This window comes from Mustelus asterias, chromosome 1 (assembly GCF_964213995.1).
Source record: "Mustelus asterias chromosome 1, sMusAst1.hap1.1, whole genome shotgun sequence".
In the NCBI taxonomy this organism is placed as follows: domain Eukaryota; kingdom Metazoa; phylum Chordata; class Chondrichthyes; order Carcharhiniformes; family Triakidae; genus Mustelus; species Mustelus asterias.
The window spans coordinates 4163746-4296871 of record NC_135801.1 but is presented as its reverse complement, the minus strand read 5'-3'; the positions used below and the strand labels follow the sequence as shown (position 1 = coordinate 4296871).

General features: G+C 47.6%; 1 protein-coding gene across 2 annotated transcripts; it reads right to left on the bottom strand.

Moving 5' to 3' along the window:
• Positions 1-15313: 15313 nt before the first annotated feature.
• arhgef38 (Rho guanine nucleotide exchange factor (GEF) 38) lies at positions 15314-112833 on the bottom strand. 2 transcript variants are annotated; one of them, XR_013496644.1, is made up of 15 exons: positions 112603-112833; positions 77671-77858; positions 74104-74227; positions 72397-72544; positions 69493-69510; positions 68106-68305; positions 64906-65039; positions 63633-63737; positions 59858-59980; positions 54825-55163; positions 49272-49424; positions 34747-34945; positions 31949-32232; positions 16825-17618; positions 15314-15504 (listed from the first exon to the last, which is right to left on the bottom strand). XR_013496644.1 is itself a non-coding variant. In XM_078206746.1 (14 exons), exons 1-14 carry the CDS (start codon positions 112790-112792, stop codon positions 17433-17435), a joined length of 2391 nt encoding a protein of 796 aa, XP_078062872.1. In that variant the 5' UTR covers positions 112793-112833; the 3' UTR covers positions 15314-17432. The 2 variants fall into 2 exon arrangements, 1 of the variants encoding a protein (XP_078062872.1); XM_078206746.1 differs by having other exon boundaries at positions 15314-17618.
• Positions 112834-133126: the final 20293 nt, after the last annotated feature.

Below are 133126 nucleotides of genomic sequence, written 5' to 3'. Positions count from 1 at the left end.
TGACAAGACGTTGCGTGTCCACAGCGAATTCCTCCGTGTGTGAGAGAGGCTTCAGCACCGCCTCTTCCTCTGACAACCTCACTGAACCCAGTTACACACACATCCTCATTCCGCCTCTCTGCGGGACCAGTACACATCCTGCTAGTACACAAACCCCTCTCAGTCACAACCCTTACATTGCTGTGTACACATACCCCTCACAGTAACAACCCTTACACTGCTGTGTACACAAACCCCTCTCAGTAACAACCCTTACATTGCTGTGTACACAAACCCCACTCAGTAACAACCCTCACATTGCTGTGTACACATACCCCACTCTCAGTAACAACCCTTACATTGCTGTGTACACATACCCCCCTCTCAGTATCAACCCTTACACTGCTGTGTACACATACCCCACTCAGTAACAACCCTTACATTGCTGTGTACACGTACCCCCCTCTCAGTAACAACCCTTACATTGCTGTGTACACAAACCCCTCTCAGTAACAACCCTTACATTGCTGTGTACACAAACCCCTCTCAAACCCCTCTCAGTAACAACCTCCTTACATTGCTGTGTACACATACCCCACTCTCAGTAACAACCCTTACATTGCTGTGTACACATACCCCACTCTCAGTAACAACCCTTACACTGCTGTGTACACATACCCCACTCTCAGTAACAACCCTTACACTGCTGTGTACACATACCCCTCTCAGTAACAACTTCCTTACATTGCTGTGTACACATACTCCACTCAGTAACAACCTCCTTCTATTGCTGTGTACACATACCCCAATCTCAGTAACAGCCTCCTTACATTGTTGTGTACACATACCCCTCACAGTAACAACCATTACACTGCTGTGTACACATACCCCTCTCAGTAGCAACCTCCTTACATTGTTGTGTACACATACCCCACACTGCTGTGTACACATGCCCCACTCAGTAACAACTGTTACACTGCTGTGTACACATACCCCACTCTCAGTAACAGCACTTACACTGCTGTGTACACATACCCCACTCTCAGTAACAATCCTTACACTGCTGTGCACACATACCCCAATCAGTAGCAACCCTTACACTGCTGTGTACACATACCCCACTCAGTAACAACCCTTACACTGCTGTGTACACATACCCCACTCAGTAACAACCCTTACACTTCTGTGTACACATATCCCACTCAGTAACAACCCTTACACTGCTGTGTACACATACCCCACTCAGTAACAACCCTTACACTGCTGTGTACACAAACCCCTCTCAGTAACAACCCTTACATTGCTGTGTACACAAACCCCTCTCAGTAACAACTTCCTTACATTGCTGTGTACACATACCCCACTCAGTAACAACCCTTACATTGCTGTGTACACATACCCCACTCTCAGTAACAACCCTTACACTGCTGTGTACACATACCCCTCTCAGTAACAGCCTCCTTACAAGGAGAAGTGGCTAGATGGGTGGAGAACTGGCTTGGCCATAGGAGACAGAGGGTAGTGGTCGAAGGGTCTTTTTCCGGCTGGAGGTCTGTGACCAGTGGTGTTCCGCAGGGCTCTGTACTGGGACCTCTGCTATTTGTGATATATATAAATGATTTGGAAGAAGGTGTAACTGGTGTTATCAGCAAGTTTGCGGATGACACGAAGATGGCTGGAATTGCGGATAGCGAAGAGCATTGTCGGGCAATACAGCAGGATATAGATAGGCTGGAAAATTGGACGGAGAGGTGGCAGATGGAGTTTAATCCGGATAAATGCGAAGTGATGCATTTTGGAAGAAATAATGTAGGGAGGAGTTATACAATAAATGGCAGAGTCATCAGGAGTATAGAAACACAGAGGGACCTCGGTGTGCAAGTCCACAAATCCTTGAAGGTGGCAACACAGGTGGAGAAGGTGGTGAAGAAGGCATATGGTATGCTTGCCTTTATAGGACGGGGTATAGAGTATAAAAGCTGGAGTCTGATGATGCAGCTGTATAGAACGCTGGTTAGGCCACATTTGGAGTACTGTGTCCAGTTCTGGTCGCCGCACTACCAGAAGGACGTGGAGGCATTGGAGAGAGTGCAGAGAAGGTTTACCAGGATGTTGCCTGGTATGGAGGGTCTTAGCTATGAGGAGAGATTGGGTAGACTGGGGTTGTTCTCCTTGGAAAGACGGAGAATGAGGGGAGATCTAATAGAGGTATACAAGATTATGAAGGGTATAGATAGGGTGAACAGTGGGAAGCTTTTTCCCAGGTCGGAGGTGACGATCACAAGGGGTCACGGGCTCAAGCTGAGAGGGGCGAAGTATAACTCAGACATCAGAGGGACGTTTTTTATACAGAGGGTGGTGGGGGCCTGGAATGCGCTGCCAAGTAGGGTGGTGGAGGCAGGCACGCTGACATCGTTTAAGACTTACCTGGATAGTCACATGAGCAGCCTGGGAATGGAGGGATACAAACGATTGGTCTAGTTGGACCAAGGAGCGGCACAGGCTTGGAGGGCCGAAGGGCCTGTTTCCTGTGCTGTACTGTTCTTTGTTCTTTGTTGTGTACACATACCCCACTCTCAGTAACAACCCTTACACTGCTGTGTACACATACCCCTCTCAGTAACAACTTCCTTACATTGCTGTGTACACATACTCCACTCAGTAACAACCTCCTTCTATTGCTGTGTACACATACCCCAATCTCAGTAACAGCCTCCTTACATTGTTGTGTACACATACCCCTCACAGTAACAACCATTACACTGCTGTGTACACATACCCCTCTCAGTAGCAACCTCCTTACATTGTTGTGTACACATACCCCACACTGCTGTGTACACATACCCCACTCAGTAACAACTGCTACACTGCTGTGTACACATACCCCACTCTCAGTAACAGCACTTACACTGCTGTGTACACATACCCCGCTCTCAGTAACAATCCTTACACCGCTGTGCACACATACCCCACTCAGTAGCAACCCTTACACTGCTGTGCACACATTCAGAATGTGGGGTTGACTGGTATTAACTCCCCAGAGAAATAGTCATGCCAAAACCATTAGAAAGAAACACTGCACCCTCAGCTCCCACCAGCCTGACATTGCTATGAACACACACCCACACACATGCTCATAAACACAATCCTACTCTGTGTGAAATAACATTTCATAAATACATTTGGAAAATTTGAAATTGAGAGATGTAAGAAAATAGCACAGACTGTAAAAGGGAAAATCTTGCTTGATCGACCTCATTGGCTGGAATTCTCTGGCTGTTCACGCTCCCCGCCCCCCACCCCCTGTCCCCCACCCCCTGTCCCCCACCCCCTGTCCCCCACCCCCCGTCCCCCACCCCCTGTCCCCCACCCCCCGTCCCCCACCCCCCGTCCCCCACCCCCCGTCCCCCACCCCCCATCCCCCACCCCCCGTCCCCCACCCCCCATCCCCTGTCCCCCACCCCCCACGCCAGCAAGGATGGAGAATTTGGCGTTCAGCCAAATCTCCATCGCTGCAGCGGGACTGGAAAATCTCACCGATGTGAACAACTGGAAAATTCCCGCCACTGGCTTTTCTGACGAGGGAACAAGGAAAGTAGGCAATGGTAATGTAGTCGATTTAATTTATCTGGGTGCCCCCCCCCCCCCCCCCAATGAACGAGGTCAGAGAATGTGGACTCTGATGAAGGCTCATCCAGATTCGAAACGTTGGCTCTATTCTCTCCCCACAGATGCTGTCAGACCTGCTGAGGTTTTCCACCATTTTCTGTTTTTGTTTCAGATTCCAGCACCTTACTTTCCGAGCTCTCTGAAATCTCAGGACTTCATCCCACTTTCTACCTGAGTTGTTGGTACCAATGTGGATCACAGCATCTGACTCCCAGAGGGCGAATGCTCTGCAGCCGCCCAGCAACCTCCTTGATGCCAACGACACTACACAAGAACACAGCACAAGAAACAGAAGCAGGAGGTGGCCATTCAGCCCTTCAAGCCTGTCCCCCCATTCAATACGATCATGGCTGATCTATGCCGGCCTCAGCTCCTTCTCCGTGCCATTTCCCCATCACCCTATGTTCTTTGTTCTATCAAATATTTATCCAGCTCCACTTTAAATATTTCTAACGATCCAGCCTCCAGCACCCTTTGGGGCAGAGAATTCCAGAGATTCACCATCCTCTGCGAGAAGACATTTCTACACACCTCGGTTTTAAATGATTGGCCCTTTATCTTGTAGCGATGTCTCTTTGTTCAAGACTCTCCCTGTAGCGAAAACATCTCACCATCTACCCTGTCAAACCCCCTCAGGTTGTTTGAATAAGGTCACCTCTCAGTACCTCTATTTACACGATCTGAAATCCTACAGGGATGAGTCAGCACTGTGAGAGAATCTCGTTCAAACTAGCAATTAGCTACTTGAACTCTGACGAAGGGTCATCCAGACTTGAAACATTAGCCCTATTTTGTCCCCACAGATACTGTCAGACCTGCTGAGATTCTCCAACATTTGCTCTGTTTGTCGTAGCTGCTTGATTAACTAGCTGTAACTGGCTCTCCTATGGGGAGAAGTTTATCCCTGACTGAGACTGAAAGTAAGAAGTTTAACAACACCAGGTTAAAGTCCAACAGGTTTATTTGGTAGCAAAAGCCACACAAGCTTTCGAGGCTCTGAGCCCCTTCTTCAGGTGAGTGGGAATTCTGTTCACAAACAGAACTTATAAGACACAGACTCAATTTACATGAATAATGGTTGGAATGCGAATACTTACAACTAATCCAGTCTTTAAGAAACAAAACAATGGGAGTGGAGAGAGCATCAAGACAGGCTAAAAAGATGTGTATTGTCTCCAGACAAGACAGCCAGTCTTGAGACTGAAAGTAACATTGAGACTGAAAGTAACAGGTCCAGGCAGTGAGCGACTGATGGGGGGTTGTCTGACCCGACTGTCTGCCCCCTACCATGGCTGCATTCGCGGCCGGGTGTCCCTGGAGATTGAGCATGCGGTCTTGGAGGGCACTATCGATGCCTTTCCCGCCCACTGGGCACCGCAGGGGCTGGGGTGCATTATCACGCCCTCTAATCACATTTTGATTTGATGTTTTAAGTTTCCTTTCTACTTTGTCTTTTGTTTTGGGCGGTTCCCTTCTTTTTGGGGGCTTCCCCTTTTAATTAGGATGTGGAGATGCCGGCGTTGGACTGGGGTAAAACACAGTAAGAAGTTTAACAACACCAGGTTAAAGTCCAACAGGTCTATTTGGCAGCAAATGCCACTCGCTTTCGGAGCGCTGCCCCTTTGTCAGGTGGAGTGGGAGATGTGCTCACAAACAGGGCATACAGAGACACAAACTCAATTTGTGAGCATTTCTCCACTCAACCTGACGAAGGGGCAGCGCTCCGAAAGCTAGTGGCATTTGCTATCAAATAAACCTGTTGGACTTTAACCTGGTGTTGTTAAACTTCTTACCCTTTTAATTAGTCCATCAGTTAATTTGATTCAGTTTAATTGTTTTGTCAAAAAGACTAAGACTGTGAGTGAATTCATTTTTATAGCAAATTGTAGTTAAATTCTAAATGCAATCTAGACTAGATATTAGTAAGAGAGTAATCCTTAAAATTAACCTTTCAGCTAAGATCAAATATCAGTTTGACAGTTACATGGATAATATAGGTATAGAGGGATATGGGCCAAATGCAGGCAATTGGGACTAGCTTAGGGGTTTAAAATAAAGGGCGGCATGGACAAGTTGGGCCGAAGGGCCTGTTTCCATGCCGTAAACCTCTATGACTATCAGATTGAGCCCAAGATGGGGTGCAATGCCTTTTCTTGTCAGCTTGAATCTTTGTTTGCCTCTCTTGTGGGGCCATGAATTGGATTCAATTGGAATCAGTTTTTGGAGCAATGACGAGATGGAAACGGAAGCCTGGTCCATTCTGCACGTTGGCTTTGTAACTTTAAGAATAAAAACCTTTTAAACTTCCCTCCCTCGCTCCATTCCCAAGCTCACACTCTGTAACTAATCCTAAGACACTCTATAAATGCACTAAGGGAAGAGGTTAACCAGGGAAAGAGTAGGGGCCATTCGAGACCATGGGGTCTGTGTGTGAAGCCACAGGACTTTGAAAGGGTGCTAAGGGAATACTTCTTATTGGTCTTCACTCAGGAGAAGGAGGACGAAGGTACAGCTCTGTACAGCTCCAACATTACCTCCTGGCTCTTATACTCTATGCCATGACTGATAAAAGCAGTGGGAAAAGGGACTGTGAGGACCTTGAACAGTTTGACACAGGAAGTGAGAGGTATTGAAGGCTTTGACTGGGCTTATAAATGGACACATACCCAGGCCCAGATGAATTGCATCCCAGGTTTCTGTGGGAGGTGAGGCTGGAAATTGCAGGGGCACTGACACAAATTTTTAATTTTGCTCTGGCCATGGGGGAAGTGCCAGAGGACTGGAGGACAGCTAATGTGGTTCCACTTTTCAAGAGGGTTGGTAGAGATGAAATTACAGACTGGTGAGTCTCATGTCAGTGGTAGGGAAACTATTGGAGAAATTTCTGAAGTAGAGAATTAATCTCCACTTGGAAAGGCATGGGTTAATTAGGGATAATCAGTGTGGCTTCGTCAGAGGGAGGTCTTGCCTAACAAATTTGATTCAATTTTTCACTGTCTGTGCGGAGTCTGCACGTTCTCCCCGTGTCTGTGAGGCGCAGGAGGGCCGAAGGGCCTGTTCCTGTGCTGTTCTTTGTTCTTACATGTGACAAATTGTTAAAAGCAGCAGAAAATGTTAAGAAAGTGAGTAACCAAGCACGTAGCTAGGATCCTTGGCTTTATAAATGGAGGCACTGAGTACACAAGCATGGACAATGGTTCAGCATCGACTAGAGTATTGCATCAAAGAGTGGGCACTGCACTTAGGAAAGCTTTGAATTCTTTGGAGATGATGGAAGTAAGATTTACAAGAATGTTTTCCGGGGACAAGGGTTTGTCAGTTACATGGATGGATTGGCAAAGCCAGGTCTAATTTCCAATTCAGTCATGGAACTTCTCCATAACCGTACCACAATTCGGTGTCTTTTGTTATTGCAATGGAGAGGGATAGGGCCGGACGGCAGGGCAAGGCTTACAATTGGGGGAGAGGTAATTATGATGCGATTAGGCAAGAATTAGGGGGCATAAGATGGGAACAGAAACTGTCAGGGAAAGGCACTGATGAAAAGTGGAACTTTTTCAAGGAACAAATACTGGGTGTCCTTGATAGGTATGTCCCTGTCAGGCAGGGAGGAAATGGCCGAGTGAGGGAACCGTGGTTCACAAAAGAGGTGGAATGTCTTGTGAAAAGGAAGAGGGAAGCTTATGTAGGGATGAGGAAACAAGGTTCAGATGGCTCGATTGAGGGTTACAAGTTAGCAAGGAATGAGCTGAAAAAGGGGCTGAGGAGAACTAGGAGGGGACATGAGAAGTCCTTGGCGGGTCGGATCAAGGAAAACCCCAAGGCTTTTTACTCTTATGTGAGGAATAAAAGAATGACCAGGGTGAGGTTAGGGCCGGTCAAGGACAGTGGTGGGAACTTGTGTATGGAATCAGTAGAGATAGGCGAGGTGATGAATGAATACTTTTCTTCAGTGTTCACCAAGGAGAGGGGCCATGTTTTTCAGGAAGAGAAGGTGTTACAGGCTAATAGGCTGGAGGAAATAGATGTTCGGAGGGAGGATGTATTGGCAGTTTTGAATAAACTGAAGGTCGATAAGTCCCCTGGGCCTGATGAAATGTATCCTAGGATTCTTTGGGAGGCGAGGGATGAGATTGCAGAGCCTTTGGCTTTGATCTTTGGGTCCTCGCTGTCCACGGGGATGGTGCCAGAGGACTGGAGAGTGGCAAATGTTGTTCCTCTGTTTAAGAAAGGGAATAGAAATGACCCTGGTAATTATAGACCGGTTAGTCTGACTTCGGTGGTTGGTAAATTGATGGAAAAGGTCCTTAGGGATGGGATTTACGACCATTTAGAAAGATGCGGATTAATCCGGGATAGTCAGCACGGATTTGTGAAGGGCAAATCGTGCCTCACAAATTTGATAGAATTTTTTGAGGAGGTAACTAGGTGTGTTGATGAAGGTAGGGCGGTTGATGTCATATACATGGATTTTAGTAAGGCGTTTGATAAGGTCCCCCATGGTCGGCTTATGATGAAAGTAAGGAGGTGTGGGATAGAGGGAAAGTTGGCCGATTGGATAGGTAACTGGCTATCTGATCGAAGACAGAGGGTGGTGGTGGATGGAAAATTTTCGGACTGGAGGCAGGTTGCTAGCGGAGTGCCGCAGGGATCGGTGCTTGGTCCTCTGCTCTTTGTGATTTTTATTAATGACTTAGAGGAGGGGGCTGAAGGGTGGATCAGTAAATTTGCTGATGACACCAAGATTGGTGGAGTAGTGGATGAGGTGGAGGGGTGTTGTAGGCTGCAAAGAGACATAGATAGGATGCAAAGCTGGGCTGAAAAATGGCAAATGGAGTTTAACCCTGATAAATGTGAGGTGATTCATTTTGGTCGGACAAATTTAAATGTGGATTACAGGGTCAAAGGTAGGGTTCTGAAGACTGTGGAGGAACAGAGAGATCTTGGGGTCCATATCCACAGATCTCTAAAGGTTGCCACTCAAGTGGATAGAGCTGTGAAGAAGGCATATAGTGTGTTAGCTTTTATTAACAGGGGGTTGGAGTTTAAGAGCCGTGGGGTTATGCTGCAACTGTACAGGACCTTGGTGAGACCGCATTTGGAATATTGCGTGCAGTTCTGGTCACCTCACTATAAGAAGGATGTGGAAGCGCTGGAGAGAGTGCAGAGGAGATTTACCAGGATGCTGCCTGGTTTGGAGTGTCGGTCTTATGAGGAAAGGTTGAGGGAGCTGGGGCTGTTCTCTCTGGAGCGGAGGAGATTGAGGGGAGACTTAATAGAGGTTTATAAAATGATGAAGGGGATAGATCGAGTGAACGTTCAAAGACTATTTCCTCGGGTGGATGGAGCTATTACAAGGGGGCATAACTATAGGGTTCATGGTGGGAGATATAGGAAGGATATCAGAGGTAGGTTCTTCACGCAGAGAGTGGTTGGGGTGTGGAATGGACTGCCTGCAGTGATAGTGGAGTCAGACACTTTAGAAACATTTAAGCGGTTATTGGATAGGCACATGGAGCACACCAGGATGGTAGGGAGTGGGATAGCTTGATCTTGGTTTCAGATGAAGGTCGGCACAACATCGTGGGCCGAAGGGCCTGTTCTGTGCTTCTGTGCTGTACTGTTCTATGTTCTATGTTCTATGTACCCATTCAAATTCATTTCAGCAGAGGATCAGGAAGCAGAATCAGCAACAAGACTCCCCCCCCCCCCCCCCCCACAAGCCAGCTGAGACCCCAATGATACAAATTGCTGAAAATAGGGAAGCAGATTCATCAAGTGGACAACGCACTGGGTAACTTTCTGGAAGGAGAGAATTGAAAAGCAGGAAGCATTAAACTTGGGTCTGTGTGGAGTGTGCACTTTCTCCTCATGTCCGCGTGGGTTTCCTCCCACAGTCTGAAAGACGTGCTGGTTAGGGTTCATTGGCCATGCTAAATTCTCCCTCGGTGTACCCAAACAGGCGCCGGAGTGTGATGACTCGGGGATTTTCACAGTAACTTCATTACAGTGTTAATGTAAGCTTTCCTTGTGACTAATATATAAACTTTAACAATGGTTAGACCACATTCGGAGTACTGTGAACCGGATTTCACAAGGAATGTGGAGGCACTGGAGAAGGTGTTAATGCATTTGGGAGGATGGCAGGATAATTAGGTCTGGCAGAACTGAAGAGTTCTAATGAAGGTTCTATCCATCAGGAAAGTTTGGGCGGGTGGGAGCTCCTTTCTCTAAGAAAGAGAAGGTTGAGGGGGTGACCAGATAGACGTCATCAAAATGACGAAAGGATTTGATCAGGTAGATGTAGAGATGCTATTTTCCCTTGTAAAGGAGTCTAAAACCAGGGGCCATCTTAGCAGAGCAGTCACTGATAAATACAGCAGGGAATTCAGGAGAAACCTCCTTACCCCAGAGAGAATATGGAATTTGCTACCTTAAGGATTGAATGATGGAGGTGAGTAGTAAGGATACTTTGAAGAGGAAGATAAGTACATGAGAGAGAAATAGCAGAATATACTGGCTGGTTAAGACAGAGAGAGGTGGTCGGAGGCTCGTGGAGGGAACGAAGGACAGCACAGGGCACTGAGCCAGGTAGTTTCTGTGGTGGAAGTTCTATGCCGATCTAGGCTACTGCTGTTGGGGTTGCCAGCTCAGCCCGTGAATCAATCCCCAGACCTTCCTCATAGAATCCCTACAGTGCAAAAGGAGGCCATTCAGCCCTTCGAGCCTGCACCAACAACAATCCCACCCAGGCCCTATCCCCGTAACCCCCATGTATTTACCCTGTTAATCCCCCTGACACTAAGGGACAATTTAGCACGGCCAATGCACCTAACCGGCACATCTTTGGAGTGTGGGAGGAAACCGGAGCACCCGGAGGAAACCCACGCAGATACGGGGAGAATGTGCAAACTCCACACAGATGGTGACCTAAAGTCAGCATTGAACCCGGGTCCATGGCGCTGAGGCAGCAATGCTGACTGGCGATTCTCAGACTCAAAGCCACAAACAGGCATAGATATTGCTTGCAAATAGGATCACTGTGTCACTCTTGGTACATAGATCATATAAACCCTACAGTGCAGAAGCAGGCCATTCAGTCCATCGGGTCTGCACTGACCACAATCCCACCCAGGCCCTATCCCCGTAACCCCATGTATTGACCCCACTAATCCCCCCCCCCCCCCCCCCCAACCTACACACCCCGGGACGCTGAGGGGCAACTTTAGCATGGCCAATCCACCGAACCCGCACATCTTTGGACGTACAAATGGTACAATTTTCTGGTTATTGTTTATCTCCAAGAAATCAGCCTGCAACTTGATTTTTTATTTTTTTAAAATGCGCGTGACAGTAGGTTCGAAAAACGCATGCAATACATTGTTTAAGCTGAAGTGACTCAGCAGTTTATGAATTTAAGGCAATCAAGTTGTTCAGTCAATTCTCTGTTGATAAACAATGAGCAGAGATAAAGGCAGCAGAATGATGGGGCAGTGTGTAAATTATCTTCATGGAGTTTGACCTATTGCGATTTCAAACACGTTAAAGAAAATTACTGACGGTGGATGATTTTGTTTTTACGCATCAACTTTCTGATGCTGTAAGCTCAGCAATGAGAACTCTTTTCCTGAAGTAATGTATCCTTTTTCTCACTGCTGTTTGCTCTTACATCCAGTTTTCTGTCGATGCGAAAATAAATTCTCCACCCAATGCAAGATACCGAAAAATAACCATTTTATAGTGCAATTAATTCAGAGAAGTTAGGAACACGGTTATGAATCAAACACCTCGTGCATCAATTTGTCCAATGAATCTTCAGTTAACCAGAGAAATACAGTCATTTTCCACATGGGAAAAGCAACAAATGTGCCAATGTTTAAAATGCTAAACACATGAAATTTCCACAAGAAAAACAGCAAACGGATTGAAATTGTGCATACAACTTCTACACATTAACCCAGCAGTCATCCCAATATTTCCTGTACCTTATCAGCAAAAGATTCTGGGGAATTCTGGAGATTGTCGATCCAGGTCCAATAACGGGGTGAATCTTTTGGCGGGGCTGGAGTGTGTTTGAGGAGTAGATTGTTGGTTTGATAATGTAGATCAGGATTGTCCACACAGGAGGAATGTTTGCACTGCACTGCCTGTACTGCTGGAGTGTGGGGAATCATTCTGTGACCATTGGGACTGTGAAGGGGAACTGTTTGACCAAGCCCTACAGATCCATCAAAGGATGGAAAAACGATCGTTAGTTGTGACGGATCTTCAAACACCTCCTGCTCAAGCACAGGCGGAACAAGGCTCCAACCCATTCCCATCGCAAAGCCTCTGTATGAAGGAATTACATCAAACCGGTGAAAGGGCGGCTTAAAGAATATCAAAATGTGTTATGCTGCTGCTTACAGCAAGTCTCTCAGACACTCACTCATACCTTCGCACACACACACACAGACGCACACCGATATACAGACACACACCGACATACAGACACGCACACACACACACTGACATACAGACACACACACACACCAACATACAGACACACACACACTCACAAACCGACATACAGACACACGCTCACGGACACACACACACACACTCACACACCGACATACAGACACACACACATTCAATTACCAACATAGAATATAGATCAGTTGGAGACTTGGGCGAAGAGATGGCAGATGGAGTTTAATCTGAACAAATGTGAGGTAATGCATTTTGGAAGGTCTAATACAGATAGGAAATATACAGTAAATGGCAGAACCCTTAAGAGTATTGATAGGCAAAGAGATCTGGGTGTACAGGTACACAGGTCACTGAAAGTGGCAATGCAGGTGGAGAAGGTAGTCAAGAAGGCATACGGCATGCTTGCCTTCATCGGCCGGGGTATTGAGTTTAAAAACTGGCAAGTCATGTTGCAGCTTTATAGAACCTTAGTTAGGCCGCACTTGGAATATAGTGTTCAATTCTGTCCGCCACACTACCAGAAGGATGTGGAGGCTTTGGAGAGGATACCGAAAAGATTTACCAGGATGTTGCCTGGTATGGAGGGCATTAGCTATGAAGAGAGGTTGGAGAAACTTGGTTTGTTCTCACTGGAGCGACGGACATTGAGGGGCGACCTGATAGAAGTCTACAAGATTATGAGGGGCATGGACAGAATGGATAGTCAGAAGCTTTTTCCCAGGCTGGAAGAGTCAATTACTAGGGGGCACAGGTTTAAGGTGTGAGGGGCAAGGTTTAAAGGAGATGTACGAGGCAAGTTTTTTTACACAGAGAGTGGTGGGTGTCTGGAACTCGTTGCCGGGGGAGGTAGTGGAAGCGGATACGGTAGTGACTTCTAAGGGGTGTCTTGACAAATAGGATGGGAATAGAGGGATATGGTCCATGGAAGGGTAGGGGTTTTAGTTAAGTCGGGCAGCATGGTCGGTGCAGGCTTGGAAGGCTGAAGGGCCTGTTCCTGTGGTGTAATTTTCTTTGTTTTTTGACATATATACACACACACATTCTCACTCCAACATATGGACACACACACACTGACATACTGGGGCGGCACGGTGGCAAACACTGCTGCCTCACAGCACCAGGGACCTGGATTCGATTCCTGGTTTGGGTCACTGTCTGTGTGGAGTTTGCACATTCTCCTCATGTCTGCGTGGGTTTCCTCCGGGTGCTCCGGTTTCCTCCCACAGTCTGAACGACCTGCTGGTTAGGGTGCATTGACCCGAACAGGCGCCGTAGTGTGGCGACTAGGGGAATTTCACAGTAACTTCATTGCAGTGTTAATGTAAGCGTTACTTGTGACACTAATAAATAAAATAATAAAAATATACATACACACACACTCATACACTGACGTACAGACACTCATACACACTCACTCACTGTCACACACACACTCACTGTCACACACACACACACACACACACACACACACTCTGTCACACACACACACACACTGACACACACACACATAAGAACATAAGAACATAAGAAATAGGAGCAGGAGTAGGCCATCTAGCCCCTCGAGCCTGCCCCGCCATTCAATAAGATCATGGCTGATCTGAAGTGGATCAGTTCCACTTACCCGCCTGATCCCTATAACCCCTAATTCCCTTACCGATCAGGAATCCATCTATCCGTGATTTAAACATATTCAACGAGGTAGCCTCCACCACTTCAATGGGCAGAGAATCCCACACACTGACACACACACACACTGACACACTCACTCACTGACACAGACACACACACTGACACACACACTCACTGACACACACACACTGACACACACACACACTGACACACACACACACTGACACACTCACTCACTGACACAGACACACACACTGACACACACACTCACTGACATGCACACACTCACTCACTGACACTCACACACACACACATTGATACACGCACCCACACAGAATGGCATATACACATGCACCCACTCATAGACACACACGTGCTCACACACACACACACGTGCTCACACACACCCGTGCTCACACACACACACCTCAGTTTCCTGGCTTGAAGCCACTTCAGCAATCTCACTCAGCACCCTCACACACGTCTGAACTTTCTGACCTTCACTGTTGATACCTGCAGGCTGTGCTGTAATCTGTTACATCACACTCTCAGTAAAAACCGGTTATGAGAAATGGTGTAAAATTTCAGTACAACATTTATCTAAAAAATAGGAACATTCCCGAAGGAAACTGAGGCCTGGCACTTTGGGATCTAGTTACCAGGCAACAACTACCTGGCAGTCTCACTCCTGTTTTAACGGCTAGTTCACTTAAATCTTCGGACAGAAGATATTGACCTGTTACCTAAACATCAAAATTGAAAAATTAGAAAAAGGCACAACAGCCCAGGCAGAATTTTCCCAAAGAATTTCAAAGTGTCGTAACAGTGAGAAACTGGGAATCCTCCGCGCCGGTGTTTTGGATGAGCTTGGCACTGCACCCTTCCAACTCTCTGTCAATTCTTCTAACAGCTGGGAGCTTTGCACCAGTATGGGGAGATTGGGAGGGGATGCGGGTGAAGGGGATGGGGGCGGGGGGGGGGGGGGGGGGGGGGCAGACCCTGAATCCACCGGTGAAACCAACCCCAGAGCGCTCAGGTGCCATTTCACAGGGCCCCATTCCACCTTGATTTGCCAGTTAACCTGGAGACCTCCTTCCTCTCCCCCAGACATCAAACCCACCCCCCCCCCCCGCTACCTCCACACCCCTCTCCCCCATCCAATGGACACTGCCAGGGTGCCAGGTGGGCACTGCCCAGCCATGCCCCGACCACCTGGGGGCTTCAATGGCCTCAGTTCCCCCTGGCATGGTTATGGCCTCCTCCTGCTCCTATCTTCTATGTTTCTTTTGGGGAGAAAGCAGGATTAGGCCATTGAGTTGGACGATCAGCCATGATCGTGATGAATGACGGAGCAGGCTTGAAGGGCCAAATGGCCTCCTCTTGCTCCTATCTCTATGTTTCTATGGTGCTTGGTCTCTGATACTGCAGAGCAGCAGTGATTCTTGCTGGTGCGATCTCTTGCCGGCGAGGCGGGATGCACCTGGGACAGAGGAAGCAGCCGTGTTGGACTCCCTAATGATTTGGAGATCCAGGCAATCTGATGGCAGTGTGCCGGTAAAATGGGGCCGGGCAGATGGCAATCTGATTTGCGGCGGGCGTGAATCGGAGTTTTGGCCTCTCACACTACCTTCCTGGCTCGCCACGCTGATCGGTGGGTGCAGTGAGCTGGTAAGATCGTGTCCCCTCCATGTCCGAATTCAGCATTTGGTTAAGACCATCAGATTTACAACTACCTGGAACTGATGGAATGAGGTCCTGGGTTAGTGACACATTACAATATTAAAATAAAATAATCAAACTAGATAAAAAACACAAGGCAATGTGGAAGATCAGCGCAATTCAACAGTGAAATGGAACCCAAGACAAAAGTCACGCAAAGTGAATTATTAACCTCCATGGAAGTGAGCCCATTGGCAAGAGTTTAGTGAGGAGTTCAGACCAACTAAACAGAATTAATCAGATGGCACTGAGCTACGAGACGGTCCCAGGAAGATTTTCTGCTCCGCATTAATTGTTTAACAACTTGGTGGCTTTCAAAGCCATGTCAGAAGTCACCAAGAGTCCTTTGGGACTGTAGAGGGGCTGATAGAACCGCAGAATCGTGACAGTGCAGAAGGAGGCCATTTGGCCCATCGAGTCTGCACCGACTCTCCGACAGAGCACCTCCATGCATAAATAAAAAGGTTAATTCATCTGTTAAAATAAGAGTGCAGGAATTTGGCACAGGTATGCTCAGGCAGAGTTTGTAGAATAACATAAATGTTCCCCACACATTCCAGCAACACGACTGGATAATCGGATAGCTCTTTCAAAGAGCTGGCACAGGCAAGACGGACCAAAGGGCCTCCTCATGAGCAGTATTATTTTACACTATTTTAATTCTATAAATGTTTGAGGAAAAGAAGAGTTGTTGATTAAAAATTCTACTTCATGTATAATGCTCAAATGAACGTGTGGGTAACACTTACATCAGTCGAGCAGAGGGAGGGATGCCACGTTAAGTCTGGCAAAGCATCAGTGACTGTAACTTCTAAACTAAGAACGGGTCTGACATGGAGAATTGGAGACAGAGTACAGCGTTCTCGATTTTCTGAGATTTGAAATTGACGCACGAGAGGGTGGGAGACACAGGAGCATAATGGAAATGTCACTGGACCAGAATCCAGAGGCCCAGGCTAATTCTCTGGGGACATAGGTTCAAATCCCAACAGAACCAGGGCAGCTGGTGGAATTTGAATACAGTTAATAAATCTGAAATCTTAAGTAGTCTCAGTAATGGTGACCATGACAACTATCGTCAACTGTTGTAAAAACCCATCTGGCTCACTGATGTCCTTTAGGGAAGGAAATCTGCCATCCTTACCTGGTCTGGCCTACACGTGACTCCATAGCCACAGGAATGTGGTTAACTTTTAACTGCCCTTCTGACTGAAATGACCGAGCGAGCCTAGCTCTGTTCCAGGGCAACTAGGGATGGGCAATAAATGCTGACCTTGCCAGTGATACCCACAAAGAATAAAAAATGTAGCATTTTATATTTTTAGGCCATAATGGCTTTAATTTAAAAGGTCTTACTCCACAGGAGTAACGTTTCATAGCAACATCTAGATTTTGGTCCAAAGAATAAGGATCTGATTTCCCATTGGTCGTGATACTGGACAAGTGAACTGTTGCAATAAAAAAACAGAAAATGCTAGAAAAACTCAGCAGGTCTGGCAGCATCTGTGGAGAGAGAAACAGAGTTAACGTCTTGAGTCTGTGTGATCCTTCTTCAGAACTGGAAGTGAATTGTTGCATTTCCTTTACTTTTGTTCATCTTCCTACACACGAACGCACAAAGGGACACTTGGCGACACAGTCCATACAAAGCTGCTGAGGGCTAACAGTTTCTTATCCTTCATTTAAGTTAAACTTCATTCCATTTCAAGTGATTTGATAATGTGTAAACACGGGTGTCCTGGGTCTGGTGGAACAGGTGATGCTGTTAAGACCGGAAGCTGGAGAATGGGGAATGAGACAGTCACAGTCGCTGGAGAAACTTTGGCCATGTCTTTTTGTTACCATTTTCACGTCTGGTAAAACACACTTGACTCCTTCACCATGATCGAGCAGACTAGGGGAGTGACCACAAGAACATGTCTTTCCACCCATAAGCACCTCGAGAGATCTTCACGTGTTGTGCATCATGCGTAGGACATTCTTCCCAGGTAGTTGGCAGGCACGTAACCCCTTTTCCCTTTGACTTCAGCCAACCACCAATCTGTGTTGCCACTCAAGTCACTGGGTTTCACTATCTTCACCCGCTCGTACTCCTGGAGACTGAGTTCATGTTTACTCCGCGCTTGGAAAGGATAAACGGCATAAAAGATCTGTGAAAGGTAAAACAGTAAGTTCCATTAAAAATATAAAAAGTTAAAAGTTAAAGTTTATTTATTAGTCACAAGTAAGGCTTACATTAACACTGCAATGAAGTTACTGTGAAATTCCCCTAGTTACCACACTACGGCGCCTGTTCGGATAAATGCGCCCTAACCAGCATGTCTTTCAGACTGTGGGAGGAAACTGGAGCACCCGGAGGAAAACCCACGCAGACTCGGGGAGAATGTGCAAACTCCACACAGACAAATATAACAAGGCACGTTGCTGGTGAAGGTCTGTTGTTTAATTTACTGCTTTGCTTGTACGCACAGGCCGGAACTTTCCGGCTGTTCACTCCGGCAGGTCCTCCTGAACCCGTTGATGATGCGCCCCTGTCGCGGGTTTCCCGGGATGTGAGGTGGAGCCAATGCAAAATCCCAATGACAGCGGCAAGAGCAGAAGATTCCATCCCCAGCCAATCACGCACTGCCTCTCGTGACTGAGAAACGCACTGTGGGGAGACCATAAGAAATAGGAACAGACCATTCGGCCCCTCGAGTCTGCTCCGCCATTCAATAGGATCATGGCTGATCCGACATTCCTCATGTCCACTTTCCTACTCTTGCCCCGTAACCCTTGATTCCCTTCCTGATCAAAAATCTATCTTCGCCTTAAATCTACACAAGGACTCTGTCTCCACAGCTCTCTGTGCCAAGGAGTTCCAAAGATTCACAACCCTCTGAGAGAAGAAATTCCTCCTCATCTCCGTCTTAAATTGTCGCCCCTTTATTCTGAGACTATGTCCTCTGGTCCTAGACTCTCCCATGAGGGGAAACATCCTCTCAGCATTTACCCTGTCAAGCCCCTTAAGAATCCTCTATCTTTCAATGAGATCACCTTCTAAATTCCAATGAGTAGAGTCCCAACCTGTTTAACTTTCCTCATTAGACAATCCCTCCATTCCGGGGATCATCCTAGTGAACCTTCTCTGAACTGCCTCCGATGAAAAATATCTTTCCTTCAACAAGGGGATCAAATCTGCTCACAGTGCTCCAGATGTGGTCTCACCTGTACCTTGTAGAGCTGCAGCGAGACATCCCGTCTCTTATACTCCAACCCCCCTGAAATAAGGGCCAACATTCGATGAGCCTTTCTGATGACCTGCTGCCCCTGCGTGCGAGCTTTCTGTGTTTCCTGCACAAGTCCCCACAAGTCCCTTTGTGTTGCAGTTCTCTGCAGTTTTTCTCCATTTGAATAATTTTGTTCTCCCTTCCAACATGAACAACTTCACACTTTCCCACATTATCCTCCATTTGCCAACTGTTTGCCCACTTAGCCAATCGATATCTCTTTGTAAACTGTTTATATCCCTTTCGCAACTTGCCTTTCCTATTATTGTGTCATCTACAAATTTGAGAGAAACTCACCCATTGAATTTCCCACACAGAAACAGGCCATTCAGCCCAATTGATCCATGCTGGTGTATATACTAACCTTGCCCTTCTCCCAGCCCATCACCATCTCCTTCTATTGCTCTATCCCTCATGTGTTCATTCAACTTCCCCTTAACTACATCGATACTGTTCACCTTGACCACTCCCTATGGGAGCGATTCCCACATTCTCCCACTATTGCGGATAGCGAAGAGCATTGTCGGGCAATACAGCAGGATATAGATAGGCTGGAAAATTGGGCGGAGAGGTGGCAGATGGAATTTAATCCGGATAAATGCGAAGTGATGCATTTTGGAAGAAATAATGTAGGGAGGAGTTATACAATAAATGGCAGAGTCATCAGGAGTATAGAAACACAGAGGTGTGCAAGTCCACAAATCCTTGAAGGTGGCAACACAGGTGGAGAAGGTGGTGAAGAAGGCATATGGTATGCTTGCCTTTATAGGACGGGGTATAGAGTATAAAAGCTGGAGTCTGATGATGCAGCTGTATAGAACGCTGGTTAGGCCACATTTGGAGTACTGCGTCCAGTTCTGGTCGCCGCACTACCAGAAGGACGTGGAGGCATTGGAGAGAGTGCAGAGAAGGTTTACCAGGATGTTGCCTGGTATGGAGGGTCTTAGCTATGAGGAGAGATTGGGTAGACTGGGGTTGTTCTCCTTGGAAAGACGGAGAATGAGGGGAGATCTAAAAGAGGTATACAAGATTATGAAGGGTATAGATAGGGTGAACAGTGGGAAGCTTTTTCCCAGGTCGGAGGTGACGATCACGAGGGGTCACGGGCTCAAGCTGAGAGGGGCGAAGTATAACTCAGACATCAGAGGGACGTTTTTTACACAGAGGGTGGTGGGGGCCTGGAATGCGCTGCCAAGTAGGGTGGTGGAGGCAGGCACGCTGACATCGTTTAAGATTTACCTGGATAGTCACATGAGCAGCCTGGGAATGGAGGGATACAAACGATTGGTCTAGTTGGACCAAGGAGCGGCACAGGCTTGGAGGGCCGAAGGGCCTGTTTCCTGTGCTGTACTGTTCTTTGTTCTTTGTTCTTTGTTCTCCCCACACCCTGTGGGAGCGAGTCCCACATTCTCCTCACTCCCTGTGGGAACGAGTCCCACATTCTCCCCACTCCCTTTGGGAGCGAGTCCCACATTCTCCCCACTCCCTGGGGGAACAAGTCCCACATTCTCCCCACTCCCTGGGGGAACGAGTCCCACATTCTCCCCACTTCCTGTGGGAGCGCGCCCCACATTCTCCCCACTCCCTGGGGGAACGAGTCCCACATTCTCCCCACTTCCTGTGGGAGCGCGCCCCACATTCTCCCCACTCTCTGGGGGAACGAGTCCCACATTCTCCCCACTCCCTGGGGGAACAAGTCCCACATTCTCCCCACTCCCTGGGGGAACGAGTCCCACATTCTCCCTACTTCCTGTGGGAGCGAGTCCCACATTCTCCCTACTTCCTGTGGGAGCGAGTCCCACATTCTCCCTACTTCCTGTGGGAGCGAGTCCCACATTCTCCCTACTTCCTGTGGGAGCGAGTCCCACATTCTCCCTACTTCCTGTGGGAGCGAGTCCCACATTCTCCCTACTTCCTGTGGGAGCGAGTCCCACATTCTCCCTGGGTAAATACATTTAATCTGTATTTGCTTTGGACTGACTTCATTCGTGACTATTTTGTAAGAATATCTTGCTAGTTTTAGACTGCCCCACAAGTGGAAACCTTTTGTCATTTCATGTACCGTCATAATTTTAAAGCCGTTACCAAGTTACTCCATCAGCAGTGCAAAGAGCCCTGCCTGGTTAATCTTTCCTGATTGTTAAAACCCCGAGATCCCAGAAGATAAAGATCAGTGTCTGAATCTTTACAACAACCAATTACTCCCTTCCTAATTGAGTTTGGATTAGCTTGAAATATTAAATTAAAATCATGTGACATTGCAACATTTATAGGTTTCCAGTAATAATCTAATTTGCTGTATTTTGATGTGGAGATGCCGGCGTTGGACTGGGATGGGCACAGTAAGAAGTCTCACAACACCAGGTTAAAGTCCAACAGGTTTATTTGGTAGCCCGAGCTTTCGGAGCACTGCGCCTTCATCAGGTGAGTGGGAGTTGGGTTCACAAACAGGGCATATACAGACACAGACACAATTACAAGATAATGGTTGGAATGTGAGTCTGAACAGGTAATCAAGTCTTTACAGGTGCAGACAATGCGAGTGGAGAGAGGGTTAAGCAAAGGTTAAAGAGATGTGTATTGTCTCCAGCCAGGACAGTTAGTGAGATTTTGCAAACCCAGGCAAATCGTGGGGGTTACAGATAGTGTGACATGAACCCAAGATCCCGGTTGAGGCCATCCTCATGTGTGCGGAACTTGACTATCAGTTTCTGCTCAGCAATTCTGCCGTGTGTCGTGTGTCGTGAAGGCCGCCTTGGAGAACGCTTACCCGAAGATCAGAGGCTGAATGCCCTTGACTACTGATGCGTTCCCCGACAGGAAGGGAACACTCCTGCCTGGTGATTGGCTTGAGACAATTCACACCTCTTTAACCTGTGAGCAGTGCTCCGAAAGCTCATGCTACCAAATAAACCTGCTGGACTTTAACCTGGTGTTGTGAGACTTCTTACTGTTGCTGTATTTTGTTAACTTTAAATAGAATCATTGCTGAAATAGTTCTGATAGGTTAAATAAGGAGAAATTGTTTCCAAACACAGAAGGCTGGGTAGCCGGAGAACACATAGCTAAAGTGGGGAGTTGAGACCATAAGATATAGGAGCAGAATTAGGCCACTCGGCCCATCGAGTCTGCTCTGTCATTCAATCATGGCTGATATTTTTCTCATCGCCATTTTCCTGCCTTTTCCCCATAACCCCTGATCCCCTTATTAATCAAGAACCTATCTATCTCTGTCTTAAAGACATTCAATGACCTGGCCTCCACAGCCTTCTGTGGCAAAGAGTTCCACAGATTCACCACTCTCTGGCTGAAGAAATTCCTCCTCATCTCTGTTTTAAAGGATCGTCCCTTTAGCCTGAGGTTGTGCCCTCTGGTTCTAGTTTTTCCTACTAGTGGAAACATCCTCTCCACGTTCACTCTGTCCAGGCCTCACAGTATCCTGTAAGTTTCAATAAGATCCCCCCTCATCCTTCTAAACTCCATCGAGTACAGACCCAGAGTCCTCAACCATTCCTCATATGACAAGCTCTTCATTCCAGGGATCATTCTTGTGAACCTCCTCTGGACCCTTTCCAAGGCCAGCACATCCTTCCTTAGATACGGGGCCCAAAGCTGCTCACAATACTCCAAATGGGGTCTGACCAGAGCCTTATACAGCCTCAGAAATACATCCCTGCTCTTGCATTCTAGATCTCTCGACATGAATGCTAACAATGCATTTGCCTTCATAATGTGAGTTAGACTGTGGAACGCAGAGAGTGGTGGAGGCAGATTTAATAGTGGTCCTGACTAAGTGCCTGCACTGGTGGGAAAACAAGAATGTTTCCCGTTGGCGCTGAGAGTGCCTGTCGAGTAGAATTCACCCACCTGAAAGATGAGCACCGCGCCAGCCAGTGTAACCGGGCGCCATTTCTAAAGAGTGGCTCAATCTCTGCGCTCAGGGACAGCAACCACCCCCCCCCCCCCCCCCCCCCGCCTCCCCCGAGCAGGGAGCACCACCAACCCCGCACCAAAGGCAGGCACCCTACCCCCAGCACCCACAAATAAAGGGTGACCGTTCCACCCACTCCCACACCACACAGCCATGAGGGTGTCCAGGCCTGACCCCCCCACCACCTCAGAACCTCCAGTCAGCCATTCTCCCCTCCCTCAGACTCCCCTGACTCAGCTCCCCTTTGGATCACATGCCTTGGCAGTAGTGGGGGGGGGGGGGTGGCGCCAGGGTGCTGAGTGGGGGATTGGGTCACCCTGATGCCTGCATGGGTGTGCGTGTGCGTGCGTGTGCATGTGTGTGCGCGCATGCATGTGCGTGCGTGTGTGTGCGTGTGCACGTGTGCATATGTGTGTGTGTGCGCGTGCCTGTGTGCACGTGTTGAGGGAGTGGGGAAGATGCCCTCTTTTCTAAGGAGTTGGGTGGTGCTCCCCTGACCGTTGGGGCCCAGCATGCCATGTCTCTGTTTGCGGGTAGCAGTGATAATGTCCGCCCGGTGCCACTGCCGCTGGCAGCCGGAGTGAATGGCGGGAGGCTGGGTGAATTTGCTATCAGACTCGCCAATGACATTCAAGTTAGTGGGGTTGCATTATAATCGGATCGCCTCCCGCTCTGGATGGGAACCTGAGCACGGCCGGCGGGACAGGCCGGGTGAATTCTGAGAGCCCTCAGAGTTTTGGCCGTGCCCCATTCACTGGGGCATCGGAATTCCACCGGGCATCTAAAGGGATTGGATAAATAGTGAACAGTTGGCAGTGCCATAGGGAGAGAGTGGGTCTAAATCGATGGCTTTAAAACACCTGGCACATGTATGATGGGCTGAATGGTCTCCTCCTGCGCTGTATCATTTCGATCATCTCAGATTCTAGGAGCAGGAGAAGACCTTCCAGCCCCTCGAGCCTGTTCTGCCATTTAATCAGATCATGGCTGATTCAGCTTAACTTTTTAAAAATTTATTTGTGGGACATGGGCGTCGCTGGCTGGGCCAGCATTTATTGCCCATCCCTAGTTACCCTTGAACTGTGTGGCTTGCTGGGCCATTTCAGAGGTAAGTTGAGAGTCAACCCCATTGCTGTGGCTCTGGAGTCACATGTCGGCCAGACCGGGTAAGGAAGGCAGATTTCCTTCCCTAAAGGACATTAGTGAACCAGATGGGTTTTTCCGACAATCAACAATGGTTTCATGGCCATCAGTAGATCCTTAATTCCAGCTATTTTTTTATTGAATTCAAATTCCATCATCTGCCGTGGCGGGATTCGAACCCGGGTCCCCAGAACATGAGCTGAGTTTCTGGATTAATAGTCTAGCGATAATACCACCAGGCCATCACCTCCCCATCTCCATCTATAAGCCTTGGTTGTGTCCCCATTAATTCTCACTAACAACAATCTATCAATCTCAGCTCCCCAGATTTCTGGCGGGGAAAATGTCAGATTTCCACACTCCCCTTGGTGTGAGGAAGTGCTTCTTGATGTCACAGCTGAGCGACCTGGCTCGAAGTTTAAGGTTCCTCCCCTTTGGTTTGAGCTTCCCCCATCAGAGGAAAGAGTTTCCCTCTATCCCACCCCAGCAAATCTTTTCACCAGCTTAAATGCTTTGATTAGAATATCTATCCATTAATCTCCTATTTCATTAGGAAACCACAGAGAACACTGGAACACTGAACATTCATAACTCGAGGCTCCATCAAAAACTGATGAATCATAATCAAATTTATGCTGAATCATTTAACGAGCTTCTCTGGAAAGATGAAGACAGTTTACTAACGCACATTAGCTGCTGTCGAAATCGTACACATGGGAATCTCACCCAGCCACGAATGTAGACGGGATCTTCGGGTGAGGTTCTCGACAACTGTATTTATTTGAAGGAGTCAATACGCAATTAAACCAAGTTCTGAGGAGTGATGGGAGAGGGAAGTGGGCTGGTCACAGTTAGGCAGACTCAGGAAGAGCCGATGTAAGAGTGAGCTGTAACAAGGAGTGAGAACTCACTCACAGAGCCGGATTTTCCCACCTCCACCCCAGTAGCCATCGTTGCGGACAGGACAGGAGAATTCAGAGAGCCGCTCTGATTTTTAGTGGCTCTTCAGATTTCCTTGTCCCACCTGTGACGATGCCATTGGCATCAGGGCTGGAAAACTGATGCGCGACAATCAAGCACGAGGTACAAGGCTTCAGCGATTGAAGGCTTTTATTGACAAACAATGGAACTATCTAACACGAGTACACCAATCCAGACTGGAGGGGTCCCGCCTGAGCAGAGGGTCTTATACCTCTCCCCAGGAGGCGGGGCCCGACCGGGATGTGCCATAACAACATTCACCACAGGTATATTAATCCCACAGTGGCAACACCCTAACCCAACAGTAACATTGGAATAACCCCACAGTGGTAACCAACGATGGTTCACCACATTCACCCCTCCTTTAAAAACAAAGGCCGGCGGGGTGCGAAAACAGGTCACATATATACAAAATTCACAAGTCCAGACGGTCTGGAGGACCGCACCGTCGCTGTGATCTCCTCAACACCGGTTGCGACACCGGAGCAGGTGCTTGCGGTGGCGTTCTCTCCAAAACAACGTCCGGCTGTCCCCTCGAGGACTCCCGGGCCGGTTGACCCTGGTGAGGCGATGGTGCAGGGGATCCTGGAACCTTCTGTGGTGGCGCCGATCTCCGAGTCTCAGGCAAGCTGTACATGGGAGTATAACTGTTATGCACTGGTCCCGGTGCTGACCGCGCCACGTCTGGGGAAGAAAGAAGTGAAAGGGGGTTCGTGACAGGGGGTATAGGAGCGACAGGAGTTGCTACGTCCCCTGCGGGCGCCAGGTCTCTAATGGAGACAGTGTCCTCTCGCCCGTCAGGATATGCCACATAGGCATACTGAGGGTTGGCGTGGAGGAGTTGGACCGGTTCGACCAAGGGGTCGGACTTGCGGGCCCTCACATGTCGCCGCAGAAGGACGGGTCCTGGGTACGTCAACCAGGCTGGTAAGGAGATCCCCGAGGACGACTTCCGAGGGAATGAGAACATCCTCTCGTGGGGAGTAGCATTGGTTGCCGTACACAGGAGGGAGCGAATGGAATGAAGCGCATTTGGAAGGACCTCCTGCCAACGGGAGACTGGAAGGCCCCTGGACTTCAGCGCCAATAGGACAGCCTTCCAGACTGTAGCATTCTCTCTCTCCACCTGTCCGTTGCCCCTAGGGTTGTAGCTCGTGGTTCTACTAGAGGCAATCCCGTATGAGAGCAGGAATTGCCTCAAGTCGTTACTCATGAACGACGAGCCCCTGTCGCTATGTATGTAGCAGGGGTACCCGAACAGGGTAAAAAGATCACTGAATGCCTTAATTACCGTGGCAGTCGTCGTGTCCGCACAGGGGACAACAAACGGGAACCGGGAGTATTCATCTATGATATTGAGAAAATAGACATTCCGGTCCGTTGAGGGAAGGGGGCCCTTAAAATCCACACTCAGCCTCTCGAAGGGGCGAGTGGCCTTGACCAATTGTGCCCGGTCCGGTCGATAAAAGTGCGGTTTGCATTCCGCGCAAATCCGACAGCTTCTCGTTACTGACCTGACATCCTCCACCGAGTAGGGCAGGTTGCGGGCTTTTATGAAGTGGTAGAGTCGAGTGACTCCAGGATGGCACAGGTCATTGTGGAGGGCCTTCAAGCGGTCCTCCTGCATGATAGCGCATGTTCCGCGCGAGAGGGCATCCGAGGGCTCATTGAGCTTCCCTGGACGATACATAATATCGTAATTATAGGTGGAGAGCTCAATTCTCCACCGCAAGATCTTATCATTCTTGATCTTGCCCCTCTGCGTATTACTGAACATAAACGCCACGGATCGTTGATCCGTGATCAGGGTGAACCGCCTCCCCGCCAGGTAATGGCGCCAGTGTCTGACGGCCTCCACAATGGCCTGAGCCTCCTTCTCCACCGCTGAATGCCGAATTTCGGGACCTTGAAGGGTGTGGGAAAAAAACGCGACGGGCCTGCCTGCCTGGTTTAGTGTGGCGGCCAGGGCGAAATCCGATGCATCACTTTCCACCTGAAAAGGGCTGGATTCATCCACCGCGTGCATCGTGGCTTTCGCAATGTCGCTTTTCAAAGCCTTGAAGGCCAATTGGGCCTCCGGCGTGAGTGGGACTTGATGAGCAGACGGGCTTTGTCCGCGTAGTTGGGGACCCACTGCGCATAATAAGAAAAGAAGCCGAGGCATCTCCTCAGTGCTTTTGTGCTAGCGGGCAAGGGAAGTTCAGTAAGGGGGCGCATACGGTCTGTATCAGGGCCGATGACCCCGTTTTCCACCACGTATCCAAGGATAGCTAACCTGCGCGTACAGAATACACACTTCTCCCTGTTATAGGTCAGATTCAGGCGAGATGCAGTGCGCAGAAAGTTTTGGAGATTCGTGTCATGGTCCTGCTGGTCATGGCCGCAGATGGTGACGTTATCCAGGTACGGGAAGGTAGCCCGCAACCCGTTCTGGTCCACCATTCGGTCCATAGCACGCTGGAAGACCGAGACCCCATTGGTGACACCAAATGGAACCCTAAGAAACTGGTATAGACGACCATCCGCCTCAAAAGCCGTGTATTGTCGGTCCTCTGGGCGGATGGGGAGTTGGTGGTAGGCAGACTTAAGGTCTATGGTGGAGAACACCCGGTACTGCGCAATCTGATTGACCATATCAGATATGCGCGGGAGAGGATACGCATCCAGCTGCGTATAACGGTTAATGGTCTGACTGTAGTCGATGACCATCCGGGGCTTGTTCCCGCTTTTAACCACCACGACCTGCGCTCTCCACGGACTAGCACTTGGCTGTATGATCCCTTCTTTGAGGAGCCGCTGAACCTCAGATCTGATAAAGATCCGGTCTTCAGCGCTGTAACGCCTACTTTTAGTAGCGATGGGCTTGCAGCCTGGTACCAGATTCTTAAATAAAGAAGGTGTGGTGATCTTCAGTGTGGAAAGATTGCATGCGGGGCGCTTTGGGCAATTTGGAGGCTGCGGCTGATCCCCTACTGCCAGTGAAGGGAGTGGCCCACCGTACTGTAGGATCACACTCTTCATGTGGACCATAAAGTTTAGTCCGAGGAGAATTGGCGCGCAAAGGTGCGGTAACACAAGGAGCCTGTATCGCTCGTAAATTGTGCCCTGCACCTCTAGGGTTACCATACAACGTCCTTGGATCGGTACAGACCGGGACCGTGATGCCATAGAAATTGTCTGTTTGGCAGGTAGAACCCGGAGTCCACACCTTTTCGCAGTGTCAGGGTGAATAAAACTCTCGGTGCTCCCACTGTCAAACAGACAATACACAGTACGACCATTTACCTTGATGTTCATCATCGAACTGTCAAGCCTGTGATGCTTTGTCTGGTCCAGAGAGATCGACGCCACCGTTGGCCCCCGGGCGTCACTGCATGCAGCCGAGGTTGATACTGAGGACCCCTGCTGGTCGCTCCTGGTCGTCGTCAACCATGATGGCCGCCCCCATGAATCGCACGTGGGTGAGGGCACCAAGCGTAGCGACTCCTGGTGGTCATCCTCCTCCTCCGCCAGCCACAATGGCGCCGTCCTGGATTCGCACGTGGTCGGGCCTCGCGGGTACTGCGACGTCGAAGGAGATTGTCTCCTCTCTGGAGCGTCACAGGCTGCACTGCCGTTCTTGGGCTTCGACCTGCAAACTTTAGCATAGTGCCCCTTTTTACCGCACTGACTGCAGATCGCCGTTTTTGCTGGACACTGTTGCCGTGGATGCTTGGCCCCGCCGCAAAAATAGCACCGCTGGCCGCCTGGAGCTGCCGCCGCCGTCGGGTCGATATGGGAGCGCGGGCCCGTGGGGCGAGGAGGGATTTGTGCTTGCTCCTGCCACGTTGTCTCCGCGTGGTCTTCGGGGTACAGAGCCAAGCTTTTCGACGCTGCCTCCAGCATCTCAGCCATCTCCATCGCTTGGGTCAGGTTGAGGTTCCCTTTCTCCAATAGCTTAAGCCGGATGTACGAGGACCCTAACCCTGCTACGAACGCATCTCGGGCGAGGTCGTACATATATTGCTCAGCCGACACATCTTTGCAGTCGCAGCCCCTGGCAAGCTGCAAGAGCTCATTGGCGTAATCCTCCATGGTTTCGCCCGACTGCCGACGTCATGTAGCGAGGAGGTAACGAGCATGAATCTCGTTGGGTGGTCTCGTGTATAGTTTCTTCAAGAGCTCGATGGCCCTCGGGTAAGTGGTGGCCGCACGAATCGCAAGATAGACCGTGTCGCTTACCCTCGCGTGGAGGACCTGGAGTTTGTCGTCGTCCGTAGTAACTGCTGCAGAGGCTGCCAGGTAGTCCTCGAAACACTTCAACCAGTGGTCGAAGGTGTTAGAGGCACCGACCGCACGTGGGTCCAGCGTCAGACGCTCTGGTTTCAGCATTTGCTCCATACTCTCTTTACTGTCGAGAGTTTTGTGTTTGTCAATAAAATTGATGCGCGACAATCAAGCACGAGGTACAAGGCTTCAGCGATTGAAGGCTTTTATTGACAAACAATGGAACTATCTAACACGAGTACACCATTCCAGACTGGAGGGGTCCCGCCTGAGCAGAGGGTCTTATACCTCTCCCAGGAGGCGGGACCCGACCGGGATGTGCCATAACAACATCCACCACAGGTATATTAATCCCACAGTGTAAACACCCGAACCCAACAACATTATAACAACCCCCACAGTGGCAACACCCTAACCCAACAGTAACATTGGAATAACCCACAGTGGTAACCAACGATGGTTCACCACAAAAACCTTGACCACGTAACTGTCCGCTGCACATCATTGCCATTATTATACACGACTTTCTTCATTTTTAACAGCAGTCCCTGGTTTCTGGTCATGTCTACTGCAGGGAAACTGATGCAGACTTTGGGCTGAGCTGCCAACATTCCCTGGATTTGCTGGGTGTCACCAGCAATTTCCCAGCCCGTGGGTTCCTGGGGCTTTTACTGAGGTCATGTTTGGATTTTAGTTTTAGTTTTCCTGGTGCGAAGGATATTTGTCTTGTGGGCAGTGATCCTAGAATCACAGAATCCCTACAGTGCAGAAGGAGGCCATTCGGCCCATCGAATCTGCACTGACAACAATCCCACCCAGGCCCTATCCCTGTAACCCCACGTATTTACCCCCGCTAATCCCTCTAATCTACTCATCCCAAGACTCTAAGGGGCAATTTATCACGGTCAATCCACCTAACCCGCACATCTCTGGAGTGTGGGAGGAAACCGGAGCACCCGGAGGAAACCCACGCAGACACGGGGAGAACGTGCAGACTCCACACAGACAGTGACCTGAGGCAGTGATGTGTTGCCCCTGTTTTAGGCACGAATCATTCTCTTCTTGAACATTTGTGGCCCATATTACGATCTCACATTTAGCTGTGACACCCGGATTTTGCCCGTCCCGGTTTTAAATTCTCAAAACAACACAGGCAAAGAATTCCTTTGAAACCCCCGGAAATTGCAACGGGCAACTTGCACAAACTTTCTGGCATCTCCTCCATCTGCTTAGCACCTAGACACTTGATTTCTCATCTTATCAAAACGACAGCGTTTCTCACAACATGATTCGATTTATTTATTATTGTCACATGTATTGGGATACAGTGAAAACATAGCACTCCCTCAGAATCTCACTGAATGGCTCAACTATATCTATGTCCTGTGGGCTCCTGAAGCATGACTCTGTGCTACCAGTAAATCAATATCTGCTCCAGCGATATTGGAAATGGGCACTGTCCACTGAATTTAATTCCGCACGGCGATTTGCGATCTTTGTGACCTCTCCGACGGGCAGGATGTTTTAGTTGGTGGGGGTTCCGTGCTCTGCAACCTGACGGGTCAGTGGGGAACGCATCATAGAATCCCTACAGTACGGAAGGAGGCCATTCAGCCCATTGAGTCTGTACCGACTGCAATTCCATCCAGTCCCTATTCCAATAACCCTCATTTGCCCTGTTAATCCACCTGACACTAGGGTCAATTTATCACGGCCAATTCACCTAATCTGCACATCCTTCGGACTGTGGGAGGAAACCGGAGCACCCAGAGGAAACCCGCGCAGACACGGGGAGAACGTGCAGACGTCACGCAGACGGTGACCCAAGGCTGGAATTGAACCCAGGTCCCTGGAGCTGTGAGGCAGCAGTGCTAACCACTGTGCCACCGTGCTGCCCGTGCATCCCCAAGTTGGGCAGTAATTGGTCTAGGATCAGACTTACAACCCCTGCCCCATCATCTCAGGAAGAAGTGCGGCTTTAGGGAGCTGCCAGCCAATCGGATTGGAGTCCCAGCAGCACCGGGTTTGATTAGTGGCCTCTGCTCAGAGGAGGGACCCGCCCCCACCTTTCCCAACACCACTTCACCCCGTAAAAGATGCTGGCTACCCAGCTGGCATGGGCCTCCTCCTGGCATGGGCCAATTAGCAGTGGGGGTGGGGTGAGGCCATTAATAGGTCACCAAAAGGCTTCAGTTGGTCCAAGGGTGAGGAGCGGCCCAAAGCTTCCACCGTCTCCTGTAAAATGGGGGCCCGGTTAAGGCGGCAGCTCAGCAATGCACAGGCCCCAGGCTGCAATTGTACAAACCATCACTCAAACCAGCCTCCCATCCATTAGCCCTGTCTACACTTCCCACTGCCTCGGGGAAAAGCAGCCAGCATAATTAAGGACCCCACGCACCCCGGACATTCTCTCTTCCACCTTCTTCTGACAGGAAAAAGTTACAAAAGTCTGAGGTCACGTACCAACCGACTCAAGAACAGCTTCTTCCCTGCTGCTGTCAGTCTTTTGAATGGAACTACCTCGCATTAAGTTGATCTTTCTCTACACCCTAGCTATGACTGTAACACTACATTCTGCACTCTCTCCTTTCCTTCTCTATGAACGGTATGCTTTGTCTGTATAGTGCGCAAGAAACAATACTTTTCACTGTATGTTAATACATGTGACAATAATAAATCAAATCAAATCAAACAAGACCCCGCTTTCAAACATCAGCACCCGATTGTAAAACATCACCCTGCGAGCCAGAAATCCACATGAAACCTTAGAAAATGTTTCAGGGAACAACGTTGACATCAAGTTTCAGTCTGTGGTCAGTAAGGGGTTGAAGGATGTGTAAGCCTATAGTTTGGACCGCCTCGCAGCTTTTAAACAGCTGACCCACTTTACCTGTTGCTCTCCCAGGTCACTGGAACTGTCATTGTTTCCGTTGACTGATGTTGTCTCCGGGGTACAAGGACTCGCTTCCTGAGAATCGTTTAGCGGGCTGTCACTGTCGCTGGTGTTAAAGCACAAACTCCTCGTGTGGCTGGTGTCTCCGCAGTGCGAAGGCACAAACAAACTAATGTCATCAAAATCTCCATCAGTCACCGACCCATCCGTGGACACTCCGTTCTGCCCGGTCGAGGGGTTGTATGGTTTCAGAAATGATGAATACACGTAACCTTGCGCCACTGCATGGAATCAAAAGCAGTCACAATTTGATATCACAACCCATTTCCCAAAACTTTTATCAGATCACATCGAACGGGATACATCCAGCAAAGCTCATAATTGATTCAAACCATATTGTTATTATCCATTATCTATCATACCATCATCATTTGGAGTCCTCGTGCATCAGTCGCTGGATGTAAGCGTGCGGGTACAGCAGGCAGTAAAGAAGGCAAATGGTATGTTGGCCTTCATAGCGAGAGGGTATGAGTATAGAGATTTGTTTTGCTGCAATTGTTGGTGAGGCCACACCTGGAGTATTGTGTGCAGTTTTGGTCTCCTTATCTGAGGAACAATGACCTTGCTGTAGAGGGAGTGCAGCGAAGGTTTACTAGGCTGATTGCTGGGATATGAGGAGAGACTAAGTTGGTTAGGGTTATATCCACTGGAGTTTAGAAGAGTGAGAGGGGATCTCATAGAAACTTACAAAATTCTAACAGGGTTAGACAGGGTAGATTCAGAAAGAATGTTCCCGATGGTGGGGGAGTCCAGAACTAGGGGTCACAGTTTGAGGATGAGGGGTAAACCTTTTAGAACTGAGGTGAGGAGAAATTTCTTCACCCAGAGGGTGGTGAATGTGTGGAATCCACTCCCACAGAAAGTAGCTGAGGCTAAAACATTACTGGAAGGAATTAGATATAGCTCTTGGGGGCTAAAGGGATCAAGGGATTTGGGGGGGAAGGGGGGATCAGATGTTGAATTTGATGATCAGCCATGATCAAGGTGAATGGCGGAGCAGGCTCGAAGGGCCGAATGGCCTCCTCCTGCTTCTAGTTTCTATGTTTCTATTTGTAATCTCAGTTACGGCTGTGGGGAGGGCGGATTTTCTCTGTTTCGATAGGAAAAGCCGGAGACAAGGCGAATGCAGATCTTGTTCCCAATTCACTGCCACTCGCTTTGGTAACTCCTGACTCTCCCTCCCAATGTCTGCGATTCCTTGTTGGAAGTCGCAGTGCCAGGTTTTTCCCCCCGTGTGTGAGCTATCTTGTGTGAGACGTTGCAGCTGTGAAATTGAGCCCAGTTTTTCCTATCTCACGTTAATGAGGAACCAGGAAATGAGTTAATTTAATCCAATCTCAGTAAATCTGATCAAACCAGCCAGAGAATCTGATCCAGTATTTCTGATAGCGCCGTATACACTCGCAGAATGATCCAAAGCAACATAGAATCATAGAAACCCTACAGTACAGAAAGAGGCCATTCGGCCCATCGAGTCTGCACCGACCACAATCCCACCTCGGCCCTATCCCCATATCCCTACATATTTACCCACTAATCCCTCTAACCTACACATCTCAGGACACTAAGGGGCAATTTTAGCATGGCCAATCAACCTAACCCGCACATCTTTGGACTGTGGGAGGAAACCGGAGCACCCGGAGGAAACCCACGCAGACACGAGGAGAATGTGCAAACTCCACACAGACAGTGACCCAAGCCGGGAATCGAACCCAGGTCCCTGGAGCTGTGAAGCAGCAGTGCTAACCACCGTGCCGCCAACATCTAGCCAATTAAATACTTTGGAAATGAGGTCAGGGCAAGGGCATTGAGCAGACAATGTTTGCGATGTTAGTTGAAGGTGAATAATTCCCTTGGATTGGCGCGGGGAGGAAGGGGGGGCGGGTAGTCACCAGGGGGACAGGGGGTGGGGGTAGTCCCCAGGGGGCAGGGGATAGTCCTCCGGGGGGGGTGTCCAGTGGGTAGGGGTAGTCCCGTGCTCTCTTTCGAAATATTGCCTTAGATTCTTTTACTTCCAACCAAGAGGACAGACAGGAGGCCGGAACTTTCCGGCAGTTCAAGCCGGTGGAATTTTCCAGTCCCACCTGCCGTGCACCCCCTCCCCCGCCCACCATGTGTTTCCCGGCACCGAGGGGTGCATTTTACAGGAAACCCTGTTGACGGGGCCGGAAGACCAGCCAATGGCCTCCATGAAAAAATGCGGTGCGTTGTGTGGAAAATCCCACCCAGAGGGTCGCAGTTTTTAAATGTCTTATCTGGAAAGCAGCAGCTCTGACAATGCAGCACTCCCTCAGCATGGCACCGGAACGGGGCTGAAAACCTTGATCTTCTGACTTGGAGGTGACAGAGCTGCATGCGGCGGAGCCGCGGCTGCTACCTGTCCAATATAGAACCCTCAGTTCACTCTTCCATTTCCATTCTTTCAAACCCCAGCACAATAACGCTTTGGTTTGAGGTTTGACTCAGTCAAGATCGATTTTCACCTCAGCATCACGGAATGTGTAACGCTCACTCCAACATATTCAACTTAAAATTACTCTTCAATAAAGGTCAAAATTTCCGATAGAACAATCCCAAAGGAATGGGCTTGTGGGGGGCGAGGGGGTGGGGGGGGTGGAGGGGGGTTTGTTTTGGCTCATCTAAATCTCTAATTCTAGGTGAGCAACAGACTAAATCAGCGAGAACATGGACAGAATTCAGCTCAGTCTGCGGTGATGGGCTCCGTGGACACTTACTTCCTGTGTTAACCAGCCACCGGTTCACACTCCCCAGAGGATCCTGCTTCTCCAGAACGGCCACAATTTCACCCTCGTGAAGAGATGCGTCTAAATCCTGGGCGGCGTTGAAGTTCCGCTTTGCTTGAAAGAGTTTGTCCGGGCTGTGTGTCGCCAGGAGCTTAGCCCTGTCGTCTCCAGTCTGATGGGGTACTTCAGGCTTGAGGGCAACAGAAACACAACAAGTACCAGTAAATACCCCACAACAAACTCACAGCATCCTTTCGATACACCTCCATGTATCAAAGACAACGACATCTTCATGTTGCATCTCTGACTGAATTTGTGTGGTTAGGCCACAACTGGCCACCACACTTCAGGAAGGATGTGAGGGATCGCGAGAGGGTGCAAAGGGAGATTTCCCAGAATGATTCCAAGGATGAGAGGATTTTAGTTACAAGGTTAGGTTGGAGAAGCGGAGATTGTTTTTCTTGGAGCGACTGAGGGGAGATTGGATAACGATGTACAAGATTATGACAGGCTTAAATAGGGGAGACAAAGGAAAGGCCTTGAAGGGGGTCCAAAGGAGTTTCACAAGAATGAAGTGTTTGTCATATGAGGAGTGGTTGAAGAGTCTGGGTTTACACTCGATGGAGTTTAGAAGGATGAGGGGGGATTTAAATGAAACTTATAGGATACTGCGAGGCCTGGATAGAGGGGACATGGAGAGGATGTTTCCTCTAGCGGGAGAGACTAGAACTCGAGGACACAACCTCAGAGTGAAGGGATGCTCCTCTAAAACAGAGATGAGGAAAAGTTTCTACAGCCAGAGGGCGGTGAGTCTGTGGAACTCATTGCCACAGAGTGGAGGCCAGGTCATTGAATGTCTTTAAGGCAGAGATAGATAGATTCTTGATCAATAAGGGGATCAAGGGTCACAGCGAGAAGGCAGGAGAATGGGGATGAGAATCATATCAACCATGATTGAATGACGGAGCAGACTCAATGGGCCGAGTGGCCTAATTCTGTTCCTATATCTTATGGTCTTTATGGAAATCTGTCCTTTTAGCTGATGGTAGATAGACCAGGAGACACAGAGTGACGGTTTTTGTTACTTAAGGAAAGCGGCTGGGTGAATTTGAGGGGTTTTACTTGATGGGCCAAATGGCCTCCCTCTGTGCAGTAATGACTTAATGGGGTGAATGTTAGTGTACTGCCCACCATGGGACTCGGAGCGGGCAAGGGGCGGATGATGGAAAGGTGTGTTGACATTGGGCGGGATTATCCAGTTTCGGGGTGAGTGCGCCCTATGACTCTACAAGTTAGTAGGCAGTGGTTTTAATAACAGGAAGTGGTGTAAATACCAGCTCATTCACGGACAATAAAAAATATTGTAAATTCCTACATTGAAAATTGAAGACTCAAGCCAGTTACATGACTAAAGAACAATGTAATTAATTTTGAATCAGTAAGGGAATCAGGGTTATAGGGATAAAGCGGGAAGTGGAGCTGAGGATTATCGTAATAGATCAATTATAATCTCATTGAATGGCGGAGCAGGCTCGATGGGCTGAATGGCCTACCTCTGCTCCCACATCTTTTGGTCTTAGTTGGAAACAGAAAGATTAAAACGATACTGGGATAAATGGCCATTTAATTGGTCCCCAGGCCAATGGTTTATGGAAATGAATGATCTAAACTGGTTTCAAAAAGCAATGTGGAAAAGAGATTCCGTTATGAATTTGCAGGAGAGTGACGGAACGAAGCTTCAAGCTCTATTACTCATTATCTGTTCACATTGTTCCTTTTTAAACAGAGAAAATCAAGTGAAGTACAAAGGCCCCCAGCACAGGGGGACATTGCGGAAACTGTAGAAAGCAGGAGAATGATGAGATAGAGAGTTGAATCGAGAGGTACTGGTTAATGAACTACCCCAATCAATCAACAAGTTGATGAAGTGGGTAGATGAGCATTGCAGAGCACAAAGTTCACGGATTTGATTCCCAGCCAAGGTGACAGTTTGTCTTCTTGGTTGTGAATGTAGCCCAGTCCATCGTGCAAACCAACCTCCCGTCCATTGACTCTGTCTACACTTCCCGCTGCCTCGGGAGAAGCAGCCAGCATAATCAAGGACCGCACGCATCCTGGACATTCTCTCTTCCACCTTCTTCCATCGGGAAAAAGGTACAAAAGTCTGAGGTCATGTACCAATCAACTCAAGAACAGTTTCTTCCCTGCTGCTGTCAGACTTTTGAATGGAAATATCTTATATTAAGCTGATCTTTCTCTGCACCCTAGCTGTGACTGTAACACTACATTCTGCACTCTCTCCTTTCCTTCTCTATGAACGGTATGCTTTGTCTGTATAGTGCGCAAGAAACAATACTTTTCACTGTATCCCAATACATGTGACAATAATAAATCAAATCCAATCACAGTCTCAGTGATAGAATTATATAGATTTACAACACAAGACTAGGCCATTCAGCCCAAATTGTGATGATGTTCCAAAAGAGCCATCTCCCATCTCACCCTGTAACCTTCCAATCTCACCCTATGGCAGTGGTGGGCAACCTGCGGTCTGGGGGTCACATGTGGCCCATCTGGGTTCCGAGTGCAACCCCATGAGACATTGTGTTGACTGTTGCCCACTCAGAGGGGTGCTGCCTTCCGCTGCTTTCCACCCACATCCTTCTTTTTCCCTACTGGTCTGACTGAAGTGATTCACATGTAAAGCAAGGGTGAGTGAAGTGAGGTGGGTGCTGATTGCTCACAACATTGACTGTGAGAGCCGTGCGCTCCCTCTGTGTCCAAAGTGTAAGTGTTTCTTGTGTTTTTACCATTTGAAGTTGATGACAGCTCTATTAATATATAAATGATGAAGCATTTTCTATAACTCGATATGGAATATTCGGCGTGTATTAAATGTATTTAATCTTATTCACAGGGTCATGGTCAGTGAACAAGCCCGATTTCAATCTTGTGGCCCACTGAGATGGAGGAGAGCCACTCACACGGCCCACTCACTAGCCCAGGTTGCCCATCACTGTAATGGCTGTAAATTGGGAGAGGGGAGTGTGCAGCGGGACCTGGGTGTCCTTGTGCACCAGTCACTGAAGGTAAGCATGCAGGTGCAGCAGGCAGTAAAGAAGGCAAATGGTATGTTGGCCTTCATTGCGAGAGGTTTTGAGTACAGGAGCAGGGATGTGTTGCTGCAATTATATAGGGCCTTGGTGAGGCCACACCGAGAATATTGTGTGCAGTTTTGGTCTCCTTTTCTGAGGAAGGATGTTCTTGCTCTCGAGGGAGTGCAGCGAAGGTTTACCAGGCTGATTCCAGGGATGGTGGGACTGATGTATGAGGAGAGATTGACGAGGTTAGGATTATTTCGCTGGAGTTCAGACGAATGAGGGGGGATCTCATAGCGACTTATAAAATTCTAACAGGACTAGACAGGGTAGATGCAGGGAGGATGTTCCCGATGGTGGGGGAGTCCAGAACCAGGGGTCACAGTCTGAGGATTCAGGGTAGACCATTTAGGACGGAGATGAGGAGACATTTCTTCACCCAGAGTGTGGTGAGCCTGTGGAATTCATTACCACAGGAAGTAGTTGATGCCAAAACATTGAATGTATTCAAGAGGCGGCTGGATATAGCACTTGGGGCGAATGGGATCAAAGGTTATGGGGAGAAAGCAGGATTAGGCTATTGAGTTGGCCTTTATCGCGAGGGGGATAGAATATAAAAGCAGGGAGGTCTTGCTGCAACTGTACAAGGCACTGGTGAGGCCGCAACTGGAGTACTGTGTGCAGTTTTGGTCCCCTTATTTGCGAAAGGATATATTGGCCTTGGAGGGAGTGCAGAGAAGGTTCACCAGGTTGATACCGGAGATGAGGGGTGTAGCTTATGAGGAGAGATTAAACAGATTGGGTCTGTACTCGTTGGAGTTTAGAAGGATGAGGGGTGATCTTATAGAGACATATAAGATAATGAAGGGGCTGGATAGGGTAGAGGTGGAGAGATTCTTTCCACTTAGAAGGGAAACCAGAACTAGAGGGCACAGCCTCAAAATAAGGGGGGGCCGGTTCAGAACAGAGTTGAGGGGGAACTTCTTCTCTCAGAGGGTAGTGAATCTCTGGAATTCTCTACCCATTGAAGTGGTGGAGGCTACCTCATTGAATATGTTTAAATCACGGGTAGATAGTTTTCTGATCGATAAGGGAATTAGGGGTTATGGGGAGCAGGCGGGTAAGTGGAACTGATACGCTTCAGATCAGCCATGATCTTGTTGAATGGCGGGGCAGGCTCGAAGGGCCAGATGGCCTACTCCTGCTCCTATTTCTTATGTTCTTATGATCAGCCATGATGGTGATGAATGGCGGAGCAGGATCGAAGGGCCAAATGGCCTCCTCCTGCTCCTATCTTCTACGTTTCTATGTTTAACTCTTCCCCATAACCTTTCAATCTTTTCTCCCTCTCGTTTATCTGGCTTTCCCTTTAAAGCAGCTACATTGTTCACCTCAGCCACTCCCTGGGGTTGCATACTCAATATAGAACATAGAACAGTACAGCACAGAACAGGCCCTTCGGCCCTCGATGTTGTGCCGAGCTTTGTCCGAAACCAAGATCAAGCTATCCCACTCCCTGTCATTCTGGTGTGCCCCATGTGCCTATCGAATAACCGCTTGAAAGTTCCTAAAGTGTCCGACTCCACTATCACAGCAGGCAGTCCATTCCACACCCCAACCACTCTCTGAGTAAAGCACCTACCTCGGACATCCCTCCTATATCTCCCACCATGAACCTTATAGTTATGCCCCCTAGTAACAGCTACATCCACCCGAGGAAATAGTCTCTGAATGTCCACTCTATCTATCCCCCTCATCATCTCACAACCTCTAATAAGTCGCTCCTCATCCTCCCCCGCTCCAAAGAGAAAAGCCCTACCTCCCTCAACCTCTCCTCATAAGACCTACCCTCCAAACCAGGCAGCATCCTGGTAAATCTCCTTTGCACTCTTTCCAATGCTTCCATGTCCTTTTCATAGTGAGGTGACCAGAACTGCACACAACACTCCAAATGTGGTCTCACCAAGGTCCTGTACAGTTGCAGCATAACCCCACGGCTCTTAAACTCAAACCCCCTGTTAATAAACGCTAACACACTATAGGCCTTCTTCACGGCTCTATCCACTTGAGTGGCAACCTTCAGAGATCTGTGGATATGAACCCAAGATCTCTCTGTTCTTCCACATTCCTCAGAACCCTGCCGTTGATCCTGTAATCTGCATTCAAATTTGTGAATATTTAACATTCCTTATGGCTCCTGACCAGAATCAACGGTGCTTCTGAGCTCTCTAACCGTGCAGCAGTCTGAGAATCCCGTCGGGGTGTACAAGTCGGTCCCATAGAGTTACAAACATGAGCAATTTAAACAAATCCCAGGACGGTTGCAGCATGTCGGAGGCTTTTTGGTCTGTCATGTCTGTGCTAGCTCCTTGAAGGGGCAATTCACCTCGTGCCAGTGCCCTGGCCTTTCCCCAGGGCCCTATCAGTCATAGAATCTCCGCAGTGCAGAAGGAGGCCATTCAGCCCATCAAACCTGCACCGACAGCAATCCCAACCAGGCCCCATCCCCAAATTGTTTACCCTGACAATCCCCCGACACTAAGGGGCAATTTAGCATGGCCAATCCACCCAACCCACACATCTTTGGAGTGTGGGAGGAAACCGGAGCACGCAGAGGAAACCCACGCAGACACGGGGAGAATGTGCAGATTCTACACAGTCACCCAACGCTGGGATTACACCTGGGTCTCTGGCGCTGTGAAGCAGCGGTGCCAACCACTGTGCCACCATGTCATCCAATAATGCGTTACAAAACAAAATTAAGAGGGCATCATGCCCAGGAGTCATCATAGAATCATAGAAACCCTACAGTGCAGAAGGAGGCCATTCGGCCCATCAAGTCTGCACCAACCACAATCCCACCCAGGCCCTACCCCCATATCCCTACATATTTACCCGCTAATCCCTCTAACCTATGCATCTCAGGACACTAAGGGGCAATTCTTTAGCATGGCCAATCGACCGAACTCGCACATCTTTGGACTGTGGGAGGAAACCGGAGCTCCCGGAGGAAACCCACGCAGACATGGGGAGAACGTGCAAACTCCACACAGACAGCGACCCAAGCCGGGAATCGAACCCAGGTCCCTGGAGCTGTGAAGCAGCAGCGCTAACCACTGTGCTACCGTGCCGTCCAATATATCAATACCTATTGAACTTCATTATCGTTTTAAAGATCTCTCTTATCGAGTCAGCCTTAGTATTCTTTTTCCTGCAGAGTACGAGTCTCTGGCTGTTCATTGCTACCTGAATGCTATAGCCTCTCGCAAACCTTCTGCAGCTCCAGTGCCGCTATAGCCTTTCTCTAGCACGGAGACCAGAGCTGTCTACGGTGCTCATTCTACACAAGCTTAACACAACCTCCAGCCCATCACAGGCTCTGATCTGTGGAGGAGACAGTCTGACAACAATACCAACTCCCCCGATCAGTGTCTAACTCCGGAGACAGGGGGTGCGGGGCTGCATGAGTGAGGCAAGTTCGAACCTGGCCTGTGACATTCCACATCATTGACCAATCAGCTAGCACTCGTTTCTGGAAATACTCGTTTGCACGAGTTAGATAAACACACTCCTAAAGACAGTCATAGAGGTTCACAGCATGGGAACAGGTCCTTCAGCCCAACTTGTCCATGCCGCCCAGTTTTTACCACTAAACTCGTCCCATCTGACTGGGGTGGGGTGAGGGGTGGGGGACGGGGGGGGGGAGGGGGGTGGGGGTGCAGTAAGTCTGTTTGAAACACGCCTCCAATGAGGTTATTGAAAAGGGCTGGTGTTTTAAAGTGAGTCTTTCACCCCTATCAAGAGAGACTAAATACTCTGGGTCTGTATTCCTTGGAGTTTAGAAGATTGAGGGGTGACCTTATTCAAACATATCAGATTAGGGTCATCTGGACTCGAAACGTCAGCTCTTTTCTCTCCTTACAGATGCTGCCAGACCCGCTGAGATTTTCCAGCGTTTTCTCTTTTGGTTTCAGATTCCAGCATCCGCAGTAATTTGCTTTTATGTCAAATTAGGTGTCTAGATCACCAATAACCTGTCCTTGTCCCCCCCGTGCCGACACTATAGTTAAGAAAGCCCCACCAACGCCTCTACTTTCTCAGAAGACTAAGGAAATTTGGCATGTCAGCTACAACTCTCACCAACTTTTACAGATGCACCATAGAAAGCATCCTTTCTGGTTGTATCACAGCTTGGTCTGGAGCTCCTGCTCTGCCCAAGACCGCAAGGAACTACAAAAGGTCGTGAATGTAGCCCAATGCATCACGCAAACCAGCCTCCCATCCATTGACTCTGTCTACACTTCCCGCTGCCTCGGCAAAGCAGCCAGCATAATTAAGGACCCCACGCACCCCGGACATTCTCTCTTCCACCTTCTTCCATCGGGACAAAGATACAAAAGTCTGAGGTCACGTACCAACCGACTCAAGAACAGCTTCATCCCTGCTGCTGTCAGACTTTTGAATGGACCTACCTCGCATTAAGTTGATCTTTCTCTACACCCTAGCTATGACTGTAACACTACATTCTGCACTCTGTCATTTCTTTCTCTATGAACGGCATGCTCTGTCTGTATAGCGCGCAAGAAACAATACTTTTCACTGTATGTTAATACATGTGACAATAATAAATCAAATCAAATCAGACCTTGAGGGGGTTTGACCATATCGATGGTGAGATGTTTTCACTGGTGGGAAAGTCTTGTTGTTACCAAATATACCTGTTGGACTTTAACCTGGTGTTGTTAAACTTCTTACTGGGAAAGTCTTGAACAAGGAGACATCGCTACAAGATAAAGGGCCAGTCATTTAAAACTGAGGTGCGTAGAAATGTCTTCTCGCAGAGGATGGTGAGTCTCTGGAATTCTCTGCCCCAAAGGGTGCTGGAGGTTGGATCATTGGAAGTATCTAAAGTGGAGCTGGATAAATATTTGATAGATTGAGGAATGGACGGGGAAATGGCACGGAGAAGGAGCTGAGGCCGGCATAGATCAGCCATGATCGTATTGAATGACAGGACAGGCTTGAAGGGCCGAATGGCCACCTCCTGCTTCTATTTCTTACGTTGTGTGTTTTAGGAGACTTCCCATCTGAGCTGAGAGATCCTCACTGTGAATGATTCCATTTAGTCATCAGACTTAGGGCTGACTGTGATGGGCAAGGACAGTGGAAGAAATGATGCTGCCCACAGTCAAATAGCTCATTCTAGGTTCGCCGGCCATGTGGGTACGACACCAGGGTCTTGGATGTACATTCTCGCAAGCAACACGGGAGGAGGAGGAGGAGAGAGGAGAAAATGTGCCGAATGAGAGAAGAAAAAGTAACAGCAACATGAGTACAAGTGAATTTGGGATTGAATTTGCTGAATATTGTAGCGGAATTCCATAATTCGAGGTCTTGTAAAAGAATTAATCAAAGTGGGACTCATAGAATCCCCACAGTGCAGAAGGAGGCCATTCAGCCCATCAAGTCTGTACTGAACACAATCCCACCCAGGCCTATTCCCACAACCCCCCACATTTACCCTGCTAATCCCCCGACACTAGGGTCAATTTAGCGTGGCCAATCAACCTAACCCACACATCTTTGGACAGTGGGAGGAAACCCACACAGACACGGGGAGAATGTGCAAACTCCACACAGACAGTGACCCAAGCTGAGAATCGAACCTGGGTCCCTGGTGCTATGAGGCAGCAGTGCTGACCACCGTGCCACCGTGCCGCTCTCAATGGGGTGACTCTTGATTTCAACTCAGTAAAGGGAATGAGGGGAGAACAAAGTTTATTTATTAGTCACAAGTAGGCTTACATTAACACTGCAATGAAGTTACTGTGAAATTCCCCTAGTCGCCACACTCCGGCGCCTGTTCGGGTCAATGCACCCTAACCAGCACGTCTTTCAGAATGTGGGAGGAAACCGGAACACCCGGAGGAAACCCACACAGACACGGGGAGAATGTGCAAACTCCGCACAGACAGTGACCCAAACTGGGAATTGAACCCGGGTCCCTGGCACTGTGAAGTAGCAGCGTTAACCACTGTGCTACCGTGCCGCTCCAGAGGTGTGCGGGGAGGGACAGAAAGAATGAGAAATAAAGAATGAGAAACACAGCATCAGTGATAAAATAAAAACAGACGGAAATAGGAGGAAGGAGAGAGAGGGAGAGAAGAAAAAGACTGAAAGTGAGTGAGAGGAAATGTGTGCCAGTGGATGGATGTTGGATCAGGCAGAGACAGACAGTTCTGGATCGATAATTATCTGTATTTCTTCATGTGGTGGAAGACACGCCCCAGAGATGGCAGATGTTTGTAATCTTGGGCAGAGCCTGCCATTAGAGCGGGAGTTACTGAGGGGTAAAAAAGCCAGCTAATTCCTTGAAGGCAGTTTTCTCAATGCAGACCAGGGGGGGTTGTGCTCGAGATCAGAGGAACTGGGATTTCAGTAATTACAGAAGGGAACAGAATGGAGCCACTCATTAGGGAAGAGGCAGCGATGCTGCCTGGACTTTCCAAACACTTGGAAAAGTGTAGGGTTAATATGACCAAGTTTAAAGTTTATTTATTAGTGTCACAAGTAGGTTTACATTAACACTGCACTGAAGTCACTGTGAAAGTCCCCTAGTCGCCACACTCCGGTGCCTGTTCGGGTACACTGAGGGAGAATTTAGCACGGCCAATGCACCCTAACCAGCACGTCTTATGGACTGTGGGAGGAAACCGGAGCACCCGGGGGAAACCCATGCAGACACGGGGAGAATGTGCAGATTCCACACAGACAGTGACCGAAGCCAGGAATCGAACCTGGGTCCTTGGCGCTGTGAGGCAGCAGTGCTAACCACTGCGCCACCGTGCCGCCCCATGATGATGTTTATAGATTGGGTTTCTGTCCTCACCTGGGAAGAAGCCTGGTCTTTGAGAGACATTGCTGGGACGGTAGCACCCTCCAGAGGGAAGCGTACTGCAGTGCAGCCGGACTTGAAGGAAAGTCTGGGGGTCTTGATAGGCATGATGTGGAGATGCCGGCGTTGGACTGGGGTAAACACAGTAAGAAGTTTAACAACACCAGGTTAAAGTCCAACAGGTTTATTTGGTAGCAAAAGCCACACAAGCTTTCGGAGCTCTTAGCCCCTTCCTCAGGTGAGTGGGAATTCTGTTCACAAACAGAGCTTATAAAGACACAGACTCAATTTACATGAATAATGGTTGGAATGCGAATACTTACAACTAATCAAGTCTTTAAGAAACAAAACAATGGGAGTGGAGAGAGCATCAAGACAGGCTAAAAAGATGTGTATTGTCTCCAGACAAGACAGTCAGTGAAACTCTGCAGGTCCACGCAACTGTGGGAGTTACAAATAGTGTGACATGAACCCAATATCCCGGTTGAGGCCATCCTCATGTGTGCGGAACTTGGCTATCAGTTTCTGCTCAGCGACTCTGCGCTGTCGTGTGTCGCGAAGGCCGCCTTGGAGAACGCTTACCCAAATATCAGAGGCCGAATGCCCGTGACCGCTGAAGTGCTCCCCAACAGGAAGAGAACAGTCTTGCCTGGTGATTGTCGAGCGGTGTTCAGCGGTCACGGGCATTCGGCCTCTGATATTCGGGTAAGCGTTCTCCAAGGCGGCCTTCGCGACACACGACAGCGCAGAGTCGCTGAGCAGAAACTGATAGCCAAGTTCCGCACACACGAGGATGGCCTCAACCGGGATATTGGGTTCATGTCACACTATTTGTAACTCCCACAGTTGCGTGGACCTGCAGAGTTTCACTGGCTGTCTTGTCTGGAGACAATACACATCTTTTTAGCCTGTCTTGATGCTCTCTCCACTCCCATTGTTTTGTTTCTTAAAGACTTGATTAGTTGTAAGTATTCGCATTCCAACCATTATTCATGTAAATTGAGTCTGTGTCTTTATAAGCTCTGTTTGTGAACAGAATTCCCACTCACCTGAGGAAGGGGCTAAGAGCTCCGAAAGCTTGTGTGGCTTTTGCTACCAAATAAACCTGTTGGACTTTAACCTGGTGTTGTTAAACTTCTTACGGTCTTGATAGGGTCAGAATGGCAGCCTCTGGTATGGGGGGTTGAGGGGCTAGGCTGTGGGCCGGAGAGGACTGGGAGGGGGGATACCTGGGAAGGACCTCCAATTGGCACAAGGGGGCCCCCAAAAGAGACAGCCCACTCCCTTGCCTGGTCATCAGTTTGCCTTGATTCACTGTATGGCTGGGAAACTTGATGATGTGGAGATGCCGGCGTTGGACTGGGGTAAATACAGTAAGAGTTTTAACAACACTTGGGGAAACTTGATGCCAGCATCCCCTAATCTGGATAAAATCCTGGTGACCGGGGGGAGGGGCGGGGGGGAAGTCCTTCATTGGCCATTAATTGGACACTTAAAGGTCTCAATTGATTCATTGATGAACGGGTAGCCTGTTGCCTCCCCGGTGACTGGCAGCATTGTAATGGCAGGGGGCAGAGTGGGTATAGCTGCTGGGAACGATGCTTCTGGGATGTTACCCCCCAATCTCCCACTCCTCTCGTCTCTCGTGGGAAATGGGAGAGTGATAGAGTTGGTGGAGAGGAGAGGGGTGGGTGTGGGGGGGGCGGGAGTTGGTTGCTGCTGAGGGGATGCAGTGGGTCCATAAAATTCCAGTCAGAAATAGAATCATAGAATCCCTGCAGACCTGAGGCCGGAATTGAACCTGGGTCCCTGGCGCTATGAGGCAGCAGTGCCAACCACTGTGCCACCGTACTGCCCAAAATACAAATTGTAAAATCTATATTTAGAACATGTTTTTGGGAAAAGGATTGATAAGGAATGGTCCATTAGCTGAGGTAATGGGGTTTACAGGAACATGAGGAGACCATTCAGCCCCTTTTGCCTTACAGTCCGATCATAGCTGGCCTGTATTTTCACTACATATACTGACTTGATTTCAAAACCCTTATTCGACAAAAATTTTTGTCAATCTCGGTTCTGAATTTTTTTGAATAACCTCAGCAGTTTTGACGGGAGACTGTTCCTGAATTTCCCAGGGGCACGTCTCCCAAACGAGCCCAGAAGCAAGAACCAGGTCAGAAAAAGAAAGTTGAAGTGAAACAGGAAGAGGAAAGGGTCACTGCCCTCGAGAAAGAGACAGCTCTGAATCAACCATTCAAAATGCTGACGTGTTGGTCACGTTACTCTTTTACTGCAACCTTTGTACTTTTCAGCTCAGTTAATTGAATAAATCCCATCAAACAAAGTGACTGGAGAGAGGAAGACATTAACAATAGCGTCCATTCCTGCAGCACATTTCATAGAATCCCTACAGTGCAGGAGGAGGCCATTCGGCCCATCGAGTCTGCACCGACCACAATCCCACCCAGCCCCTATCCCTGTAACCTCATGCATTTATCCTAGCGAGTCCCCCTGACACTAAGGGGCAATTTCACACGGCCAATCCACCCAACCCGCACATCTTTGGAGTGTGGGTGGAAACCGGAGCGCCCGGAGGAAACCCACGCAGACACGGGGAGAACGTGCAGACTCCGCACAGACAGTGACCCAAGCTGGGAATCGAACCTGGGTCCCTGGCGCTGTGAGGCAGCAGTGCTAACCCACTGTGCCACCGCGCCACCCTAACAATGTGAAATCTCCCAGAGTGCTTCACAAGAGTGTTATCAAATTACATTAGGAGATATTGGAACAGATGGTAGACAGCTTCGTCAAAGGGGAGGGGGGGTGGGTTTCAAGGAGCATGTTAAAGCGGAGAGAGATAGAGGTGGAGACGAGGGCAGCTTTAGTGTGAGTATTGTGTACAATGTCGCTACGCTACCAGAAGGATGTGGAGGCTTTGGAGAGGGTACAGAAGAGGTTCACCAGGATGTTGCCTGGTATGGAGGGCATTAGCTATGAGGAGAGGTTGGATAAACTCGGTTTGTTCTCACTGGAACGACGGAGGTTGAGGGGTGACCTGATAGAAGTCTACAAGATTATGAGTGGCATGGACAGAGCGGATAGTCAGATGCTCTTTCCTAGGGTAGAAAAGTCAAGTACTCGGGGACATAGGTTTAAGGTGCGTGGGGAAAAGTTTAGAGGAGATGTGCGAGGCAAGCTTTTTACACAGAGGGTAGTGAATGTCTGGAACGCACTGCCCGGGGAGGGGGTGGGAGCAGGTACGATAGCGGCATTTAAGGGGCAACTAGACGAATACATGAATAGGATGGGAATGGAAGGATACGGACTCTGTAAGTGCATACGGTTTTAGTTTAGGCAGGCATCATGATCGGTGCAGGCTTGAAGGACCATAGAACCATGGAAAATTACAGTTCAGAAACAGGCCTTTTGGCCCTTCTTGTCTGTGCCGAACCATTTTATGCCTAGTCCCACTGACCTGCACTTGGACCATATCCCTCCACACCCCTCTCATCCATGAACCCGTCCAAGTTTTTCTTAAATGTTAAAAGTGACCCCGCATTTACCACTTTATCCGGCAGCTCATTCCACACTCCCACCACTCTGCGTGAAGAAGCCCCCCCCCTAATATTCCCTTTAAATTTTTCTCCTTTCACCCTTAACCCATGCCCTCTGGTTTTTTTCTCCCCTAGCCTCAGTGGAAAAAGCCTGCTTGCATTCACTCTATCTATACCCATCAAAATCTTATACACCTCTATCAACTCTCCCCTCATTCTTCTACGCTCCAGGGAATAAAGTCCCAACCTATTCAATCTCTCTCTGTAACTCAGCTTCTCAAGAAGGTTAAGAGGTGACTTAATAGAGGCATACAAGATGATCAGAGGATTAGATAGGGTAGATAGTGAGAGCCTTTTTCCTCGGATGGTGATGGCTAACACGAGGGGACATAGCTTTAAACTGAGGGATGATAGATATAGGACAGATGTTAGAGGTAGGTTCTTTACTCCGAGAGTTGTAAGGGCGTGGAATGCCCTGCCTGCAGCAGTAGTGAACTCGTCAACATTAAGAGCATTCAAATGGTTATTGGATAAACATATGGATGATATTGGAATAGTGTAGATTAGAGGGGCTTTAGATTGGTTTCACTGGTCGGCGCATCATCGAGGACCAAAGGGCCTGTACTGCGATGTAGTGTTCTATGTTTTATGTTCTATGTCCCGGCGACATCCTTGTGAACAGGCCGAAGGGCCTGTTCCTGTGCTGTACTGTTCTTTGTTCTTTTTGTTCTTTAGGGAGAGGATTCCAGAGCGCGGGTCCCTGCAGGTAGCTGAGCTACCATTTCAGATCATCAATAGTGTGTTAGGTGCATTAACTGTTTCACCCGGACGATAATAAACATCATCTGTACGGAACCACCAAGAGTTGGAAGTAGCAGCTGGTACGAAGGGCATTCTAGGCTTTTCCTTGATATTTATAAAACTGCGGTTCTGCCACAGTTTTGGTGAAAAGGGACAAGGGTCACTCACCGTGGAGGCTGATGATCTTTTCCTTAAGCGTTCCTCTAAACTGGCCCTCCTTTCAAGCACTCTGTGAGATCCAAATTCTTTACCGAACGACAGGCTATGAATCTCTTCAATGGCTTGCTTTTGCCTGTCTCGAACACTGCCTGGAGGAGACACCTAAATGAGAAAACAAAACTGGGTATGAATCCTCAGCACCCATCAAATTGTGGGGAGACAGTGGTGTAGTGGCATTGTCACTGATTTGATTTATTATTGTCACATGTATTAACATACAGTGAAAAGTATTGTTTCTTGTGCGCTATACAGACAAAGCATACCGTTCATAGAGAAGGAAAGGAGAGAGTGCAGAATGTAGTGTTACAGTCATAGCTAGGATGTAGAGAAAGATCAACTTAACATAAGGTAGGTCCATTCAAAAGTCTGACAGCAGAAGGGAAGAAGCTGTTCTTGAGTCGGTTGGTACGTGACCTCAGACTTTTGCATCTTTATATCTAGGTTAATAATCCAGAAGCCCAGGCCTGGGGACAAGTGTTCGAATCCCAGCAAGGCAGCTGTGGAACTAAAGTTCAATTCAGAATCTGGAATTGAAAAGTTAATCTCAGTAATGGAGACCCTTTAACCATGGCTGTAAAAACCCACCTGCTGCCCTTACCTGTGACTCCAGACCCACACAGCGATGTGGTTGTCTCTTAACTGCCCTCTGAAATGGCAATGCTCACCACTTGGTTCAAGGACAATTAGGGATAAGCAACAAATTTAAAATAAAAGCTCACACAGCACCTAAGGAAGCTACTGGGTCCACCCTGGGCTATCCAATTAGTCCCACTCCTCCATAACCCTGTCATTCCTTTCCAAGAATTTATCCAATTCCCGTTTGAAAGTTCCAATCTTCCATCACCCTTTGGCAGTGCCTTGCAGATCACACCGGCTTTAAACAAAGCTTCTTCATTGTCTCTTTGTTCCCTTGTCAATTGTGATTAATTTTTCCCCTCAGAGTGAAAAAAATAGAAAGGCAAATGATCTCAATGGAAAGCCGATTCAGAATGTGTCTGGGCAGAGGGATCTGGGTGTCGTTGTTCATGAGTTGCAGGTACAGCGTGTAATGAAAAGGGTAAATGGGAATGTTGGCATTTATTGCAAAGGGACTGGAGTATAAAAATAGAGAAGTGTTGTTGCGATTGTAGAGGGTGTTGCTGAGCCCACACCTGGAGCATTGTGTCCAGTTTTGATCTCCCTATTTCATAGAAATTCATAGAAACCCTACAGTACAGAAAGAGGCCATTCGGCCCATCGAGTCTGCACCGACCACAATCCCACCCAGGCCCTATCCCTATATCCCTACATATTTTACTCACTAATCCCTCTACCCTACGCATCTCAGGACACTAAGGGGCAATTTTTTTTTAAGCATGGCCAATCAACCTAACCCACACATCTTTGGACTGTGGGAGGAAACCGGAGCACCCGGAGGAAACCCACGCAGACACGAAGAGATTTGAGGAAGGATGTGGTGGAATTGGAGGCAGTTCAGAGGAGCTTCACCAGGTTGATTCCGGGGATGAAAGGGTTGACCTATGAGGAGAGATTAAACAGTTTGGGTTTGTACTCGCTGGAGTTTAGAAAGATGAGAGGGGATATGAATGAGGGATATAAAATTTTAAAAGGGATTGATAGAGTAATTGTAGACCAAATGCTTCCTCTCATGGGGCAATCTCGAACAAGAGGTCACAGGTATGGGTGGCAGATTTAAAACTGAGATGAGAAGGAATCCCTTCTCGCAGAGGGTGGTGAATTTCTGGAACTCGCTGCCCCATCGGAGTCTGAATTGTTGAATGGTTTCAAGGAGATAGATATATTTCTAATTTTAAAAAACGGTTAACAAACGGGCTTCCTGTAATGCTTGCGATTTCATTCTTTATATTGTAACACACACGTTGCTGACAAACGGTTTATCAATTCATTTCATTCTTGGGGAACAAACGTGAAATGGAAATCCTGAACAATTGAATGCAGCAACGTCTAAGCAGAAGTCAAATGGCGATGAGGAGCTAAAGGTTCCACCTGTTTCTCTCAGTTCTTCCTCTACACCGGGGCATGTCCCAGGCAGCCGAACAGGAGGCGCCAAGAAGAGGAATTTTAGTTAGGCAGCGAGTGATCTGGAAGGCGCTGCCTGATAGGGCGGCGGAAGCAGATTCAAGAGGATCTTTCAGAAGAGAACTGGAAACAAACAAGTTTGCTGAAGACACCACCATAATGGGTCGGATCTCAAACAATGACGAGACACAGTACAGGAATGAGGTAGAGAATCTGATGAACTGGTGCAGCAACAATAATCTCTCCCTCAATGTCAACAAAACGAAGGAGATAGTCATTGACTTCAGGAAGCGTAGAGGAGAGCATGCCCCTGTCTACATCAACGGGGACGAAGTAGAAATGGTCGAGAGCTTTAAGTTTTTAGGTGTCCAGATCACCAACAACCTGTCCTGGTCCCCCCATGCTGACACTCTAGTTAAGAAAGCCTCTACTTTCTGAGAAGACTAAGGAAATTTGGCATGTCAGCTACGACACTCACCAACTTTTACAGATGCACCATAGAAAGCATTCTTTCTGGTTGTATCACAGCTTGGTATGGCTCCTGCTCTGCCCAAGACCACAAGGAATTACAAAAGATCGTGAATGTAGCCCAATCCATCACGCAAACCAGCCTCCCATCCATTGACACTGTCTACACTTCCCACTGCCTCGGCAAAGCAGCCAGCATAATTAAGGACACCACACTCCTCGGACATTCTCTCTTCCACCTTCTTCCGTCAGGAAAAAGATACAAAAGTCTAAGGATACGTACCAACCGACTCAAGAACAGCTTCTTGCCTGCTGCCATCAGATTTTTGAATGAATCACAGAATCATACAGTGCAGAAGAAGGCCATTCGGCCCATTGAGTCTGCACCGACCACATTCCCATCCAGGCCCTATCCCCATAATCCCATGCATTTACCCTAGCCGGTTCCCCCTGACACTAAGGGGGAATTTAGCACGGCCAATCCACCTAACCCACACATCTTTGGACTGTGGGAGGAACACCGGAGCACCCGGAGGAAATCCACACAGACACGGGGAGAACGTACAAACTCCACACAGACAGTGACCCGAGCCAGGAATCGAACCCAGGTCCCTGGTGTTGTAAGGCAGCAGTGCTAAACACTGTGCCATCCTACCTCGTATTAAGTTGATCTTTCTCTACACCCTAGCTATGACTGTAACACTACATTCTGCACTCTCCTTTGCTTCTCTATGAACGGTATGCTTTGTCTGTATAGCGCACAAGGAACAATACTTTTCACTATGTTAATACATGTGACAATAATAAATCGAATCAAATCAAAATGCTTTGTGTTTTGAGGAACAGAACAGGGACTAATTGGACAGTTTTCAAAGAGCAGGGACAGGTGTGATGGCCCGAATGGCCTCGCCGTGTGCTGAATGATTTTATGACTCTGACTGTGGAATGTAAAGAGGTGGAGATGCCGGCGTTGGACTGGGGTGAACTCAGTAAGAGTTTTAACAACATCAGGTTAAAGTCCAACAGGTTTATTTGGTAGCAAATACCATAAGCTTTCGGAGCGCTGCTCCTTCGTCAGATGGAGTGGAAATATTTCTACTCCATCTGACGAAGGAGCAGCGCTCCGAAAGCTTATGGTATTTGCTACCAAATAAACCTGTTGGACTTTAACCTGATGTTGTTAAAACTCTTACTGTGTGGAATGTAAAGGCAGGAACTGAGCTGATGAAAGAGTGCTCACACTGCCACCTAGTGAGTGGTAACGGAAGTGTTTCGCATCGACAGTAACACAGGGATGGAAGGTGTTAACAACTGCAAACACAAAGTGTTTGTATTGTCACAAATGATGACAATGCATATAGTTGATATAAATTTGATTATGTAGCTGCACTTAAATTATTTCTCTATTGAAGACTGCATTAACTTTTTCTTAGCACCATGTACAGCAGAAAGCTGTGGGATCTAAGATCAAAGATTTGTGTTCAAAAGTGTTCGCTAACATCATCTCTTGAATGGTCTGACTCTGATATCCTGTCCCCTCCTGCGAGAGAGACTCTGCTCACCTCACACCACAGGGTGGAATTTTCTATTCTATCCAATCCTTATCTTAAACAGTCAGTGAGATCATACATAAGACGTTGAGGCAGAAATAGGCCATTCAGCCCATCAAGTCTGCTGCACCATTCAGAGATCATGGCTGATCTGATCATCCTGAACTCCACTTTCCCGCCATATCCCCGTAATCCTCGATTCCCTTACTGAGTAAAAATCTGCCTGTCTCAGCCTTGAACATAATGACAAAACTGGCTTGGGCACAGAAAGCAGAGAGTAGCAGTGGAAGGGTACTGTTCTAATTGGAGGTCTGTGACAAGCGGTGTTCCACAAGGATCAGTGCAGGGGCCTCTGTAACGTATATAAATGATTTGGAGGAAAATGTAGGTGGTATGATGAGGAAATTTGCAGATGATACAATAATTGGGGGAGTAGCGGATAGTGAGGAGGGTTGTCAGAGGATACAGCAGGATGTAAATCAGCTGGAGACCTGGGCCAAAAGAAGGCAGATGGAATTTAATCTGGACAAAGTAAGGTGATGTGATTTGGAAGGTCTACTGCAGAAGGAAAGTATACAGTAAATGGTGGAGCCCTTAGAAATATTAGCATACAGAGGCGTGCAGATCCACAGTTCCCTGAAGGTGGCAACTCAGGTGGTCACGAAGGTGTATGGCATGCTGCCCTTCATCGATCAGGGTGTTGAGTATAGGAATTGGAAAATCATGTTGCAGCTGTATAAGACTTTGGTTAGGCCGCATTTGGAGTGTTGTGTACAATTCTGGTCGCCACTCTACCGGAAGGATGTTGATGCATTGGAAAGGGTGCAGAAGAGATCTACCAGGATGTTGCCTGGTTTGGAGGGTATGGACTATGAAGAAAGGTTGAACAAACTTGGATTGTTTTCCTTGGAGCGTCGGAGGATGAGGGGGGACCTGATAGAGGTTTACAAGATTATGACAGGCTTGGATAGAGTGGAGAGTCAGAGTCTTTTTCCCAGGGTCAAAAGGTCAATTACTCAGGGGGGCAAAGTTTAAAAGAGATCCAAGGGGCAAGTTTTCCACACGGAGGGTGGTGAATGCCTGGAATGCGCTGCTGGAGGAAGTGGTGGAAGCAGATTCTATAACAACGTTCAAGAGGCATCTGGATAGATACATGAATTGGCAGCGAATAGAGGGATATGGACCAGGTAGAGGCAAGAAAATATTATATTAGAGAGGCATCTGTGTGGGCACAGACTTGGTGGGCCGAAGGGCCTGTTCCTGTGCTGTACTGTTCTTTATTCTTTGTCTATCTTTCCTTAGATAAGATCATCTCTTAATCTTCAACATTTCAAAACTGATGCATTCTTTGATTTGCCATGCAATTTCAACAATACACTTTTAATAAAATAGTTTCAAGGTAGATTATTTGAACCAATCCTCCTCACCACAGGTGAAAACCCACCAGGATGTTCTTTACAGGTGGAGAGGCCTGGAGTGCTGAGGTCATGAGGTCCCTGAAGACAGCCATAAAGCAGCAGATGCAGTTAATTAGAATTGTCTTTGCCGCTTTGTTAAACGTCTGAAGCTCCTCCACCAGCTGGCCATTCAGCGCTTCGTAGTCTTTCTTTGCCTCGTTCAGTTCCTCCGCTGCCCTTTTGTCCCTCACGCTTTCCGACTGCTTGAGGCAGCTGACATAATCAAGCAACTTGTCGTAGCGTTTCTGTATGAGTTTCTGAGGAGCTGAAAAGAGGAGCTGCAATGTACCAAGTGGCACCACAGCCAGCCTTTCCAAATGGTCTTTCTGCAATGAAAACAGAAGGTGGGATAAGGTGTTAGCCTCAACATAGGTGCAAGCAGATGCTCTGCCCTACAATGGCTCCCAGTCTGGCAAGAGTCATTGAATTCCTACAGTGCACAAGGAGGCCATTCGGCCCATCAGATCTGCACTGACTCCCTGACAGAGAATCTTACCCAGGCCCACCTCTCTCAACCCATTCCCGTAATCCTGCCCATTTACCCTGCTAGCCCCCGTGACCTGCACATCTTTTGGACACTAAGGGGCAATTTAGTACGGCCAATCCACCTAACCTGGACATCGTGGACCTCACACTTTAATGTGCATCTTGTATTAAAAGTCTCCTTCTCCTGATCTCTGTGACCTCTTCCAGCCCCTACAACCCTCCCTATCTCTGTAACCTCCTCCAGCCCCAAAACACTCTCTGTGCTCTTCCAGTTCCTGCCTATTGCACGATCCGCGATTTCCATCGATCTATCACTAGCGTGGTGCCTTCAGCCGCCTGGGCCATAAACTCTGGAATTCTCTCCGTAAACCTCACCACTCTCAATCTTGCTCCTTCTTCAGAACACTTCTTAAAATCTAATTTTTTGACAAGTTTTTTCTCACTGTCTGATGATGTTCCTGTGCCACATTGTACTGTCTGAAAGACAGGGGGCGCAATTCTCCCCAAATAACTAAGTGTCCAACAGGCTGCAAAATGGGAGATTTTTCCTGCCCACTTTTTGGGCGTACTTAGTTTCATGAATCTCTGACACTCTGTCTATCGCAGAGTGCCTCAGAGAGGTTCATGACGGTAGTGAGGAGTGGGGTGGGGGGCTATTCCCGCCTGAGAGGCCGGCAGCACAGTGCTGAGCAGGCCACTCTGCATGTGCTAACCTGTCAGTGGGGAGATCGGCGCATGTCCATTGCACCACCGCCGCCCCCCACCCCCCGCCCCAAATGCCGGCCTCCTGATCGCTGGCCGCCTGACATCCCCATCCTGCCCCACCAAGATCACTGGCTTGAGAAAGTGGCAGTGAGCTGCCTTCTTGAATCGCTGCAATCCCTGCGGTGTAGGTACACCCACAGTGCTGTTAGGGAGGGAGCTCCAGGAATTCGACCGTGAAGGAACGGTGATATATTTCCAAGTCAGGATGGGGAGTGACTCAGAGGGGGTGTACAGGTGGTGAGTGACGCAGAGGGGGTGTACAGGTGGTGAGTGACGCAGAGGGGGTGTACAGGTGGTGAGTGACGCAGAGGGGGTGTACAGGTGGTGAGTGACGCAGAGGGGGTGTACAGGTGGTGAGTGACGCAGAGGGGGTGTACAGGTGGTGAGTGACTCAGAGGGGGTGTACAGGTGGCAGTGTTAATTGTGTTTTAATTAGATGCAGATGGTGGATATTAACTTGGGATTCACTTGAACTTCGATAAATAGGCACAAAAAACCCTCTGGTTGTTGGCTGAAGTTGTGTATTCCTGTATGTGTATAAGTTGTGTATTCCTGTATGCGTATAAGTTGTGTATGCCTGTATGTGTACCTCTGTCAATGAATATAGAAGTGCGTAAGGATTGGCTCCAGTTAAAATCCTTCACCAACTGGCTTTCTGAATAGAACAGTGGTGTTCCCAGGTATCTGCTGCCCTTGTCCTTCTAGGTACTACAGGTCGTGGGTTTGGGAGGTGCTGTTGCAGGAATCTTGGTGAATTGCTGCAGTGCATCTTGCAGATGGTACACACGGCTGGCACTGTGTGTCGATGTTAGAGGGAGTGTATGTTTGTGGATGGGGTGCCGATCAAAGGGGGTTGCTTTGTCCTGGATGGTATCGAGCTTCTTGAGTGTTGTTGGAGCTGCACCCATCCAGGCAAGTGGAGAGTATTCCATCACACTCCTGACTTTTTGTTCAGTTATGGGACATGGGCATCGCTGGCTGGGCCAGCATTTATTGCCCATCCCTAGTTGCCCTTGAGGGGCAGTCAACCACATTGCTGTGGCTCTGGAGTCACATGTAGGCCAGACCGGGTAAGGACGGCGGATTTCCTTCCCTAAAGGACATTAGTGAACCAGATGGGTTTTTCCGACAATCGACAATGATTTCAGGATCATCAGATTCTTAATTCCAGATATTTTTTATTGAATTCCAATTCCACCATCTGCCGTGGCGGGATTCGAACCCCGGTCCCCAAAACATTAGCTGAGTTTCTGGATTAATAGTCTATCGACAATGGTTTCCTGGTCATCAGTATATTCTTAGTTTAAGACATGTGCCTTGTAGATGATGGACAGGCTTTGGGGAGTCAGGGGGTGAGATATTCGCTGTAGGATTCCCAGCCTCTGACTTGCTTTTGTTGCCATGGTGTTGGAAGTATTTTAAAACTTCCACAAATCAGCAATCTCATCCACTCCCAGTCTTCTCTTTTGCAGCTTATGTAATAACTCCCCATGTTACAGCATGGTGGCACAGTGGTTAGCACTGCTGCCTCACAGCGCCAAGGACCCAGGTTTGATTCCCGGCTTGGGTCACTGTCTGTGCGGAGTTTGCACATTCTCCCCGTGTCCTCGTGGGTTTCCTCCGGGTGCTCCGGTTTCCTCCCACAGTCTGAAAGACGTGCTGGTTAGGTGGATTGGCCATGCTAAATTCTCCCTCAGTGTACCCCAACAGGCACCGGAGTGTGGCGACTGGGGGATTTTCACAGTGACTTCATTACAGTGTTAATGTAAACCTACTTGCGACACTAATTTAAAAAAATTTAAACAATTCATCCATCATTCAGAATTCCCTCTGATCATTTCCTTTTAACACCTGGAACAGAGGTTGGTTGAAGCCCTCCTGAAATTGGGGACTGTACTTTACATTAGGAGTCGAGAGTGCTTTGCTCGGGAAGGGGTGAGTAGAGGAAAAAGCAACATGAGAAGGCCATTCAGCCCCTTGAGCCTGCTCTGGCTTCAATGTGATCACGACAGACTGAGGGAGCGTAATAATCCGCAGTTGCTCTGTTCTGCATCTGATCTTGTTATTATTGACACTGAATTGATTGGGGATATTCTTCCACCTTCAACTGGTCACCTAGATAAACACAACCATTTATGGAAAATAGCAGACATTCTCCCAAAGAGGTTTGGTACAAAACGGCCCATAGACTGCTCAGAGAAACAGGCCACACTGGCATAGGTTCATAGAATCCATAGAATCTCTACAGTGCAGAAGGAGGCCATTCAGCCCATTGAGTCTGCACCGACCACAATCCCACCCAGGCCCTATCCCCATAACCCTGCATATTTACCCCGCTGATCCCCTGACACTAAGGGGCAATTTATCATGGCCAATCAACCTAATCTGCACATCTTTGGACTATGGGAGGAAACTGGAGCACCCAGAGGAAACCCACACAGACATGGGGAGAATGTGCAGACTCCACACAGACAATGACCCAAGCCGGGATCGAACCCAGGTCCCTGGCGCTGTGAGGCAGCAGTGCTAACCACTGTGCCACCGTGCCGCCCGTCGCAAGCCACCTTTGGGTTATTCCGTGTGGTTTTATCGCATGACCCCCTACCTCCAAACAAATTATGCACCCAAAGAGCTTTCTCTCTCACTGCGAATATTTTGATAACTTTTCAAAACAAACTGTTTCACATAGAAACATAGAAGATAGGAGCAGGAGGAGGCCATTCGGCCCTTCGAGCCTGCTCCCTCATTCATCACCATCATGGCTGATCGTCCAACTCAATAGCCTAATCCTGCTTTCTCCCCATAACCTTTGATCCCATTCACTCCGAGTGCGATATCCAGCCGCCTCTTGAATACATTCAATGTTTTGGCATCAACTACTTCCTGTGGTAATGAATTCCACAGGCTCACCACTCTTTGGGTGAAGAAATGTCTCCTCACCTCCGTCCTAAATGGTCTACCCCGAATCCTCAGACTGTGACCCCTGGTTATGGACTCCCCCCACCATCGGGAACATCCTCCCTGCATCTACCCTGTCTAGTCCTGTTAGAATTTTATAAGTCTCTATGAGATCCCCCCTCATTTGTCTGAACTCCAGTGAAAACAATCCTAACCTAGTCAATCTCTCCTCATACATCAGTCCCACCATCCCCCGGAATCAGCCTGGTAAACCTTCGCTGCACTCCCTCGAGAGCAAGAACATCCTTCCTCAGAAAAGGAGACCAAAACTGCACACAATACTCTGGGTGTGGCCTCACCAAGGCCCTGTATAATTGCAACAACACATCCCTGCTCCTGTACTCGAAACCTCTCGCAATGAAGGCCAACATACCATTTGCCTTCTTTACCGCCTGCTGTACCTGCATGCTTACCTTCAGTGACTGGTGCACAAGGACACCCAGGTCCCGCTGCACACTCCCCTCTCCCAATTTACAGCCATCAAGTGATGAAAAAGAAACACATTTTTTGTAAAGCCCCTTGGAATTGTGTCCCGGGTTTTGATCCCATAAGACCATAAGACATAGGAGCGGAAGTAAGGCCATTCGGCCCATCGGGTCCACTCCACCATTCAATCATGGTTGATTTCAACTCCATTTACCCGCTCTCTCCCCATAGCCCTTAATTCCTCGAGAAATCAAGAATTTATCAATTTCTGTCTTGAAGACGATAAGACCAGTGTTGTCAAGGAGATTAATTACTAGAGATCCCAGGGCAATACTGGAAGGGGTTGTCAATCCAAATGTGATGGGGCTTTATGTAGAATACTTACAAAACTTTCAAAGGAATTTTGGTAGTTTTTCAATTGCTGGAGGGAGTCAGCGTTGCTGTGGTCGCAATCTTGTAAAATCCTTTGAAGTCCGTGGACATTCTGAACAGCTAGTAACATACCTTCCTGAACAAGCAAACAATCGACGGTTAACAACGGCAAAACGATTTTCTAAAGGTTAATGGTGAAACGCTAGTTGGCTATGGGGAATCCAGGTCCGGAATTCTCTGACCATTCACGCCCCGCCGCTGTTGCCAGCGAGAATGGAGAACTTGGCGCTCAACCAAATCTCTGTTCATTGCAGCGGGACTGGAGAATCCCAGCCGGAGATCGGAGAATCGGATGTGTGGGATAGAGGGAAGTTTGGCCGATTGGATAGGTAACTGGCTATCTAACAGAAGACAGAGGGTGGTGGTGGATGGAAAATTTTCGGACTGGAAACCGGTTACCAGCGGAGTGCCACAGGGATCAGTGCTTGGTCCTCTGCTATTTGTAATTTTTATAAATGACTTGGAGGAGGGGGCTGAAGGGTGGATCAGTAAATTTGCTGATGACACCAAGATTGGTGGAGTAGTGGATGAGGTGGAGGGCTGTTGTAGGCTGCAAAGAGATATAGATAGGATGCAGAGCTGGGCTGAAAAATGGCAAATGGAGTTTAACCCTGACAAATGCGAGGTGATTCATTTTGGTAGGACAAATTTAAATGTGGATTACAGGGTCAAAGGTAGGGTTCTGAAGAATGTGGAGGAACAGAGAGATCTTGGGGTTCATATCCATAGATCTCTGAAGGTTGCCACTCAAGTGGATAGAGCCGTGAAGAAGGCCTATAGTGTGTTGCCGTTCATTAACAGGGGGTTGGAGTTTAAGAGCCGTGGGGTTATGCTGCAACTGTACAGGACCTTGGTGAGACCACACTTGGAATATTGTGTGCAGTTCTGGTCACCTCACTACAAGAAGGATGTGGAGACTCTGGGAAGAGTGCAAAGGAGATTTACCAGGATGCTGCCTGGTTTGGAGGGTAGGTCTTATGAGGAAAGGTTGAGGGAACTTGGGCTTTTCTCTTTGGAGCGGAGGAGGTTGAGAGGAGACTTGATAGAGGTTTATAAGATGATGAGGGGGATAGATAGAGTGAACGTTCAAAGACTATTTCCTCGGGTGAATGGAGCGGTAACTAGGGGGCATAACTATAGGGTTCATGGTAGGAGATATAGGAAGGATGTCCGAGGTAGGTTCTTTACTCAGAGAGTGGTTGGGGTGTGGAATGGACTGCCATGATAGTGGAGTCAGAAACTTTAGGAACATTTAAGAAGCTATTGGATAGGCACATGGAGTACTTCGGGATGATAGGGAGGAAATAGCTTGATCTGGGTTTCAGACAAAGCTCGGCACAACATCATGGGCCGAAGGGCCTGTTCCGTGCTGTACTGTTCTATGTTCTATGTAATCCGACACCACGTCCCTGTGATGCAAGACCCCAAATTCTGGAATTGCCTCCCTAAACCTCTCGACCACACTTCCCTTTTGCAAGATTCTTTCATAGAATCCCTACAGTGCAGAAGGAGGCCATTCGGCCCATCGAGCCTACACCAACAACAATCCCATCCAGGTCCTATCCCCGTAACCCCACATATTTACCCCCCTAATCCCCCTCACACTAAGGGACAATTTATCACGGCCAATCCCCCTAACCCGCACATCTTTTGAACTGTGGGAGGAAACCAGAGCACCCGGAGGAAACCCACGCAGACACGGGGAGAATGTGTAAACTCCACACAGACAGTCACCCGAGGCCAGAATTGAACGCGGGTCCCTGGCGCTGTGAGGCGGCAGTGCTAACTACTGTGCCACCGTGCCACCCATAAAGCATTTGGCCATTATTCCAATACCTCACATTGTGATTGATATTTGCCCGTGAAGCACCTGTGGATGATTGATTCTCTTAAGAATGCCATACAAGTGCAAGTTTCTCGTGCTTTTTTTCCCCCAGTCAATGCAATTTAAAGCATTGTATCTAATGCTTCTGGAGGTCATACTCAGAAAATAACTCAGAATCACGGTTCACCCAAATATATTGGCAAGAAAAACTGGTTCAGTACAATCGCAAATTTCTTTGGTCGGGTGTGGGGATTAGGGGGCAAAGCTGGCATTTCCTGTCCACCCCTAATTTTGATTCGATTTGATTTATTACTGCCACATATATTGGGATACAGTGAAAAGTATTGTTTCTTGTGCGCTATACAGACAAAGCATACCGTTCATAGAGAAGGAAAAGAGAGAATGCAGAATGTAGTGTTACAGTCACAGCTAGGGTGTAGAGAAAGATCAACTTAATGCGAGGTAGATCCATTCAAAAGTCTGACGGCAGCAGGGAAGAAGCTGTTCTTGAGTCGGTTGGTACGTGACCTCAGACTTTTGTATCTTTTTCCCAATGGAAGAAGGCGGAAGAGAGAATGTCCGGGGTGCGTGGGGTCCTTGATTATGCTGGCTGCTTTTCCCCGAGGCAGCGGGAAGTGTAGACAGTGTTAATGGATGGGAGGCTGGTTTGCGTGATGGACTGGGCTTCATTCACGACCTTTTGTAGTTTCTTGCAGTCTTGGTCAGAGCAGGAGCCATACCAAGCTGTGATACAACCAGAAAGAATGCTTTCTATGGTGCATCTGTAAATGTTGGTGGGAATTGTAGCGGACATGCCAAATTTCCTTAGTCTCCTGAGAAAGTGGAAGCGTTGGTGGGCTTTCTTAACTATAGCGTCTGCATGGGGGGACCAGGACTCAAGGAGCTGGTAGTGAGTCATCTTCTCAAACCTATGTCAGTATGACATAGGTATATCTACAGTGCTGTTAGGGAGGGAGTTCCGAGATTTGGACCCAGTGACAGTGAAGGAATGGCTGATATATTTCCAAGGCTCTTTAAATGAACCATAGTGATTGGCTCAAACATCTCAACAGCTTTTCTCTTGTTAGATTCTTGTTAGGCAAAGGGATCAAAGGACACCTGGTTGGTGGGAATGTGGAATTCGAAACACAAACATGTCAGCTGTGATCGCATTGAATGGCAGAGCAGGCCCGAGGGGCTGAATGGCCTCCTCCTGCTCCTATATATTCACACACCTGTGTACACTGATCAAAAAGTCACCCCGAGCATATTGAGACAAAGTTATCCTGAGATCCAATAACTGGGGCATTTTCTATAAAAGTTCACTGAGTGAAATGTATTCTTAATATTCCTGCAACTTACGCTTAGTAGAAACACTTACCAGTGTAAAGTTTAATAATTTTCTGGTCTTAATATATGTCTTCATAGAAAAACAGCTTGGATCTCTATAACTTGCATATTATCATAAATCCCAAAGGCACTGCTGCCTCACAGCGCCGGGGACCCGGGTTCGATTCCGGCCTTGGATGACTGTCTGTGTGGAGTTTGCATGTGTCTGCCTGGGTTTCCTCCGGGTGCTCCGGTTTCCTCCCACCATCTTAAAGATGCGCGGGTTAGGTTGATTGGCCATGCTAAATTGCCCCTTAGTGTCCCAATAAATAAACTTTAAGATGTGTAGGTTATGCTGATAGGCCATGCGCAATCGCTCCTTTGTGTCAGGGGGACCAACAGGGTAAATACGTGGGGTTGCGGGGATAGGGCCTGGGTGGGATTGTTGTCGGTGCAGGCTCGATGGGCTGAATGGCCTCCTTCTGCACTGTAGGGATTTTATGAAAAGTGGCAGCGATTCAGTCACCAAGTTGGGTGAAACATTATTAATTATCAACTCATCAATGGTGCTGACCTGAATGTTTTGAAGGTAATAGGAAGTATTCTTTGAACAAAGTCTCACAGCTTTGTCCAAGTTTCGAAATGTTTTCTCTTCTCTATCGAATGTCTCATCTTTGACCTGTCAATAAGCAAATACAATTTATGCAAATACACACACAAGACAGCACTTCAGAAATCGCAAATGGATAAGCCATTAACACCCTATCAGTCGCACACATTCATCCAACTCATTTGCAAGTCAATTGTCCAGCAGACAAGCGATCAGGCTGGGCGAGTGGTTTGTGTTATAAGGAGAGGCTGGATAGACTGGAATTCTTTTCCCTGGAGCGTAGGAGGCTGAGGGATGATCTTATAGAGGTCAATAAAATAATGAGGGACATAGATCAGCTAGATAGTCAATATCTTTTCCCAAAGGTAGGGGAGTCTAAAACTAGAGGGCGGAGGTTTAAGGTGAGAGGAGAGAGATACAAAAGGGTCCAGAGGGGCAATTTTTTCACACAGAGGGTGGTGAGTGTCTGGAACAAGCTGCCAGAGGTAGTAGTAGAAGCGGGTACAATTTTGTCTTTTAAAAAACATTGAGAAACATGGGTAAGATGGGTATAGAGGGATATGGGGCAAACATGGGCAATTGGGACGAGCTTTGTGGTTACAAAAAAAGGGCAGCATGGACAAGTTGGGCCGAAGGGCCTGTTTCCATGCTGTAAATCTCTCTGACTCTATGAGTGGCAGAGGCACCACTCCAGCAGTGTGGAAAAGTAAATAAGGCCAATCAATAACTGAGTTTGAATGCTGTATATGACTCTGCCAGGACATATCATAGAATCCCTACAGATGCAGAAGAAGACCATTCAGCCCATCAAGTTTGCACCGGCCACAATCCCACCCAGGCCCTATTCCCATAACCCCACATATTTACCCTGCTAATCCCCCTGACACAAAGGGTTAATTCAGCATGGCCAATCAACCTAACCTGCACATCTTTGGACTGTGGGAGGAAACCGGAGCACCTGGAGGAAACCCACGCAGACACGGGGAGAACGTGCAGACTCCATACAGTGACCCGAGGAGGGAATCGAACCCAGGTCCCTGGCGCTGTGAGGCAGCGATGCTAACCACTGCGCCACTGTGCCATCCCAAAAATACAACCAGATATATTATCATTATATCAGCATGGAGCTCTTGGGCTGAAGTTGGGGATATGACAGAATTGGAAATAAGCTTTATTGGTGAAGACGGCAGTAAGGGTGGTAACGCAGCTCAGGGTTGGTCAGTAACCTGGGAAATACCTGCCGCTCTCCTCCAGTCAGGATCTTCAGGTGGCTGGTGACTCGGTTGGACTTTTTCCTGATGGACCGAATGTTCACCTTGGACAGCTTGTCTCTTAGAGACTCGTCCTCATCACTCTTCTTGTATTTCATCACTGGGGAAGGAGTTACACGCGAAGCAAGTTAGTCCTGTTTATCGTAGGAAGTTTGAAACGCGTGTTTGTGTTTTGAAAGCTCACCTCCACTCAGGAGGTGTTTGAATCACTGAGATTCTGCTGCTTCGAATGAATTGGTCTGATTCACTCTTGGTCATTTGGTATAATTTCACGATCAGAGGAATTAAACTCACTGTACACAGCAGAGTCCAAGCCTTGTGTTGTACCACTCTGACTTGAGACATCATACACAAATAGAGACAGAGAGAACTGAGTTAGACCATAAGACCATAAGACATAGGAGCAGAATTAGGCCACTCGGCCCATCGAGTCTGCTCCGCCATTCAATCATGGCTGATATTTTCCTCATCCCCATTCTCCTGCCTTTTCCCCATAACCCCTGATCCCCTTATTAATCAAGAACCTATCTATCTCTGTCTTAAAGACACTCAATGACCTGGCCTCCACAGCCTTCTGTGTTAAAGAGTTCCACCACTCGCTGGCTGAAGAAATTTCTCCTCATCTCTGTTTTAAAGGATCGTCCCTTTAGCCTGAGGTTGTGCCCTCTGGTTCTAGTTTTTCCTACCAGTGGAAACATCCTCTCCACGTCCACTCTATCCTGGCCTCGCAGTATCCTGTAAGTTTCAATAAGATCCCCCCTCATCCTTCTAAACTCCAACGAGTACAGACCCAGAGTCCTCAGCCGTTCCTCATACGACAAGCTCCTCATTCCAGGGATCATTCTTGTGAACCTCCTCTGGACCCTTTCCAAGGTCAGCACATCCTTCCTTAGATACGGGGCCCAAAGCTGCTCCAAATACTCCAAATGGGGTCTGACCAGAGCCATATACAGCCTCAGAAATACATCCCTGCTCTTGTATTCTCGCCCTCTCCACATGAATGCTAACATTGCATTTGTCTTCCTAACTGCCGACTGAACCTGCACATTAACCTTCAGAGAATCTTGAACAAGGACTCCCAAGTCCCTTTGTGTTTCTGATTTCCTAAGCATTTTCCCATTTAGAAAATAGTCTGTGCCTCCATTCCCCCTTCCAAAGTTCATAACCTCACACTTTTCCACATTGTATTCCATCTGCCACTTCTTTGCCCACTCTCCTACATTCACACCGCCCAGGCTGAGAAAGCCACTGCCCAAAGGCCAGGATTGCCCCCCTCACTTCCACCCGCAGCCTTCCCCCGTCTCCAAGGTTACACCATTGTTGTCTTTCCTCCCCATCCCGTCCCTCCCTCCACCACACCCACCCTCCCCCATCCCCCAGGTTAAAAGCACTGCCCCTTCCTCTCAGGTTACACCACTGCGCTCGTTCCCCCCTCTCCCCCAATCCCACCCAGGTCATACCACTGCCCACTCCCCTGCTTTTATCATTGCCCCTCACCCCTCCAGGTTATATCACCCTTTGGGCTCTATCACTGCCCCACCCTCTTCCCCCAGGATACACCACGGCCCAACCCTCTTCCCCCAGGGTATACCACTGCCTGCCCCCTCCCTCCCCACCCCACCCCAGGGTCTCTCGCTGCTCCTACCCCAATGCCACTAATCTTTCCCCCTGGGTTATACCACTCTGAAGTTGCTTTCCATTGGCCAATCCAAATGATATTTCCTAGTGAAAGAGATAAATTCAAAACTCTACGGCCCAACTGTTTACATTTTTAGATAGGTTAACAAACCAAGTTTCCAAAGGAATTTTACGTTGCGATGAATTAATTTCAGAGATGCCTCTATCGAGTAAACTTGTAAACTGTACAGATTCCCAATCAGCTGTGGAGTGTGGAGATCTAGCAGGCCTGTGGGATCTTCCATTTGTGAAGACTGTGTGTGGTCATTGGTCTGGACAAGGGGGAGTGGACAATAGGAGGGCGAGAAAAGAAGACGAACACTGGGGATGGAAGGGGGGGGGGGGTGGATGGGGGTGGGGGGGGGGCAGTGGTGCATGGGTGTTAACCTTTCCCATGCACTGCTCAGCAGCAAATCCCACCTGCTACTGAAATGGGGGAGGTGATGGTCTCGTGGTATTATCGCTAGACTATTAATCCAGAAACTCAGCTAATGTTCTGGGGACCCGGGTTCGAATCCCGCCACGGCAGATGGTGGAATTTGAATTCAATAAAAACAATATCTGGAATTAAGAATCTACCGATGATCATGAAACCATTGTCGATTGTCGGAAAAACCCAACTAGTTCACTAATGTCCTTTAGGGAAGGAAATCAGCTGTCCTTACCCGGTCTGGCCTACTTGTGACTCCAGAGCCACAGCAATGTGGTTGACTCAGCTGCCCTCAAGGGCAACTAGGAATGGACAATAAATGCTGGCCTGCCAGCGACGCCCATGTCCCACAAATGAATATTTTAAAAATGGGCCGAGACTGTGCGAGAATGGGCCGAGAGTGTCCAAATCCACATTCCGCTCGCACTGACCCCGAGAGCAAACCGAAACACGATGGCACGGTTATGGATTTTGGAAGGGGCAACATAAATCTGCCTCCTCATTGGTCTGTTTGCTACTAATTGGATTGCACAAAATCTTTTCCAAATGGTTTTGAAAAGAGCCATCTGCTGTCAGATTGTAATTGCCCATCACTCTGGCTGGTTTCATAGAATCATAGAATCCCTACAGTGCAGAAGGAGGCCATCCAGCCCATCGAGTAGCCCAGACCACAATTCCACCCAGGTCCTATTCCCGTAACCCCACATATTTACCCTGCTAATTCCCCTGACACTAGGGTCAATTTAGCGTGGCCAATCAACCTAACCCGCACATCTTTGAACTGTGGAAGGAGACCGGAGCACCCGGAGGAAACCCACGCAGACACGGGGAGAATGTATGAACTCCACTCAGACAGTGACCCAAGGCTGGAATTGAACCCGGGTCCCTGGCGCTGTGAGGCAGCAATGCCAACCACTGTGCTACTGTTTTGATTGGGTGTCTTGCTTACCCTGGGGTTGGATGCGAATTCGAGGCAAATGTCACCCTCAAAACCCGTGATAAATAATTCCCTTTTACATTGAAGTATAAACAACATGTGTTCCTGAACAAACTCCTTACCCAGATCCTTCCGCCTTTTAAACTCGTTGATGTTCACGTTGATTTGTCGCACTGCTGTCAGAGCATCTTCCACTGGCCTGTGATCGGCGTGTAACTCTGGCGTGGATTTCAGCAGCTCACTCAGTAGCAGTGGGTATTTCATCACTCGTTGCACAGGCTTAATTAGCAGCGATCCCATGTCCAACAAGGTGGATTTCCCTCTGGAAACAGAGACACAGGCACACGCAAACACACACGCAAACACACACGCAAACACACACGCAAACACGCACACACATAGAAACTGTTATGTAGGATAGCATTCCATTTCTATTACAAACAACAATTATAATCCACATTTTACAGCCTTTTGAATACTCCAAGAGCAGAATTACATCATTCGCTCCTTCAGATGTTTTAAGATAATGAAATGAGGTGCATGGTGGCTCAGTGGTTAGCACTGCTGCTTCACAGCGCCAAGGACCCGGGTTCAATTCCAGCCTTGGGTCACTGTCTGCGTGGATTTGCACGTTCTCCCCGTATCTGTGTGGGTTTCCTCCAGGTGCTCCGGTTTCCTCCCTAACTCCAAAGACGTGTGGGTTAGGGGGGATAAGCTATGGTAAATGTGTGGCCTTACGGGGATAGGGCCTGGGTGGGATGCTCTGTCAGAGGGTTGGTGCAGATTCTATATTTACCCAGGTGGAGTGCATTTCCTTGTGGGACTAAAAATGACCAAACAGAAAAAACATGGGGAAGAATTAAAGGGACAGAACCCAGGAGAAGCAAAGGCCAAAACTCTACCACCTCACCTGCCTCAGAATCGGAGCAGGCGAGGTTCCCAGAACAGAAATCTCTGTTGGCCTCGGGCGGGATTTTACGATCTGGCACGAGTGAGGCCATAGAATCCCGTCCAAAGTTGTACAAATATCTGTTACAAAGTGGGCAACAAAATGTTTTTTCTTCGGAAAGGTAATGGGCAGAATCTTCCAACTGTTCACGCCAGTGGGATTTTCCAGTCCCGCTGCAGTGAAAGGAGATTTGGCTGAGTGCCAAATTCCCTGACCTCGCCTACAGCAGCGGCGAGGCGTCAATGGCCAGTAAGATCACGCCCCATATCTACAAATTTTAAATGAATGATTTGATAACATGCCTTATTTATCCTGTTGGGTCACCAGTAACTCTGGGATAAACATTTACTCAGATATTTCAAGATTATTTTCCTGAATTAATTGCCAGGTTGGCAGGTAATCAAACAATGACTGGATAGCCACAGAACAAATAGCAGTTATTCTCATGAAAGGTCCAATGTATAAATCTCAGTGTGCGTAAAGAGAGCGGGAGAGAGAGCAAGAGGACACAGGGAAGGTTCAGGCAGAAGTAATTTGGTTGGATAAAATTGTATACTCACTGCTCCTGGTATATTTTCCTAATTTTAAAAGAAATAGACCATAATTAAAATATGTTGAAACAATTTAAATCAAAACACAGTTAAAAAAAAATATAAGTTGAAGGCTGGTTGAACAAAACATATCTTGCTTAAAAATAGTCATGCTGTTGAAACTTTTCATCTTGCATCTATCAGGATTGATTCACAAGTCTATTAAATCTCAAAGGGAATAACATAAGTACATATGAAATAGGAGCAGGAGTAGGCCATCTAGCCCCTCGAGCCTGCCCCGCCATTCAATAAGATCATGGCTGATCTGACAGTGGTTTAGTTCCACTTACCCGCCCGCTCCCCATAACCCTTAATTCCCTTATTGATCAGAAATCTATCTACCTGTGTCTTAAAGAGCGGCATGGTAGCACAGTGGTTAGCACTGCTGCTTCACAGCTCCAGGGTCCCGGGTTCGATTCCTGGCTCGGGTCACTGTCTGTGTGGAGTTTGCACATTCTCCTCGTGTCTGCGTGGGTTTCCTCCGGGTGCTCCGGTTTCCTCCCACAGTCCAAAGATGTGCGGGTTAGGTTGATTGGCCAGGTTAAAAATTGCCCCTTCGAGTCCTGGGATGTGTCGGTTAGAGGGATTAGCGGGTAAAATATGTGGGGGTTGGGCCTGGGTGGGATTGGGGTCGGTGCAGACTTGATGGGCCGAATGGCCTTCTTCTGCACTGTAGGGTTTCTATGATTTCTATGATTAAACATATTTAACGAGGTAGCCTCCACTGCTTCAATGGGCAGAGAATTCCAGAGATTCACTACCCTCTGAGAGAAGAAGTTCCTCCTCAACTCTGTTCTAAACTGACTCCCCCTTATTTTGATGCTGTGTCCTCTAGTTCTTGTTTCCTTTCTAAGTGGAAAGAATCTCTCTGCCTCTATCCTGTCGAGCCCCTTCATTATCTTATATGTCTCTATAAGATCTCCCCTCAGCCTTCTAAACTCCAACGAGTACAGGCCCAATCTACTCAATCTCTCCTCATAAGCTGACCCCCTCATCTCCGGTATCAACCTGGTGAACCTTCTCTGTACTCCCTCCAAGGCCAATATATCCTTTCGCAAACAAGGGGACCAAAATTGCACACAGTACTCTAGTTGCGGCCTCACCAGTACCTTGTACAATTGCAGCAAAACCTCTGCTTTTATACTGCATCCCCTTCGCGATAAAGGCCAACATTCCATTTGCCTTCTTGATCACCTGCTGCACCTGCAAACTGAGTTTTTGTGATTCCTGCACAATTTATACTCCATAGCAAAATGGGTCTGATGAGTGAAAGATGAAAAGCTTTGATAGTATGTCTCTTTTTCAGCAAAAGTGCTATTAGTAAGCATCACCGTGGTAATTGTTCTTATGCTGGTGCTCTCCTCAAGGTGAGGCTGCTTTTTGAACTCACTGAGTACTTGTGCGTCAGAAAGAGCATTGGTGAGATGCAACAGAGGCCAAGTGATCATTCTATCTCATGCCCAACTGGATTTAGAGGCATTCTTGGAGGTTTAATCACATGTTTCTCAATCACATGGCCTGTGATGTTGTTTGAGGGATTAATATTGGCCAGGAGATGAGGGGGAAACGTGAGAGTGAAACAGTAGGTGTGGATTTTTTTGCCTCCACATTGAAAGGACAAGCAGGGTCTTGATTTATCGCTTCATTCAGAGACAGCGGGGGGAGTTTCCCATCCCAACCCCCCACGGGATTCGTAGCGGGCTGGGGGGAGGGGGGGGGGGGTCGACCATGCAAAGGTCCGTGACCTCGAGCAGGATATTCCGGTGTAGGGGCGACTGCATTCGGAGAATCCCACCCAGCATTCTATGCAGCATTCCCTCAGTGCTGACCCTCTGACAGTGCAACACTCCCTCAGTACCGACCCTCTGACAGTGCGGCACTCCCTCAGTACTGACCCTCTGACAGTGCGGCACTCCCTCAGTACTGACCCTCTGACAGTGCGGCACTCCCTCAGTACTGACCATCTGACAGTGCGGCACTCCCTCAGTACTGACCCTCTGACAGTGCGGCACTCCCTCAGTACTGACCCTCTGACAGTGCGGCATTCCCTCAGTACTGACCCTCTGACAGTGCGGCACTCCCTCAGTACTGACCCTCTGACAGTGCGGCACTCCCTCAGTACTGACCCTCTGACAGTGCGGCACTCCCTCAGTACTGACCCTCTGACAGTGCGGCACTCCCTCAGTACTGACTCTCTGACAGTGCAGCACTCCCTCAGCACTGACCCTCTGACAGTGCAGCACTCCCTCAGTACTGACCCTCTGACAGTGCAGCACTCCCTCAGTACTGACCCTCTGACAGTGCGGCACTCTCTCAGCACTGACCCTCTGACAGTGCAGCACTCCTTCAGTACTGACCCTCTGACAGTGCGGTACTCCCTCAGCACTGACCCTCTGACAGTGCGGTACTCCCTCAGCACTGACCCTCTGACAGTGCGGCACTCCCTCAGTACTGACGCTCTGACAGTGCGGCACTCCCTCAGTACTGACCCTCTGACAGTGCAGCACTCCCTCAGTACTGACCCTCTGACAGTGCAGCACTCCCTCAGTACTGACGCTCTGACAGTGCGGCACTCCCTCAGTACTGACCCTCTGACAGTGCAGCACTCCCTCAGTACTGACCCTCTGACAGTGCGGCACTCCCTCAGTACTGACCCTCTGACAGTGCGGCACTCCCTCAGTACTGACCCTCTGACAGCGCAGCACTCCCTCAGCGCTGACCCTCTGACAGTGCGGCACTCCCTCAGTACTGACCCTCTGACAGTGCGGCACTCCCTCAGTACTGCAGTGGGAGTGTCTGCATTGATTATGATTATGTGGTGAAGCCAAGTCAAGGTGCTACCCGCAGCTGACTCAGTAATCTCCAGTTACTTACTTCAGAACATCAACCTGGCTTCTTAAAAGTCTCTGAATTTCATCGTCTTTGTCGTATGTTTCGAGCAAGCTGCTGGCGTCGTCATGGTGATAACAATAAATTTTATAGACTTCTTCTAAAGGAGTTTTCAGCTGCAGAAATATTTCACCTGTTTTCAGAAGTGAAGGAAGTGTGAGTTTAATGGAAAAACTCCTGGAAATGGCCCAAAATTTTCATACTCAAACCTTGCTAAAAAATAAATTAACCCAACAAGAACACTGAACTGATCCCAGCCAAGGTCAGTGTGAATAACTGCAGCCTCACACACAATTTGTTCCGGCATTGGTGGCTGATCCTGGGCCCCAAGCTCTGGAATTTTCACCATAATCCTCACCACCATCTTTCTCTCTCCCCGTCTCTCTCTCGCTCTCCCCGTCTCCCCCCATCTCTCTCTCACTCTCCCCGTCTCCTCCCATCTCTCTCTCACTCTCCCCCCCCATCTCTTTCTCACTCTCCCCGATTTCCCCCATCTCTCTCTCTCACTCTCCCCGTCTCCCCCATCTCTCTCTCACTCTTCCCGTCTCCCCCCATCTCTCTCTCGCTCCTCCCGTCTCCCCCATCTCTCTCTCGCTCTCCCCGTCTCCCCCCATCTCTCTCTCACTCTCCCCGTCTCCCCCCATCTCTCTCTCTCTCTCTCCCCATCTCCCTCCATCTCTCTCTCACTCTCCCCATCTCCCCTTCATTAAAACCTATTGATGAAGCTTCTAAGTCACCCTTCCTCATAGTTCACATTGCTTGGTAATACATTTAGTCTGATTTTGTATCCTTGGGATGTTTGTCAACCAAATACATGAAGGAACACGTGTAGAAGGCTCTTAGAATCATAGAATCCTACAGGGCAAAAGGAGGCCATTCGGCCAATCAAGGCTGCACCGTCCACAATCCCACCCAGGCCCTATCCCCATAACCCCATGCATTTAACCTCTTATTGGCTCTTATCCACCATAGCGTGGATGAATTCCAGCATCACGACCAATAGAATATAGTTACGCTGACCTTGATACATTGGAAAATATATCAATCACTGAAAGTTTACGCGTAGGCAGCTTAAGCTGAACAAAAAACAAAAAGCTTCTTGTGTTTTAGAAATAGAATAAAGAATTAATAATGCATTTGTTCAAAACAGTGATAGGTCACAGTGGACAGTTTAACCATAGAATCCTACAGTGCAGAAGGAGGCCATTCAGCCCATCGGGTTTGTACTGACCACAATCCCACCCAGACCCTATTGCCCTAACCGCACCTATTTGCCTTGCAAATCCCCTTGACACTAAGGGACAATTTAGAACGGCCAATCCCCCTAACCCGCACATCTTTGGACTGTGGGAGGAAACCGGAGCACCTGGAGGAAACCCACGCAGACACGGGGAGAATGTGCAAACTCCACACAGACAGTGACCCAAGCTGGGAATTGAACCCGGGTCCCTGGCGCTGTGAGGCAGCAGTGCTAACCACTGTGCTGCCCTAAATATTTTATGAAATATTAAAGCCATAACGAGTGGACAGCAGAAATGTCGGAGATGGGAGCAGTAGCTTTCAGGAAAGATTTGAAATATTGAGAGGATCGCCACTGGCAGCAGGAATGACCTCCTCCAGCTCAGGAAAGCTCTGGTCCCTCCAGGGATGTTCAATTATTAAACAAATATATCTAGGTCACTGTGTACATACCAATCATTTGCATTTCTGGTTCCTCCTCAGTGATTGCGTACGCTAACATTGACAGGAGCTTTGCGGATATCTGATGGACCGAGTCAATGTTGCTGAACAACCTGTCCACATCGAGGCACTCCATCTGCAGATACAATCCCAGATCAACTTACATCAACAAACCACGGCAAACACAACACAACCTGGTCTTTGTCCAGCTGAAGATGAAGATCTAATTCTTCTCAGTGTCCAACAGGGTCCCATTTACGAAATCTATCCCTTTTGCTTTTCATAGAATCCGACAGTGCAGAAGGAGGCCATTCGGCCCATCGAGTCTACACCAACCATAATCCCACCCAGGCCCTATCCCCATAACCCCATGCATTTACCCTAGCCAGTCCCCCTGACACCAAGGGGCAATTTAGCATGGCCAATCCACCTAACCCGCACATCTTTTGGTTGCAACATACAATTTCTTTTGGGGAAATGATAATTACTTTCATCGTATTTTAGTTTTTTCTTTGTAGTCATCCACTGCAGCACGAACCAATGGCAAAGTATCTTCACATGTCTTTGAGCCCACAAATGTAGTCACAGCTCAAAAATAGGCCATTCAGCCCCACACAGACCTCCTCCCACCCTACTTCATCTCACCTCATTAGCATATCATTATATTAATTTTCTCCTCAAGTCTCCCCATAGGGAGCCGATGGCCTAGTGGTATTATCACTAGACTAATACTCCAGAAACTCAGCTAATGGTCTGGGGACCTGAGTTCGAATCCAGGTGGTGGAATTTGAATTCAATTAAAACAAAATTTGGAATTAAGAATCTACTGATGGCTATGAAACCATTGTTGATTATCAGAAACACCCATCTGGTTCACTAGTGTCCTTTAGGGAAGGAAATCTGCTGTCCTTATCTGGTCTGGCCTACATGTGACTTCAGAGCCACAGCAATGTGGTTGACTCTCAACTTCCCTCTGAAATGGCCAGCAAGCCGCTTAGTTGTATCAATTGTTCAAGAAGGCAGCTCACCACCTTCTCAAGGGCAACTAGGGATGGGCAATAAATGCTGGCCAGCCAGCGATGCCCATGTTCCACGAATGAATTTTTAAAAATTAGCTTCCTCTTAAATGCATCTGCACTAGTTGTCTCAACCACTCTCTGTGGGAGTGAGTTCCACATTCTCCCTATTCCTGTGGGAGTGAGTTTACATTCTTCCTACTCCCTGTGGGAGTGAGTCCCACATTCTCCCCACTCTCTGGGTAAAGAAGTTTCTCCTGAATTCTCGATTGGGTTTATTAGTGACTGTCTTAAATTTATGATCTCTGGTTCTGGCCTCCCCACAAGTTGAAACATCTCCATGTCTACCCTAACAAATTCCTTCACAATTTTAAAGATCTCGATCAGGTCACCCATCCCACCAACCTTCTCTTTTCTAGAGCAAAGAGCCCTGGCCTGTTTAACCTTTGCTGATAACTGGAACCGTTCAGTTCTGTAACATCCTCTTCAATCTTTACAAAAAAGTTATCCCTTAACCAATGTGCAGAATGGACAGAGCAAGCTCCTAATCTATCCCCTTGCTTGTTGCAAAAACCAATTCAAATTCACATTGAATCCAATCCCTGGTCCCACAAGAGAGACATACAAGATCCAGGGTGACAAGATAAGGCATATTACCCCATCTTGGGCTTGATTCTACACTTGACCTTAGCCCAAAGGCCTAGTTAAGTCTTTCTTACATCTTCTCATACCCCATTGAGCCAATGTCTCTTCAGTTCTGGAAAATACAGTCATTCTAAGAAACTGTCACCATTTTAGCCCATCTGACTGTATCAGAACTTTATTTCTAATCTGCCTGGTAACTCTGAGAACTGGATTTAATGTGAGTGTTAAATGAAGCTAACATACATACACCCTCGCACACATATACCCATGGACAGAGATGGAACAAACCTGATTTTCTTTTCTTTACTTGTACCTTCACAGTGTTTGTTTCCAATTGCTCTATTATTTAAATGTCTCCGACCCTCTACCCTATGACACACCTTCCTTTTAGTTTTTCACTCCTACCTCCCTGCCTCCGTAACTTCTTCCATTCTGATGAGAGATCATTGACCTGAATGGTTATCTCAGTTTCCCTCTGCACTGACCCGCTGTTTCAGATTTTCAGTATTTTGTGTGTGATTTACTTCTGCTGTCTTTTCAACAAACTCGCTCAGAAATGCACTGTTTTTTTTCATTCATTTGTGGGACACGGGCGTCGCTGGCTGGCCAGCATTTATTGCCCATCCCTAGTTGTCCTTGAGAAGGTGGTGGTGAGCTGCCTTCTTGAATCGTTGCAGTCCATGTTCTGTGGGTTGACCCACAATGCCGTTAGGGAGGGAGTTCCAGGATTCTGATCCAGTGACTGTGAAGGAACGGCGATATATTTCCAAGTCAGGATGGTGGGTGGCTTGGAGGGGAACTTGCGGGTGGTGGTGTTCCCATGTATCCGCTGCCCTTGCCCTTCTAGATGGAAGTGGTTATGGGTTTGGAAGGTGCTGTCTAAGTATCTTTGATGAGTTGTTGCAGTGCATCTTGTAGATGGTACACACTGCTGCTACTGAGCGTCGGTGGTGGAGGGAGTGGATATTTGTGGATGTGGTGCTAATCAAGCGGGGCTGCTTTGTCCTGAATGGTGTCCTTGAGTGTTGTTGGAGCTGCACCCATCCAGGCAATTGGGGAGTATTCCATCACACTCCTGACTTGTGCCTTGTAGATGGTTGGTAGGCTTTGGGGAGTCAGGAGGTGAGTTACTCACCGCAGTATTCCTAGCCTCTGACCTGTTCTTGTAGCCGCTGTGTTTATGTGGTGAGTCCAGTTGAGTTTCTGGTCAATGGTAACCCCCAGGATGTTGACAGTGGGGAATTCAGTGATGGTAACATGATTGAATGTCAAGGGACGGTGGTTAGAGTGTCTCTTATTGGTGATGGCCATTGCCTGGTATTTGTGTGGCACAAATGTTACTTGCCACTTATCAGCCCAAGCCTGGATAGTGTCCAGATCTTGTGACCCGCATTATACACCAAGCGAACATTAAATGAATGAAGGGGAAAGAGACGGAGAGATGGGCTAGGGGAAAAGAAGGAAAGAGGGAAGAGGGAGAGAAGGACAACTTAAAGCAGTAGCTTGGACATAGCCAATCACAACGATACGCGAGACTGGGTATATTCAAATCGATCTTATAGGGTGGAGGGAGGGAGGTCAGACACATGAACATTATTATCTCTGGTTTCAGCCATTTTGAAGAGTTTGGGGGAGGTAAGCAAGAGGCAGGGAGGTAACGGGCAAGGTTACAGAGTTGGAAACAGGCGATTTGAGTGATGGTGAAGATATGGATTATCGCAGAAGCAATAATCTCGCTTTTAGCGCAAACACAGCACTGAGCCCCCACAGAAAAAAATTGAAAAAAGCCAAACTTGTGGGATTAATTTTAACCCAATTGCCGAGAGAAATATCCGGGCATTAAAAAGTATGTCAACAAATATAAGATGAGAAATAAAACTTGTTTCCAAATGGTTCCGAGCGGTTTTGGGAATATTACCTTTCTCTCTCTCAGTGGTTGAACCACGTGCGTGATGCACAGATCGAGATCATTGAAGTGATCTCGTTCGGTCTCAACTAGTTCTTCAATGACCTTCAACCTCCTGCACATCATACGTTGCCTATGCTCCTTTGGGTCCAGTGTGGGGGTCACTGGTGCTTCAGGGATTGCGTGCGGGGCCATCTTAGCTGTGAAGGAAGGAAGAAGCATTAGAATCTGTGGATGGAGAATAATGAGGAGGTTAGTCAGAAATGGCAGCGACTTGAAGAAACTAAGGAACAGGAGGAGGCCATTCAGCCCTTCGAACCTTTACCAGGATTCAGTTAGATCATTGCTAATCTCTACTTCAATTCTACCTTGAATCCATAACCTTGCTTAACAAAAATTGATCAATTGTGAATATCGGTTTTGAAACTTCCAATCAATCCCTCGTAGAATCATAGAATCTTACAGAGCAGAAGGAGGTCATTTGGCCCATCAAGTCTGCACCAACCACAATCCCACCCAGGCCTTATCCCCATGGATTTACCCTGCAAGTCCCCTGACACTAAGGGGCAATTTAGCATGGCAAATCCACCTAACCGCACATCTTTGGACTGTGGGAGGAAACTGGAGCACCTGGAGGAAACCCATGCAGACACGGGGAGAACATGCAAACTCCACGCAGACACGTCTCAACCGCTTTTTGGGAACAGTTTTCCAGATTTCCACCACCCTTTCTTTGAAGAAGCATCCTTGAACAATAGTCCTGAAATGCCTTGCTGTAATGTGGAGGCTAAAGCTTCACAGAGGTAGAGGTTAACTATAACCCACAGTGGAAAACACTCCTTTCTCCCCCAGGATTTTTTTTTGCCAATTATCTTCAATCAGTGTTGCTTGGTTACCCACCCTCCTGCCAATGGAAAGTTACTCCTTATTTACCCCTTCAGAATTTTAAACTCCTCCATTAAATCTCCCCCTTCACCTTCCCTGCTCCAAGGAGAACAACAGCAGCTTCTCCAGTCTCCCCACTTTACTGAAGCCACTCACCCTCGATACCATTCCGGCAAATCTCACCAGCAAAGCCTTGACATCCTTCCTAAAATGTCAAGCCCAGAACGGGACACAATACCCCAGCTCGGGTCTGACTTAGAAAGGTTTGGCATAAACTTTATCCTGTAAAACAATCACTAAGAAATCCAATGAGGAATTCAAGGGGAATCCCTTGGGATGAACTTTTGTCCCCAAATTGGGTCGGCTGCACCTCCTGGTGCCCCCAACATTGCAAATGTAAAATAGGATCAGGCCATAAAGATGGCTTCATCACACCGGTCTCCGAAAGGGTGAGGGAGTAGGGGAAATTGGCAGCCCGCCATTTTGAAATGACTAATTATCAAGCTGTTGAGTTTGCTAAAGGCCCAACCAACCCACCGCAATGTTTCATTGCCCACTGAACTTTTTGGGCATTGAACGTAAAAAGCTTTGGGATGCTTTTACAGCAGCGATGCCGAGGGGGCATCAGGATGGAAGAAAAGTTGTGTGACCGGTGGGGTTGCCAGCTGTGAGTAAATGAATTCCTGGAGGAAAACTCCACTGAGAAACCAGAGTGGTGAAAATGTGCAACTATGAAATGATTGAGACAAATAGCATTGCCCCATTAAACAGTCATAGAATCCTTACAGTGCAGAAGGAGGCCATTCGGCTCATTGAGTCTGCACCGGCAACAATCCCACCCAGGCCCTACCCCCATAACCCCACATTTTTATCCAGCTAGTCCCTCTGACACCAAGGGGCAATTTAGCATTGTCAATGCACCTAACCCACGCGTCTTTGGAGTGTGGGAGGAAACCGGAGCACCCGGAGGAAACCCACGCAGACACAGGGAGAACGTGCAGACTCCACACAGACAGTGACCCAAGGGCAGAATTGAACCCGGGTCCCTGGCGCTGTGAGGCAGCAGTGCTCACCCACTGTGCCACCGTGCCGACAAGAATATGAGGGAGAAAGGAATAGAAGGATGGTGGCACAGTGGTTAGCACTGCTGCCTCACAGCGCCAGGAATCCGGGTTCAATTCCGGCCTTGGGTCACTGTTTGTGCGGAGTCTGCACATTCTCCCCGTGTCTGCATGGGTTTCCTCCGGGTGCTCCGGTTTCCTTCCACTGTCCAAAGATGTGCTGGTTAGGTGGATTGACCTTGCTAAATTGACCCTAGTGTCAGGGGATTAGCAGGGTAAATATGTGAGGTTACGGGGATAGGGCCTGGGTGGGATTGTTGTTGGTGCAGGCTTGATGGGCCGAATGGCCTCCTTCTGCACTGTGGGGATTCTATGATACGCTGACCGGGTGAGGTGAAGGAGGATGGAAGGTTGTTTGTGTAACAGATAAACAGCAGTGTGGGCCACGTATGCTGTAAATACTGTGTAATTCTATGCAAGAGTGAAAGGCTAGTTGAAAACCATTCATGTAGAGCGATTGGTGATTGGACTGGTCGGTAAGGCATCATTTAAGAGTGGGTTGGTGCTGAGATAGGAGACTTGAAATTTTCTAGATGAATGAACTAAAATCGAGTGAATGGCCATCCTCGTCTTTACTTACTGTGTTGTCCTGTGAATAAACCTCTCAATGAATAAAATGGAAAAACAAATATTTAATCAAGAAAATGTGTTTAGCCTTTGTGGAAAGTAAATCAACAACAAATGCAATTTGAGGGAGTTTGCTATCGCTGGAGATACAGTGACCAAACATCACTGAGATAGTCGGCACAAATTATCGGCTCCCTGTAACCATGGATCTTCACAGCAGTACCCTGAACTTTGAACTCTGTTGTTCCACAAATGATTGATGTGGCAAACTTGATATATTCTTAAAAGAAGAGGATGTTTGTGGTTGCAGATTGTGCATCGCTGGTCTGCTGGATTAGGGGGTGTTGAAACGGCCACAATTGGAGGTTGGACAAACTCGGTTTATTCTCACTGGAACGATGGAGGTTGAGGGGTTGACCTGATAAGAGGTCTACAAGATTATGAGTGGCATGGACAGAGTGGATAGTCAGATGCTTCTTTTCTAGGGTAGAAAAGTAAAGTATTAGGGGACATAGGTTTAAGGTGCGTGGGGAAAAGTTTAGAGGAGATTTGCGAGGCAAGTTTTTTTACACAGAGGGTGGTGAATGTCTGGAATGCGCTGCCCGGGGAGGGGGTGGGAGCAGGTACGATAGCGGCATTTAAGGGGCAACTAGACAAATACATGAATAGGATGGGAATGGAAGGATACGGACTCATTAAGTGCGTATGGTTTTAGTTTAGGCAGGCATCATAATCGGCACAGGCTTGGAGGGCCGAAGGGCCTGTTCCTGTGCTGTACTGTTCTTTGTTCTTTGATGTTCTCTGAGTGGCTTGAATCAATTGTCTTTGCCAGTTGGAGAGGATTTTTGTTGTATTTGCTGCACATATTTCTTTGTTCTCTCCAATCCATGGAGGTAAGCAGTAACGGGGATGGTGTACGAGAAGGCAAATTCTGTTTTTCTTGTCTAAAGTGGAGGATTCCATAGCATCTCACAGAAACAAGACCAAGTGCAAACGGTTCTTCTCCTGAGGCGCAACCCTGTCATCATTCTGTTCAGTATTTCGTGACTCTCTCTAACATTTATCAGGTCAAAGACCTTTCTTCTCAATGGAGCTATCTGGTATAATTCTAGTAAATCTTTTCGCAGGCTCTCCAGTACCAAGGGAGGCGATGGCCTAGTGGTATTATTGCTTGACTATTAATCCAGGAAACTCAGCCAATGTTCTGGTGGACCCAGGTTCAAATCCTGCTATGGCAGATGGTGGAATTTGAATTCCATTTTAAAAAATCTGGAATTAAGAATGATGACCATGAAACCATTGTTGATTGTCGGAAAAACCCATCTGGTTCACTAATCCCCTTTAGGGAAGGAAATCTGCCGTCCTTATCCAGTGTGGCCTGCATGTGATTCCAGCAATGTGGTTGACTCTCAACTGCACATTTTTGGGCTGTGGGAGGAAACTGGAGCACCCGGAGGAAACCCACGCAGACACGGGGAGAACGCGTAGACTCCACACAGACAGTGACCCAAGCCAGGAGTCACACCCGGGTCCCTGGCGCTGTGAGGCAGCAGTGCTAACTGCAGTGAGGCAGCGGTGCTAACCGCTGTGCCACCGTGCCGCCCAGATTCCAGCATCCACAGTAATTTGCCTTTTCTAAACGTCTACTCATTTTCCTGGTATTAACCAGATCCTCCAATCTGGCATACAAAGAACAAAGAACAGTACAGCACAGGAAACAGGCCCTTCGGCCCTCCAAGCCTGTGCCGCTCCTTGGTCCAACTAGACCAATCGTTTGTATCCCTCCATTCCCAGGCTGCTCATGTGACTATCCAGGTAAGTCTTAAAAAGAGGCATCCTCCGAAAATGTTGAAGTTGTATTTCTGATTTCCGAGCCCAAGCCATTTCTCTACATGCTGAGCTATAGTGGTCCCAATGCAAACTCCTGTGGAACACCAGTTCCCACCTTCTGTCAGGCTAACTATCCTTAAGCAGCTGGACTATAGTAAGCTTGCTATCCATTCTGCTACCTGTCTCTGACTGGAATAATGTGGAGATGCTGGTGTTGGACTGGGGTAAAAGTCCAAAGATGTGTGGGTTAGGTTGATTGGCCATGCTAAAATTGCCCTTAGTGTCCTGGTATGCGTAGGTTGGAGGGATTAGTGGGTAAATATGTAGGGATATGGGGGGTAGGGCCTGGGTGGGATTGTGGTCGGTGCAGGCTCGATGGGCCGAATGGCCTCTTTCTGTGCTGTAGGGTTTCTAAAGTTTCTAAGGGTAAACACAGTAAGAAGTCTAACAACACCAGGTTGAAGTCCAACAGGTTTATTTGGTAGCAAAAGCCACTAGCTTTCGGAGTGCTGCCCCTTCGTCAGGTAAGTGGCTGGAATAAACTGTGTGCAGGACCTACCTTCTATAGAACAGCAAACCGCGGGGAGAGAATGAAGTGTGGAACACCTCCCAGAGCTCGATTAACCACAGATGGAGTCTAGTTTATTATCCTGAGGCTTATGTTTACATCGTAACACCTTGGCGTGTTACGTCCTTGCAACACATTTCAGCTAATGTGTTCTCCTACATTTAACATTCTGTCAGCCACGTAATGGTGGAATTGTGCAACTGTTTGCAACAGCAAGGGTTGTATAAGTAAAATCTTATAAAAGGACGGTATTTGTTGTGATTTAAAAATGTTTGCGTATTGAGAGAAGAGAATGGAGTATTTTTCCACATTCAGTGTCGAGGTTAGACGTTGTGCTGTCAAACTCCCTCCAGACTCAAAACTCTCCCAACCCTCAGCTGCACAGCTCCCGGCTGATCACCTATTCTTAACTTTGGCCAGGTTGCCTAGTGATAGGTGATGAATCACCTCAAAAAAAAAAAATCACACCAGGGACTTTTACCCTGGAGAAAGAGCATGTTTCTCCTGCTCTGCGCCAACACAGAGCAGCAGGTTAAACTTCAAACTGTTCTAGATCCTTCTATCCTCCCAGTTAAAGAAGGTGAGACCCAGAGCTGGATTTATCCACGGGTCTTTACACAGAGTGTAGAAAATGTGGAAGCCCCAGGAAGCGGTTGAAGTGAATAGAATAGAATGGGAATCTATCTAAACACACAGAAACATAGAAGATAGGAGCAGGAGGCCATTCTGCCCTTCAAGCCTGCTCCACCATTCAGTATGATCATGGCCGATCACCCAACTCAATAGCCTAATCCCGCCTCTTCCCCTATATCCTTTGATCCCCTTCACCTCAAGTGTGACACCTAACTGCTTCTTGAAAACATTAATTGGCCTTAACTACTGTCTGTGGTAGTGAATTCCCCAGGCTGACCACTTTCTGGGTGAAGAAATTTCTCCTCATCTCTGTCCTAAACCATCGCCCCTGTATCCTCAGACTGTAACCCCTGGTTCCTGGTCCTCCTTCGCTGAATTCTAAACTGCTCCCAATTCTCAGCACTGCATTTTTCTTGGCCAATTTGTGTGCCTCTCCCTTGGATCCAACACGATCTCTAATTTCCCTTGGAAGCCATGGTTTGGCCACCTTTCCAGTTTAACATTTGCGCCGGACAGGAATAAACAACTGTTACAGTTCACCCCCATGTGCTCTTTGAATGCCTTTCCACCGTCATCCCTTTAAGTAACGTTTCCCTATCCGCCATTGCCAACTCGTGCCTCATACCATCATTGTTTCCTTTATTCAGATTCAGAATCCTGAATGAAGGTGAAAGGAATAGAAGGAAAAACTCTGAGTTCCAGTAGAATTGGAGGAGGCTCATGGGGACCAGTTCAGCAAAATGAGTTGTTTCTGTGATTTGATTTGATTTGATTTATTTATTTACTGCCTTGCATTAAGTTGATCTTTCTCTACACCCTAGCTATGACTGTAACGCTACATTTTGTACACTCTTGTTTCCTTCTCTATGAACGGTATGCTCTGTCTGTATAGCGCATTAGAAACAATACTTTTCACTGTATACTAATACATGTGACAATAATAAATCAAATCAGCAGGTATCGACAATCAAGTCTACATTATAATGCAGATGGACTTAAGGTCATCACTACCAAATAATTTGTTAGGTAGCAGTTTGTCAAATGATTAAAGGGGAAATATCTCATACTTTGAACAGGTAGACAGTACACCAGATACTCTGGACAAGTGAGCAAGTACACTCGGCGCATTCTGATACGCTCAGAAGTATTGGACATGGCATTATGAAGGAAGACCTCAGAACTACCACCTGACTTGAAATTGTGTTCCTTAAGGAGATTGGAGCTGTGAGCACAGTCAGGGTGTCTTCCTTGGGGACTCACAGTGATCATTCCGCCATCATTGAGAAAGCGGGTGTTGGACAAGTTACACAAGGGCCATTGTGGAATTGTATACATGAAGGATATAGCCAGGAGTTATTTCTGATGACCTGGATTGGGCACGGAAATTGAGGAGAAAGCTGGAATGCGTTCTTCATGTGGGAAAGTTAGAAACCTGCCACCCTTAGCACCACTGCACGCATGGGAATGGCCTGAAGAGGCTTGGAAACGAGCACACGTAGACTTTACAGGATCTTTTGAAGAACGTATGTTCTTCATAACTGTCGATGCTCAAAGTGGCAGAAATTGCTATAATTAATTCGATTTCATTGGAAAAGGCCATCGAGAGGCTAGGAGAAGTCCTTGAACAACTGGTAAGTGACAATGGACCTCAATTTGTCTCCCAAGAATTAAAAGCTTTTTGAAAGGGAATGGTATTTAAAATATTGGGCGGGACTCTACAGCCTTGCTCCGGTGAGACCAGAAATTCCCACCCATGGCCAATGGAGATTTCCGCTGTTGGACCCTCGCCCACGACGATTCCATAGCGGATGAGGTGGTAGAGTTCTGGCCATTAGAACTGCACCGCACCATCCTGCTATGAACAGACCAGCAGAACATTTTGTTCAAATATTGAAACACACATTGAGAGCCACCAGGGGACAAGGAGCTGATCAAACATCTTAACTAATTCCTACTAATATATAGGATTACCGCTCATTCTATGACCAAAACCTCTCCTGGTTTATACCAGTCCATCACACAACCCAGCCTCCCATTCATTGACTCTGTCTACACTTCCCACTGCCTCGGCAAAGCAGTCAACATAATCAAAGACCCCATGCACCCTAGACGTTCTCTCTTCCACCTTCTTCCATTGGGAAAAAGATACAAAAGTCTGAGGTCACGTACCAACCGACTCAAGAACAGCTTCTTCCCTGCTGCCATCAGACTTTTGAATGGACCTACCTCGTATTAAGTCTTTTTTGACGCCCAGCTATGACTGTAACACTACATTCTGCACTCTCTCCTTTCCTTCTTTATGAACGATATGCTTTGTCTGTATAGCGTGCAATAAACAATACTTTTCACTGTATACTAACACACATGGCACTAATTAATCAAATCAAATCAAATGTAATGAAGAAGAGACAAGTACGTTCGACATTTGACTTGTTGAAACCTCTGGAAACAAAAGAAATTATTCAACAACAAGGACAGATACAATGACGGGAAAGCAACACAAAACATCATGTATTCCACCAAGGACAAGGCATGTTGGCCAGGAATTATTCCACAGGAGAGGGACAAGTTCCTGCCATGACCCTCGTACAGACTGGACCAATCTCGTGTACCATTCAAACCCGACGTGATGTAATCTGGAGGAGGCTCGTGGAACAGCTGTCGGCGGAGAAAGATAAATCGGCCGGAAATGGAACGTGTGGAACATCCAGGTTCAGCTGTACAATGTCCTAACCTGAAGCTTCCTGAAACCCTGACACTGTTGAGGAAAGCAACACTTCACATGTAGACCATACACCAAGTCAACATCGACACCAGTCAAACCAATCACTGATGACGTTTGTGTAAAATCAAAAATGCCAACGGTTACAGCCAGTGCAAAGAAAATGCCAGAATTTCACCATCAACTGTTCTGAGAGCAATCACTTTCTTCCCGGCTGCCGTCAGACTTTTAAATGGACCTACCTCTTACTAAGTTGATCTTTCTCTACATCCGAGCTATGACTGTCCGACTTATTGCTTATTGTTCATGTTTTTTTGTTCATTTCTGGGACATGGGCGTCGCTGGCTGGGCCAGCATTTATTGCCCATCCCTAGTTGCCCTTGACAGGGCAGTTTGAGTCAACCACATTGTTGAGACTCTGGAGTCACATGTAGGCCAGACCAGGTAAGGACGGCAGATTTCTTTCCTTAAAGGACATCAGTGAACCAGATGGGTTTTTCCGACAATCGGCAATGGTTTCATGGTCATCAGTAGATTCCTCATTCCAGATTTTTTTTATTGAATTTAAATTCCACCATCTGCTGTGGCGGGATTCGAACCCGGGTCCCCAGAACATTAGCTGAGTTTCTAGATTAGTAGTCTAGCGATAATATCACTAGGTCATCGCCTCCCCTTAAACAATGTTACACTTGTTTGAATTTATTCAGTTTAAATGCAGAGGAAATGTTATGTGTTAATATAGTTTTGGTCCCCTTATTTGCGAAAGGATATATTGGCCTTGGAGGGAGTGCAGAGAAGGTTCACCAGGTTGATACTGGAGATGAGGGGTGTAGCTTATGAGGAGAGACTGAGCAGATTGGGTCTGTACTCGTTGGAGTTTAGAAGGATGAGGGGTGATCTTATAGAGACATATAAGATAATGAAGGGGCTGGATAGGGTAGAGGTGGAGAGATTCTTTCCACTTAGAAGGGAAACCAGAACTAGAGGGCACAGCCTCAAAATAAGGGGGGGCCGGTTCAGAACAGAGTTGAGGGGGAACTTCTTCTCTCAGAGGGTAGTGAATCTCTGGAATTCTCTGCCCATTGAAGTGGTGGAGGCTACCTCGTTGAATATGTTTAAATCACGGGTAGATAGTTTTCTGATTGATAAGGGAATTAGGGGTTATAGGGATCAGGCGGGTAAGTGGAACTGATTCGCTTCAGATCAGCCATGATCTTATTGAATGGTGGGGCAGGCTCGAAGGGCCGGATGGCCTACTCCTGCTCCTATTTCTTATGTTCTTATGTTCTTAATATTGATTCTTGGTGGCTGCACCAAGCACTGCGTATTAATATATTCATGAGTTCACGGGAAGCGAAGTCCACGTCACTAGCGCGGGAAACTGTCAGAGTGAAGAAGTCACCGTGGAGTGAACAGCCCCCTGTGAATAAAGCTCCGTTATTTTTAACTCTCCATGCTTCCTTTGACTTGATTTGATTCATTATTGTCACATGTATTAACATACAGTGAAAAGTATTGTTTCTTGCGCGCTATACAGACAAAGCATACCGTTCATAGAGAAGGAAAGGAGTGCAGGATGTAGTGTTACAGTCACAGCTAGACTGCAGAGAAAGATCAACTTAATGCAAGGTAGGTCCATTCAAAGGTCTGACAGCAGCAGGGAAGAAGCTGTTCTTGAGTCGGTTGGTACGTGACCTCAGACTTTTGTATCTTTTTCCCGAAGGAAGAAGGTGGAAGAGAGAATGTCCGGGGTGCGTGGGGTCCTTAATTATGCTGGCTGCTTTGCCGGGGCAGCGGGAAGTGTAGACAGAGTCAGTGGATGGGAGGCTGGTTTGCGTGATGGATTGGGCTACATTCACGGCCTTTTGTAGTTCCTTGCGGTCTTGAGCAGAGCAGGAGCCCCATACCAAGCTGTGATACATCCGGAAAGAATGCTTTCTATGGTGCATCTGTAAAAGTTGGTGAGAGTCGTAGCTGACATGCCAAATTTCCTTAGTCTTCTGAGAAAGTAGAGGCATTGGTGGGCCTTTTAAACTAAATGTTGGCGTGGGGGGGACCAGGACAGGTTGTTGGTGATCTGGACACCTAAAACCTGAAGCTCTCGACCCGTTCTACTTCGTCCCTGTTGATGTAGACAGGGGCATATAGTGTCAATCCTCCAATATACAACACTAGTGATGATGATTGAGGGATAAATATTGGCCTGGGCATCAGGGATACCTCCCCTGCCCTTCTTTAAAATAGTCCCCCTGGATTTTTGTTTTTACATCTAACCGAGCTGGCAAATGGAGCCTCAGTTTAATGTTTCATCCAAAAGGCAGCACTGTGGCAGTGCAGCACTCCTTCAGTACTGCACTCCTTCAGTACTGCACCGAGAGCGTCAGCCTTGATCTTTCTGCTCAAATCCTGCAGCGGGACTTTAACCCGATCATTGTAATTGAACTGAGCCACAGGTGACGGCTAATTCCCCACAAGGGGAAGCGTCCCCTCCAGATCCAAACCCGTGTTATAATCTCAAATGTTTCTGTCAGGTCGCCAAGCTCTTGGGGTGCAGAGGGTGTCGGAGTCGGAAGCTCAGGATTCAAGTCCCACTCCGGAGTTGTGCCATGGGAATCGACGTGTGGTGGGATGGAAAATTTGATGGACCAACAAAAGTTTGCTGTATAAGATGCTGGTGAGGCCACACCTGGAGTACTGTGTACAGTTTTGGTCTCCTTACTTGAGAAAGGATATACTGGCACTGGAGGGGGTGCAGAGGAGATTCACTAGGTTAATTCCAGAATTGAGAGAGTTGGCTTAAGAGGAGAGACTGAATAGACTGGGAATGTACTCATTAGAATTCAGAAGAATGAGGGAAGGTCTTATAGAAACATATAAGATTATGAAGGGAATAGATAAGATAGAAGCAGAGAGGTTGTTTCCACCGGCAGGTGAAACTAGAACTAGGGGACATAGCCTCAAAATAAGGAGGAGCAGATTTAGGACTGAGTTGAGGAGTAACTTCTTCACCCAAAGGGTTGTGAATCTGTGGAATTCCCTGCCCAGTGAAGCAGTTGAGGCTACCTCATTGAATGTTTTTAAGGCAAGGATAGATACATTTTTGAACAGTAAAGGAATTAAGGGTTATGGTGAGCGGGCGGGTAAGTGGAGCTGAGTCCACCAAAAGATCAGCCATGATCTTATTGAAAGGCGGAGCAGGCTCGAGGGGCCAGATGGCCTACCCCTGCTCCTAGTTTTTATATTCTAAAAGATCCGTTGACTTTAGGCAGGAATTTCCGGGTCTCACGGCAGACACGACCGGAAAGTCCCACCCCAGACCCTGATGGTCGAGGAAAGCGCATTCAAAACACAACTGTACAAATTGAGAATCAACCCTGCCAATCCTTCCAACTCGCACCAATGGCAGGCGGCAAGAGACATCCCTGCCCAGCCGTGTAATGGAAAGAAACTGTATTCTTTTTAATCAGTATTCATAGCTCCAGGTTACAGCACACATGTGAAACTGCACGTTGCCACAGTAACTGGGATTCCTGAGGGTGGGGCAGGGCGGGGGTATTCAGGCACTTGGATAGCTGCTGTGCCTCAGATTGGTGCATATGGGATTTGGGACCTCCCTCTTCACACCGCCCGCAGTGGACAGTGTGGGAGGGACCTGCCTTTGGGCAGAGAACAGAAGAAGAAGAATTATGTCACCATTAGCCTTCCCTTTTTGCAAAAGAAAAATGTTTCATTTGTTTCTGAAGTAGCTGTCAATGGGAACTCAAGTGAGAAAGCAGAGATAATTCACAGTAGCTTCATTGCAGTGTTAATGTCAGCCTTACTTGTGACTAATAAATAAACTTTAAAACAGCAGACAGTCTGGATTGGCAGCAATTAGAAACCATAGAATCCTACAGTGCAGGAGGAGACCATTCGGCCCATCGAGCCTGCACCGACCACAATCCCATCCAGGTCCTATCCCCGCTTAGTTACCCTGCTAATCAGTCTAACCTATCACATCCCGAGACATTAAGGGGTAATTTAGCATGTCCAATCAACCTAACCCCCACATCTTTGGAGTGCGGGACGAAACCGGAGCACCCGGAGGAAGCTCACGCAGACACGAGGAGAATGTGCAAACTCCACACAGACAGTGACCCAAGGCGGGAATCGAACCCAGGTCCCTGATGCTGTGAGGCAGCAGTGCTAACCACTGTGCCTTTCTCAACACTAACTTAGCCAACACGTTGGGTAGACATTAATGCCCTCCCACTGTGTCAGGTTTGGTGCTAGAGGGCATTAAGTGGGCAGGGACCCAGCGAGCTTCCTGCATCTACGCTGAACAAGTCGGGGCCAGGAAAATTCAGAGAGGAGGCTCCAAATGGGGGCTGCTTAGATGCTGAAAAATAATTCCATATTTCTGGGAAGGAGATGAGGCAGACAGGAGGCGGATTGGAGGAGAAACTCCTCTGGTTGGATTGTTGTAGTGGCTCTCCAACCTGCCCCCTACCCCCCCTCCCGCACACCCCATCTGTCCCCACACCCAACACCCCACCTGCCCCCTCTTCCACACCCCACCTGGCCCCTCCCCCAACACCCCACCTGGCCCCTCCCCCAACACCCCACCTGGCCCCTCCCCCAACACCCCACCTGGCCCCTCCCCCAACACCCCACCTGGCCCCTCCCCCAACACCCCACCTGGCCCCTCCCCCAACACCCCACCTGCCCCCTCCCCCACACCCTACCCGCCTCCTCCCCCCTTCCCACACACTGCACTCTAGATGGATGGAACCTCTGCCTTGTGGGCAGTTCCCTGCTTGCCCTGGGGGACACTTCCTGGGGAGTGCGTTGGCGAGCTGTTGCAACATGGTTCCCTGTTATTTCCTTGTGCCTCCAGTCTCCAGTAGAACCATCACAGGCCCTGGAACATTCTGCTCAAGGTGTCTCACCGATAAGGGAGATGAAAGTTTCGCTGTAAAATGACTCAATGAGTTGCTGCAATATTTCAACACCAGGTTCTGAAGACTGATCCAACCAGTTAAACGGACTGAGACAGCGAGACAGTATGCTATTGTCTTTATAGCAATGCTGTTCCAGTATTCATTCATTCACTTGCTTCCCCTCTTTCCTCACTGATGACGACTCAACCTAATGCCACAAATGAGACTTCCAAATGACAATGTGTTGTCACTGCCTAGCCTGGAACTTTATTTTTAAATTGCACCATTTTAAGACTAGGAAATAGAAAATACATCCAAACATTTGTCCCAAACATTCCAGTTAGATCTTGTCGTTTCATTTCAATTTTAAAAAATAATCAATCCTGGGATGTGGGTGTCGCTGGCGAGGCCAGCATTTATTGCCCATCCCTAATTGGCCCTTGGGAAGGTGGTGATGAGCTGCTTTCTTGAACTGCTGCAGTCCCTGTGGTGTAGGTACACCCAGTAAGAGTTTTAACAACACCAGGTTAAAGTCCAACAGGTTTATTTGGTAGCAAATGCCATTAGCTTTCGGAGTGCTGCTCCTTCGTCAGATGGAGTGGAAATCTGCTCTCAAACAGGGCACAGAGACACAAAATCAAGTTACAGAATACCGATTAGAATGCGAATCTCTACAACCAACCAGGTCTTAAAGATACAGGCAATGTGAGTGGAGGGAGCACGGGCATTCAGCCTCTGATCTTCGGGTAAGCGTTCTCCAAGGCGGCCTTCACGACTCACGACAGCGCAGAGTTGCTGAGCAGAAACTGATAGCCAAGTTCCGCACACATGAGGACGGCCTAAACCGGGATGTTGGCTTTATGTCGCACTATCAGTAACCCCCACAGCTTGCCTCCTGGACTTGCAGAATCTCACTGGCTGTCCTGTCTGGAGACAATACACATCTCTTTAACCTGTGCTTAATGCTCCCTCCACCCACAGTGTCTGTATCTTTAAGATACAGACAATGTGACCCGGCCTCCACAGAAGGCTGTGGAGGTCGGGTCATTGAATGTCTTTAAGACAGAGATAGATAGGTTCTTGATTAATAAGGGGATCAGGGGTTATGGGGAAAAGGCAGGAGAATGGGGATGATTCCTAATTCTGCTCCTATGTCTATGATCTCATTTTGACCCAGCGATAGTAAATGAAGATGATAAAAGGTGTGGGCTAGAATTCTCCAGCCATTCACGCTGGCCGGATTCTCCAGTCCTGCTGGCAGCGCACGGCCACCCGTGAGTTTCCTGCCAGCATGGGGGTGATGTCAATGGGAATTCCCACCGACAGCAGTGGGACCAGAGGATCCCATCACTAGCAAACACCACGCCACCTCCTGCTGGCGGGAAACACGTGGCTGGGAGGCCGGAGGATCACGGCCATAGTGTGGCACTTCAAACATTGTCGCTAAGTTGTCTAAAAATCTAACGATGAACTAATCTTCTCACACCGTCTCCCCTGAGCCTTTCTCCCCACTTACACGATGCGGCCTAATCATTCAGAGCAAGATCCCACTAACATCAGCAAAAGAAATTGACCAGTTATTCTTGGTGTTGCTTGTTATATTCCAGACAATCAACTGAAGGATCAAACCATAAAACCATAAGACATAGGAGCAGAATTAGGCCACTCGGCCCATCGAGTCTGCTCCGCCATTCAATCATAGCTGATATGTTTCTCATCCCCATTCTCCTGCCTTTTCCCCATAACCCCGATTCCCTTATTAATCAAGAACCTATCTATCTCTGTCTTAAAGACATTCAATGACCTGGCCTCCACAGCCTTCTGCGGCAAAGAGTTCCACAGATTCACCACTCTCTGGCTGAAGAAATTCCTCCTCATCTCAGTTTTAAAGGATCGTCCCTTTATCCTGAGGTTGTGCCCTCTGGTTCTAGTTTTTCCTACTAGTGGAAACATCCTCTCCACGTCCACTCTATCCAGGCCTCGCAGTATCCTGTAAGTTTCAATAAGATCCTCCCTCATTTACTGGAGGTGACCTTTACATAGTCCATAAGCATTTATTTGCAGTGATCTCACATTACAAACACGCGTCTCCTTAGCCAACAACCACAGTTTCAGTTTGTTCCTATAGAAAGCAGCAGATGTAAATCCCCAATTAATGCCCAGCGCCTAAACACAAACAAATGCTCAATTACTCAACAGCTAACACTATTGGTTGGGGAATATATGTTGGACATTTTCCCTGAAATAGCTGAACTGGATTTATTTTTGCATTCATTTAAACATCTGAAACCCAAGCACTCCTGACAGTGTGGGGCTCCCTCTGTACCGTAGTGTTAACCCAGATTGTGTGCTGAAGTTTGAGTCTCACGACCTACAGACTCAGAGGGAAGAGCGTGACCCACAACTGAAACAAGAATGAGTGACATGAGGAAAGAGATGAAGAAAGTGAGAGGTTTATCCCCATCAGTCTGAGCTGGAAGGAAATAACGGTCCCAAGGACGGACAGTGTGAAACTTTACTTTTTATTCGTTCATGGGATGTGGGCGTCGCTGGTGAGGTCAGCCCATCCCTAATTGGCCTTGAACTGAGTGGCTTGAGAGTCCATTTCTGAGTCAACCATATTGTTCTGGGTCTGCAGTCACATATAGGATGTTAGCGAACCAGACGGAACCAGATGGGTTTTTTACGACAATTGATTCACGGTCATCATTACACTTCTAATTCCATATAAATATTGAATTCAAATTTTACCATCTGCCATGGTGGGATTCAAACATAGAAACATAGAAAATAGGAGTCGTTGTTGGCCATTCGGCCCTTCGAGCCTGCTCCACCATTCATTATGATCATGGCTGACCATCCAACTCAATAGCCTAATCCTGCCTTCCTCCCATATCCTTAGATCCCTTTCACCTCAAGTGCTTATCTAACTGCTTCCTAATAACATTCAATGTTTTCTCTGGTAGCGAATTCCCTAGGTTGACCACTCTCTGGGTGAAGAAATTTCTCCTCATCTCTGTCCTAAATGGTCTACCCTGTATCCTCAGACCGTGACCTCTGGTTCTGGACACTCCCACCATCAGGAACATCCTTCTTAAGTAACTTGTCTGATCCTCTTAGAACTTTATAGGTTTCTAGCAGATTCCCCTCTCATTCTTCTGAACTCCAGTGAATACAATCCTAACCGACTCAATCTCTCCTCATAGCTGCATCCCCTGAGGGTTATCCTGAATTACTAGTCTAACGAGAATACCACTGCCTCCTCTAAGGCACTGCACTAACCGGATTTCTCCAAAGACTGAGATAGTCCTCCATTTTCAAGATTCTTTGGAAAGCATCACCCAGTGGGGAGCAAATTCTGTCCCTCAGTCAGGCTGACAAGTGCTCACATGAACTCTCTGTTCTTCAGAGGATAGCTGTCTTTTACCAATTCTCCTGGAATTTTACATAATAGCATTAGATCACAAGAAGCCAGAACTCGTAAACTCGTGTTTCCAAGACTGTCTTGTTCTCTGATTGGGGGAAGGTAGGGCATGGTTAACAAATACATGCAAATAATTTTCACACAAAATACTAGGCACATCCTGAACATGGACTGACTCACGCGGTATTCTTGGTAAACACAAGCACTCGGGAACAGTTGAAAGTGACAGAACATTCCAGAGCTAAGGGGTGATTCCAAGCTTCCAGACAGACCGCCATGTTTAAAATGTGAGTTGGTTGCAGACATTGCTACAAGGATCTCTGCCACACTCCCATCAAGCATTGCTCTGCACTGGCAGCCTCACAGCTCAGATTATAGTTTATTTTTGACTCGTTTTCCTTCCAGTGACGAAGTTGCAACAAGTTTTCCAGAAGTTTTTTTACGTCATCAGAGCTCTAACAATAAAGTAGAGAAAAATGAAGGACTGCAGGTGAGAAATGGAAGATACGACAGGTAAATTCATCCCATCAGAGCTTCACTTTGTTGGGTTTGACATCTCTTAACAGCTCATTATTTGACGGGCCCTTACTCCCTTAAGAGTATTGATAGGCAAAGGGATCTGGGTGTACAGGTACACAGGTCACTGGAAGTGGCAATGCAGGTGGAGAAGGTAGTCAAGAGGGCATACGGCATGCTTGCCTTCATTGACCAGGGCATTGAGTTTAAAAATTGGCAAGTTACGTTGCAGCTTTATGGAACCTTAGTTAGGCCGCACCTGGAATATCGTGTTCAATTCTGGTCGCCACACTACCAGAAGGATGTGGAGGCTCTGGAGAGGGTGCAGAAAAGATTTACCAGGATGTTGCCTGGTATGGAGGGCATTAGCTATGAGGAGAGATTGGAGAAACTTGGTTTGTTCTCACTGGAGCGACGGAGGTTGAGGGGCGACCTGATAGAAGTCTACAAGATTATGAGAGGCATGGACAGAGTGGATAGTCAGAAGCTTTTTCCCAGGCTGGAAGAGTCAATTACTCGGGGGCATAAGTTTAAGGTACGAGGGACAAGGTTTAAAGGAGATGTACGAGGCAAGTTTTTTTCACAGAGGGTGGTGGGGTGCCTGGAACTCGCTGCCGGGAGAGATAGTGGAAGCAGATACGATAGTGACTTTTAAGGGGCGTCTGGACAAATACATGAACAGGATGAGAATAGAGGGATGTGGTCCCTGGAAGGGTAGGGGGCTTTAGTTCAGTCGGGCAGCATGGTCGGTGCAGGCTTGGAGGGCCAAAGGGCCTGTTCCTGAGCTGTAATTTTCTTTGTCCTTTGGGTGTTAAGAAAGAAAAATGTGTACTTATATAGCACCTTAGAATCATAGAATTCCTACAATGCAGAAGGAGTGCATTTGGCCCATCGAGTCTGCACCAACTCTCCAACAGAGCATTTTACCCAGACCCTATCCCCTGTAACCCCATGTCTTTACACCACCAATTCCCCCTAAGCATCTTTGGACACTAAGGGTCAGTTTAGCATGGCCAATCCCCCAAATCTGCACATCTTTTGGACTGTGGGAGGAAACCGGAGCACCCGGAGGAAATCCACGCAGATACAGGGAGAACATGCAGACTCCGCACAGACAGTCACCCGAGGTTGGAATTGAACCTGGGTCCCTGGCGCTTTGAGGCAGCAGTGCCAGCCACTGTGCCGCCGTGAATTAAATCCCACTGGAGGACACTGCCTCATTATGAAGAACGCTTTGCAATAAAATGTTCTAAATTGTTACTGATGAAGCAGTCTGGAAAAGAGAATACTGCGATTTGTCATCATAGAAATCATAGAAACCCTACAGTACAGAAAGAGGCCATTCGGCCCATCGAGTCTGCACCGACCACAATCCCACCCAGGCCCTACTCCCATATCCCTACATATTTTACCCACTAATCCCTCTAACCTACACATCTCAGGACACTAAGGGGCAATTTTAGCATGGCGAATCAACCTAACCCGCACATCTTTGGACTGTGGGAGGAAACCAGAGCACCCGGAGGAAACCCACGCAGACACGGGGAGAATGTGCAAACTCCACACAGACAGTGACCCAAGCCAGGAATCGAACCCAGGTCCCTGGAGCTGTGAAGCAGCAGTGCTAACCACTGTGCTACCGTGCCACCCATTTACTTGACACTCGGCGCAGCATTGAGGGAGTGCCACACTGCTGGAGCTGCTGCTTTTCAACTGCGATGTTAAAACAAGGCCCAGTCTGTCCTCTCAGGATGATATTAAAGGTGTAGATTGTATAAATGTACGGTTGTTGCTCGCTCTCCAATAAGAGGTATATTTCCCAAATTTCATTTTGCCATTTTTAAAATTTGATTTATTATTGTCACATGTATTAGTATACAGTGAAGAGTATTGTTTCTTGCACGCTATACAGACAAAGCATACCGTTCATTGAGAAGGAAATGAGAGAGTGCAGAATGTAGTGTTACAGTCATAGCTAGGGTGTAGAGAAAGTTCAACTTAATGCAAGGTAGGTCCATTCAAAAGTCTGACAGCAGCAGGGAGGAAGCTGTTCTTGAGTCGGTTGGTACGTGACCTCAGACTTTTGTATCTTTTTCCCGACGGAAGAAGATGGAAGAGAGAATGTCCGGGGTGCATGGGGTCCTTAATTATGCTGACTGCTTTGCCGAGGCAGCGGGAAGTGTAGACAGAGTCAGTGGATGGGAGGCTGGTTTGTGTGATGGACTGGGCTACATTCACGACCTTTTGTAGTTCCTTGCGGTCTTGGGCAGAGCAGGAGCCATACCAAGCTGTGATACAACCAGAAAGAATGCTTTCTATGGTGCATCTGTAAAAGTTGGTGAGAGTTGTAGCTGACATGCCAAATTTCCTTAGTCTTCTGAAAAAGTAGAGGCATTGGTGGGAATTCTTAACTATAGTGTCAGCGTGGGGTTGGGGGATGGGGGGTGGGGGGGGGGGGGGGGGGTGAAACTAGGACAGGTTGTTGGTGATCTGGACACCTAAAAACTTCCCTGTTTTCTCCTTCGTAAATACTCATCCAATTGCCTTTTCAATGATCACAAAGACTCTTGCTTCATTAGCTTTTTGTCATATCCGTAATTTATGAACATATCCAGCCACAACCCCCATTTTAACTTGTGCTTTAAAACACTTGGATTATAGTCACATTCCAGTGCAATGTCTGATCAGAGGGAGAGCTGGATTTTGCAACATTGGAAAATGAAAGAAAATAAAGGAACCAGAGCTCACTGAAAATCGACAGGAGTTTATATCCCCCGCTATTGTTTCTAAGAACAAAAGCTTCAAGGAAGTAACTAACAGTTGATCTGGTTAGGTCAGTAGAGCAGGAAGTCACAGTGATGGGAAAGAGAGACATTGCAATTAGATTTGATAACCAACTTTGCATTCAGATAATTTTGTCAATGCCTCATGACATCCCAAAGCGTTTCACAAACAATTAAAGGCTTTTGCCAGTGGATTGAAATGTGTGCCATTGACAAGGAGCGCTGCAGCCAATCAGCAAAGACTTCTTCAACGCAGGTCCTGAGGTCAGTGCACCATCTCTGAGTGGATACCACTGTCACCATTGAGTCAGAGATTCTAGCCTCAAGCTCCACCTGATATCAGAGCTCAGAAATCTGGGTTGACACTTCAGTGCAGCGCTGACTGAGTGCTGCAATGTCAGAGGTGCTGTCTCCTGAATGAGATGTGATACTGAGACCCAGGGCTGGATTTAGGGCTCCCCTGCCTACAGTTGTGAAGGATGGGGACACTTTAATTCCAGTAGGTGGCTTGCCCACTGCCTACCTGCCCCCTAACCCCCCCGCTCCGGCCCTATTATAATCGTACCAGCGACGGAACTGGCATCAGGCAGTCCAGTGGGCCAACCGAGGCGATTGAGGCACCACCCCCCCCACTTTCAAGATATAAATCACCACCCCCCTCCCCCACCCCACTCACTCACTTCTACTATGGGCTCTCAGGCCTAGGCCCCCCCCCCCTCTCCCCCCCCACACCTCTTGCCAAACCCCCACTTTCACTGAGTATAGTAGTGGCAGATTGGCCACCGCTCTTGCTGGTCTTTGATTGGCCAGCAGCTCTCCAAGGTGGGACAGAACTCCCACCTCCAGCCTCTACAGCCGGGAGTTGTTCTCTTCATGGCTCCCCCCCTTCTCCCTACACTTTAGGAGTACAGGGGGGAGGGGAAAGAGGAGGAGGTGCAGGGACCTCACCCCAAATAATTCAGGCCCTATCCCACCTATTCTTTAAAGTGGACGTTAAATAATCCCATGGCACGTGAAGTTATCCCTGGCTTTGAGCCATTATTTCCACTCCATCTGACGAAGGGGCAGCGCTCCGAAAGCTTATGGTATTTGCTACCAAATAAACCTGTTGGACTTTAACCTGGTGTTGTGAGACTTCTTACTTTGAGCCAACAAGACAGAAACAAGTTATCTGGCCTCGATCATATTGCTGTTTGTGGGAGCTTGCTGTGTAGAAACTGGCTGCTCAGAAAGTAATTCATTGTCTGTGAAGCTCTTTGGGGATGTCCAGTAGTCATGGAAGGAAATAATTCAACACCAGTCCTTCCTGGACAATAGCAAGGGCAGCAAGCAAACAGGAACATCAGCAACTTCTCTTCCAAGGCACACACCATCCTGACTTAGAAATATATTGGTCATTCTTTCACTGTCACTGGGTCAATGGCACGGTGGCACAGTGGTTAGCACTGCTGCTTCACAGCGCCAGGGACCCGGGTTCAATTCCCAGCTTGGGTCACTGTCTGTGTGGAGTTTGCACATTCTCCCCGTGTCTGCGTGGGTTTCCTCCGGGTGCTCCAGTTTCCTCCCACAGTCTGAAAGATGTGCTGGTTAGGGTGCATTGACCCGAACAGGCGCCGAAGTGTGGCGACTAGGGGAATTTCACAGTAACTTCATTGCAGTGTTAACGTAAGCCTTATTTGTGACTAATAAATAAACTTTATGTAAAATCCTAGAACTCCCTCCCTAACAGCGCTGTGGGTGTACCCACACCACAGGGACTGCAGCGGTTCAAGAAGGCAGTTCACCATCACCTTCTCAAATGTTGGTCTAGCCAGTCTATCCCACAACGAAAAACTCACTGTTGTCTTTATACAGCAGTCAACGTGTGCACAGCAAGATCCCAAAACAGCACGGAGATAAAAGAAGCAGTGGACATTTTAGTTAAGGTGGCGGTTTTAGGGATAAGCTTTGGCTAATGGAACTCCTGTATTCTCCTTTAGGTGATGCCATGGCAGCTTTGACATTGTCCTAAGAGGGTTAACAGAACCTCAATTGTAATGGTTCCTTAGAAAGTTGACTCTCTTAGTCAGCCATGATAATGTGCACAAGTCGGCACAGTGGTTAGCGCCGCTGCCTCACAGCGCCAGGGACCCGGGTTCGATTCTCGGCTTGGGTCACTGTCTGGGAGGAGTTTACACATTCTCCCCGTGTCGACGTGGGTTTCCTCCGGGTGCTCCGGGTTCCTCCCACAGTCCGAAAGACGTGCTGGTTAGGGTGCATTGGCCGTGCTAAATTCTCCCTCAGTGTCCCCGAACATGCGCCGGAGTGTGACGACTAGGGGATTTTCACAGTAACTTCATTGTAGTGTTAATGTAAGCCTACTTGTGACACTAATAAAAAAATTAAAAATAAATAAGTCATTGGAGTGGGGGTTTAAACAACAATAACTCGCCTTTATATAACGTGTTGAACAAACTAAAACCTCCCAAGGTAAATCCCACTTATATCGACAGAGAAAGCTGGCTTTCAAACGGAGAGGGAGAGCATGCTCTGAGTCGATATAAACTGGTATTACCACTCCTGACTGCTACCCACTAATCCCTCGCTGATAATCAGCATGTGTAGACACTGAGCATAGAGAGGATTAGACTCAAAACTGTACTGTGACTTTCCAGGTGTACATCCATCATCGGCTCAATAACTGAGGGCAAGGGGGGCACTGGGTCAACACTCACACTCAGGAGTGACCAAAGCCTCTGGTTTCAGACAGGGTATTGTACAAGCAATGTAATAGCAAACACAATTTGGATCTACGTTTAGAATCTTCACTGTGCTCTACGGGCTGTTCCCAGGGGGACACACCAAGAGAAACATTAACTGGAGGATTGTCCACCCAGTAAAAGGCACTCTTTGGCTTGCCCGAAACTTGCTGGACTTCCAGTGCAAGGAGTTGTTCCCAGCCGAGTTTTGCAGACTGGCACATTCCAAAGTAAGAAGTTTAACAACACCAGGTTAAAGTCCAACAGGTTTATTTGGTAGCAAAAGCCACACAAGCTTTCGAAGCTCTAAGCCCCTTCTTCAGGTGAGTGGGAATTCTGTTCACTGTGTGGCTTTTGCTACCAAATAAACCTGTTGGACTTTAACCTGGTGTTGTTAAACTTCTTACTGTGTTTACCCCAGTCCAACGCCGGCATCTCCACAACATTCCAAAGGCCAGGACAATGTGCTGAGGGACGCACTGAACCTGGGGGCAGCTGTCACAGAGGCACCAGGGGGGACGATCGCTGTGTGAGACCTTGCAGTCACAGTGTACTGAGGGCAGTGGAATTGTACAGAACCCCCTCGGGCTGAATGACTCACATTGACTATACACAGTGAATGTTACATGTATCATATTGTATTGAGACACCTCAGAGTGCAACTTGATCTATGTAGAGAACTTAAATACCTCCACATCATTGGTAAGGACTATTTTGAAATGTCTAATGTATATTTGATTGTATTGAAGGCCCTCGGACTGAAACGTGATGTATTTAGGGAAACTGGAATATTATTGCACTGTGTGTGATCGCCACTTTGAAATGTTTCTAATGTTCTTTCAGATATTTTATAAATAAAGAATATTTTTGCAATATCTTCACCCAGGGTCATAATCTCAAGTCACTATCCGACATAAATATTAAAAACAGAAAATGCTGAAAAATCTCAGTATAGTTTATTCTCTTTATTCTATTAAATAGTGTCACAATCGGCTTACATTCTCCCATCCATTGACTCTGTCTACACTTTCCGCTGGCTCGGCAAAGCAGCCAGTATAATTAAGGACCCTACGCACCTCGGACATTCTCTCTTCCACCTTCTTCCTTCGGGAAAAAGGTACAAAAGTCTGAGGTCACGTATCAACTGACTCAAGAATAGCTTCTTCCCTGCTGCTGTCAGACTTTTGAATGGGCCCATCTCGCATTAAGTTGATCTTTCTCTACACCCTAGCTATGACTGTAACACTACATTCTGCACGCTCTCATTTCCTTCTCTATGAACGGTATGTTTTGTCTGTATAGCGCGCAAGAAACAATACTTTTCACTTATGTTAATACATGTGACAATAATAAATCAAATCAAATTAAAACATTCACACTGCAATGAAGCTACTGTGAAAATCCTCGAGTCTCCACACTCCGGTGCCTGTTCGGGTAACACTGAGGGAGAATTTAGCACGGCCAATGCACCTAACCAGCACTTCTTTCGGACTGTGGGAAGAAACTGGAGCACCCGGAGGAAACCCACACAGACACAGGGAGAACGTGCAGACTCCGCACAGACAGTGACCCAAACCGGGAATTGAACCTGGGTCCCTGGCGCTGTGAGGCAACAGAGCTAAGCATTGTGCCACCCAACATTCTGACTCCGGCTGGGTGAGATCCAGGTGGTTCCCCTGTCCCCAAAGCCCAGCGTCACCGTCCAGCTCCATCGGACTGAGAAAAGATGCATCCCGTTTTTACAGAACTGGCTGCTGGAAACCGGGAATGTTAACGGTCCCGCTGAAATTGATAGACCATGGAGAAGGCAATTGGATAGGGTTTGAGGGTGAGGGGAAATTGGAGGTTGCAAGGGTTGGAGGTTGGGCCAGAGGCCGGGAGGATTACAAGTCGGGGGGTCGGTGGGGGGGGACCAGAATCCCATGGGGTAGTCAGGGTGGGGGGGAATGTTGTGGGGGTTGATTTGTCGGGGGTGGGAAGGAGTCCTCGGGGGGGGTCAGGAGTGTGGGGTGAGTCCCAAGGGAAGGGGTCGATCTGTGTCTTTATTATAGTTACCCAGAAGTTGGAGGTTTTAATTCTGTTAATCTTTTCTGAGTGACTTTTGCTGTAACTCTGTCAGAACCATCTGAAATCTACAATTTGAATAGCATTTCCAGATGCTTCCTTGCGCAGGGCAATTGCCGAGAGGAAGTTTGAAATTCTGGGCAATTGCAGAGCAAACCCTGTCCCATGACGTTCCATGAAGGATTTCCCCACTTTCCCCTCTGCTCTTAGGGTGGCACGGTAGCACAGTGGTTAGCACTGCTGCTTCACAGCTCCAGGGTCCCGGGTTCGATTCCCGGCTCGGGGCACTGTCTGTGTGGAGTTTGCACATTCTCCTCGTGTCTGCGTGGGTTTCCTCCGGGTGCTCCGGTTTCCTCCCACAGTCCAAAGATGTGTGGGTTAGGTTGATTGGCCAGGTTAAAAATTGCCCCTTAGAGTCCTGAGATGCGTAGGTTCGAGGGATTAGTGGGTAAATATGTGGGGGTAGGGCCTGGGTGGGATTGTGGTCGGTGCAGACTCGATGGGCCGAATGGCCTCCTTCTGCACTGTAGGGTTTCTATGACTCTATACTCCCAAATCCAATGTTGGGAGCTCAGAAGTTACAGCCCAATCTGTCCTCATTCAGGCAAGTATGATTATAATTACATCTCTCATAACTGAGAGATTCAAATGAAATAATCTAGGATCATAATAAAAGTTTCTATTGATTCTGAGGCTTTGAACATTGCTAGAGGTAACAGCTATTAACCCAGAAGGCAGAATTGAGAAAAATGAGAGATGATCTAATTGATACATTTAAGATTCTTTGAGGACTTGGGGCAGTGGAGATGCTGAGAGGCTGTTTCCTCCTAACGGGAGTCTAAAACTAGGGGTCATAATCTCAGGATAAGTGTTTGCCCATTTGGGACTGAGATAAGGAGAAATCTCTTCACCCAGAGAGCTGTGAATCTCTGTGAGTTTATACAGGGCTGAGATTGATTTGGACTCTGGTGAATCAAGGGATGTGGGCATAGATTGGGGAAGTGGAATTGAACCATCATCCCATGAAATGGTAGCGAAGACTCGAGGGTCAACCTGGCTTGCTCCTTATTTGATTTGATTTATTATTGTCACATGTATTGAGATATAGTGAAAAGTATTGTTTCTTGCGCACTATACAGACAAAGCATACCATTCATAGAGAAGGAAACGAGAGTGCAGAATGTAGTGTTACAGTCATAGCTAGGGTGTAGAGACAGATCAACTTAATGTGAGGTAGGTCCGTTCAAAAGTCTGATGGCAGCAGGGAAGGAACTGTTCGTGAGTCGGTTGGTACATGACCTCAGGCTTTTGTATCTTTTTCCTGACAGAAGAAGGTGGAAGAGAGAATGTCCGGGGTGTGTGGGGGTCCTTGATTATGCTGGTTGCTTTGCCGAGGCAGCAGGAAGTGTAGACAGAGTCAATGGATGGGAGGCTGGTTTGTGTGATGGATTGGGCTACATCCAGGGCCTTTTGTAGTTCCTTGCGGTCGTGGGCAGAGCAGGAGCCCATACCAAGCTGTGATACAACCAGAAAGAATGCTTATGTTCTTAGGTTGTCATCCATTGTAAAACATGCCTGTATCAATGGTGCTCATGAGAGCTATTGGTCAGAGGCTGTCAGTTAGCTTGCATTTACTGTCTAATGCGCTACACCTCACCAATCCATCATGCTGAACATGAGTTAGTTAATACTTTTCCCTTGTGGTTAATAGACTGCTCTGCTCTCCAACAGATCGCTTTGAATGAGGAATGACTTTTATTGTTGCTAACAGGGGAAACATGATTGAAAATTCTGTCCAGCTCATTTTACTTGCAAAGGATCCAAATCTGTTAAATTGAGGATGTGTCACTGTCAGGGAACGCCCATCGAAAATAATCAGGAAAAAAAACCCTTCTGTCTGAACGTGCTCTTATTAACAGCAATTTAGTGACGGAATCATCCTTCACACTTTGTTTCCGGGTGGGAGAAGATGTGTTTCTGGAGTAGCGGGAATAACTCTCCTAAAGTTCAGCCTCTGGACTTCATTTTCAATTTAATTAACAATTACAAAGCTCGATGCCTTTATATTTAGTGCCTTCAATATAGTAAAATATCTTTATATACAATGACCTAACGTTATATAGTGCCTTATCCCAAGATGTTTCATGGGAAAATTCCCAGCAGAATTGGATACTAAGCTACATGAGGAATTATTAAGACAGGTGACCAAAGCTTGGCCAAAGAGGCACAGGATGTTATTCCCAGCAATGTGTTCATGACAAATTAAGGTCATGTTTATTGGAGGGTTGCAAGAGGGGGGTGGGGTGGGGTATATGGGGAGCCCTCTGGCAGGTCTTGGCCAGGTAACCAGCGATGGAGGAATCAGGGACAGGAAGAAAGTGCCGGCACCTTGTTGAATAAGGTTCTTTCCGGATGTATCACAGCTTGGTATGGCTCCTGCTCGCAAGAAACTACAAAGGGTCGTGAATGTAGCCCAGTCCATTACGCAAAACAGCCTCCCATCCATTGACTCTATCTACACTTCCCGCTGCCTCGGCAAAGCAGCCAGCATAATCAAGGACCCCACGCACCCCGGACATTCTCTCTTCCACCTTCTTCCGTCGGGAAAAAGATACAAAAATCTGAGGTCACATACCAACTGACCCAAGAACAGCTTCTTCCCTGCTGCTGTCAGACTTTTGAATGGTCCTACCTCATATGAAGTTGATCTTTCTCTACACCCTAGCTATAACTGTAACACCACATTCTGCACTCTCTTGTTTCCTTCTCTATGAACGGTATGCTTTGTCTGTATAGCGCGCAAGAAACAATACTTTTCACTGTATGGTAATACATGTGACAATAATAAATCAAATCAAAATCAAATAAAAAGGCTCCACAGTGAGAATGAATGAGTCCGTGGTGCGAACCATTCATCTCTTCCTTTGGGTTGGGTTATGAACAATGTGGTTGACACACAAACCACGCAGGGAATGAGCAACAAACTAGACATGAGTCATTGCAGCTCCAAGGAAACAGTTTGTTTGAGTTAAAAGCTATTTAGAGTTATAAAGTCAATAGGAGCTTTACAGCATCGAAAGGGGCCCTTCGGCCCATCATGCCTGCGTCAACCATCAGACACCTATCTATTCCAATTCCATTTTCCAGCACCGGGTCCGTATCTTTACATGCTCGGGTGTTTCGAGTGCTCATCTAAATGCTCCTTAAATGCGGGTTCCCACCTCTATCATCCTTTCAGGCAGTGGTTTCCAGATTCTCATCACCCTCTGGGTGAAAACGTTTTTCCCCAAATCTCCTCTAAATCTCCTACCCCGGCCTTAAACCTCCGCCCCCCTGGTTATTGACCCCTCTGCTAAGCTCTAAGATCTAGATAAACTACAGCTGATTGTTCAAACATTGAATATCTCGGACAGGAGTTGTCATCAAAGTTATCATCCTGCCCTGTCTGAACAAGTTGAATTGTAATTTCATCACTTGGAAATCTAGAGTTGGAAAATTTAATTGTGGATCTCCCCCAATTTTCTCACAAAAACCAAATAATCATGGACCTTGTCTTGACATTGACAGTCTGATTGGGGGCGGCACAGTGGTTAGCACTGCCGCCTCACAGCGCCAGGGATACGGGTTCGATTCCCGACTCGGGTCACTCTGTGTGGAATCTGCCCGTTCTTCCCGTGTCTGCGTGGGTTTCCTCTGGGTGCTCCGGTTTCCTCCCACAGCCCGAAAGACATGCTGGTTAGGTGCATTGAATAGAATAGAACAGAATCCCTACAGTGCAGAAGGAGGCCATTCGACCCATCGAGTCTGCACCAACCACAATCCCACCCAAGCCCTATTCCTGAAACTCCACATATTTACCCTGCTCATCCCCCTGACACTAGGCTCAATTTAGCATGGCCAATCAACCTAACCCGCACATCTTTGGACTGTGGGAGTAAACCAGAGCACCCAGAGGAAATCCACGCAGACACAGGGACAAATGGCAGTGATAAATTCTCCCTCAGTGTACCCGAACAGGCGCCGGAGTGTGACGACTGGGGGATTTTCACAGTAACTTCATTGCAGTGTTAATGTAAGCTTATTCGTGACACTAATAAATAAACTTTAACTTTAAAACTGATTCATTCTGAAGATCACCAAATGATTGGAACACACATATCAATGCAGGAAATGTCATGCCCTGTTTTGCTTACATATTCTACAGACCCTAGAATGAAGAGCTTGTCGTATGAGGAACGATTGAGGATTCTGGGTCTGTACTCGTTGGAGTTTAGAAGGATGAGGGAGGATCTTATTGAAACTTACAGGGTACTGCGAGGCCTGGATAGAGTGGACGTGGAGAGGATGTTTCCACTAGGAGGAAAAACTAGAACCAGAGGGCACAACCTCAGGCTAAAGGGATGATCCTTTGAAACAGAGATGAGGAGGAATTTCTTCAGCCAGAGAGTGGTGAATCTGTGGAACTCTTTAACACAGAAGGCTGTGGAGGCCAGGTCATTGAGTGTCTTTAAGACAGAGATAGATAGGTTCTTGATTAATAAGGGGATCAGGGGAAAGGCAGGAGAATGGGGATGAGAAAAATATCAGCCATGATTGAATGGCAGAGCAGACTCGATGGGCTGAGTGGCCTAATTCTGCTCCTATGTCTTATGGTCTTTGGACGCTCAATCCAAATAGGGGAGGTGACGGCCTAGTGGTATTATCGCTAGACTATTAATCCAGAACTCAGCTAATGTTCTGAGAATTTGGGTTCGAATCCCACCATGGCAGATGGTGGAATTTGAATTCAATAAAAAAATACTTGGAATTAAGAATCTACTGATGACCATGAAACTATTGTTTGAAAAACCCATCTGGTTCACTAATGTCCTTCAGGAAAGGAAATCTGCCGTCCTTACCTGGTCTGGCCTACATGTGGTGTTAGAGCCACAGCAATGCAGTTGACACTCTCTCAAGACCATCTCTGAGACGGCCTAGCAAACCATTCAGGGTGACTAGGGATGGGCAATAAATGCTGGCCAGCTAGCGACGCCCATGTCCTACCAATGGATAAAAAAAACCTGACACAAGCTCAGAATTCCAATAGCTATCAGACCCTGTCTGTCTAAAAGCTCTGTAACATCACCATGCCTCAGCTGTTCAGCTGCAGAAATCTTCATCTTGCCTATTTTACTGCTGTCCTGGTAGTCTCCCATAAACCTAAGCTAATCCAAAACTCTGCTACCTCGATCGCACTGTCCCATTCACCCCTCCCTCAGAGACATACATTGGTTCCCGGTCCAGTAACACCTCAATCTTAACATTTGCACCCTTATACTCAAACCCCTCCACAACCTTCCCTGTCCCTTTCTCTACAACATGTCAAAATCCATCTGATAATCACTCCTGTGAAGCCACCTTGGGATGTTTTACTATATTGGGGTGCTATATAAATGTAGATCACTGATATGATGAAGCCTAGTTTGCTTTATAGAATCACAGAATCACTACAGTGCAGAAGGAGGCCATTCAGCCCACCGAGTCTGCTCCGACCACAATTCCACCCAGGCCCTATTCCCGTAACCCCTCATATTTACCCTGTTAATCCCCCTGACACTAGGCTCAATTTAGCATGGCCAATCAACCTAACCCGCACATCTTTGGACTGTGGGAGGAAATCGGAGCACCCGGAGGAAACTCACGCAGACACGGGGAGAATGTGCAGACTCCGCACGGACAGTGTGGAGTTTGCACATTGTCTTTAGTTGGAACAAGTTTTGAAAAAATACCACCCCGTGTATTTAAATGGGGCTGATTCTGTGCTCTGAGCGAGGGATAGAGGGAGGAATGAATTTACACCCACCCAGTGTGGGACAGATGTTTCTAGAGAACAGCAACTGGGAAGGAGATTGTCCAAAAGGGTTGACCTTGACAAACAGACATTGGTATTACTTTGGTTAAATGGAGGATTGTTTATTATTTTATCTGATTTTTTTTAAACAGTTCCCTGTGATTCCAAATACAATTCATTTCATTCACATTATTTAAAATAAAATGTTAAGCTAATAGGTACCTAATTTTATAACTTTAGCCTGTATAAAAAAATAATGAATTGAAGCCAACATGATAACTGCGGGGAAATTCCATCCTGGAATATTCTGAATAATGCAAACACTTCATGATCATAAAATGTCTGCACTGCCTGTCAAACCATGAGTGCTGCTGCTTCCTCATCAGCTCTTTGAGCTTCGGAGAATGCAGCAACTCACCTGTTCACCAGGAACTGTTAACACATTACATCATGTCTCCAGCTATGCACCTGTTGGCTCAGGTAGATCACATTATGCTTATGATATGAGATATACCTGAGCCAAGTCAAGGCTCTGATTACACAATGATTCATCCAGGAATGAGGTCATGTTTAACCCTCGATTGTGCCAACAGGTAAGCCGGCTACAGTTGACGGAATCATAGCCTTGCGCACCTGTAGAAATCCAGCTCTCGCCCATCTCGAAAAGGAGGAATGACAGACACAGCAAACAATTAAAACTCCCTTCAAATGCTTCAGGTAGGTCGTCGCTGCACTGCTAATGGGCTGCATTAAACAGCTGACATTCAGTCAAGTGCATACACGAAGCTGAGAGAAATCAGAACCAGTTGTAGCAGACACCACAACCTGAATCATAAACCACTTTCCAAATGTCAATACCAAATAGATTTTAAGGAACAATTTGAGGTTTTTAAAACTAAAGCTAAAGATTAAAATTATGGTATTAAAGATCATTAATGCATGCAAGTACTGTCCTGCCTTTAAGACAACCCTGAACACTCTAGATAAGGTTTAATAACCCCATCAGTTACTGTAGATTCCACTGTTACTAAATCTTTTCAGTAATATAAACTCAAACTTCATATCTTTTAAAACAAAAAACTCGCATTTATATCATGCTTCATTATATCTGGAAAACATCACAACCAAAAGCATCAATTTTGAAACCCAAATCACCAAGACCATAAGACATAGGAGCAGAATTAGGCCACTCGGCCCATCGAGTCTGCTCCACCATTCAATCAGGTCTGATATTTTTCTCATCCCCATTTTCCTGCCTTTTCCCCATAACCCCTGATCTCCTTATTGATCAAGAACCTATCTATCTCTATCTTAAAGACACTCAATGACCCGGCCTCCACAGCCTTCTGCGGCAAAGAGTTCCACAGATTCATCACTCTCTAGCTGAAGAAATTCCTCCTCATCTCTGTTTTAAAGGATCGTCCCTTTAGCCTGAGGTTGTGCCCCCTGGTTCTAGTTTTTCCCACTAGTGGAAACATCCTCTCCACGTCCACTCTATCCAGGTCTCGCAGTATCCTGTAAGTTTCAATAAGATCCCCCCTCATCCTTCTAACACTCTAGAGTAATGCGCAGTCTCACATTTTTATATGGCAAGGAATATTAGTCGGCCAATTGGAAGAACGCCTGTTCTTCAGCAGTGCTGTGGGAGCCCTTATTTATCCTGTTTGAATAGACAATCAGAAGGTTCTCACTGTAACCGGGGACCAGCATGACAAATAACAAGCTGCACTTAACATAATCAAACATCTCAAGGTGCTCCACAGGAACATTACAAGCCACAAATATAGGCGAAGCGACTAAGGGTTTTAAAGACAAAAGACGGTTGTTGTTGATGGGAGATTTAGGGAGGGAATTCCAGAGTTTAGGGCCCTGGCAGCTGAGGGTGTGGCTGCTAATGATGCAGTGGTAGAAATCAGGGATGCCAGTATTGAAGCAGCACAGATATCATTGAATCATAGAATTCCTACAGTGCAGTATGAGGCCATTCGGCCCATCGAGTCTACACCGATCACAATCCCAGCCAGGCCCTATCCCCACAACCCCATGCATTTACCCCGACACTAAGGGGCAATTTAGCATGGCCAATCCACCTAACCCAAACATCTTTGGACTGTGGGAGGAAACCAGAGCACCCGGAGGAAACCCATGCAGACACGGGGAGAACGTGCAAACTCCACACAGACAGTGACCCAAGCCGGGAATTGAACCCGAGTCCCTGGCTCTGTGAGGCAGCAATGCTAGCTGCTGTGCTATCGTGCCGTCCCATCTCAGAGGGTTTTGGGTTGAGGAGGTTCTAGAGGTAGGGACATGCGAGGCCCAAGAACAATCTGTATACGAGGATTGGAGGTTTGAAATTGAGGTGTTAATGGACCAAGAGAAGACCCAGTGTAGGTCCATGTGCACAAGAGGTAAAGGGGGAGCAGGACTGGTGCAAGTTAGAATATTCCATAGCTTGAACATCACTGACAAGAGAGACATGCTGCTGAAGTTTTAAATCTTGCACTCATCAGGACAAATGCAAATTGCCAAATTTCAAACAATCACAATCAATACTGCAGAAGAAAAAGGTGCTGATTGGTTGACAAGTTGACTCTCACTGGCCAAGGCATTGCTATGGAGAAAGCCATGGGGAGCTATAGGCTCTCCAAGCTCCCAGGTAATTCAAAAACTTGATGAGACTTTGAACATATTCCTTTTGCTTGCAGAAAATGAGTTCCTGCCTATGAATGTGTGTCACTTCCAGCAAGTGTAAGTGAGCCAGACTATGAGTTTGATAGATTATTTTGTTAGTGTAGTTATTGGCACACTCAGCATTGTTCAACAAGTGCTGCCCAATCAGCGTTTTGCAAGTGTGGTTAGTCTGCAATCTGTCCAATGATATCAGCCTATTAATAACAAGCAAAGAAACATGCTGTTTGATTCAATGAGCCAATCACAGGTACGTATGCCTTGTGTATCTGACATCACACTGCCACTGAAACTCAAACGTGATGTTGCTCAGTGCTGCCTGGCCATATACTATCCTTCATCTCACCCAAAAGAGTTGGGTTTCAATATCTCCACCTTACCACAGAATCTCTACAATGCAGAAGGAGGCCATTCGGCCCATCAGATCTGCACCAACTCTCCAAAATAGCATCTTTACCCAGCCCACCAACCCCATCTGCTGTATATCGTGCAAGAAACAATACTTTTCACTGTATACTAATACATGTGACAATCATAAATCAAATCAAAAACCCCGTGCATTTACCATGGCTAATCCCCCTAATCTACATATCTTTGGACACTAGGAGGGATTTATCATGGCCAATCCACCTGACCATCTTTGGACTGTTGGAGGAAACGCACACAAACACGGGGAGACATGGGGTGGCACGGTGGCACAGTGGGGTGGCACGGTGGCACAGTGGGGCGGCACGGTGGCACAGTGGGGCGGCACGGTGGCACAGTGGTTAGCACTGCTGCCTCACAGTGCCAGGGACAGGGCAACGAGGGGATTTTCACAGTAACTTCACTGCAGTGTTAATGTAAGCCTACTTATGACAAGGATAAATAAAGTTGTAAACTTAAAACTTATGGAAGTCAGCTCCAAGATTTGACCCCTTCCTACACTCGATGTGGGTGTGGAAACTGTACTCATCCCAGATAATGCTGCAGTTCCTCACCGAGAACTTATTAAACTCACTGGAACTTTGTTACATCAACTTCAACAGATTGGAAGCTGGGGGAGTGGACTGCGGGCTCTGCCTAAGTGGCACAGTGGTTAGCGCTGCTGCCTCACAGCGCCAGGGACCCGGGTTCGATTCCCGGCTTGGGTCACTGTCTGTGTGGAGTTTGCACATTAATTTAAAGTTTATTTATTAGTGTCACAAGTAGGCTTACATTAGCACTGCAATGAAGTTACTGTGAAAATCCACACTCCGGCACCTGTTCGGGTACACTAAGGGAGAATTTAGCATGGACAATCCACCAAACCAATATGTCTTTCGGACTGTGGGAGGAAACCGGAGCACCCGGAGGAAACCCACGCAGACACGGGGAGAACGTGCAAACTCCACACAGACAGTGACCCAAGCCGGGAATTGAACCCGGGTCCCTGGCGCTGTGAGGCAGCAGCGCTAACCACTGTGCCACCGTGCCACCCTAACACATGACCTTGAAACACAGAGATGAAGAGAGACTGCAACTGAGCCACTGCAGGGAGGGAGGATTTAAAATGTGTTTGGTTGACTCTGTCCTGAATCTTCTTTCCTCTAGCCCCCTCCCCACCCCTCTATCCCCCTCTCCCTCCATCCTCCCTCCATCCCCCCAACCTCTATCCTCCCCTCTATCCCCCCTGACCTTTCAGCTTGTGGCTGTACTCTGTGCGGTCTGACTGGCTCCTCCGGAGGGTGCCTCCTTTCTCCTCCTCGGGGGCTTCATCGATGATGGTGTCGGTGCGGCGCCGCTCCAGGATGTAGAGCCTGGGTTTGAAGAAGCCCAGGTTCTTGCGCTTGGCAGTGGGAGCGCTGGGGGGCTCCTTGCTGCCCATGGCTGTGCCGCTGACTGAGTGGCTGGAGCTGGGGCTGGTTTACCTGCGGCAGCGCAGAGACTCCACCCACTGTGTGTGTAACCTGTGCCCAGCGCTGCTCCTTCCCTGCCTTTAACACCGGCACAGCCCGCTCGCTGCAAAGCTCACTGTGGAAATTAGCATCGCTCACATTGCATTTAAAGGGAATGTGTTCCTGGAAGCGGGCGCCCAATCCCAGAGGGAGTTTCAGAGGGTTGAAGAAAGAGAACTTGTTTCCAGCGCAGGATCAGACACAGACGCAGGGAATTAGAGGGAAAAATGTTTTTACTCAGTTGTTGTGATCACTGAAAGGACAGCGGAAACACTTTGTTACAGTGACAGAGGGAATTGGATAAATCCTGAGAAATGGGTGGCACAGTGGTTAGCACTGCTGCCTCACAGCGCCAGGGACCCGGGTTCAATTCCCGGCTTGGGTCACTGTCTGTGTGGAGTTTGCACGTTCTCCCCGTGTCTGCGTGGGTTTCCCTCCGGATGCTCCGGTTTCTTCCCACGGTCCGAAGGACGTGCTGGTTAGGGCGCATTGGCCGTGCTAAATTCTACCTCAGTGTTACCCGAACAGGCACCGGAGTGCAGCGACTAGTGGATTTTCACAGTAACTTCATTGCAGTGTTAATAAGCCTTACTTGTGACACGAATAAATAAACTTTAAACTTTCAGAAAGGGATGAAAGTGCAGGGCTATGGAAGCAGCAGGGCGGGTGGAACTAATTGGATAGCTCTTTCAAAGAGCTTGCACAGGCACGATGGGTCAAATGGCCTCTCTTGGAGCTGCATGACTTGATGGGCTTGATGGTGGTTGCTCCAAGACTCTGAACCTTGTGGTCAGGGTCAAATGTGGGAAACATCACCTGGTTGTAGATTTTCACAGATTGTTTCGGTTTGTTGATAGGATGTGGGCGTTGCTGGCTATACACACATTAATTGCCCTCCCTAATTGCCCTGGAGAAGGTGGAGGTGGACATTTAAACACTGAGGAATTGTTTTCAGAGCTCATTTTATATAACGTACGCCTCTCTATATAGTAACTTCCATCAGTTATTGCTCAAATATCGGTGAATGTTCTTGAATATTGGAGAAAAGAGAGAAAAAAATTCTGAAACCCATCACCTTGCACCCATTCAGTATACTTGCATCTGTTCTGATGGGTACAAGACAGAAAACTTTTGATTGCATGTCTCTTTATTTTATTCAGTTTTTTTCTTGTTTCAAAGGGTCATGCACGCACGTCTGCAAACAAAAGGTAAAAAGGAGCAATTTACTGACTTAACTCTCTCCTTTCCTTCTCTATGAACGGTATGCTTTGTCTATATACGATGACATGGTGACACAGTTGTTAGCACTGCTGCCTCAGAACGCCAGGAACCCAGGTTCGATTCCCGAATTGGGTCATTGTCTGTGTGGAATTTACACATTCTCCCCGTGTCTGCGTGGGTTCCCTCCAGGTGTTCCAGTTTCCTCCCACAGTCCAAAGATGTGCGGGTTAGGTTGATTGGCCATGCTAAATTGCCCCTTAGTGTCAGGGGAACTAGCTATGGTAAATGCATGGGATTATGGGGATAAGGCCTGGGTGGGGTTGTGTTCGGTGCAGACTCGATGTGCTGAATGGCCTCCTTCTGCACTGTAGGATCCTAGAAATCATAGAAACCCTACAGTGCAGAAGGAGGCCATTCGGCCCATCGAGTCTGCACCGACCACAATCCCACCCAGGCCCTACTCCCATATCCCTACATATTTACCCGCTAATCTCTCTAACCTACGCATCTCAGGACTCTAAGGGGCAATTTTAACATGGCCAATCAACCTAACCCGCACATCTTTGGACTGTGGGAGGAAACCGGAGCACCCGGAGGAAACCCACGCAGACACGAGGAGAATATGCAAACTCCACACAGACAGTGACCCAAGCCGGGAATCGAACCCAGGTCCCTGGAGCTGTGAAGCAGCAGTGCTAACCACTGTGCTACCGTGCCACCCCAATCCTATGATAGAGCGCAAGAAACAATACTTTTCACTGTATCCCAATACTTTACCAATACATTCCAAGATGGCACTGGAGTGAGGTGACTTCTTGCAAGCTGTGCCCAGCATACCTTCTAATTCTATCTTTTACTCTTGTTCTGTGCTTCTAAAACTTCATTCTAACTCTTTTAAACTCTCTAACAATACTTCTTCCCTGCTGCCATCAGACTTTTGAATGAACCTACCTTGCATTAAGTTGATCTTTCTCGAGACCCTAGCTATGACTGTAACACTACATTCTGCACTCTCTCCTTTCCTTCTCTATGAACGGTATGCTTTGTCTGTATGCGCAAGAAACAATGCTTTTCACTGTATACTAATACATGTGACAATAATAAATCGAATCAAATCAAAATCTCCCATTTAACAACAACAATTTATATTTATATTGTATCTTTAAAGTCATGAAATGTCCCAAGACACTTCACAGGAGTGTTAGAAAACAAAGTCTAATGTCGACCCGCGAAAGAGATATCAGGGCAGGTGACAAAAAGAAGTGTCTTAGAGGTGGAAATTGCCTCACAAATTTGGTTGAGTTTTTTGAGGAAGTGACAAAAATGATTGACGAGGAAAGGGCCGTGGATGTCGTCTACATGGATTTTAGTAAAGCATTTGACAAGGTCCCTCATGGCAGGCTGGTGCAAAAGGTTAAATCTCATGGGATCAAAGGTGAACTAGCTAGATGGGTACAGAACTGGCTTGGCCATAGAAGACAGAGGGTAGCAGTGGAGGGGTCTTTTTCTGATTGGAGGTCTGTGACTAGTGGTGTTCCACAGGGCTCTGAACTGGGACCTCTGCTGTTTGCGATATATATATAAATGATTTGGAAGAAGATGTAGCTGGTATGATTAGTAAGTTTGCGGACGACACAAAGATTGCTGGAGTTGCGGATAGTGATGAACATTGTCAGAGAATACAGCAGGATATAGATAGGCTGGATAATTGGGCGGAGAAATGGCAGATGGAATTTAATCCAGATAAATGCGAAGTGATGCATTTTGGTAGATCTAATGAAGGGGGAGATATACAATAAATGGCAGAACCATCAGGAGTATAGACAGACAGAGGGATCTGGGTGTGCAAGTACACAGATCCTTAAAGGTGGCAGCACAGGTGGAAAAGGTGGTGAAGAAGGCATATGGCATGCTTGCCTTTATTGGACGGGGCATAGAGTATAAAAGTTGGCATATGATGTTGCAGTTATATAGAATGTTGGTTAGGCCACATTTGGAAGCCTGCGTCCAGTTCTGGTCGCCACACTACCAGAAGCACGTGGAGGCTTTGGAGAGAGTACAGAGAAGGTTTACCAGGATGTTGCCTGGTATGGAGGGTATTAGCTATGAGGTGAGATTGAGTAAACTAGGGTTGTTCTCCCTGGAAAGACGGAGGTTGAGGGGCGACCTAATAGAAGTTTATAAAATTATGAAGGGCATAGATAGGGTGAACAGTGGGAAGCTTTTTCCCAGGTCAGAAATGACAAACACAAGGGGTCACAAGTTCAAGGTGAGGGGGGCAAGGTTCAATACGGATATGCGGGGGACGTATTTTACACAGAGGGTGGTGGGGGCCTGGAATGCACTGCCAAGCAAGGTGGTTGAGGCAGACACGCTAGGATCATTTAAGACTTATCTAGATAGCCACATGAACGGACTGGGAATAGAAGGATACAAACGGATGGTCTAGTTAGGAACACATGATCGGTGCAGGCTTGGAGGGCCGAAGGGCCTGTTCCTGTGCTGTATTGTTCTTTGTTTCTTTGTTCCTTTGGAAAGTGAGGTAGAGTCATAGAGGTTTGCAGCATGGAAACAGACCCTTTGGCCCAACTTGTCCATGTTGCCCCTTTTTTTAGGTAGAGAGGCAGAGAGGCATGCGGGGGGGGGGGGTAAATTCCCAGATAATCTAAGACACGGCCACTATTGGTGCAAGTATTAACACTGGGGGTGCTTAAGAGGGCAGAATTGGAGAATCACAGATATCTTGAAGGGTTGTGAGGCTGGAGAAGAAACGAGACCATTGAGGGATTTGAAAAGGAGATGAGAGTTTTAAAATGTTGCTCAGCCAGGACCTAGTGTAGGTCAACAAAGAGAGAAAGACAGAGTTGCTGCAGGCAAACACTGGGGCAGCTGAGTTCTGGGATGACCTCAAACGTACGGAGGATAGAATGTGGGAGAGTAGCCAGGAGTGTGCTGCATGAGCCTAGAGGCAATGAAGGCATAAATGAGGGTTTCAGTAGCAGTTGAACTGAGGCAGAGGTGGGGTTGGGGGGGGGGGGGGGGGGGAGGGGGTAGAGTGGGGTGCTGGTGACAATCAGAGGGTGCAAACCAGTTGATTTGATTTGATTTATTATTGTCACATGTATTAACATACAGTGAAAAGTATTGTTTCTTGCGCGCCATATAGACAAAGCATACCGTTCATCGAGAAGGAAATGAGAGAGTGCAGAATGTAGTGTTACAGTCATAGCTAGGGTGCAGAGAAAGATCAACGTAATGCAAGGTAGGTCCATTCAAAAGTCTGACAGCAGCAGGAAAGAAGCTGTTCTTGAGTCAGTTGGTACGTGACCTCAGACTTTTGTATCTTTTTCCCGATCGATAAAGGTGGAAGAGAGAATGTCCGGGGTGCGTGGGGTCCTTAATTATGCTGGCTGCTTTGCCGAGGCAGCGGGAAGTGTAGACAGAGTCAATGGATGGGAGGCTGGTTTGCATGATGGATTAGGCTACTAAATGATCTTAGTGATGGCAGGGTTATGTGTTCAGAAGCTCATCTTATGGTCATGTGAGGCAGCAATGTTGCCTCCTGCTGCCTGCACCCCAGACTCCAGAGTTCCCTCCCAAAACCTCTCAGCATCCTCCTTTAAGATGTCCCTTACAATCCACCTCATTGGTCAAGCTTCCAGTCACGCACCTAATATCTCCTCACGTGGCACAGTGTCAAATATTGTGTGATGATTGCTCCTGTGAAGCACTTTGGGATGTTTGACAGTGTTAACAGTGCTATATAAATACAAGATGTTGCCAACAGTGACATAAGTAACTAAAAACTTTTAAAAGTTTCTTTATTAGTGTCACAAGTAGGCTTACATTAACACTGCAGTGAAGTTACTGTGAAAGTCCCCTAGTTGCCACACTCTGGCGCCTGTTGGGGTACATTAAGGGAGAATTTAGCACGGGCAATGTCCCTAACCAGCACGTCTTTCAGATTGTGGGAGGAAACTGGAGGAGCCCCACGCAGACACGGGGAGAATGTGCAGACTCTACACAGACAGTGACCCAAGCCGGGAATCGAACCCGGATCCCTGGCGCTGTGAGGCAGCAGTGTTAATCACTGCCACTGTGCTACCCATACTACATAGAACATACTCCAAAGATGTGCGGGTTAAGTTGATTGGCCATCATAAATTGACCCTAGTTTCAGGGATTAGCAGGGTAAATATGTGGGGTTATGGGAATAGGGCCTGGGTGGGATTGTGGTCGGTGCAGACTCGATGGGCCGAAAGGCTTCCTTCTGCAGTGTAGGGATTCTATGATTCTATGAACTACATAGAACTAGTGCAAGATTTTGTTTAATTTGAACGTGATGTTCTATATCTGTTTATATTTGAAAAGTAGTTACGAACATGAAAGTCAACATCTGAACTCAAAGTGTTGAAGGAACGAACCTTCCACCCCTCCCCCCTCCCCCCTCCCCCCCTCCAGGCCCTCCTGCTGACAACACTTTTTCCCACATAGCAACTTTAAAAGTATTTACTAGGCTGTAAAGTGCTTGGTGGTATCACGGGGTGGTGAAAGGTGCCATAAAAATCCAAACTTTTATGACCATAAGGTCAAATCGATCATTAATTTTAGTTTCTTTCTATTCCAGTTTCTTTCTTCGCCTTAAAAAAGTGTTTAAATAATAAATGTTGATGATCTCAGCAAGGGAATGGCTGGGGGGAGTTAGCGAGATAATGGATTCAGTGTGAATGGTTAAACTAATCCTTGGAAATGAAGCATTGTTGGGGGTCAGTGAATGGATTTGTACATCATAGCTCTGCCTAAACCCGGCTCCACCAATCCCCCGAACTGCACCGATAATTCCCATTTGTTGGTTGAATCTGTGTGAATTGTATTGGGTTGGAGGTTTGACAAAGCAGACTTTAAGAGCTGCCTGAGCTCACTGTATAACACTCAAGCTGTGGGTTCATGTCTTTGGAGCACAATGCAATCCCAACATGCTGTGCTTGGTTGAAGTCATTAGGTTCCATTTTAGCTTCATTTGAAGCAATTTTTAAAAGCGGCATCTCGGCCTTTTGGCTAAGATGCAAATGCGATCAAGCCTTGGAGGAGGAGCTATTCCTACTCCAATCAGCTTGGATCATTTAGATCAAGCCCAGGACAGGAGGTGAGAGCCCTGTCTTGTCAGCTTGGATCGGGAATGTCTCACTCGATGAGACTCTAAATTGGACTTGATTGGATTGAATTGGATATATAAACAAAAAAAAAATTGATTTGATTCGATTTATTATTGTCACATGTATTAGTATACAGTGAAAAGTATTGTTTCTTCCGCACTATACAGAAAAAGCATACCGTTCATAGAGAAGGGGAGTTTGCACATTCTCCCCGTGTCTGCGTGGGTTTCCTCCACGTGCTCCGGTTTCCTCCCACAGTCCAAAGACATGTGGGTTAGGTTGATTGGCCATGGTAAATTGCCTTTAGTGTCAGGGGGACTAGCAGGGTAAATATGTGGGGCTATGGAGATAGGGGCTGAGTGGGATTGTGGTCGGTGCAGACTCGATGGGCCCTTCTGCACTGTAGGGATTCTATGAATCTTCTATGAAAAGAGAGGGTGCAGAATGTAGTGTTACAGTCATAGTTAGGGTGTAGAGAAAGATCAGCTTGATATATGGTAGGTCTATTCAAAAGTCTTATGGCAGCAGGGAAGAAGTTGTTTTTGAGTTGGTTGGTACGTGATCTCAGACTTTTGTACTTTTTTTCCCAGCGGAAGAAGGTGGAAGGGAGTATGTCCGGGATGTGTGGGCGTAATGTTTGTAGTAATGGTAGGTAATGGCCTAGTGGTATTATCGCTAGACTATTAATCCAGAAACCCAGCTAATGTTCTGGGGACCCGGGTTCAGATCTCACCACGGTAGATGGTGGAATTTGAATTCAATAAAAATACCTGGAATTAAGAATCTACTGATGACCCATTGTCGATTGTCGGAAAAACCAATCTGGGTCACTAATGTCCTTTAGGGAAGGAAATCTGCCACCCTTACCCGGTCTGGCCTACACGTGACTCCAGATCCACAGCAATGTGGTTGACTCTCAATTGCCCTCCAAGGGCAACTAGAGATGGGCAATAAATACTGGCCAGCCAGTGACGCCCATGTCCCACGAATGAGTAAAAAAAATTTCTGCTCTAACAAAGGGTCACCCCAGACTCGAAATAAACACAAAATACTGCAGAAGCTGGAATCTGAAACAAAAACAGAAAATGCTGGAAAATCTCAGTGGGTCTGACAGCGTCTGTGGAGGAGAATAGAGCCAAAATTTTGAATCGAGATGACCCTTCATCAGAGACTTGAAACATTGGCTTTTTCCTCTCTCCACAGATGCTGTCAGACCTGCTGAGATTTTCCAGCATTTTCTGTTTTTCTTTCAGATTCCAGCGTCCGCAGTATTTTGATTTGATTTGATTTGATTTATTATTGTCACATGTATTAACATACAGTGAAAAGTATTGTTTCTTGCGCACGACACAGACAAAACATACCATTCATAGTGAAGGAAACGAGAGAGTGCAGAATGTAGTGTTACTATCATAGCTAGGGTGTAAAGAAAGATCAACTTAATGCAAAGTAAGTCTATTCAAAAGTCTGACAGCAGCAGGGAAGAAGCTGTTCTTGAGTCGGTTGGTACGTGACCTCAGACTTTTGTATCTTTTTCCCGACGGAAGAAGGTGGAAGAGAGAATGTCCGAGGTATGTGGGGTCCTTAATTATACTGGCTGCTTTTCCTGAGGCAGTGGGAAGTGTAGACAGAGTCAATGGATGGGAGGCTGGTTTGCGTGATGGATTGGGCTACATTCACGACCTTTTGTAGTTTGCCTTTATCATAATTTTTGTAGTGTTGGGTGAAGACAAGAAAGAATATGAGATGGGAAATTAAAAGATCGCCACCTCTTTATCTAGAGTTACTTTTGTAAACTGATCTCCCCCATTACTGTCATTGTGAAAACGCAGCTTCTAAGTATCTAAATCTCAGTTAGATATGAAAGATCCCGTGACTATTTTGAAGAAAACTGGGGGAATTCTATCCAGTGTCTCAGCCAATATTTATCCCTCAGACAACCTTGCCAAAAACAATCTATCTGTAAATCTCACATTGCCGCTTGTTGGCGCTTGCTGTGTGCAAGTTGTCTACTACACATCCTCCAACAAACATTGACTACACTTCAAAATTGCTGCCTGGCTGTAAAACCATGGTGTTAAGATCCTGGCATGGATAGAGGATTGGCTGACTGGCAGAACGCAGAGAGTGGGGATAAAGGGGTCTTTCTCAGGATGGCCGCCGGTGACTAGTGGTGTGCCTCAGGGATCAGTGCTGGGACCATAACTTTTCACAATATACACTAACGATTTGGAAGAAGGAACTGAAGGCACTGTTGCTAAGTTTGCAGATGATACAAAGATATGTAGAGGGACAGGGAGTATTGAGGAAGCAGGGGGGCTGCAGAAGGACTTGGACAGGTTAGGAGAGTGGGCAAAGGAGTGGCAGATGGAATACAATATGGAAAAGTGTGAGCTTATGCACTTTGGAAGGAGGAATGGAAGCATAGACTATTTTCTAAATGAGAAAATGCTTAGGAAATCAGAAGCACGAAGGGACTTGGGAGTCATTGTTCAAGATTCTCTTAAGGTTAACGTGCAGGTTCAGTCGGCAGTTAGGAAGGCAAATGCAATGTTAGCATTCATGTCGAGAGGGCTAGAATACAAGAGCAGGGATGTACTTCTGAGGCTGCATAAGTCTCTGGTCAGACGCCATTTGGAGTATTGTGAGCAGTTTTGGGCCTCATATCTAAGGAAGGATGTGCTGGCCTTGGAAAGGGTCCAGAGGAGGTTTACAAGAATGATCCTTGGGATGAAGAGCTTGTTGTATGAGGAATGGTTGAGGACTCTGGGTCTGTACTCGTTGGAGTTTAGAAGGATGAGGGGGGAATCTTATTGAAACTTACAGGATACTGCGAGGCCTGGATAGAGTGGACATGGAGAGGATGTTTCCACTAGTAGGAAAAACTAGGACCAGAGGGCACAGCTTCAGGCTAAAAGGACAATCCTTTAAAACAGAGATGAGGAGGAATTTCTTCAGCCAGAGAGTGGTGAATCTATGGAACTCTTCGCCGCAGAAGGCTGTGGAGGCCAGGTCATTCAGTGTCTTTAAGACAGAGATAGATAGGTTCTTAATTAATAAGGGGATCAGGGGTTATGAGGAAAAGGCAGGAGAATGGGGATGAGAAAAATATCAGCCATGATTGAATGACGGAGCAGACTCGATGGGCCGAGTGGTCTAATTCTGCTCCTATGTCTTATGGTCTTATTAAACAGTTTGAAATGGCTTGAGGTCTATAAAACGCTGTATTTATTCTTTCCAAATCTTAAACCAATAAAACGCTAAGCACATCAGTAAGTTGAGCAGGAAGTAAATAAATGAGGACAAGGGTTAAACTTTATTGGCTGATTTTTTTCTCTGGGAATGTTTCAGCAGGAATTTCTGTTCTATTCCTTTCTGCATGGTGACATCCTGATTTATTTATCCTGCTGACATTGAGGGAGTGGGGGAGGAGGTGAGATTGAGTCACTGAAGAATATCGGAAGACGGGGTTGGGAGAATGGGCAGCCAATCCAGAAAGCAATCGGAACCTGCTGAGATCTCTGCTGTCCTCCAATTTTTGCACATCCCTTCTTCATCGTTGGTGAGCTTGCCTTGAGCTGCCTGGGCCCCAAGCCCTGGAATTCCCTCCCTAAAGCCTGAATGTTACCACCGTTCACACCGGCGGGATTTTCCCATCCCGCTGCAGTGAACAGAGATTTGGCCGGGCACCAGATTCTCCGACCTCGCTTCAGGGGGAGAGTGGCATGATTGGTCAGTAAGGTCATGGCTTCCATCTCTACTGCTCGCCATTACTCACGCCTCCTCTAAGACACTCTTTCAAACCTACCTTTTTGACCAAGCTTTGGATCATCTGTCCTAATATCACCTGTGTGAAGCATCATGGAATGTTTTCCTTTGTCACGGGGTCTCAATGGCTGGAGGAGGTTACAGGGATAGGGAGGTAGGGAGGGAGAGAAGCTCATGAAGGGATTTGAAGACATCACTAAGATGGTGGTGGCCAGATGGGTCTGTCTGTTCCAGGATTGACTTCCTGTTTGTGTCCCGTGCGCTCATGGTGTTCTTCTCTGACCACTGCCTCCTGCTGGCCGACTGTCACCTAGAGGAAAACCAGAAGGCGGGCAGGGGGACATGGAAGCTGGAAGTACAACTATTAACCCCAGAAAACCTTGAGAAACACAAAAGGAATTACAATGGTTGGAGAACCGTGAAACCCCTCTTTCAGTCTCCACCGCTCTGGTGGGAAGTAATTAAGAGGAACACCAAAAGGTTCTTCATCCTTAAAGGTGTTCAGAAAGTCCATCAGGAAGGATCCAAGCATGAGAGGAGTGACGATCCGGGCAGGTCAAAGCCTCTCTGTACATGGATGACATTGCCAGCTTCTGTTCAGATCCAATGTCAGAGCGCAGACTGGTGAATGTCTGCGACCTGTTCGAAGCCAGAACTTTCAAATAAGCACCAAGATCTGGCTTGGCTGGTGGTGAAAAGGGCATTCCCCATCAGACCCTTCATGCACGCACAAAATCTCTGCGCCACTGCACGTTCCCCTCGAAGCAGCTGCAGGGGGGATGAGACGGTCGCACGCTTCCTTGTGGAATGTGATTTTGCAAAGACAGACTGCAGAAAGATACAGTGATACTTATCGAGGTTCATCCCAAGCAGCTCCATGACGTGGGATTCTGTGCTCTATGGGCTGTTCCCAGGGACAGAGACTCTGTGCTCTACAGGCTGTTCCCAGGGACAGAGACTCTGTGCTCTACAGGCTGTCCCCAGGACCGAGACAAACATCAGCTGATGCTGGAGGGTCATCAACTCGGTGAAAGAAGCTCTTTGCCCGAAATCTGTTGGTTTTCTAGTGCAAAGAATTGTCCTCCATCGAGTGTTGCAGACTGGCACATTCCAAGGTCCAGGACTACGTGCTGAGGGTCACACTCAAGTTCGGACAGCAGCCGTTAAGGGGCAAAGGGGAAAGGCTACCATGTAAGGCCTTTCAACCAGTGTACATCGAGGGGCTAGTAACTGGGTAAAACCCCTGGCACTGCGTGCTTAATCCTGACTGCATATAGTAAATATAACTGTGTTGAAGCACCTCAGAGTGCGGTATGACAGATGTGGGTAATTTGAACATCATTGAGTTCTTTGTAATGAAAATATTGAAATGTTTGTCAAGTTCTTATGACTGTACAGAGTGAATCTCGAACTCTGTAGAGAATCCGAATATCACTTTCCTGTTGTGACAATTTGAAATGTTTTGTATTTTGAAACTCTTAGAGAAGTTGTGGAATGCAATGGCAGTGGTGCTCAAGAGGCAGATACATCCGCAGTTCCTGCAACAGAAACTGACCTCAGGAAGAAGTTCTACCTGAATCGACGCCACGGGATTTTGACTTTGATTTAATTTATTATTGTCACATGTATTGGGATACAGTGAAAAGTATTGTTTCTTGCGAGCTACACAGACAAAGCATACCGTTCATAGAGAAGGAAATGAGAGAGTGCAGAATGTAGTGTTATAGTCATAGCTAGGGTGCAGAGAAAGATCAACGTAATGCAAGCTATTAAGTCCATTCAAAAGTCTGACAGCAGCAGGGAAGAAGCTGTTCTTGAGTTGGTTGGTACGTGACCTCAGACTTTTGTATCTTTTTCCCGACGGAAGAAGGTGGAAGAGAGAATGTCGGGGGTACGTGGAGTCCTTAATTATGCTGGCTGCTTTGCCGAGGCAGCGGGAAGTGTAGACAGAGTCAATGGATGGGAGGATGGTTTGCGTGATGGATTGGGCTACATTCACGACCTTTTGTAGTTCCTTCAATAACGAATAAAATACATTTTTTGCAAAGAGGAATTGTGGAATTGTTGGACATTGCATTGTGACTCATTGAGGATAAACAGGATAGGACATAACAAATAAATGTAATATTGTGAAAGAACACAGCTGGCAAAGGATGTGACGAGGTTTGGGGAGAATGAGATGTAAAGTGCAGTATTTTGCATAATGTTTGTGTTGTGTGAAAACAAGAGAACCTGTGAGAGGGGAACTTTAATGATTGGCACCTCTTTGTCAACAGTTACCTTTGGAAATTGATCTCCCCCATTATTGTCATTGTGAAGACCCAGATTCCTTTTAAAAGACACTTTTACCTGAGAGAATTCTGTCTTCTGTCTCAATTGGCCATTCACTGGTGTAAATTATGACTGAACCAATAATATTAAGGGGGGAATTCTCCCATCCCACCCGCCATGGGAATCGTAGTGAGTGGGGAGCGGACCACACAAAGATCCATTGACCTTGGGTGGGGTTTTCCGGTTTTGAGACAAGCACGGCTGGAGAATCTCACCCTATATAAATAAAAGCTGGAATGCTGGAAAAGCTCAGCAGGTCTGACAGCGTCTGTGGAGAGAGAATAGAGCCAACGTTTCGAGCCTTGGATGACCCTTCGTCAGATCTCCTTTGAATGAGGAGGCTGGTGGGGTGAAAAGTGAGGACAAGTTTAAAGTTTATTTATTAGTCACAAGTAAGGCTTACATTAACACTGCAATGAAGTTACTGTGAAAATTCCCGAGTTGTCACACTCCGGCGCCTGTTCGGGTACACGGAGGGAGAACTTAACACGGCCATTGACCAAACCAAAGATGATCCATTGAGGGGGAAATTTGAGGGGGAAGGGAAGGGGGTTGGTAAAGCTGAAGATCTGACATAAAGTCAATTCTCTTTTCTCTGTGTATTCTCCCAGCACTCCCTCAGTACTGACCCTCTGACAGTGCGGCACTCCCTCAGTACTGACCCTCTGACAGTGCGGCACTCCCTCAGTACTGACCCTCTGACAGTGCGGCACTCCCTCAGTACTGACCCTCTGACAGTGCGGCACTCCCTCAGTACTGACCCTCTGACAGTGTGGCACTCCCTCAGTACTGACCCTCTGACAGTGCGGCACTCCCTCAGTACTGACCCTCTGACAGTGCGGCACTCCCTCAGTACTGACCCTCTGACAGTGTGGCACTCCCTCAGTACTGACCCTCTGACAGTGTGGCACTCCCTCAGTACTGACCCTCTGACAGTGCGGCACTCCCTCAGTACTGACCCTCTGACAGTGCGGCACTCCCTCAGTACTGACCCTCTGACAGTGCGGCACTCCCTCAGTACTGACCCTCTGACAGTGCGGCACTCCCTCAGTACTGACCCTCTGACAGTGCGGCACTCCCTCAGTACTGACCCTCTGACAGTGCAGCACCCCCTCAGTACTGACCCTCTGACAATGCAGTGCTCCTTCAGTACTGACCCTCTGACAGTGCGGCACTCCCTCAGTACTGACCCGCTGATAATGAAGCACTCCCTCAATACTGACCCTTTGACAGTGCAGCACTCCCTCAGTACTGACCCTCTGACAGTGCAGCACTCCCTCAGCACTGACCCTCTGACAGTGCAGCACTCCCTCAGCACTGACCCTCTGACAGTGCTGCACTCCCTTAGTACTGACCCTCTGACAGTGCGGCACTCCCTCAGTACTGACCCTCTGACAGTGTGGCACTCCCTCAGTACTGACCCTCTGACAGTGCAGCACTCCCTCAGTACTGACCCTCTGACAGTGCAGCACTCCCTCAGTACTGACCCTCTGACAGTGCGGCACTCCCTCAGTACTGACCCTCTGACAGTGCGGCACTCCCTCAGTACTGACCCTCTGACACTGCAGCACTCCCTCAGTACTGACCCTCTGACAGTGCAGCACTCCCTCAGTACTGACCCTCTGACACTGCAGCACTCCCTCAGTACTGATCCTCTGACAGTGCAGTGCTCCCTCAGTACTGACCCTCTGGCAGTGCGGCACTCCCTCAGCACTGACCCTCTGATAATGAAGCACCCCATCAGTACTGACCCTCTGACACTGCAGCACTCCCTCAGTACTGACCCTCTGACAGTGTGGCTCTCCCTCAGTACTGACCCTCTGACAGTGCGGCACTCCCTCAGTACTGACCCTCTGACAGTGCGGCACTCCCTCAGTACTGACCCTCTGACACTGCAGCACTCCCTCAGTACTGACCCTCTGACAGTGCGGCATTCCCTCAGTACTGACCCTCTGACACTGCAGCACTCCCTCAGTACTGACCCTCTGACAGTGTGGCACTCCCTCAGTCCTGACCCTCTGACAGTGCGGCACTCCCTCAGCACTGACCCTCTGAAAGTGCGGCACTCCCTCTGTACTGACCCTCTGACAGTGCGGCACTCCCTCAGCACTGACCCTCTGAAAGTGCGGCACTCCCTCAGTACTGACCCTCTGACAGTGCGGCACTCCCTCAGTACTGACCCTCTGACACTGCAGCACTCCCTCAGTACTGACCCTCTGACAGTGTGGCACTCCCTCAGTCCTGACCCTCTGACAGTGCGGCACTCCCTCAGCACTGACCCTCTGAAAGTGCGGCACTCCCTCTGTACTGACCCTCTGACAGTGCGGCACTCCCTCAGCACTGACCCTCTGAAAGTGCGGCACTCCCTCTGTACTGCAGTGGGAGTGTCAGCTCAGTGTTGAACTATGTGGAATTAGTCATGAGCTCACAATGTTCTGAATTTTATAGCATCATTCTGGGCTAGATTAGAACCTGAATTGCAGAGATGGAAAGTCAACAGCTAACTGTTGCATCACTTCAGAAAACCATTGCTAAAATGCCACATAAGAAGCTCACACCAGGGTGTGTGGGCTTGGAGACTGACTGGAAGAATGCAAGACAGCTGAAAAACAGAAAACAATGTGGGAGGTAAGGAATCCGTTTCTCCTGAGAATGTCACAGATAACCGTGTTGGGACCATTGCTGTTCACTATAGAAGTCATGATGTGGAGATGCCAGCGTTGGACTGGGGTAAATACAGTAAGAGTTTTAACAACACCAGGTTAAAGTCCAACAGGTTTATTTGGTAGCAAATGCCATTAGCTTTCGGAGCGCTGCTCCTTCGTCAGATGGAGTGGAAATCTGCTCTCAAACAGGGCACAGAGACACAAAATCAAGTTTAGAATGCGAATCCTACAGCCAACCAGGTCTTAAAGATACAGACAATGTGAGTGGAGGGAGCATTAAGCACAGGTTAAAGAGATGTGTATTGTCTCCAAACAGGATAGCCAGTGAGATTCTGCAAGTCCAGGAGGCAAGCTGTGGGGGTTACAGATAGTGTGACATGAACCCAAGATCCCAGTTTAGGCCGTCCTCATGTGTGCGGAACTTGGCTATCAGTTTCTGCTCAGCGACTCTGCGCTGTTGTGTGTCGTGAAGGCCGCCTTGGAGAACGCTTACCCGTAGATCAGAGGCTGAATGCCCGTGACTGCTGAAGTGCTCCCCCACAGGAAGAGAACAGTCTTGCCTGGTGATTGTCGAGCGGTGTTCATTCATCCGTTGTCGTAGCATCTGCATGATTTCCCCAATGTACCATGCCTCGGGACATCCTTTCCTGAAGCGTATCAGGTAGACAACGTTGGCCGAGTTGCAAGAGTAGATACCATGTACCTGGTAGATGGTGTTCTCACATGAGATGATGGCATCTGTGTCGATGATCTGGCACATCTTGCAGAGGTTGCTGTGGCAGGGTTGTGTGATGTCGTGGTCACTGTTCTCCTGAAGGCTGGGTAGTTTGCTGCGAACAATGGCCTGTTTGAGGTTGTGCGGTTGTTTGAAGGCAAGAAGTGGGGGTGTGGGGATGGCCTTGGCGAGATGCAGACGCTACGACAACGGATGAATGAACACCGCTCAACAATCACCAGGCAAGACTGTTCTCTTCCTGTGGGGGAGCACTTCAGTGGTCATGGGCATTCAGCCTCTGATCTTCGGGTAAGCGTTCTCCAAGGCGGCCTTCACGACACACAACAGCGCAGTCGCTGAGCAGAAACTGATAGCCAAGTTCTGCACACATGAGGACGGCCTCAACCGGGATGTTGGGTTTATGTCACACTATCAGTAACCCCCACAGCTTGCTTCCTGAACTTGCAGAATCTCACTGGCTATCCTGTTTGGAGACAATACACATCTCTTTAACCTGTGCTTAATGCTCCCTCCTCCACATTGTCTGTATCTTTAAGATCTGGTTGGCTGTAGGGATTCGCATTCTAATCAGTATTCTGTAACTTGATTTTGTGTCTCTGTGCCCTGTTTGAGAGCAGATTTCCACTCCATCTGACGAAGGAGCAGGGCTCCGAAAGCTAATGGCATTTGCTACCAAATGAACCTGTTGGACTTTAACCTGGTGTTGTTAAAACTCTTACTGTATTCACCATAGAATCCAGAGAACATAGAACGTAGAACAGTACAGCACAGGAACAGGCCCTTCAATCCATGACGTTGTGCCGAACATGACGCCAAATTGAACTAATCCCTTCTGTCTGCCCTTGCTCCATATCCCTCTATTCCTTGCATATTCATGTGCTCATCTAAAAACCCCTTAAACACCCCCTATCGTATCTGCCTCCACCACCACCCCTGGCAGTGCATTCCATGATGTGGAGATGCCGGCGTTGGACTGGGGTGGGCACAGTAAGAAGTTTAACAACACCAGGTTAAAGTCCAACAGGTTTATTTGGTAGCAAATACCATAAGCTTTCGGAGCGCTGCCCCTTCGTCAGATGGAGTGGTCTCTGACACCTCCCACTCTCTGTGTAAAAACACTTGCCCCTCACATCTCCTTTGAACTTTCCCCCTCGCAGCTTAAGTGCATGCCCATGTATATGTAAATAACTTGTACGTAAATGATTCAGATTTGGAAATTGGGAGCTCTGTTTTGAAGATCTCAGTTGATACAAACTAGGGGATCTATCTAATAATGTGGAGATTGCATCAAAATTCACAGTCATAGAAACTTCCAGAATGAGTAGATAAATGAAATAAAGAATCACAAAACCTCTGGTGCTTCAATTTGAAAGAAGGAATAAAAAGGTAACGTAACACCAGGTTAAAGTCCAACAGATGTATTTGGTAGCACGAGTTTTCGGAGCGCTGCTCCTTCATCAGGCACTCACCTGATGAAGGGGCAGCGCTCAGAAAGCTCGTGCTACCAAATAAACCTGTTGGACTTTAACCTGGTGTTGTGAGACTACTTACTGTGTTCACCCCAGTCCAACACCAGCATCTCAACATCATAAAAAGGTAACTTAATTGCTTGGAAACTAAACAAGTCAGATGGGGAAGCAAAGCAAAGACATCTCAGAACACAGACACATCAATCCTTCAAAGAAGCAACACCAGGTGCAGTGATTTGTCACTGGACAAGTTACCCAGAGACCCAGGGTGATGCCCTGTGAACCCGGGTTCGGATCCCATCACTGCAGATGGTGAAATTTAGCTTCAATAAAAATCTTGAATTAAGAATTTACAGATGACCATGAAACCATTGTCGATTGCCGTAAAAATGCACCTGGTTCACAAATGCCCTTTAGGGAAGGAAATCTGCCGTACTTACCTGGTCTGGCCTACATGTGACTCCAGAGCCACAGCAATGTGGTTGACTCTCACCTGCCCCCCCAAGGGCAACCAGGGATGGGCAATAAATACTGGCCTGCCAGCGACGCCCATGTCCCACCGATGGATAAAAAGCAAGCTGACAAGGCGGTAAAGAATGTCATCAAAGTGCTGAAAGAATTGGAGACAGAAAAGCAAAAGGACAATGTTAGATGTATTTAGAATCACGTTTAAACTACTGTGTGGTGTGTGCAGTTCAGATCTCCATATGTACCAAGAGGAAATGTTGAAAGGCTGGAGAACAGATTGTTATGGGATGTTACTGCAACTGAGACAGGGCTGAACAGGTTTTGACTCTTCTCTCTGGAACAGGGAGACTAAGAGGGAGAGCTCGTACGACTCCTTACAATTATGGAAGTGCTCAATGGGATCGTTGTTGAGAAACTGTTTGGTTCAGAATAAACTGGGTGTAAAAGACAATCACTGACAGGTCAACTAAAGGATTTAGGAGAAATTGTCATTACACAGAGAGTGAGAAAGTGGAACTCACTGCCAGATGAAATGGATGAAGCAAAGGATTAGACAGGGTAAATTCAGAAAGAATGTTCCAGATGGCGGGGGAGTCCAGAACGAGGGGTCACAGCTTGAGGATAAGGGGTAAACCTTTTAGGACTGAGGTGAGGAGAAATTTCTTCACCCAGAGGATGGTGAATGTGTGGAATTCACTCCCACAGAAAGTAGTTGAGGCCAAAACGTTGTTTGATTTCAAAAATAAATTAGATTTCGCTCTTGGGGATAAAGGGATCGAGGGATATGGGAAGGAGGGGGGGATCAGGATATTGATTTTGATGATCAGTCGTGATCAAAATGAATAGCGGAGCAGGCTCGAAGGGCCGAATGGCCTCCTGCTTCTAGTTTCTGTGTTTCTATGACATTGATATGTTTACGGGCAAATTTGATGGTGAAGATAGAAAGGTAAGGGGATAGAGGGAAAGGAGGCAGAATGGGAAGAACTGATTAAAGTGGGAGGAGGTTTGTATGATGTGTAAACACCAGTTTGGAGCAGTTTTGTTGAATGGTTTTGTTTCTGTGCTTGGATTCGATGTAATTTGAAGTTAAAACAGGTGTTCCAGAGTATACGTTATTGTTCACCTTAATTCAAAAATGATGAGAATTTCTCTGTTAACCTGGTTTCAGAAAACCGCCTGCCGACTGATTTAAAAAGTAAATTTGAAATTAATAAATAATAAAGACACTCGTCTCCAAATAACAGAGATAGGTGATTTTAACATTTGACGATTGCTACACAAGGGCTATCCAAGTTGGTGGTTTCGAGACTGGGGACTGATCTAAAGAAGGACAAAGGCAATTCCTGGAACTCCTTTGTGTACCTCAGGGTTAGAGTGTCATTTTGAGTACAGAGTATTCTTACAATCCTTTCTCGATGTAATTGTTTTACTGGTGTCCTTTAAGGGTTCTGAGCATGTGTGGGTTTTGGAGGGCTTTTCAATCTACAAGTGAGTGTTCTGCAAATGAGACCTGTTTTACTAGTGCTCCTGTTTTCATAGTTATTACTATTCTGCTGAGTTACTGTTTTTAAACTTGGTTATTTAGTTATATGAAGATCATTCTTTAAACAACACATTCGACTGCCTTATTTGTGCTTTCAAGTTACCACACTGAAAAAAACTAATCTTCAGCCACCTTGTTGCCCAGTCGCTCTGCGCATCCTACAAACTGCGACCTGCCGGTCATTGTCAGCCAAACTCTTGTCGCTTTCCTCTTTTCCCTATGTCCCTCTTTGCAGGAAGACCCTCTGAGGCAGCCAATCATCCTGAGGCGTCGCTATCACACACTCCATTCCTCCCGAGATCCAACATGGAGATTGGTAGCCCAGGTGGATGAGTTGGAGGGGTCTCTCTGCCGTGACTCAGCTGACATGAGTAAATGGGGGTGGAAGGCAGCAACAGCCTAGAGACAAGTACTCTACCAACTCTGCTGAGTGGGCAACACAATGGCATAATGTTTCGCACAGCTGCCTTGCAGCGCCAGGGACCTGGGTTCAGTTCCAGCGTTGGGTCACTGTGTGGAATCTGCATGTTCTCCCCGTGTCTGCGTGGGTTTCCTCCGGGTGCTCTGGTTTCCTCCCACACTCCAATGATGTGCAGGTTAGGTTGATTGGCCATGCTAAGTTGACCCTGGTGTCAGGGGGATTAGCAGGATAAATATGTGGGGGTTACGGGAATAGGGCCTGGGGTGGGATTGTGGTCGGTGCAAACTCAATGGGCTGAATGGCCTCCTTCTGCATTGTAGGGATTCAATGATTAGTGTCAAGGAGATCAGTGGGGTAAAGTTTATTTATCAAAGTTTATTTATTAGTGTCACAAGTAGGCTTACATTAACACTGCAATGAAGTTACTGTGAAAATCCCCTAGTCGCCACACTCCGGCGTCTGTTTGGGTACACTGAGGGAGAATT

Excerpts from the sequence above, each read along its gene's own strand:
- arhgef38 (XM_078206746.1), bottom strand. The coding sequence starts at position 112,792 with ATGGGCAGCAAGGAGCCCCCCAGCGCTCCCACTGCCAAGCGCAAGAAC. Across the intron at positions 63,738-64,905 it reads TGACTGGAGGAGAGCGGCAG|GTCAAAGATGAGACATTCGA; the intron begins GTATTTCCCAGG and ends GCTTATTGACAG. Across the intron at positions 49,425-54,824 it reads CACCTGTAAAGAACATCCTG|GTGTCTCCTCCAGGCAGTGT; the intron begins GTGGGTTTTCAC and ends TTTCTCATTTAG.